General features: G+C 55.4%; 5 protein-coding genes and 2 non-coding genes across 15 annotated transcripts in view; 2 read left to right on the top strand and 5 right to left on the bottom strand.

The window, feature by feature from the left end:
- PLXDC1 (plexin domain containing 1) overlaps window positions 1–41,214 on the bottom strand; it is a 54,104-nt gene extending 12,890 nt beyond the window's left edge. Inside the window, exons 1-11 of the mRNA XM_005301832.5 lie at window positions 40,899–41,214; window positions 31,050–31,219; window positions 14,901–15,044; window positions 14,235–14,304; window positions 13,587–13,709; window positions 12,221–12,339; window positions 10,153–10,252; window positions 8,433–8,528; window positions 6,244–6,325; window positions 2,434–2,494; window positions 1,410–1,539 (exon numbers count right to left, since the gene is read on the bottom strand). Of these exons, the coding sequence (XP_005301889.1) occupies window positions 1,410–1,539; window positions 2,434–2,494; window positions 6,244–6,325; window positions 8,433–8,528; window positions 10,153–10,252; window positions 12,221–12,339; window positions 13,587–13,709; window positions 14,235–14,304; window positions 14,901–15,044; window positions 31,050–31,219; window positions 40,899–40,974 (1,171 nt within the window). The 5' untranslated portion in view covers window positions 40,975–41,214. The remainder of the gene's footprint in view (window positions 1–1,409; window positions 1,540–2,433; window positions 2,495–6,243; window positions 6,326–8,432; window positions 8,529–10,152; window positions 10,253–12,220; window positions 12,340–13,586; window positions 13,710–14,234; window positions 14,305–14,900; window positions 15,045–31,049; window positions 31,220–40,898) is intronic.
- A 7,828-nt stretch (window positions 41,215–49,042) lies between these two features.
- On the bottom strand, window positions 49,043–49,114 carry TRNAC-GCA (transfer RNA cysteine (anticodon GCA)). Its single transcript has one exon. It is a non-coding gene; the product is annotated as a tRNA-Cys (tRNA).
- An 8,566-nt stretch (window positions 49,115–57,680) lies between these two features.
- On the top strand, window positions 57,681–57,774 carry TRNAI-UAU (transfer RNA isoleucine (anticodon UAU)). The gene is made up of 2 exons: window positions 57,681–57,718; window positions 57,739–57,774. It is a non-coding gene; the product is annotated as a tRNA-Ile (tRNA).
- An 8,349-nt stretch (window positions 57,775–66,123) lies between these two features.
- Window positions 66,124–77,065, bottom strand: ARL5C (ADP ribosylation factor like GTPase 5C). 3 transcript variants are annotated; one of them, XR_010594727.1, is made up of 6 exons: window positions 76,922–77,065; window positions 73,955–74,015; window positions 73,164–73,311; window positions 70,941–71,024; window positions 69,995–70,257; window positions 66,124–67,863 (listed from the first exon to the last, which is right to left on the bottom strand). XR_010594727.1 is itself a non-coding variant. In XM_065577365.1 (6 exons), exons 1-6 carry the CDS (start codon window positions 76,965–76,967, stop codon window positions 67,815–67,817), a joined length of 531 nt encoding a protein of 176 aa, XP_065433437.1. In that variant the 5' UTR covers window positions 76,968–77,065; the 3' UTR covers window positions 66,124–67,814. The 3 variants fall into 3 exon arrangements, 2 of the variants coding, with proteins under 2 accessions (XP_065433437.1, XP_065433436.1); XM_065577365.1 differs by having other exon boundaries at window positions 70,106–70,248; XM_065577364.1 differs by having other exon boundaries at window positions 70,106–70,257; window positions 76,922–77,064.
- A 9,113-nt stretch (window positions 77,066–86,178) lies between these two features.
- On the bottom strand, window positions 86,179–123,025 carry CACNB1 (calcium voltage-gated channel auxiliary subunit beta 1). 6 transcript variants are annotated; one of them, XM_024100696.3, is made up of 14 exons: window positions 122,759–123,020; window positions 118,194–118,280; window positions 108,889–109,008; window positions 106,773–106,895; window positions 106,414–106,550; window positions 105,547–105,623; window positions 104,518–104,675; window positions 102,331–102,411; window positions 101,756–101,814; window positions 101,119–101,228; window positions 98,828–98,979; window positions 91,646–91,741; window positions 91,052–91,237; window positions 86,179–89,238 (listed from the first exon to the last, which is right to left on the bottom strand). In XM_024100696.3, exons 1-14 carry the CDS (start codon window positions 122,843–122,845, stop codon window positions 88,768–88,770), a joined length of 1,944 nt encoding a protein of 647 aa, XP_023956464.1. In that variant the 5' UTR covers window positions 122,846–123,020; the 3' UTR covers window positions 86,179–88,767. The 6 variants fall into 6 exon arrangements, with proteins under 6 accessions (XP_023956464.1, XP_005301884.1, XP_065433550.1 ...); XM_005301827.4 differs by lacking the exon at window positions 104,518–104,675 and adding an exon at window positions 102,811–102,830 and having other exon boundaries at window positions 122,759–123,016; XM_065577478.1 differs by lacking the exons at window positions 118,194–118,280; window positions 122,759–123,020 and adding an exon at window positions 113,923–114,033.
- Window positions 123,026–130,154: 7,129 nt separating this feature from the next.
- Window positions 130,155–134,807, top strand: RPL19 (ribosomal protein L19). Its single transcript, XM_005301824.4, has 6 exons — window positions 130,155–130,357; window positions 131,259–131,365; window positions 132,251–132,373; window positions 132,608–132,728; window positions 133,283–133,393; window positions 134,611–134,807. Exons 1-6 carry the CDS (start codon window positions 130,353–130,355, stop codon window positions 134,732–134,734), a joined length of 591 nt encoding a protein of 196 aa, XP_005301881.1. The 5' UTR covers window positions 130,155–130,352; the 3' UTR covers window positions 134,735–134,807.
- Window positions 134,808–138,111: 3,304 nt separating this feature from the next.
- Window positions 138,112–139,536, bottom strand: part of LOC135977308 (uncharacterized) — an 8,477-nt gene continuing 7,052 nt past the window's right edge. For both annotated transcript variants that reach the window (XM_065577482.1, XM_065577483.1), the window contains one exon: window positions 138,112–139,302. In XM_065577482.1, coding sequence (XP_065433554.1) covers window positions 139,102–139,302 — 201 coding nt within the window. In that variant the 3' untranslated portion in view covers window positions 138,112–139,101. The remainder of the gene's footprint in view (window positions 139,303–139,536) is intronic.

Genomic DNA, 139,536 nt, shown 5'->3' with positions numbered 1-139,536 from the left:
CTGCTTAGCTTGGACTCTGTCTACCCCAGGCGCTGAAATAAATGACAGGAGGCCAGCTAGTTAGCTGCATTCACATACGTCTCCACTGAGCAAAGCCAGGCTGGGTGGGGAAGATGCAAAGGGGTGGGTCTTGTTTTGCTTTGCTTCTCCAGATAAAATTTGCTGCCTCACACAGCTGCCTGCTTGTTTCCGTCCAAGATTACAAATTAATCTCATGCTTGAATGTGTCACAAAAAGCCTCTTGTTCTTCTTCCAAGACTCAACCGTGAGTTGGAAAATCATCTCAGTGGTGCTGTTTTTTCCCCCTTTCCTTAATTGCTCTTTTCAAAGTTGATCCGTCAGCCACGCACTCTCCACACCCCCATTCTCCATTGCTCAAGGACAATTACTCATGCTCCTTTCTATTTATTCTAATTAGCGTTTTGCATGAGGGACTATTAAACAGTGAAATTGAAGTGATACCTGCCACTAGGATGGGAGGACACGGCCCATGTGTTAATAGGATTAGCAGACAATAGAACAGGGGTGTCCCAAAGGACTCTGGGTCTTTACTTGGGGCTTCTTATACCAGAGAGAATTCCATTCTTGTACCAGAAGGTAATGCACATGCCTATGGGTTTATTACCCATAATGTGATGGCACCGCCAGCCATGGGTCATCAGTGGGGATCGAACAGGGGATCTCTACTGCTTGAGCTAAAGGATAAAGTCTAACAGGGTCCTTAACCTTTTTTATGGACCAGCCATTAGAAGGAGACAAAGACCCACACTGTGGTCTCGTGGGTTCCACCAAGGGGAGGTTTTGGAGAAGAGTCTAAATCAAAGCCCCAGACCCAAACAGTCCCCAAACTAGGAGAACGCTTGGATCGAGACGGTGAGGAACTCTGTGGCTCCATGTCTAGAGAAGCTGGGCCATGTTCAGAGATGAGTCTAGCATAACTTGCACTTTTTTTCCAGCCCTATCAAATGCTGCATGTTACACCAGCTTTCTGTGCCTGGCTGCCCCTTCACACAGGGGTTATTCATGATAGGAGAGCCTTATGGCTGCTCTGTAGTCACGTTATGCCATCAGTGCAAGGCGGCTACAATGCAGCTGTGAATTCCCCTCCACGGGGAGGTCTCACCTACGCTACCTAGATCATGCTGAATTGCTCCCCTCTCTAGTCTCATCTTCCTTTTCTCTGCCCCACTCCTCCTCTCCTTGTGCCTCGAGCCATAGGATTGGGTAGCCAGGAATGTTAACTACATTCTCTTGGATATGACTTCATTTCACTAGGCCTTGGAGAGAAAGATCTCTCCGGGGCAGACATTTGGGGCAATGTGCCCGGAGAGCACTGCTACTGCTTTCCCTTTAGCCTTGGGCTAGCCTCTCCTACCCCAGTTGTTCACCCTATTCCCAGCTGCTGGTACCTTCTGTGGTGAGGCTGCCAATGAAAAGAGAGGAGGTAGTGACATCTTCATCAAATGACGTGAAGGGGCTGTTTGGGGACAGTGAGTAGTGGTCGCTCTCTGCCCAATCCTCACAGGTCCTCTCGTCTGACTGAAAAGACAAATGGAGAAAGGCTACTAGTCCCAGCAATCTTCCAGCAAGAGGACCTCTTTGTGCCTAAATCAACCCAGTCAGTAAACTCGGCACAAAGCAGTGACTTTGGGGGTGTCAGGAGGGGGGAAACCAACAAGAAGTATCACCAGAGCTGATCTTTCTGAGGCAAACAGATTCATTCACGCAGTTTAGAGATAATTATACTAGCTAGGATTAAAACTGCAAGGGCTAAACATCTTCATGCTTCAGGGTGGATAATAATCACGCTCCAGAGGATCAGGAAGAAATCTCCCCAATGGGATTGCACCTTGAGGTGCTTTATGGAGGCTTTTACACCTTTCTCTGAAGCATCCAGCATTGGCCAATGCCAGAGACAGGACACCAGATTAGAAGGACTAACTGGTGTCTTCCAGTATAGCAAGAAGGTGAGATACCAGATTACATGGGCCATTGATCATTCCTCTAAGGCAGGGAGGTGAGATACTGAACAAAATGGATCACTGTTTCTAGTGCAGCAGGGAAGGATGTTACCAGACTAGATGGACCATTGGTCTGTTCCAGAATGGCAGTCTTTATGTTCTTATGGACCATGCAGAGCTCATAATGAATCTTCATCTCTGGAGGGATGAGACATATGCCATTGTCTGAATCTCTTTTCCTTTGTTCTGTGTCATGCAACTCAACCCTTTCTCTGTCTCAGGAGCCAAATGGCTACAAACAGGTCTGAGAACCAATTGTCCTAGTGGGAATTCCAGAGGTAGCCAAATCTCTCACCATAAGAGAGAGAGGTAGAGTAACCTGTGAACCGAATCCACCTTTTCTGGGAAGCTGGGGGCCACTGACATCATACCACAGTCAGCCCAAGGGAAATAACCCTTCCCTCAATCTTACCTCTTGGCCACAGCCATGTGACAGCCACTCCTCACGGTATCGGTCAAACCCACTGGAGCATCTACGGAGAGAAGGGATGTTACTCAGTGATGGATGCATTCTCTTCTAGACACAGCTAGCAAAGGCAGCCAGGGTTCAAGCAATAATGGTCATGTGGCCACCTTATGTGGGTGGCATTGCTTATCTCACATGTATGGTGGTAATCCGTGTGAGAATCCCAGATGCTTTCACGACGGGCACCACGTATAGATAATTGGACAAATACAATCTGAAATGAGCCAACTGCAGATGACTGGAAAGATCAGATAGAAGGGGGTCCCCATGGACATTGGGATTCCAACACAGCTGTGCTGGAAGGACCCAAACTTTCCTCTTTGTGGAAGACAAAGAGAGGCAGAGAAGTAGGACTAGAGATATAGATATATACATAGTGAGTTTGAATTTCCATCCTCTGGACTCTGCCAGGGAAAGGCCATGAACTCCACAGTGTGTTTTTTCCAGCAACATCTGCACAGGAAAAGCAACATATAATAATAATAATAATAATACTATACAGCACCAAGAAAACACCAGTTTGAGAAATCTCTGCAAAACCAGAGGGAACTGAGCAGAACTCTGACCTTAGGAAGGTTTCAGGGGATCACCGAAGGGTGAATCAAGGGCTCAGCCAATACAAGGCACCCACCCAACTACAAGCAAGCTGAGCAGAAGGGGGCCTCTGGGGAATTCAGGTCCCACAGAGTTCCTAAGATCCACTGTGCTGAAATGTCGCTCCCGTGGAAATTAGGAGCTCAGCAAGAGCAAAGATTCAATCTGTCCTAGCCAAGGGACAGACGAAAAAGCAGCATGGTCTTGTGGTTAAAGCACCTAGACTAGGACTTAGGTGACACAGTTCAATTCCCGGATGTGCTACCAGCTTCCTATGTGATGGTGGGCAAGTCACAGCAGATGGGATCTTTCAAAGAGGATGAGTCCCTTTTGGAAGTCAGTGAGATAGTGGCCAACTAGCTTAGGTCCTCTCGACGATCCCACCCCTAAATCTTTCCATGCTTCAGCTTCCCCACATTTCTCCCAGCCTTTGACTGTCTTGTCTATTTAGATTGTAAGCTCTTAGCGGGCCAATATGCATGTATGGTCCTGGGGAGAAATGTGTCTCAACCAGGACTTCTAGGTGTTACTGTAATTCAAATAATAATAGCACAACCGAGCTTCAGTGAACTGGGGGTTGGAAGACCAGAGTTGCCTGCAACAATAATTAGAGATGGGCTGCAAAAGGATTGCCATGAGCATCAGTGTTTCAGACCAGCCAGGACCCCGACCTGATCTGCCTTAGTTTGGGTTTTGTTTTTACAACCAGCTTCACCCATCTCTCTCGCTGGTAATAACAGAAGATTTTCTCCTCTGAAACCACTGACTGGGTGATGGTCATTTCAGAAGAAAACCCCATGGCCATGGGTTATGCTTCAGCCTGAGCCCAGCGGGAGGCAATGAATTTAGGATTGATGCCTGCCTAGTATGCTAGCTTGAGGGAGGGGGTCAGGGCCATTCGCTGCCCCAGCTGTGTCACACAGGTTCGCTTGTGCCTGGAGATGGAGCTGTTGCACAAAAGGGAGAAAAGACAGGAGCATGAGCCCTGGAGGACTTTGATATAAAGCAGAGGCAAAAAGGAGGAACACAGCTTCCTGGGGAGTCCTATCCCAGTCAGCACCTCTCCGCCAGGGAGGCAGGACAGAGCCACCTCCTATCTAGGGCACTATTGGGAGTGGAGAAGAAGAGGGTGCCAGAGGGAATGCTGTCCCTGAGCAGCTGGGCATCTCCTTGAACATCACTACACGGAAGCAGTGGATCTGTGTTACTAGGTCCCCTCCCCTGCCAGCAGCTCAAAATACATCCTATTTCACTGAAACCTCATTAAACTGCTGTATGCTCCTTATCAGCATGCTGGCGAAAGGAGACGCCCTATTTAAATCCTGGGATGGCAGGCAGAGCCCAAAGTCACACACCCCCACCCCAGATGCTGGAGGATCCACGCTGACCACTCTGGAGACTGGAGTCCGCTATTTACCCTCAGGATGGGCACAGCGGTGACAGGCAGGTTCCCCCATCAACATGCCTCACTCCTGACCCAAGGGGACCCTTGGCCCACAACTGTAAGGACCAGAGGGGAGTTCAGCCTCCGTGACCCATTCACCCTCCACATGTCCCTCCATCTGAAACCTAAAGTTAGCCCTGGGAAGCTCCCCTCCTTCCCTCACTGCCTCTCTCTGCTGCGTGGAATCAAAGAAATGTAGGTCTGGAAGGAAATCTGAGAGGTCATCTAATCCAGCCCACTCCCCGTGCTGAGGCAGGATCAAGTATAGCCCATCCTTGGCAGGAGTTTGTCTAGCCTGTTCTTAAAAACAGGGCCAGGAAGACGGCAGCCCCTGTCCACAGAAGGCCGCCTGGGATGCAGAGCAGCAGGACCGGCAGGCAGAACTGCCTCATGCAGTAGAGCTGGGAGCTCTGCATTCACTCCTGGTCATGCCTGCTGAAGCTGCCAGCAAGGGGCCCTGTCAGTGGCAGTTACAGCGCTGGGGCGTTTTTTTGTGATGGGCAGCCCCCCCCTTTCTCCCCCAGGCTGAATTCCTTTCTCACACGTTGCTCTCAGCTAATCTATACTGGAGATGGGCTGGAGCCACAAAGTCCAGATGGAGAGCTGGGTGGGGTTGGATCCAGGGGTCCAGTTTGGCTCTGGATCCAGGTTAGGATTCCAAGCCCATCCCAGTTGCTTCGGGGTGTCAGATCCGTGGGGTTGCTTAGGCCCATGGCAGAGTTAGAGGCCAACAGTCCAGCACTGTGGAAGACGCTCTGGATTGGGACACCACTGAAAGGAGAAGGCGGACAGCAGAAAGAGACAATATTTGACTCCAGGCTGGTATCCTGCTAATGAAGAGCAAACAGGAAAAAAGTAGGGGCTGGCCTTTCAGTCAGCCCTCTCAGATTCCTCCACTGACCTCCTCCCCAGTCCGTAAATGGCATGTATTTTTTCTCAACTGAGCACTACCATGGCCAGATTTCCAGAAGTACCTAGAACCCATAAATCCAACTGAAACCAATGAGAGTTGCAGGCTCTCAGGACCTCTGTACTTTGTGCTAGATTCAGTTGCTCCTATCCACACTAGCAGGACAATTGTTTGCAATACTAGCTCATGGAAGGGGGGGAGAAAGAAGGGGGACTGCCCTAATGGACAACTCACATCAAATGGGGTAGTGTTTCCAGCATAGACACAGCCCAAGATTAATAGATATTCTGATCCGCTAGTCTGCCCTCCTGTATAAAACAGGCCAGAGAACCTCACCCAGTGAATCCTGCATTCAGCTCATAACTTCTGGTTGAGCAAGAGCAGACCTTTCAGAAAGATATCCAGTCTTGATTTAAAAACTTCAAGTGATGGGGAATCAACCAGGGTCCTAGGTAAGTCGTCTCAATGGTTAATTACAGCCACTGTCAAAAATATGCATCTTATTTCTAGTCTGAACTTGTCTAACTTCAGCTTCTGGCCATTGGCTCTCCTGCCTTTGTCTGCCAGATTAAAGAGGCCTCTACTATCAGAAATGTCAAATACTTGTAGACTGTGATTAAGTCATCTCTTACCCTTAAGATTTGGACCACATTAGCACCTTCCTAACAAGAGCCATGTACAAACTCTAAAAAGATGCTGACACTGTTACAGGTCTCAGTTTAGATTAGGCCCAAGGTTACAACTTTCTCTTCCAGCTGTGGAAGCGCGAGCACAACTAGGACCCAGAGAGGAAACCCATCTGAGCTACCTCTGCAGGACATGGCACCAGCTACAGTTGAAAGTCAGCTCCGAGGTCATGCACGCGTCACAGCTCTGATGCTGGAGACAGGCTGAAAGAAAAAGAAGAAATGCGCCAGCAACACACTATCATCAGGCGGATCGGTTACAAGGGAGGGGGTGTGGCCAAAGGAGACCGTTGACAGATGAGCCTTTGCGTTGACTTCAGGCTGCCATGAGCTTGGAAGTCAAGTCAGCATCTTCCTAGCAGGAATGGGATGATATTTCAGCAAGGGACTCCCACCCAACTTAGCCTGAGATAAAACCGATCCCAGGCCTATGCCGTTTCCTACTTAGACACAGAGCCAAGGAGGGAGGGAACACAAACCAATTAAACTTTGGTTGTTGAGAGAGTCATTCACTTGTCATCGTCTCTGGGAAGGATGGTTTAACAGCATCCATCTTCTATCAGAAGCTGGCAAAGCATCCCAGCCTTCCCTTTGGCTGCAGAGTTTTAACAAGGCCGCCCCTGGGAGGCCCATCCATCCAGCGCATCATGGCACAGTCCAGAGTTTAATCTTGGTTTAATACTTTACAGCACCAAGCACACATTTGGCTCTGCATTCATCCTATTCTGAGCCCCACATACCTCTCCCAGAGCACCTCCGTCCTAACTGCCAGCCCCACTGCTACTCCAGCCGTGGGCTCCCCAAACTCACAGCTCTGCCAAAGCCCCTCAATTCTGACCCACAGCTCCCCTGCTATCCCAGCCCTACACTCCTCTGACACCCCACAATTCTGGCCTCCAACCCCACCCCCGCACTCAGCTATTCCAGTCCTGGTCTTCTTCTTAACAGAGAACATGAACTTACACTGCAGTGGGGACAAGTGTCACAGCCCTGCCACACTCATTCCACTTGTGGCCTAAATAGGACTGAAACTCACATCTCCAGGAGGGAATCTAGTACTTTCCCATCAGCTCTCAACTCCCCCAGCTGCCAGGGGAAAACAGAGCAGCTAGTCTTAGGATTTTTTTTTTTTAAATAACAGAATCCTTATTTATGATCTGCTTTGCAGTAGCCCTGCCTGCTGTTAAGATGGTTATAAAATACCCAAGGGATGCTGTTTAAATGCATAACCTTGGCATACTCAGGACAGGTTTATTCTCTGCCTGGTATTTATGTACTGCATGACAACTCTTCCTGTGCGTGAGTGTCCTTGGTCCTTGCCTGCCAAATGAATCTATTTAACAGGATCGTTTGTGACTATCACAGGGGGAGGGCTGGTTATTTGTTTGAGGAGCGCTCTCCACCTTGCTTTGAAAGGATCTCGGGAACTAGACTGCAATGCTTAGAATCGTTATCTGCAAGGGCGGGGAAACCATATGGCATGGAAGAGGAGTTGCTTCATACACTAGCCTTTCTTTCCCTTCTCTCCAGAGCTGGCGTTCAAATACAGATTTGCATCACAGGCACACTGAATCCATGTCTACACTACAGCATAGTTGTGTCGGTCAGGGGTGTGAAGAGGTGGGATCCCTGACCAACACAGCCTTGCTTGCAAAGGCCCCTGATGTAGATGTAGTTATACTGGCAAAATTGAGCTTGTACCAGTTTAGCTTGCTAAGGAGGGAGCTGGAATAAGCTATACCAGCAAAAGCTGCATCCACACCAGGAGAGCAATAAGGGTGTATCGGCAAAACATTCCTACTGTAGACATGGCCCTAAGCTGCTGGGTCTCAGATCTTGTGGAGGTCTGTCCCAGTCATGCTACCAACACAAACTGGTGTGACTGGCCCGGTTGGAATGCGAATAGCAGGGGTGCTGCAAAATGAGATGGACTGGCATCAACAGTGCTGATGGGCTGGGGTCCCCAGCGATTGGAGTAGCAGGGGGTGTTGTGTCTGTTGTTCTCACTTCAGGACTGCAAAACTAGTCAGAGGGTGTGTTATTGGTGCCCCCAGATTTACCCCTTCACCCATTCCCACACCCCGGCAGCCTTGCTGCCATCCGCTCCCCATCTCTGCTACAAAGCAGCCCCAATGGTGCTACGCATTTGGGAATTGCTATGGGGTGGGACTGAATCCAGGCAGCAACTGCAGCTCCATAAACACAGAGGTCAGCAGGCATCAAATCCGGGATCTTCAACCCCAAAATATAGGCCTTGCCTGTAACCAAAAGAGTTGGCTAGCAGACATGCAGTAGACAGCGTATGACTCACTGGGCAGTGGGGTGAACTCCACAGCCGACACGCTAGTGACCTTGCTGGTGTCCAGCTCCACGCGGTGGTACTCATAGATCGTCCTGCGGCGAGACTCTGCAACAGCAAGGGGCCGCATCAGACGGACGCACAAGCCCCCACCTGCTCCCCGTTCCCCAACCCACATGGGCTTGGGTGCTGTGGGGTGGTGAAGGGACTCAAAGAACCTGGGCACATCCTGGGAATCGAGTCAGGGATGGGGAAGGGTCCCCGAACCCCTGGTGTGGGGAGTGGCTTTGTATGCAAATTCCTAGCTGAAATGCTAAGGTCGGCAGCTGAGCCCCAGGGCCATCACTGCAGGAGATAACAGTATGCAGATGCTGGGAGAGGAGTGGGGGAGAGAGGGATGCTGGGAGAGAGGGCAGAGGAGGAGTGCTGGTGGAGGGAGAAGGGGTGTCCTCCTCCTCCATGTTCTCTCTGCTTCACACTGGGAGGAGTTTGGAGCTGTCTGTCCTGTCTCCATCCTCCCCGACACCTACAAACTCCTGAAACCAACATGATCTGGTTCTGCATCGTTCTCAGGAAACCTGGGCACAACGACTCATGAGTCCAAGCCTCCTCCACACCCATATCTCCCCTTTGCAGGAGGCACCTGCTCCGGGCTCCCCAACCTCCTGTTTCCTATCCCAACACACTTCCAGTGCTGCTTGTCCCCTGCTCCCCTCACTCTGCCTTTTCGCCTCCCCTTGCCTCAGTCCAGCAGCCAGAGCAGGGGGATCCAGAACCCAGGACTCTTGGGTTCTCTCCCTGGCTCTGCCACTGACTGGCTGTGTGACCTCGGCCAAGTCACTTTACCTCTCTGGGCTTGTGGCTGACCCTCCCTTCAACTGTGTGCCTGGCTCAGATTCACTGTACGTACAGAGCTTGGAGACTCTTGGATGAGCAGGGCACAATGCTTCTCTTCCACCTCCTCCTTCCAGCTCCACACTGCCCCTCCCATCCCTGCTAGGTCCACACCAGCCTGGCGGCCTTGCAGGCAGGGGCATGATCCCAATGTGCAGTGTGAACCAAGCTGGGGGCAGGCAGGAGGCAGGAGAGGCATGATGCAGCCCTGTTGATGTTTTAAACGGGTAATAAATGAAGGCCAGATGGCCAGTTCCATAAATAAGCAACAGCAACCGCAGTGGGTGCAGCACAACCTTCCCAGGGACACAGGGAGAGTGTGGTCAAGTTTCTCATTACAAGAGAGAAAGATGAGAGAGAGGCTGAAACAGCCTTTTACACACACACACACACACACACACACACACACACACACACACACACAGCATTGACAGGTTCACACAACACATGACAACATGCATGCAACATGTATACTGCAACCACATGCAGCTAGCACAATAGGTACAGGCAACACACAGCACATGTGAAAACATGAATGCAACACAGACAGCACATGTGACAACATGCAGGCAACACAGACTGTGCAGTCAGCTCACATGCAATATGGCACATATAGCAGTGCAAAGCCAGTCGATTCTCTCTTGATCATATGAAGGAGGAAAGTTCTCCTCTTGCAGCAGCGAGGCCCTTGGGGTGCTAGCATCTGAGAGTCATGTGCTGTGGGCACAGGGCCAATGGGACTCCAATGGGTGAGTGATCAGCCCCACTCCACATCTTCCATCCTCCCCCATTTCTTGCCATCGAGTCAGCAAATGCAGCCCCACCAGCAGAGACTCACCGGGAACATCAGGGGAAGGGTTGAGGAGCATGAAGGCATCAGACAGGCCGGCTTTGACGGGGTGCTGCGTGTCACTGATCTCCAGGACTGACATGGGGATCTGCAACGGGGAGAGAGAAGGGACCATGAAAACTTGGGGTTCCCCCAGGCTGTGGGCTCAGGACGCGTCTCTCAAGGGGAAGCAGCAGAGTGAAGGGCAATGAAATGGCTTAGCGGATGCTCCATTGAGTCTTCTCCCCTCCTATTTCCCTTACATCCCAGAAGCAGTTTTGAGGCTGCCGTTTTAGACCAGCCTGGGCCATGCCTAGCCTGGGTTTGCCCGTGTGTGTTTGGAGGTGCCCTAGGCCCATCGGCCAGGCCTTCCAAGGCTCAGTCAACCCCCTTGGGAATAACAAGCATAGTCGGCCCAGGCACTGCATACAGGACATTAGGAGCGCATGTGACGGGCCGTCCTCTGGGTTAACAACAGCAGGGACTGAACTGGCAAACTCCTGAGCTAGGTGCATGAGTCTCTAGCGTCAGTGAAAGAGCCAGGCTCTGTGGGTGGAGATGTTCCAGACTCATAGTCAAGCCCGGGGTGGGGAGTCACATAACACACACTGACCAGTGGGTTATACGAACAGACCCCCTTTCTCACAGAGGTTTGCCCTAACCTGGCCCTGCTGTGGAGAAGGAAGACAGCCATTCTCCCTGCTATGCTTTCCCCCTCCCAGCATGTCCTTTGCTCCCTCCCGTGCCTCCCACTCCAATTCCAGCCCTCCCACTTCCCACTCTATTCCCAACCCCTCACCCCCTTAATCCTGCCCCATTCACTTCCCCAGCAGACCCCCTCATCCAGGGCCGGCTCCAGGGTTTTGGCCGCCCCAAGCAGCCAAAACAAAAACAAAAAAAAGCGCCGCGATCGCGATCTGCGGCGGCAATTCGGCGGGAGGTCCTTCGTTCCCAGGCGGAGTGAGGGACCGTCTGCCGAATTGCCGCCGAATACCTGGACGTGCCGCCCCTCTCTGGAGTGGCCGCCCCAAGCACCTGCTTGAGAAGCTGGTGCCTGGAGCCGGCCCTGCCTTCATCCTATCCCACGTGCGCCATCTCGCTTCTGCTTGGAGATGCGCCTGGGTTGGAGAGACCTTCCCTGTGCTCACTGAGCCCAGCATCACCTGAGGCAGGGCCGCCCAGAGGATTCAGGGGGCCAGAGGCAAAGCAATTTCGGGGGCCCCTTCCATAAAAAAAAGTTGCAATACTATAGTAACATGTATTTGGAAATGTAAAAAATAACCAGTGAAATACATTCAAAAATTAATTTTTAATAATTTGAAAATACACAAAATACATTATTTAAAAACATTAAATGCTTTAATGGTATGTATACATTTGCAATTACATAATGGGCTGTCGCTGGGTGATGGTTGGTGCCAATGGGCTGTCGCTGCCTGGGGGTGGCGCTACTGTTGCCCAGGGCTGGGTGGGGAGCTGTGCTCTGGGTCGGGGGTGCCCGGCTCACAGGGGCTAGGCTTGGAGCTGGGGATCAGGGCTGTGGGGGGATGGGGTCAGGGGTGCCCGTCTCAGAGGGGCTTACCGTGCTGCTTACCCCCGCCTCCCCCCTCTCCCAGAGCCTCAGCGAGCTGTGTCCAGGAGCTCCTGCTGCTCTGCCCGCCAGAGCTCGCAACCCCGCCTCCTTACCACGCAGCTCCGAGCGGGAGGACCTCAGGCCCTGCCAGGCCACACTGCTGCAGTGCTGTCCAGGGCCGCTCCTGGACGTGGTGCGCTGAGGCGCCAGGGGATGGGGGAAGGCGGAGGCGGGGGGGAGCCTCCGACATTCTCATGGGGGCCCCTGCAGGGCCTGGGGCAAATTGCCCCACTTGTCCCCCCCTCTGGGCGGCCCTGACCTGAGGATGCAGTGAGTGTTCTCAGCATGGGGGCAGCTAAGCCATTGGAATGAGAGGGCCAAGGACTCCTCCTTTGTCTTTCCTTGGTGGGGTTTAGGTTCTGTCTCCCACCCTCCCCGCCCCATCTGCCCACCGGTGTTACAGCACCTGCAATCACCATGCCCCAAGCAGCTGGTCCCACTCACCTCCTTGTACCCAAAGACGATTCTCCCTTCGCTGTGCAGAGCAGCCTGGAACGTGAAGCTGCCAATGTCCTCCTTCCCATGAAGATAGACCTTGTCCCACTGCACCACAAACACCGTCCCTGGGGGAGGGAGGAGACGACACAGTGGAGCAGAGAGCAGCAGGGGAGATTGCAGGGGTCAATTTAATTCCCTGTGCACATCTGCAACGACCATCCCATAGGCACTTGCAGAGCCGGTGTACTCGCTGTGACAACCTGGCTGCAGTCACATACATTACACCCCACACAGCGCAGCAGCTGCAACAGTCACACACACTCCCCATTTGCACACCAAAAAAACGCAGCCCACAGCCACAACCAAAGCTCACACAGCCTGAATCTGTTAACCGGCCACTTCATCTTGAATGGTCCCTTGAAATGCATGTTAACTACTTATGCTAAACAATCTGTTACACTTTGTATTTAGCAGTGACTGAGTATATTTCCCAGAGGGAAGAAGAGCTCTGCTTGGCTCAGAAGCTCTGCTCTCTCACTAACAGAAGCTAGTCCAATAAAAGATATTATCTTGTTCCACAACCACACCCACCAGCTCCAGCCACAGACCCTCACCTCTCCCCGCTGCCGGCAGTGCACCACACACATGCAAGCTCACTGTTGCACAACTGATTTGGCCACAGCCAAAAGTTCCTGGAACTCATGTGAGTCATTTGGGATGTGATGATCCAGTTTTTACTCCCTTATCTCAATGGTACGGAGGAGACGGCACTTTCTTTTGCCACATGAGACACTCCAGATCCTCCTCTCCTGAAGTCTGGAGCACGTGTTTTTCAGCAGACGCAGGATTGAGCTCCAAATAAACATCCTAAGCTGCACCCAGCGCTATCAGATATACCCGCTCTGCTGCTAATCCTCTGGGCCCGCACACAAGCAGAGACACACTCCCCCCATCACACACACAAGGATACGTGTCACACACATCGCACAGAGAGGGACACAGACAGATACATCCCATGGACAGACATGTCACTCAGAGGCACACAGGACACACAGAGACATAAATTCAGCACTTATGTGAATTCCCAAGTCAGGCCTGTTTCTGAGGTCCTCCATGCAGCACTGTTTGTGTACCCAGTTGAGATGCCAGACGCCAAAGCAGTACCAGGCCCTGAACGGTATGTTCTCAGCACCTTGCCCCCTGGACACTCCTGACTGCTGATTCAGCTGGTTCCTCTCCCCTGCCTTGCAAGGATGAGCACTGCCCAATGATCTCGGAATTCCTGGCGCAGGTGCCGAGAAGCAGCCAAGGTCCCCAGGGGGCTCTGTGCATTGTGTGTGGCAGCGGGGCTGTGCAAAGGGAAGTGGCTCACCGTTGTCGAAGTACTTGACGGTGGAGTTGCGGGAGTAGCTGGGGTTGAAGTTGGCCATCAGGGGTGCAATGTATTGGGTGGCCGTAAGCATGCGGTGAATGACATCCCCCATGAAGATGAAACCTGGAGCGACAGCAAGGGAAGGCAATTTATGTGCCCATCCCCTCACCCCCACCCCACTGCCCTAGGACACCCGCTACCAGCTTCTACCCCCATCCCCACTCTACTGCCCCAGGACACCCGTTACCAGCTTCTCCCCAACCCCTTTACCCCCGATGTCCCCCCACCACTGCCCTGGACTAGAGCTGGGCGTGAACTGAAGTACCCTGGACCTGGGCAGTTTGGATCCCAGGTTCTGGCTCATGTGTCATGATACCATTCAGCACTAATTAGAGAAGATGGACTTGACCTCAGAAGCCCCTGTGATGTGGGAGTGAGTCCATTCTACAGTGGGGTAAATTGAGGCACAGAGAGCAGAAGAGACTTGCCCAAGGCCATCCCACGCATCAGTGGCAAAGCTGGGATTAGGATGTGGGAGGGGAGGCTGGTTAGAGACACCCATGTCACCCCACTAGGCAACACTGCCTCTCCAGCTGATGCTGCCTGTCAGCACACCCAGGCAAGCCAAGTAAATGTGGCCTCACTCACCTCCTGTTGCTATGGTGATCTGCCGCAGGTGATGGCCATAGAAGGGGAAGTCGAAGGACAGGATGACTCTCTGTGGAAGACAGACAGGGACGACAGCATCAGCGTGGGAGCCACACTGGGAAGTGCCACGTCTGACCATGGGCGTCTGGGAGGGGCAGGTGGTGCTGCTCCCAGGGAGATGGGTTAAAGCGGGGGGGGGGGTGCCGGGGCAGACAGCACTGGAGGGCAGTGTACTTTCCTTCCAAGACACGCTGCACCCTGCCCGGGGTATCCATGCCCATCTGGCATAGACTCTGGGCACAGCCCTTGCTGGGAGGAGAAATGCCAGAAATGGATTCATCTGCCCATTCGGAATGGGCTCCGGGGGGGGCCCTGGGAGGTGGAGAAACACCTGAACTGGAGTCCAGTTGGAGCACAGGCTGCGCCCACCCACATCTCTCCTGATACCCCGACAGGCAAAGCTTGTCTCTAGCCTGTCTCTCCCATGCAGGCACAGGGAGCTGTGGGGCGATCACCACAGCTCCGGCCAAGGTGCTAGTGCCACAGGTCAGGAAATCCCTGAAAAGAGAGAAGCTGCTGAGGAAACATTCTTGGATCACTGGCATGGCACTGTGGCGGATGCCCGATGCAGGGATGGCAGCAGCTAAGCAGAGGGAGGGAGCTCACCGAGGCCTGCCTGTGCATGTTGGACAGGATCCCATGGACTTTCACTTGGCTCCTGTTGGCTTCTGCCACGTCGATCCAGAGCTCTTTGGTGCGTGCCTCTCCTGGCCCATAGAACCGCGACACATAGTAGCTATGGTTGTCTTCCTGCAGCCACAGAGCACGGAGAGATGGAGTTAGCGGGTGAGGATGACAAGGATTGTGTAGACAGGCCCCAAAGAACAAAATCTGCACCCAGATCTCGAACCAACAGGAGCTCTCAGTTGGATGCTGGGGCAAACCAGGCTAAGGCGATGTTTGGGTGTATAAACAGGGGAGTAGCGAGTAGTATCAAGGAGGGGATTTTACCTTTGAATACAGCACTGGTGAGACTGACCCTGGAAACCTGCATCCAGTTTTGGTGTCCACATTTTAAAAAGGATGTTACAAGACTGGAAGGGGGGTGGAAAAGAGCCATGCAAATGAGTTGAGAACCAGAGATGCCTCACGCTGAGAGACGTGAAAAGTTCAATTGGTTTAATTTAGCAGAAGGCAGATTGGGAGGTGACCTGCCTATGGCATATATGTACCTTCCTGGGGAGAAACTACCGGCTATTAAAAGGCTCTTTGATCTAGTGGAGCAAGGCTGAACAAGAACCGATGGCTGGAAGCTAAAGCCGGACAAATTCAAATTAGAAACAAGGCACAAATTTTTCACTGAGGGTGACTGACCATCGGAACAAACTCCCAAAGGAAGCAGTAGATTCTCCGTCTCTTGATGTCTTCAAATCAACACTAGATGCCTTTCTGGAAGATGCTTTAATCAAACACAAGTTATCGGGCTCAATACAGGGGGAACTGGGTGAAATTCTTCTAAGTCTGACCTGTGTTATGCAGGAGGTCAGACAAGATGATTTAATGGTTCCTTCTGACCTTAAAATCTATGAACCTCACTCTCCTCTCTCCAAAGCTCAGCTCCCCATATCTATTCCTCACCACAGTCCTGAGGTGTAGGTATTAATATCCCCTTGGTGAAGATAGGGAAACTGAGGCACACAGAAGCTGCAAGGGGGGAATTGGTGTGGGAAGTGGTATTAGGCCTTGGGCGTTTCTGGCTCCCAGTTCCCTGCACAGTGCACTCTTATTATTGATAATAGCATCAGGCAGGCAGCACTGAAGAGGATAACCAAGCATTGTTATTCATCAGACTGTAATTAGAGAGGGCCTTTTATCCAAGGTTCTCAGATAATGAACTAAACTTCATAGCACCGTTGGGAAGTAGATATTGATATAGCCATTTTACAAATGGGGAAACTGAGTCCCAACAGGTTCAGTGTAGTAGCCGTGTTAGTCTGTATCCGCAAAAAGAAGAACAGGAGTACTTGTGGCACCTTAGAGACTAACACATTTATTAGAGCATAAGCTTTCGTGGACTACAGCCCACTTCCACGAAAGCTTATGCTCTAATAAATGTGTTAGTCTCTAAGGTGCCACAAGTACTCCTGTTCTTCTTTTAACAGGTTCAGTGACATGCTCCAGGTCACACACCATCTCAGTGGCAGAACCCAGAAGTGCTGGCACCTATTCCTTCTGCTCCACACTCCATCCAAGAGCTGGGAACAGAACTCCCTGCTCTAATCACTAGTCCCTCAATGGAATCTTTCATCTCTAGACAGCTGATAAACCTGAGAGGCCTGGGGCATGCTGGAGCTCTGCCTAGAAACCTGATGTGCAAGTCCGACCCGTCTAAAACTGCTGATCATGAATACATCAAACGAAGCACACCCCTGCTGGGCTCAGTGCTTGTAGTTTTGTGGCCCCTGAAGCAACATCAGTTACCCGGAAACCTGGCTGCAGCAGGACAATTGCCCACCCCTAAAAATGATGGCACCAAAAGGCAGCGTTTTCTGGAGTGGAACGCTGCAATCATTTAGCAGCCCACAGCATGTACTGGGAGTCCGGACTCCTGGCTTCTGTGGCCAGCTTGGTAAAGCTATGCAACCCTTGGGGGAGCCTTTGATGCAGAACAGCTGGAATAATCTTCCCCCACAGGTGGTGTAATTAATCAGTTGCTCGGCACATGAACCTTGCTGACCCAAGGTCCAGTTGGAAGAAGCCTCTTGTCAGGGAGGCTGCTTCACGCTCTGTGAAACCAGAGGTGTCTTAATTTCAACTGGGAAGATGCCACTCCCCCACTCTGAGGCCATGCCAAGGGCCTCACTGATACCAGGGCATGATGGCTGGCAATGAACTAACATTTCCCCTTTGCAGTTGCTCCTCCTCCCCTCCTAGATTCCTCTTTCCCCTGTCACTCCTCCCAGCTACTTCCCCTCCCTAACGGCTCAGATGTCAGCAGCCCTGTCTCTGCCACCAAGTCTGGTCTGATATTCCCCGACAGCGCTGCTCATTGGGGACCCTACTACAGTCTTGCCCCAGCAGCTGCTGATTCCGGGGCCCATGCTTTTCTCCCCACTGTGCCATCTTTTGTGCCTGGGAATAGCCGGGCTATTAGGACAGTCTCCTCTGGGGGCAACGTAGCATCCCCTAGCAGCGACTAGCACAGGAAAGAACATGCACAAAGGCCTGGGTATCTGAGTTCCCCCGCATGACCCCTCTGGCCGGGGCCAGGTGCAGCCTGGAGTCTGGATCCCTTCATCTGGTCTGGGTTGGAGCTTAGGACAAGGCGAGCTGGCTTAAGGCTGCAGCACTTTGCTATTCCCCCCGCACTGCTCTGCTATCCCACATTACTCCTGCTATCCCAGTCCTGGGCTCTCTACAGCCCCTGTGTACTGAGTCACTTTGCTACACTCACGCCTGGGGCGCTGGCGCTGTACTGAACACCTCACTCTGCAGTGCAGCCCCCCACTGCTACTCCAATCTTGTCCCCGCCACAGCTGTGCCACTGCACTCTAGTTCTGGCCTCCTGTTCTCCCTGCCCTGGGATTCCCCTGTCTCATAGGCATTTCTACGTGCCCAACGCTAAACTGTGACAGCCCCTGCTATTCTAGTCCTGTTCCCCATATAGATCTGCTAACGTCCCCTAACTCTGACCTGCAGCACCTCCAACTATCCAGGCCTGGGCCCCCCATATGCCTGTCATCCTGCTATTTCAGCTGTCTTCACCACCATCCCCTTTACCTTGTAACTGGGCACAACGGAGGGCTGTAGAATTTGCAAGCAGCAGAAAAGCGAAGGAAATAAAATCTGTAACTCAAAACAATTACCAGTGTCCCTGTAAATGGCAGGAGAAAACCACTCCTGACTTGAATGGTCTGCTATATTTCCCAGAGAGCCGTCTGTAGCTCTGCAAGACGTGGAGAGGAACACGGCAGAAACTCGATTAAAATCAGCTAATGCAGTTTTTCGTGCTTCAGCAAAACTCCAGCGAAATGGTCTCACGTCCTATAAAAAAACCTCCCCCAAAACCGAACAAAACCACCCTCATCATTATGTGACACCCTCCCATAGCCCTTTCCTTGTGAACGAGATTAGCCCTTCATTCCTCGCCAGTGCCTGCCACCCAGCAGCTCAAAGTGATTTGTGAGCGTGATCAAAGGCTCGCAGCATCCTCCTCTTCATCTTACAGGTGCGGAAACTGAGGAACAGAGCAGGCAAATGACTTGCCCACAGTAGGTCAGTGACACAGCCCAGGTTTGAGTTCTAACCATCCTAAAGCATAGTCTCTCTCTGTTCCGGTAACCCACTCACCTCTGCTCTTGATCCTGTTGAAGTTAATGGAAAGACACGGGGTAGTTGGAAACATGGTGATCTTACTGGTTTTATTACAGTAGCCCCAGTGGCTTCTACCAAGATCAGGGCTCCACATACTGGAAGGCAGCCCCTGCCCTGAAGAGCTTACAAATAGACAAGACAGACAAAGGGTGGTAGGGGAAACTGAGGCATGGAGCAGTGGCATGACCTGCCCAAGATCACACAGGAGAGGCATTGGCAGAATTGGGACTAGAATCCAGGTGTCCTGCCTCTAAGCCACTGGAGCACACTGCTGATCTTGCCCTGCTTTTGCTAGCAACCAGGTTGTCTCACAGCCTAGCACAGAGCAAGAGAAATGTACAGCTGCTTCTATCTAACCCCAGCACCATCACACAATAGCAAATGAAAAGCAACGTAATTAAAATATCCTAATGCAACATGTGGGTAACCTGTGGAACTCCCTGCTGCAGGATATTGGTGAGGTAAACAGTTGAGCAGGAGGAGTGGACGTTAATGTGAATGAGAATCACATCGGAGCAACACTAGCAAGGAGTACAGCAACAAGGGATATAAGCTCTTGGTGGATGAGATGGCTATCAGGTTGGGGAGGGAAGAATTCTCCTAGTGTGGGAGATGCTGAGGAGTTCTGAATATGACCATCACCGGAGTAATCTTAGCACAATGGGGAACACTGTACAATTGTGGGACAAAAAATATGGCTTCCTCTGGAGCATCTGGTTGCCTTTGTCAGAGACCAGACTAGATGGACTATTAGTCTGCCAGGTAATGCTTGGGATCCTAAGCCTTAAAATAACCTCCACACAGGGAGCCTGTTTTAGGGGCAAGCGAGCAGGACGGTTAGCTTGGGTGCCAACTTCCAGGGAGGTGGCACACCGCTGTGCCTTTTGTAGGGGGCGTTTTTTTGCTCTTCTGATTGGCTGCCCGTTGTGGGGGGGTTGTTTTTGGCTCAGCCACTCCAGGCATAGGGGTGTGCGCCAAAAACATTTTCCACCCTGGCAAGCAAAATGCCTAGGGCTGGCCCTACTGCATATGCGCACACACACACACACACACACACACACACGGCTAGGTCATCAGTGAGTGTCTATCCGCGTAGGCCACCCCATTTGCTCTGAGGGTCAGATCTCCAGCTGGCATGAATCAAGGTAGCCCCAGTGCACTCATCACCAACTTACGTCAGCTCAGTATCTGGCCCTCAACACGCACCAGCAGATCACCCCAGCGTTCTGCAGCAGAGAGACGGGGAAAGCCGCTGCCTCAAAGGTGCCAACATTTGCTCAGTAACTGCACAAAGAAGCTTGCCGGGTGGATTTACCCAGAGTAACTGGAAGCAGAATCCTCCTCCCACTCACCCTCTCAGTTGGGAGACACCCTGGATTCCCCAGGCTGGATTCAGCCATTGATCCAGGACTCCATGATCTGGTGGATGGTTTTCATCTTGACAGTGAGCCAAGAGCTAATCTGCTTGTACCAGCATAAATCCAGAGTAACCCCCGCTAGCCTTAAATGCAGATTTATGCCAATGTAAACTGGGATCCCAGCCAGCCTGACCATTCCTTTAAGAGGCAGCATTGTCAACAAGGTAGGGGGTAGAAATGGCTTCCCTCTCTCTTTGGGTGGGGGTGGGGCAAGCTTCATGCATCTCCATCGCCAAAATCACTGGGCTTTGGTCTTTCACACACCACAGCACCCAGGGGACACTGTGTTCCGAGCAAGGCCGTGGAGGCGGGCGGAAGAATCCAGAGGTGACCCTGCTCCAAAGAGCTCATTTTACCCCCCGGGATGTTCGACTGCGTAAGCAGGAGGAGGGAGAAGGGACCAAATGAGTCCTTATCGCCCCCGCTCTGCTGCCCTCATCCTTTCCAATGTGTTCCCAATAAAACTGGGAAAAAATATAAACAGCCAACATGGGGATGGGAGCTGGCAGCGGCTACGCTGAGTTCTCAGCCATCCTCATGACCTCATCTCTGAATCATTATTATGTCCCAATCCGTCACCTTGCTTTGGTTACAGCAGGAATTAAAGAGGAGAACTTTTGGATGCACAAATAAGCAGGGGGTGAAAAAAAGGATGCGGGGGGCAGGGATGTTAAACGAGATCATAAAGCGAGGTCCTTTAAGGAGACAAGCTGCAGCTAGTAAATTTCTGCCTTATTTTGCACTGGGCTCACTGCTTTGGAAGGGGGATTATCAAGATCAGAGGCATTTTCCCCCCTGTTGCTTCTCTCTGTCTGATCAAAGAGAAGAAAGGATTGTTCTTATGCTTAAAGCTCAGGATGGGGGAAGAAGGGTTTGGTCAGGACTTGTGGGTTCTATTCCCAGCTCTGCCACTAACTCACTAGGTGGCCTTGGGCAAGTCACTTCCACTTTGTGCCTCAGTTTCTCCCCTGTTTACAATGGGAGATAACTCAGCCCCAGACTATGCTGCAAAGCTAATTAACATTTGTCATTTAAGGGGCTTGGATGGAAGATGCTAATTTGAAAAGAAGGGAAAAACTACAATTTTTCCATGGCTTCCCAGGAGTTTTTGTTGCCACTACATGGACCAGAGCCACCTGGAACTTTGCAGAGCTAGAACTCAGATCCTTCTGCTCCAAAAGCCCAAGCCTGAGCTAAAGGAGAATCTCTGCTAGCAGTACAGGGCATATGACACACAGCTGGACAGTTTCTACTCTGTCCAACAGAGGGAAGTAGGGACATACACTGAGCTGGTACTGTGGGCAGAACTTCATTTTGCGGGTGGAGTTTGGAAGAGTGCCTCTACATTTTCACTTCTAATTTGAACCTTTGGCACAGCTGGAGCCAAAACACCATGAGACTGTGCCCCCTGTCCCGAACTCCCTCCCTGGGGCAGCTTTCTGCAGGCCAACCAGGCCCTCTCTGCTGGGGACAATGCCAAGCCTGGCATGTTTGTCCCTTCTGCCAGCTCTGTCTGTGAGAAGGCAGCTTGCAGACCCCTCTCCCATGGACTCAGGGCCTTGTCACTTCAGCTGGTTGGCCAAGATTGAAGTGAAAAACAACCCCGCAGATGGGAGTTCTTAACTCCTAGGCTGCTGGCATTTTATCAGCTGCTTAGTGAATGCTGGGCTGGGACGAGCTTTAGAATGGAGTGGGGAAAGCGGGAGGGACCTGACAGAGAGCGAGAGAGATCATTCACACACAGAGGCAGAAAATTACAAACACACGAGATTTTCAGTGCAGTTGTGTGTGCAAAAAAAGCACATTAAGGCAGCTGCATGTTCAAATAATCAATTTGCATTCTCGATTGTGATAATTGCAATTGAGATTATTGCAGATGCTTTTTGTATTATTATTATTATTATTTTGCATATGCAATTCTGCACTTAGCCCTTGAAAGAGCAGACCCCTGGTGTGTGAGAGTAGACAGGGAGAGTGTGTGCACGCGCTCTCGCCTCTTTCTCCTGCAAGTAGAAAGCCACCCCCCTGGCCATTTAGTTCTGAGCATTGCTGAAGTGTTCAGCTGCAACCAGGAACCTTGGGTTCTTTCCAGAAAGACAGAAACAGGATGGACGGGAGTGGGAGAGACACAGTACGGGCACGGGGGAAGACAGACACACCAAAGCAATAGACATACAGCAGGAGAGATGGAGAGAGGAAAAAAAACAAAAACAAACCCAGAAGGTGGGAGAGTTCAGAGGAGGAGGAAAAAAATACTTAGGAAGAGACACAGAATAAGGGTGGAAAGGGGGCCTCAGTTTCCCTGAAGGGAGCTGTAATTAGTGATCTGAGCCATGCCAAGGAGACATCCACCAGCCTGCCTGCACCCCATCTTGCAGCTGGGCACTGCATGCACCCCCACACCCTGGCAAACACCAGCCCTCCTTCAAGCCCAGCCACTACCGAGTTTGGAAGGCTGCGTATTCCAGCTGGCAGTGTCCATGCGAGGTGCTGAAAGGCTGCCAGGCCCAACCCACACTACTCTGCTCAGCTCCTGACCAGGGGCCGTGGGCAAGACTGCATGCCACAAAGAGACGCTGATGAGCTCCCCAGCCCTTGCTAATTTGTCTATGCACTCCCCAGCCCCAATTGCCTACAGACACTACGCCGCAGCCCCAACCCCCCCACGCTGAAATTCTCACCTGGGCCTTTATCTCCTCTGTTATTATGGGCATTACAGATGTGCCTATGGGCCCCAGCTGAAATTGGGTCCCTGTTGTACTGCACGTACACAGTGAGACTGTTCTGGCTTCAAAGAGCTTATGGCCTGAATAGACAAAAGGTGGAACAAAGGAAGCATGATTATCCTCATTCTACAGGTGGGGAAACTGAGACCCAGAGCAATTAAGTGACTCTCAGTGGGAGCTTGCAGCAGAGACGGGAACAGACCCCAGGAGTCCTGGGTCTCAGTCTAGAACTGGGAACTGAACCTAGATCTACTATGTCTAGGCCAGTGCTTTAACCACAAGACTCTCCACCCTCTGAAAGCCTCCCAGGAAACTGCTGCCATGTTACCCAGGAGGTACCAACAACTGCAATCACATCTCCCTCCATATTCAGGCACACCCACCCCGCCCCCCCCATGGTTCCCTGTTCATTTTCAAATGCAGCTCAAAAGTTACCCTCTCCTTTTTAAACCCTTCCATGCTGACCCTAACGATCATGCCACAAACCTTTCTACTTCCTTCCCTACTCAAGTCCTGCCCCTCCACACCGTCCATCACCCTCTTCCGATGCAAGAGCCTTCTCCCCCGCAGCTCTTGCCTATCACAATATGTTTGCTTGCAGTACTTTATCCAGCCACTAGGCGTCTGTGTGTTGTATAGAGATTCTAACAGTGTGTGGTCCCTGGTAAACCAGAGACAAGGTTGGAACTCAAGCTGTGTATGTTTCAGTCAGTAGCTGCTTTCTTTAGTAATTGTCTCCTGTTCGGGAATATTTGTCATTCAATATATTAAGACCCTACTGACTGGAACAGCTCGTCTGCCCCCTCTCTTATCAATTCTCCCTGTCATTTCAAATGTTATCTCAAATATTGCTCCTCCTCCAGCTACCCCTTCCTCTTTATCGGTTGCTGTCTCCCTCTCTCTCTGCTGGAATTTAATTCAGTAATTGCATTACAGAATCAAATCCCATTTGTAAGTTTATTTCCTTTTATTGCTTTCTGTTCCTCCAGAGTGCCTACTCCTCGCTCCGGGCGCTTTGACAATCACCCTAACACGCAGAACCAGGGGGGGAAATAATTCCAACAAATACATAATCAGCTGCCTGTAAAGTGTCACAATAACATCCACCCATAATGACAGCAGCAATAATGAGAGTCCATCTGATTGCCTAGGAGCTCCCCTGGGGGAACTATGCACCCAGCCTGAAGAGCAATGTCGCAGGGTCCTGGCAGACTAAGGTCAGGAGCAGAGAGTTCTGAAGCTGCTCTTCGCCCCCACCCTCCAACACTTCCATCAGCTCCCGAAGGAACATCACCTCCAACTACGGACATAGCCTATTGCACTGATTGCAACCCACTCCTTGCCCCGTGTTCCCTCTGTCCCTTGCAGGGAGAAGCCCATCTCCACATGACCTCCAAGAGGAACAGAGGCTCCATGATGTAAGGTTCATATCCATCTCTGCTGCCCAAATGTCTGATCTCTTGTCAGCTCCCACCCCGAGGAGCCAGCTATAGATGGACGTCCGAGTCCTGAGATTCTGCCCCTGGTCCTCCCAGTGGAGACGGGGAGTCATAGCAACCAAGGCACTGGGGGCTGGGGATGGAGAAAAGTCCTGCCACGGACGCATCCCAAAGCCAGGGATGAGCCCAAGTGGCAGAAGGCGCATCCAGATTCCAAACCACCTGGATATTTATTCAGTCTGGGGTCAAAAGCCAGGGGGTGATTTGCAAAATCTGGATCTGGATTTTGAAGGCTGGGGTTGTTCAGCCCCCAGGTTTAGATTCAGGGCCCAAGGCTGGTCTGAGTCCCAGCTCTGTCACAGACTCCTGGCATGACCCTGGGCAGATCACTTAGCCTCTCTGTGCCTCAGCTCCCCATCTATCCAATGAGGCGGATAGGGCAAATGCACTAGAGATCGGCAGGCTCAGCACTACAGCGATGGGGGGCTGATAAGTAGGTAAGGCCCCTCTGGAACTGCTCTGCCAGGCTCTTCCTCTCCAGCTGGTTATCTCAGCGCTAGAGAACAGCCCACACCTGAACCCCAGATTCAGATTGCCCAGCCTTTAAGGGGGTCAAAACCTGAGCCCGGATTTTCCAATCCAGCCCCCTCTCGGCTCAGCGGGTGCAGCTGTTTGGATAGTCCCCCTCTGACCTTTTGGGTTTTTTTGCCTTCAGAAGCCAGTTATGGGGCACAGCTGCACCCCATGTGTCCCTCCCCCCTTGCTGGCCCCATCAGCCACGAGGAACCCAGCCCCCTGGCAGCACTTGCCTTGTAAAGCCCCCCTGGGCTGTTGAAAAAAACAAACAAACAAGCCAGTGGAAAATGTGAAGACAAATAAAAGCCTAATGCAAACTCCCTGCGCCCCATTAACCAGGCTTGTGAGAGCTCATATATATGGGCCTCCGCCTGGCACGTGCCAGCTCTGCCTTAGGGCAGAGTGTGATGCCTGGGCATGCTTGGCAGACCCCCCCCCCCCCCGCCATGGGGGAGGCTGCAGGATGCCAGGGAGCGGGGGTGGAGCATGTGGGGGAGGTGAGAAGCACATTCTGATGGGGCTAGAGAGGAAAGTCAAGGTTCAGTGTTTGCATGTTAGTGCAAATGCAAGCCCATGGCATGTGTGTCTCATGTCACCTGCATCACACGTGTAGCGCGTGTCTTCCATGGAGTATGGTACACAGCACCTGCATGGGTCTCTCAAAGAGCCAAGGTCCTACAGGGCCTCTATAGGGCAGCCCCATTGAGCCTGACCCCCTATGAGCACCCAGCGCTCCCACTGATTTTACATCTCAGGATCAGGCCCCTAGAGAGGGACAGATAAGAGCTCCCAGGGGCTGAGCACAGAAGGCAGAAGAGAGCCTTTCCACACCAGGATGGGGATCGGGGCCTTTAATGCACAGACCCAGTACTGCTGGGGAGAGGGACGTTCCACGACAGGGATCAGGCCCTTGAAACACACAGGAGCTTGTGGATTTTTGTTGCTCTTTAAACACAAAGCAAAACACCCCCACACCCCCCACATTATCCTGGCCTGAAAAGGCTGCGTCAGCGCGGACTCCACCAGCAGGGAAGGAGGCTGCTGCTGCTAGCCGTGGTGTTGGCTGGCAAAACAAAATAGCCACCAACGGCTATTTGCTGAGATAATCATCTTCAGAGATGCTGATTACTCGACGGGGGAGGGGGCCAAGATGGAGGCTGATAGGGGATGGATGTGAGGAAAAGGGGGAGAGAGACAAGGATGGAGGTGGATGCATCACAGAGAAGATTCTGATCACAACCTCCCAGCTGCTCCCGGTCTGGAAAGTTTGACAGCAGCCATTCCTCCCTCCATGACTGGGGTCAGACCTGAGAGGGGGCTCAGCGGTCAAATGCAGGTCTCCTTATTTCCCCAGCTCCTGCTCCATCTCCCCATCCCCTTCACAGAGATCCCTTAACCCATTGGGAAGTAGAAGGGCTATGTGTCCATCCCACATCGGCATCAGGCAACAAGCCATCCTCTGCGACAGAGAGGGCACTGCTGGAAGGAAGTTCACCACACTGGAGTCCAACCTCAATGGAGGCAACATAGTCCAGTGCGGACAGGGTGCTGGGCTAGGAGTGAGGAGCCCTCTGTGCTAATCCCAGCCGTGCCACTGATCTAGGGGAAATCTCTGTACCTCGCTTTCCCCTCTCGTCCATTACACTGTACACTCTCTGGGGCAGAAGCAATATATATGCAGCATCTAGCACAACGATGCTCTGATCTGTGTCAGGGCCTCAGATGCAATACGGTCGGGTATTACATAGGTGCTGTTAAAATAAGGTTGTTTCCCCCCCTCTTTAGAAGAGGGTTTTGGGGATCCCCCAGAATGGGACCCACAAAAGACAAGGCACTGTCATGAGACAGCTCAGGCTGCTGCAGTCCCTGCTAGTGCAGCACCAGGAGGGAGCCGAGCCCGGAGCTGCAGCTCTATTTTTCACTGCTTTACATATTACATGCCGTGGCAGCTGAAATCTTCCAGCATGTCAGTTAAAGCCTTAAAATGAAGTGACCCGAGAGCAGAGCCCCGGCTGAAGTGTAAACATCATGACGCCATTAACATGTGCAACACATTTTCCCTATTGATTTGAATGAATTTAAATTCTGTCTCATTTCTTGGGATGCAGCGTCCACTCTAGTTCCAGCTCCACCAATACCGTGCCATCGATCCGGGCACTGTGCCGGGCTCAGAAACCTCACACACAATGAAGCCACAGAGCCCCTCCCTTCGGCGATACCCCCCATCTCCCTAACGCCACCCCCACCTGGAGCTGAGCCACCCCAGGCTTTGATCAGGGCCTCTCTCCCCAGCCCAACAGCGTCAGCCATCGGCAGGGAGACCTCGGGGGTCTTGCAGCAGTGCTGCAACTGCTGGGGGTTCAGGGGTGGATGCTCCTCCCTCTGAGCCCATATCAAACTGATGCCCGTCACTGTTTCCTGCAGGGCAGTTAGCGATTCAGTAGGGGGCGCTCTTCCCTTGGAGACAGTGGTGCTAACAGGTGCTGTGACTAGAGCAGGGGTAGGCAACATATGGCACGCGTGCCAAAGGTGGCACGCAAGCTGATTTTCAGTGGCACTCACCCTGCCTGGGTCCTGGCCACCGGTCCAGGGGGCTCTGCATTTTAATTTAATTTGAAATGAAGCTTCTTAAACATTTTAAAAACCTTATTTACTTTACATACAACAATAGTTTAGTTATATATTACAGACTTATAGAAAGAGACCTTCTAAAAACGTTAAAACATATTCCTGGCACGCGAAACCTTAAATTAGAGTGAATAAACGAAGACTCGGCACACCACTTCTGAAAGGATGCTGACCCCTGGGCTAGAGAGAACCCAACCATCTGTGGTCATTAACGAGCCCACAACTCTTTTTGCAAGGGCAGGGATATTATCCCAGGAATCCTGCTGGCCTAAATTGGCCTGAAGGGATGCTTCTTTGTCTCCTGCTCTAAATTGTACTGCAGTGCTGCTGCATGGCTGGTAAGCAGCTGCCATGTCCCACCACTGAGGTGGCTGCATTTCAGTGCTGGGTGGGTGATCCCTGTATAAAAGTAGCTGCCATGCCACTCCCCTCCACCCCAGAGGCAGTTGCTTCTCAGGGATCTCTGTATAACCAGCTGCCACGTCTCACTCCAGAGGTGGCTGCACCTCAGCACTGAGTAAGCGATCCTTGCATGAACAGCTGCCCCATCGCACCCCAGAGACGGTTGCATCTCTTGAAACGAATGAGCAATCCCTCTTTAAACAGCTGCCTCGTCTCACTCCTCAGGCGGCTGCATCTTGGCGCCGGATGAAGTGACTCAAGCATATCTAACCTCAAATATTCAAACGTCCTGACTTAATATTTGGACCCGGGGGTCTTGGGTAACTGGGGGAATTTTCCTCATTGCTGAGGGACCTGTGACCCCGTCTCAGATAACAGGGAGCTGTGGATAATTGAAGGTCAGATAATTAAGCTCACCCTAGATGCGAGAACCTTGCATTAATTTTTTATTATTTTTTGTATTAAATTAGGGATCCCTGAGGATGCAAACCTGTTGTAGCTACACCCTTCATTATCAGCAGTGCTCCCTGCTCCAGAATACTGGGGGGGGGAGGGGGGAATGCTGTATCCAGCTGTGAGCTCAGCCTGTGCCACCCTCCCCTTCTCTCTACTCCAGCTGTGCTCCTTCCTCTCTCCCCCGCTTGCTCCGAGACCATCGCTCCCGGATCCAGCCTGCCTGCAAGCTCCCCAGCTGTCCCCCTCCTCCTGCCAGGGCCTTTTCCAATTTGGCTGCCGCCCGCAGCACTTGTCCAGATTAAGAAAACGCTGCCAGCCAGCCGTTAATTTGTTAAATAAAACTGTCAATCAAGGGGCTGCAGCTGCATCGGGGCAGAACCATTCCCACAAATGCGGACGCAGGAGCAATTCCTTCTCCATCTCCCCTGGGGCCTCTCCTAAGGGGCAGCACACCAGCCAGCCCACCCCGCACCATCCGTCACTGCCCACCCCAGCCACACATGGGGCAAGTGCTTCAGACCCCAGCTGGGTCTAGGTGCATGGGGAGACCTTGTGTAGTCACCTCTCCCAACACCCCACTTTTTTCTCCATTTTCCAATGAGATTGCAAGCTCTTTGGGGCGGGGACCTGTTCTCCGCCGGGGACCTGCCGCCCCCGGCCCTCCAGCCATGAAAATGTTCCTGCATGGGGGAGCAGGCTTAGAGGGGGAAATCAGGGGTACAGCTACCCTGAGCCTTCCTCACAAATGCCAGGCCTGGGACAACCCTTGGTGCATGCCCACCTGCAGCACTCACAAAAACAGGGCACAAGCGCCCGTGTGCTCAGCACTGCCCCCTGCTGGCAATGGTGGCTGGCAGGGAGATTCCATTAGCACTGCAGCATCCGTCCTACCCCCAAGCCATGCAGGGGAGGTTGATGCTATCTGGGGGGGCAGGGCAGGGGTGAGAGGTGCTGAGGTTGCAGTGGAGGGAGGGAGGGAGAAGAATGAGACCCCGATCCCCCCCCACACACTACCCCTCCTCCGGCTGTGATCGAAAACGGGCTGGAGGGAGAGGAGTGGATCATTCCGAGTGGCCGGGCAGATTGAGAATGAAATGCTGACTCCCTAATTCCCCTCCACCCCTAGCAGCTGCAGAGCTGCATTGTAACCTAATCCGTTTCTTTCTATTAAAGCCGAAACCTCCATGGAAAGGGAGAGGGGGGACGGTCAGAGCAATGAGATGCCCCCTCCCCACACTGTGCCCACAGGGGAAAGAGAGTTAACCCTTTCTAGACAGGGCTGCTCTGAGCTGGGGGGTGAGGGCTGGACTGGAAAGCAGGGGGGCTACAGCAGTTCGGGGTGCAGGGCATCGGCAGAGCTGTGTGCGGGGAGCCCGGGGCAGAGCTAGCAAAAGCCTCCCACGTCTTTCAGCCGAACCCCAGGAGGGCCGCTGCGGAGGAGACCCTGATGCCCTGGGTAAATCCGGAGGGGCCCCTCTGGGGAGCCCAGCCTCTCCGATGATGCCCATTAAAGCTCAACGGAATGAACTGTTCAGACTAAACCAGTGCCCAACCTGCAGCAAGCACAGCTGCTGCCCCCCTGCTACCTTTACCTCGGGGCGTAGCTACCCACCCGCCTACCCGCTTCCTTCCCAGGACCGAAATAACCCACTGAGGCCAAACCGCAAGGGGAAACCACGGAGCCTTGGCCAGGCTGACGCAGCCAGTCGGGAAAGAGAACGGGACGGTCACAGAACACGTGTGTACCACGGACGTGCCCATCAGCTCAGTGCACACGCCTGTCTGGGTGTCCCCTGTGACATTTATGTGGTTCCTGTCACAGCAGGAACACGGCTGGCTCATGGCAGGTACGCCTCTTTCACCCAAACCTTTGTAGCAGGGCAGCCATTCTCTGAGCACCCCCCCTGCCCTGTCCACACACACCCCCGGCAGGCCTGTTAAGAACTGCACACATGGTTGGGCTGGTTGAGTCACTAAAACGGTTTTGAACAAGCCCCAGGGTCCCAAAATAAAGTCCATCACCACACAGCAGTCCATATTTAGCTCTGGGGTCTCCTCTCACAGCCAGAGCTCTTCTGTGCCAGTCTGTTCTCACAGCCCCTCAGCCCCGCTCTTCCTACCTGGAGCTTAGCCCTCTGGCACCGGCCTCTAGGTTCCCAAATTTCTAGGCCCCAACTCCATCTGGGTTTCCAAAGAGGAGCCCCCAGGTTCTTTGGGCTCAGGGTCTTCCCTGCAGGAGCCCTTCGTACATCCCACAGGCTCTCTTCACTTTCCGGCATGCACTCTTCCCCCACATTGCAGGCTCCTGCTGCTTGTTATAGGGCAATCTCCCCGCTCTCCCCCACGTGTGGCTCATTCTGCACTCGGCCCTGGCCCTTAAGGGACAAACAGCCCTGTTACAATCTTCACGGGGCTGGATCACACGTGTGGGTGTCGCCTGGCTCTGGTAACCTTTGCAGAGTCCCGTGGCTCTCACGGCAGCCTTGAGCGACTGGATCACACGCGTGACCTTCGGACGGAGCCACACGTGTTACCTTCGGACGGAGCCACACGTGTTGCGTGCAGCATTTACGCGGCTCTCGGCATGACCTGCAAACCAACAAGTCGCGTGCAGCTCTCACAGAGATCCCACAGTCCGACTCCTCACTGCCCTCTTCAAACCGATGGCTCACTTCTGCTTCACCTGCCGCTTATGTGGCATTTCAGAACACACATGAGCTGTGCTAAGGTCACACAAACCCACAACCACCCTCCTGCCCCCACGACACCGGGCAGCAACACCCCACGCCGACTCACCACAATCTGCGTCTCGTTGTCCGGCAGGGTGTCAATGGCCAAGCTGCCTCCTACCAAGTCCTGGCTGATGCGGGTCCCGTCGGTCTCCAGCAAACTCTCCTGAGTCTTCCGCCTCCAGCCCAGCAGCTTTGTCCCCGCTCCCCGCTTCAAAAAGCGGCCGTGGAGGCGTCCTGTGGAGCACACATGGGAAGGGGAATCAGCAGGTCGGAGGCGGAAGGAGCCAGCGAGGTAGAGAGGCTAGGTCCGGGATCAAATGCCACCTTTTACTCCAGGGCTGTAGATTCGGATCCACCCTGGTGGCCCAAAGGGACTGTCTTGTGACCAGGAGAGATGAGTTTGGTGTCTCAGGCCAGATCTTAGGGGACATCACCAAAGAACACCTGGGCCTGAGCTAACCCCCAGCATGGGGGCCAGGGACTGAATGGACTGTGGGAGATAAATGGAAGGGCTTGGACGCCGGTGATGAGACCAGTAGAGATGGGGCCCATTGGCAGGGCTTTGGGGAAAGGGGGTGGCGAACAGGGAGGCTTGCTCTGCCCTGTGAAGAAAGCAGTTTCAGCCTCCGAGGTTCTCACACCAGCCCTTTTCACCAGCTCCCCCGACTACCCTCCCAATCACCTCCCCAGGACACAGAGTGTAGGAGAACCTCTGGGAATGCTCCAGCCCCTAAGGGGAAGGCACTGGCTATTCACAGCAGCATTATACTACAGCCTACAAGCCACAGCCGAGATCAGGAGCCCGTTGCGCCAGGCGCTGCCCAGACACAGAATGAGAGACAGTCCCTGCCCCAAAGAGCTCGCAGTCTAAACAGACTACGGGTGGGGAAGGGAAACTGAGGCAAAAAGCAGGGAAAGGACATGGCCCAGGTCACCGGCAGAGCTGGGAGGAGAACCCAGGAGTCCTGACTCCAACTTCCATGCCCTAGTCACTGGGCTACAGTGATGTAACCCACAATGGACTAAGAGCCACTTGAAACTGCCAGGCACCTGACCTCACCCCAGGGACCTCCCTTCAGCCGGCCCTGCCCTCAAAAGTTTCTGTGCTACCCACTGCAGCCTGGACACCCAGCCTGGGCACTTCCTGGCATGCCAGCGCTCCGCTGCCAGCTGGCGTTCAGTCACGTGGTGAAGGAGAAGGAGACATAATGGGGTTGTCTGGGGAAGACCCACCCCTTTGAAACCATGACAAGGCCTGTGAGATCACAGAGGGAACAGGGGAGGTGAGTGGGGGAAAGGGGCCCCTAAAGGATTAGTAAACCTGCCGGAGAGCGATAGACTCCGGGAGCTCAATCTATTCAGTTTAACAAAGAGGTTACGTAGTGAGATCACAGCCTACAAGTACCTCAGGGGTGCAATGGGGGGAGACACAAATATTTGACAGGGGGCTCTTCAGTCTAGCAGAGGAAGGTCTAACCCGAGAGGATGGCTGGCAGTTGAAGCTGGAAAGAAGGGGTAGCATTTTAACCATGAGAGTAATTAACCACTGGAACAACTTGCCAAGGTTTCTCCATCATGGGGAATTTTTAAATCAAGGCAGGATGTTTTTCTAACCGGTCTGCTCTGGGAATTATCGGGGGACGTTCTAGGGCCTGTGCTATACAGAAGGTCAGAGGAGATGATTATAAATGTTCCTTTCCAGCCTTGGAATGGCTCTTTATGGACGGGCGGAGAGCAGCGAGAAGCCAAGCCCTGGGTCAGCACCGACAGGGAGCCCTGGGGGCAGCTGCGGTCAGAGGGGTTATGGAGGAGCAGTCTTAATGGCATAGTCCTCTGGTTACCTCTGGCTCCCACAAGCCTCCTCTGCCATTATGGAGGCAGGTCAGGGATAGGGACCTGCCGGTCCAGCCCCACTCCCAGAGCAAGCAAACCCGGGGTCAGTGCCAATACCAGCGCCAGCTCCACGCGGCCTTTCCAGGGAGCTGCCAATATGCAAATGAGCCAAGCATGTTGTTTGCATAAAACGTCCCACGTGGAGCGAAACAAAAAGTGGCTCCATTGGGGGGGGGGGGCAGCTCTGCCCTGGGAGGGGCTTCCCACCTGTAGCTGCTGATCCAACTACAACTGAAACCAGCTGCACAGGGGATGTGATGGGGGTGGCAGCAGAGCCCCCGGCTGGGCCTGGAAAGATCCCAGCTTGGCCACCTCTGCACGGGTGATCAGGAGGCTCCCGTGCCCACGGGCCACGCCCTAGGTCGGCTTGCTGAGCACAGGTGCCCAGGGTTGCCATATATACGGCACAGGGGAGATTCTGCCCGGGGGTCCCCTGGAAAGGTGCAGTGAGGAGGGAGCCTCCCCGGCGGTGCATGGTTCCCTGCACTGCCCCTCCCCACACTGTGCAGTTGTTTATGCTGGAAAGGCTGCCCGGGCCGCTGGCTGAGTAAGCCCTTCCCCTGTCAGCCAGGGCGTATGGACAGCGTGTACCGAGCCCTGGAACCACATGCCAGCTGGGCTTGGGGGTGGTGCAGGAGTGCAAAAGGCGCTTTGGGACACTGAGTCTCTGCAAAGGGCCCCAGGGGGTAGCGCTCAGAGCCAGGGCATGCCGCAGCCAGACCCCCAATCCCTGCACGCTCACACCCGACGTGTGCCACAATCAGACCCACAACAGCCCCCTGCACGCTCACATCCGTTTGCCACAACCAGACCCACAACAGCCACCTGCACGCGCATGCACTTCTACACCCAGTGCAGAAACTCACAATCACGTTAATGATACAGCCAACCCAGCCTTTCGGCAAGTCCACTGCCAAAAGCAATGCAAAGACAGCTGATGAGCGTGCAAACTTAAACGGGACTCTGGTGCACAGGCACACAAAGCACACACAAACATTGACGCAAGCAAAACAACCCGACACATGTATATCTTGAACTCTGTTTAAAAAAAAAACTGACATGCAAAATACATACACCCAACTGCAACACACAAGACAAGACATACACACGCACACACTCCCTACCAAAAGCCCACAAAACCCACCTCCTCAAAACACTGAATTCCACACAAACCCACAGACATTCACACTTACTCCTGCCCACTCAGACTTTACAGCACAGTGTATGTTGGTGTGACGTGTCTTGCACAAAAGCACCCTGGGGCAGGCTGCGCGAGCAGGGTGTGTTGGCAGTTTCCCACTGGTTTCACTGGGCGCAGGGTCCTTCCCGAGTGACACCCCTCTGGACAGTCCATGCCAACCAGCCATGGCCTCTCTCGGAGCCTCCGGGCCTGGGAAGGCGTTCCAGGCCTAGCTGCCCTGCTCCTGTCCCCCTGCCTCCATGGGGCAGGGATGCTGTAGGGCAGTGAGAGAGTGAGGTCAGCCAGCTAACGGACTTGCTAACGAGCTCCCTGACTCCAGGCCCTGTGGCCGGGCTGGGACACTGCCCTGGCCACTTGGACGATGGCCCAAGCCGCAGCCTGTTATTCCGGGACGTGCCCCACCCAGGGACTGGCGCAGCCTGGCTTCACCGCAAAGCCTGCACTTAGCCGGCCACGCAGGCTCTGGGGAGAGACGGATTGAGGGCCTGGGAGCCCAGAGCTGGGTCCCATGTGCCAGGGGCCCCAAGAGGTTAATAAGGCCTCAAGGGGGGCTGTCCCAGTGGTGCACAACACCCCATTCAGTCTAAGCCATGGTGGGCTGGATCTGCCCTGCCCCACTGCTGAAAGGGGACCCCCCCCCCAAACTGGTTGGGAGGGCTCACAGCGTGATCCCAACTCCTCCCGTCCCTCTCCAATGCGGGGAGTTCTTACAGCCACCAGGAGGTGCTCCATCCACAGCCCTAGCCGACACGAGCCTCCCCCCACCTGCCTGGGCTGCCAGTTCTCCTCTTCCTGCTACATGTCCCCGCACCCTCTGCTTCTCCAATTCCAGGCCTGTCCTGATGGCACTGGCTGGATTTAGGATTCACTCAGGCAGGCTCCGTCAGCGCAGACGGCAGCAACTGCTGGACCCCCAAGTCCCTCTTCCCATGCCCCAAGATGGGCTCCCCACACAACCAGCTCCGTCAGTGCCCTTCACTCCTGACCCGCAGCCCCTCCTTCACTATCCCAGCCTGGACTCTCCCCCCACACACTGCTCTGCTGATGCCCCTCAGCGTAATTTGCTGCGTGGTACCGAAAAGCGGCAGGCGCTGAGGGTTGTGATCAGACACCGCGGGATTAGGGCCCGGCTGTGGAAGTGTCTTGCACGAGGGCTTCTGCCCCAGCTCTCGCACCCTGGAAGCCTTGAGCCCAGACAGCGGCCTCGAGCTCTGGAGAGGGTGTCGCTCCAACTCGCAAACAGCTGCAGGCATTTTGTAGCTCCCAGCTGCTCAAACCCCCCTGCCCAGGGCTGCTCGCAAAAAGCAGCTACCTCCTCGCACGGGAGCCTTGGCTCCTTGGGTAGCTGGGGGCAGCTCCACCCAGCTGACTTGTGTGTGTGTGGAGGGGACCTCAGCAGCGGCCCCAGAGCCTGAGCAGTGAAATTCAGATCCAGTTGCTGAAGTTCTGATCCAGATCCTAACTTCACCCAGATACCGACAGAGATTGGGTCAAGGGGTTTTAGCTCAGATGTGTTGCCCAGAGGTCACACAAAGAGATCGGGCCAGAGGCTTCTGATCAGCTAGTCTGACCTCTGACGTGACAAAGGCCAGACAGCCTCTCCCTCCTGCACTGAGATTTAACCACAAGCTCATCCTGCTAACAGCTCCAGCCACGGATTCTGACTCTGTCACCAAGCCCCCTATGAGACAGCTGACTAGCAGAACCCCTCAAGCCCCCCTTGTCCCTGACCTGTCTTGTCTCCAAACATATAATAATACGTAGCTCTTGTGTAGTGCTTTTCAACCACAGAGCTCAACGCACTGCACATATTACAGATGGGGAAACTGAGGCACAGAGCAGGGACGTGACTGACCTGAGGCCACACTGCTGGTGTTATGCTAGAAGCAGCTGTGCTCTCAAATGGCATGTGGAGGGCAGGGCTCGAATCCCACCCCTGAAGTCGAGGTGGCCTCTATGGAGACCCGGCTTTGAATCCTGCTTCCCCTCTTTGGGCTGCCCACCCGGGCCCAAGGTTCAAATCCCCAACTCCCTTCCCACAGACGGAGGCCCGACATGTTTGCATAAAGCAGAGCCTTCCCCGTGCTTTGGTTTCAATTAGGACCAGCTCTAACAAGCCTTGATTAACCATCACATATGAGCAAGCAGCCCACGGAGGCTCCAATTTCCTCCACAAACCCCTTCCGACTGCGGCACATTCTGCTCCTTCCGCGCCTAGATCTGTAAATGTCAGCAGCAGCCTGAGATGCAGCTAGTACAACATGACTCCATATTGAGAGAGACACTCAGTCTCCTCCCAGCTCTAGGATGGGCCCTAGAGACAGGAGCCAAGAGTAGCCTGAAAATACCCCAGCATCTTAAGCAACAGGCCCCAGGTAGCCACCAGAACCCACTGCTCCCAGCTCAGCCAGGGATCTCCCATCCCACGCCCCTTTTTGCAGACAGGCTACGTGCTGGGAAGAAATTTGCCTCCACGCGGCACCTCTTATCCCAAGCCTCAGGAGGGGATCGCTTCACTCGCCGCTGAAATGCGGCCAGCTCTTGGGTGGGACGCGCTAGCTGCTAAACAGGGCATGGTGGGAAGCGAAGGAAGGACCCCGCCATAGAGGGATGGGAATGTCTAGGCTCACACATTGGGAATCTGGCCAGGATACCAGGCTCTCACTGCTCCCGGGAAATGCCTCTGGGCATTGAGCTTGGGCCCCCGATCCCTTAACCCAGATGCTGCACACAATCCCATGCCACGTAGCAGCGGGCATCCCCTGCCTCCATCAGGGCCCCTCTGGGACCTGGCTGCGATGCACAGTCTGACCTGCGTGGCGAAGGGAGGTACCCGACTCCCGCACCAAACCTCCTCCTCTTCACTCGCCCCGGATCATGCTCCCCACGCTGCACCGTGTTTACTCTTCAGCGTCCAGCTCTGGATTCCTTCAAACAGCTTCCCCATCCATCAAACTGACACCTCCGCCACAGACCCGCAGGGGCTTGCCCAGATCCGCCCCCCTCACCGATGCCCCCGACGCACGGGGAAGCAGGGGGGCCTCAGGATATTTGATTGACAACTGTGTGCGCAGCCCGCCCTCTGCTATTCCAGTCTAGACACAGCCCTGCAGCTGCCCCTCAGCACTGACCTGCTGGGATGGGCGGGGGGCAGTGGTGTCCTGTGACTCTTTCAGTTAGTCAGCAGTGTGGGGGTCCGACCCAACCCCTCACCCCGTGCATGTGCAATTCACCTCTGAGCCTGCCATCTGGAGCCATGCCACCTGCCAGGCCGTCACCCCAGTGGGCCGACCCACGGCCGGATTCCCCCCAAATTTACTACTTACATCATAGCCCCGCCACCTCTGGGCTTCCTGCAATGGCTTGAGCCCTGGTACCTCTTTCATTACAAATTAGCATGGCTTACATGAGCTTCATGCCAAGATTCCCCCCGGGGGAGGAGTGGGCTCCGTCTGCTTTTTGTCTGTGCCCTGCCCCAAGGGAGGTGGTGGGACGCAACAGCCCTTGGGAACACAGAACTGTTTATGGAGGGTCCCTAACTATCAGCCTGTCAGGACACGTCTTATTGACAGTCTCTAACTGGCCTGAAGGTCTGTGGGGATGAGGTAGGTCTATCCACCGCGACGCTGCCTGAGAGCTGGGGCAGGCGTCTAAGAGTCCCAGCCTCCTGGCTGATGAGAGATGCTGGCAGTTCACCAGGTCCCCCATGCAGCAGGGCCCTGGGTCTTAGCGGCTACCAGTGCGGGAGGAGGAGATGCTCCGGGTTGGATCCCAAGCTTCACTCACACACAGCTGGCTCCCCCATCCCTACGAGCTGGTGAGCGACCCCACGTCTCCCACGTTCACTGGGCCGGCCACCCCCACAGAGATAAGGCCAGCCCCTGAGCTGCTGTAAATGGATACAACCCTGGCAACTTACATGAGTGAGGACCTGGCCCCTAGATTCAGTCCCATAGCCGAGTTACACTGAATAGATCCAGTGTCTCTGCCCATCACCGTGGTATTCAGCCACTTTTTTGGTCATGGGTGGGATCTTGCCTGTCTATTCACCCCGCTTCTCCTCTCCGTGTTCCCCCACTTTGACCCACAATTTTGCCCTCTCTGAGTGCAGAGGGCCCTTCCTGCTGCGATCAGCCATGATCTCCCTGCTGCCCTCCTTCCAGCACGTTACTCCTTACCTTGCGCTCTGGAACCCGTGCTCTAGAACCTGCACTATGTTTCACAGGATCCACGCTACATCGTCTGATACCCCACTCCCATTCCCACAATTCCTGTCAGCCCTTGGAGCCTATGCGCCGTTCTCCAGCATGGAACATGATCTAGAACCCAACAGATCACAGTGTCTGCGCTAGAACCCACTGCCACCTGTTTCCTATGCTTGGACTCTAGCCAAGATCATCTGCCAAGCCCTTTGGCTCTCTCTCACTGTGGAAACACCATGCAAAACCAGGGCTCTACTGTCCAAGTTGCTGGTCACGCCATCCCCCCCTGCATCCCTCCCCAATTCCAGTTCTCTCCCAGCCTGAGAATGGAGCCCTCTGTATAAACAGGAAAAGCCGGCACTCGAGACCACAGCACAGATTCGGTCAGTGCTGCCTCTTTCATAACCAGCCTCTGCTAACAACTTCACGCCAGGAAGTGGTGGGAGGCTGGGCCAAGCCACAGAGCTGTCTGAGCCAAACATCCAAGGCTGGCTTGATGCAGTGTATTCCTCCATGCTGCCCGGCACTCCGAGACCTCGCTTAAAGGGCCAGACAGACAAGAATCAGGGCTGTCTCCCTTTGAGAGGAGACAGATGAGAGGGGACAGGCTGAAAACCTACAACCTTGTGCCAGGCAGAGAGGGGAATAGATCATAGCAATGTAGGGCTGGAAGGGACCTCAAGAAGTCACCTGGTCCATCCCCTACTTGAGTGTATCCACCCCAACATGTGTTTGTCAAACGTGTCCTTAAAAACCTCCCATGACGGAGATTCTCCAACTTCCCTAGGTCACCCGTTCCCGTGCTTCACTATCGAGTTAGAAAGTTGTCCTGATATCTAACCTGAATCTCCCTGGTTGCAAACGAAGCAGATTCCTTTCTGTCCTGCCCTCCGTGGCCATGGAGAAGAAATGATCACCGTCTTCTTTGCAACAATATTTTACTTACTAGAAAACTTATCAGCAGGGCTTTGGAGCGGAGCCTGGAGCTGGAGCCCGGAGCAGCTCTGGACCAGTGGAGCTGCAGGTTTTTGCCTGGAGCTGGAGCAGAGCCGGAGCACAGCTCCAAAGCCCTGCTTATCAGGTCGCCACTCAGCCTTCTCTCCCAGACTAAATAATCCTATTCCAGATAACAGCAGGGCAAGTTTCCCCCATCAACCCAGCCCTGGAGGAAACGCCCGCCTTGATCCCTCCCCAATCCCTCCAGGTCCCTTCAGTGAGGGAGCCGACTGTTCTATGGGGACTTGCCTGCTAAGAACTGGCCTGAGACCTGCCAAACTCATCTCCTGCCACTGCCAGCAAGTGCAATTCTTTTAGCTTGTTGGTCTGGCTTCAAACCTGCAGCCTAGAGGGGAAATCTTCTCCCTCTCCATTTGCAACTTCCCACCCCCCAGCCGTCCATCCAGCATCCCCCAAAATCCCCCCAGTCCCTCTAGGGGCAGCCCAAGGCAATCCAAGGCCCAGCCAACAGAGTACCCCTTCCTCCCACCAGGCTTTCTGAGACCTCCTCACTCCACAGCTGGAGGAATGAAAGGAACGGGGAAGAGTCTGGTGTTCGAAACATGGAAATGCAGCCATCTCTGGGGTGGAATCCAAGCAGTGCACAGCAGAACAGCAGACAAACGCTGAGCGAAGCTTGTGGCAGCAGGCAGCCTGGTCGTTTCACACCTCAGACCGTGCCCACTCAGCCATCCCCTTCAGCCCTAGTACAGCTCAGTGGGGTGTGTGGGGGAGTGTGTCCTGCAGCTGCTTTCCAGGTCAAGAGGTGGGAGTGGGATCTGCTTAAGGGGAGACGCCAGCCCCCTAGACTTACACATCACATGGGGTTCCCCAAGGCAAACTGCAATCACTCCTGGGTCCCTCTCTCCAACCTCCCATGCACCCTACATCAGACAGCCGGCAGGAGCCCTGCAGTAGGAGCTATAGGGTAGCAGGGAAAGGTCCATCCACTCCAGAGCACACACTGGGGTGGCTGGAGAGCTAGTGGGTGACCAGGTGGCCTGACCACATCCAAAGAGGCTGAGGCAGGTTGGGGGCACTGGCTGCAGCCATCGGATCCACGTGGCTTTGGCTTCGCTCTAGTTTCCAGCAGCCTCCTCTCCCGCCCTGAGCTGGGGGCCTCTGCGGACACCCAACCCCCGGAGCTGCAACTGGCCCACCTCCACAGCGGCCAATGCACCCTGCAGACCCCCGGCTGGCTCGGGGGAGCGCTGCTTCTGCTGGGAAGCTTGTCCAAAGGGAGCCGTGCAGATGCCAAATGGGAAAATGCACCAACGTGCCCACGACTGTCCATGCACCCTCCCTGCCACGCGCGGGGCACCTGTACCCCGCCGTCCCGCCACGCGCGCCGGGACGCTGGTGCACACTCCCATTTGCACACAGTGACCCTTGTGTGCACACCCGACCTGCCAAGTCCCACTCGGGAACATTCGCCTCCACCCACGCTCAGGGGCACCCGTGGCGGCGCTCTCCCTTCCCTGCACCCCTCGTCGCTCGCGCTCAGCCACACACACCTCCCCTCGTGCGCCCGCTCACGCGCATTTGCACCAGCACTCGTGCCCCCCCCGCCGCCCGTCCACTTCCACGCACGCCGGTGCACTCTGCCCCTTCCACGCCGTACCTGCCTCCAGCCTACCGCGAGCCTCCCCCGCGGCCTCGCGCAGCAGGGCGAGCAGCAGGAGGACCCCCCATCGCATCTTGGGGGGCGGGCGCGGGCTCCGGGGCGCCTCTTCCCCCCCAGCCCTGGCTCCTCTCCGGGCACCGGCCGCCCAGGCTCGGCAGCGCTGGGATCGGGCGAGCAGCGCCCTGTCCTGCGGCTCAGCAGCGCAGCGCAGCGCCCCCGCGGACCAAACCAGGGCGGTGAGGGGGGACGGGACGTAGGCTGGGCTCGCCCGGCGGGGGGACACGAGCCACCCGGCGCTGCTGCCCGTGCGGGAGAGACTGAGCCAGGGAGAGCGAGCGCTCGTGCCCCCTGCTGGCGTGTGGGTGCCATGGCTGGGGGGGGGCGAGAGCCAGAGATGGGGTGAGACCCCCTCCTGCCCCAGCTCCCCCTCCCTCCCCGCTGCTCAGCCCGACTCTGCCACCCAGCCTCTGGCACCTCCCTGCCCCTCCCTTTCCTCAGCAGGACGCCTGGGTTCTGTTCCCTACTCTGGACAGGGCAGGGGCGCTAGTGGATGGGGGACACGCTGGGAGCCAGGACAGCTGGCTTCTATCCCTGACTCACGGAGGAGCGTGGGGTCTCTAATGGGTGGGGGATACTGGGAGTCAGGACTCCTGAGATTTGTCCCCAGCTCTGGTCAGGGCATGGGGTCTAGTGGATTAGAGCAAGAGGGGGAGCTAGGAGCCAGGACACCTGGGTTCTCTGCCGGCTCTGGCAGGGGAGTAGGGTCTAGAGAGTTAGAGCAAGGGGAGGCCTGTGAGTCAGGACTATTGGGGTCTAGTCCCTATCTGATGACAGACACATCCCTTCTCCTCTCCCTGCCTCAGCTTCCCCAGTTGTATAACAAGGGATAGCTAATAAGCCAACTTCCCACGGGGGGGTGGGGGGGTTGTCATTGGAAGCAATGGTGCGTGATATTTCCCCCAGCTGGAGAACAAACCAGACACCAGGGTCCTTTTACACTGGCAGGGATGGTGAAAATAAATCAGTTGCCTGCTCCTTCCCCCCAGCAGATTTGCAGGGAGGAGGGAGCGCTCTGGGCAGACAGACAGCCCCTTGGTGGGCGAGTTGGATGCTTCTGATCCAGGCAGAGGGTGTCAGAGCCACACAATGCGACAGACTGTAGTGCTGCCCCTTGGGAGCTGGGCAGTGGAACCCCCCCACCCCAGCAAACATCTATGATCTTGTTCCATCAGCTGGAAGCTCCTGCACAGAACATGGGGAGAACCAGGTTCAGCTACAAATGCTACCTGGCTCCAAAGGGAAAGGAAAGGTTGTAGGGACACTATTTTCCCCCTGCCCACCCCACCCTTGTTCAAGCTGGGCAGGGTCAGAAGGCCTCTGTAAGCCTGAATTGAGGCAGAGGTGGGGCCTGGGGGTCAGCAGTGTCAGACAGACACCCCTTCATTGCGCTAGATGAATCCTCCCCCGACTCTGCCAAGAGGAATGGCTGATCCCCACTGCCCCCAACCCTGCAGCCCCCTCCCTGAGACCATCCTGGAAAAATCATGGAGCAGGTCCTCCAGGAATCCATTTTGAAGCACTTGGAGGAGAGGAAGGTGATCAGGAACAGTCAACATGGATTCACCAAGGGCAAATCATGCCTGATCAGCCTGATTGCCTTCTATGATGAGATAACTGGCTCTGTGGATATGGGGAAAGCAGTGGACATGATATATCTTGACTTTAGCAAAGCTTTTGATACCGTCTCTCACAGTATTCTTGCCAGCAAGTTAAAAAAGTATGGATTGGATGAATGGACTACAAGGTGGATAGAAACCTGGCTAGATCGTCAGGCTCAACGGGTAGTGATCAACAGCTCGATGTCTAGTTGGCAGCCGGTATCAAGCAGAGTGCCCCAGGGGTCAGTCCTGGGGCCGGTTATGTTCAATATCTTCATTAATGATCTGGAGGATGGCGTGGACTGCACCATCAGCAAGTTCGCGGATGACACTAAGCTGGGGGGAGAGGTAGATATGCTGGAGGGTTGGGATAGGGTCCAGAGTGACCTAGACAAATTAGAGGATTGGGCCAAAAGAAATCTGATGAGGTTCAACAAGGACAAATGCAGAGTCCTGCACTTAGGACGGAAGAATCCCATACACTGCTACAGGCTGGGGACCGACTGGCTAAGCGTCAGTTCTGCAGAAAAGGACCTGGGGATTACAGTGGATGAGAAGCTGGATATGAGTCAACAGTGTGCCCTTGTTGCCAAGAAGGCTAATGGCATATTGGGCGGCATTAGTAGGAGCATTGCCTCAGATCGAAGAAAGTGATTATTCCCCTCTATTCGGCACTGGTGAGGACACATCTGGAGTATTGTGTCCAGTTTTGGGCCCCACTACAGAAAGGATGTGGACAAACTGGAGAGAGTCCAATGGAGGGCAACGAAAACGGTTAGGGGGCTGGGGCACATGACTTACGAGGAGAAGCTGAGGGAACTGGGCTTGTTTAATCTGAAGAGGAGAAGATTTGATAGCAGCCTTCAACTACCTGAAGGGGGGTTCCAAAGCGGATGGAGCTCGGCTGTTCTCAGTGGTGGTAGATGACAGAACAAGGAGTAATGGTCTCAAGTTGCAGTGGGGGAGGTCTAGGTTGGATATTAGGAAAAACTATTTCACTAGGAGGGTGGTGAAGCACTGGAATGGGTTCCCTAGGGAGGTGGTGGAATCTCCATCCTTAGAGGTTTATAAGGCCCAGCTTGACAAAAACCTGGCTGGGATGATTTAGTTGGGGTTGGTCCTGCTTTGAGTAGGGGTTGGACTAGATACCTCCTGAGGTCTCTTCCAACCCTAATCTTCTATGCTTCTATGATCATTTTCAGATCAGGTTCCCCCGGGAGCATATTCTGCCTGCCACTCATGGGGTCACGCCACTTGTAAATTCCATTCCAGGCTCTGGAGGAAATTCCCAGGAGCTTTCCTGAGCGAGACCTCTGTGCAGGGGGAGACGGCTGGAGTATAGGAGCTGGATAGCAGGTAGTGCCAGCCCTTGGAAAGGAAAAGCCCCTGCGCTGAATGGAACTGACCTCCCCATTTCAAACTGGGGCTTGTCCTCAGAGCTCTGGGGATCTCAGCCGGGACTCTGCTCCAAGCTGTGGTGGGGGGTTGCTGGCCCTGGGGAGCAGGAAAGAGATCCCATCCTAACCTACCCAGGGAGGCCCCCCCACAGTGAGCAATTTGCACATGCCTGTCAACGGTGCCAAGCCCTGAATGGAGAGGTGGTCTCAGGGAGGGGGCTGCAGGGTTGGGGGGCAGTGGGGATCAGCCATTCCTCTTGGCAGAGTCGGGGGAGGATTCATCTAGCGCAATGAAGGGGTGTCTGTCTGACACTGCTGACCCCCAGGCCCCACCTCTGCCTCAATTCAGGCTTTCAGAGGCCTTCTGACCCTGCCCAGCTTGAACAAGGGTGGGGTGGGCGGGGGGGAAATAGTGTCCCTACAACCTTTCCTTTCCCTTTGGAGCCAGGCAGCATTTGTAGCTGAACCTGGTTCTCCCCATGTTCTGTGCAGGAACTTCCAGCTGAGAGTTCAGCTGATGGAACAAGATCATAGATGTTTGCTTGGGGGGCGGGGGTCCACTGCCCGGCTCCCAAGGGGCAGCACTACAGTCTGTCGCATTGTGCTGCTCTGACACCCTCTGCCTGGATCAGAAGCATCCAACTCGCCCACCAAGGGGCTGGCTGTCTCCCCAGGTGAGGCTGACCGCTCAGCACCCCTCGGGGCACCCGAGCAGAGCCCAGCCATCCAGATTCCCCAGAGCCCAGCACACCCTGAAGATTGAGGCCCGGACTGTGGAGCTGAGACAAGCCTGACACCCAAATCCATCGTGCCAGGCGGCTCTGTGGGACAGGAGGCAAACCCAGCAGCGCGAGAGCTTGGGGAGAGAGACGATCTGACAGGCTAAAGAAAGAAGATGAATGAGTAGAGCCACATGGCAGATGAGCAGCAACCAGAACCAGTGCAGCAATTGATGAGGATGATTAATAACCCGGCCCTGTCTCAGCTGGGTTGGGCCAAGCCCGGCGTCCCAGTGCCTTGATGAAACGAAATAATGATCCAGTCCGGCGGACACCTCCCACCCCCTCCAGCGCCTGCCCCCTTCCCCCATGAGAGGATTCAAGCTCTGGAGGGAATTAACCGTCTTTCAGCCAAGCCAGCAGCAGGGTCGAAGCCCCTGGTTCAGCGGTGAGGTGCATTTATCCTTGCTTGTGGCGCACCAAAGGCTCAGGGGGCTGGGTGGAGTTGGGCAAAGCGTGGCCAGAGGCCGGGCAAACTGCCCCCCCTTCCCCCAGACAAACCTACTGCTTCAGCAGCACCACCTGCAGCTCCTCCCTATTCCAGCCCTGGGCTCCCCGGCCCTCCACCCGTCTCCTGATGTTCCTCAATCCCAACCCACCGCCTCTTCTGCTTTGGGCCCTGACTGGGGAAACTGAGGCACCAAGGCACAGTGACTTGCTCCGGATCTGGCTGTTTACGGAGTGACCTCAGGCGTTCGCTACTCCTGGTTCAGACAACCCCCCCTGAAAGTGGAATTGGAGCTCCCCGGATCTGGGACATACTGACAGGAAGCAAAACAATTCTAATGCTCCCATCAGCCCATCCTCCTCCTCCCAGATGACTCCCTAGAGGGTCTGAGAGGCTCCCTACCCATCCCTGGCTGCTCATCCATGCATGGGGCTCTGATGACACAACTGGATTACCGGGCACTTGCTCTGACCCAGGCAGGGATTCCCCCAGGAATTGAAATTAGAGGCAGTTAGAATTTACAGAGGGGTTGGAAAATGACTAAGGAAGCAACACTGCATAACTTATTGACCACTGGGGGGAGGGGGGTTAGACGGGAATCAGGAGGGGTGCAGGGAAATCCCTGGCTCAGCCAGCACATGCCTGCCATTAGCTTCCCCCGAACCCAGACACTTGTCTGGTCTGCAGACAGCAAGAGGGCACATGCAAGCCAATTGCACCATCAGACGCTCCCTTTTCATTAGCTTTGGCCATAAATCAATTCCTTTTTTTAAAAGGCAGATGAAGAATACCTTCAATCCGGCAAGGGGGCTGAGAGGGAGGGCAGGCGGGGCTGGGCCTGGGCTCAGTTCAGGAGGTTGAGATCCAGATCCGACCCCTCTCTCCCTAGGCTTCAGGAGCGTTTGGAGCTGGAGTTCTGGTTCTTCTTGTTAGTTTTGGGGCCACAGCAGGGCCGGTCCACCCACCCAATGCTCCTAGAGGCTCTGGGGAAAACTTTTACCCCCTTGTTTCCCTCTCCCCATCCCCGCCATTATTTAATGTAGTTCTTAAGCAATTAAACTTGGGAGCCCAGGATTTAGCTCCCACCGCAATTGCGTGGTAGCACAGCATCCTCTCCCCCTCCTGCCCGGATCCTGCTTATGGACACAGGCAACCATTGCGCGCACACACACACACACACACACACCCTGCTGCCTGCCTCACTGATTCTCCGAGCAGCGCTCTGGCACAGACAGGGAGATGCTCAGAGTCCACCAGCCCAGGACCACAGGCTGGGCTGCCCCAGGGCCTGAGCCAGCCCCGCTGCCCTGCTTGGTAATGTGAGGCCAAAGAGGCCATCGTCGCTGGGATATGTCCCACCCCCCAAGCCTGCCCACAGAGGTGGGGGTGCCAGTGCACCAGGGAAGGAAGAGGAAAGCCCTGCCCAGTCCCAGCCCCACATGAGGGACTGGAGGGACCCAGAGCTTGAAGGGTCACTGACTGTGACACCACCCCCAGGTCGTCAGCGACAGAGGGGGGAGAGAATCTGCCCAGAATGACACCTGGCTCAGCCTGGTGGGGCAGGTTGGGCCAAGCTGCAGCCTCCAGTCAGTCATCCACCCTGCACAGGCCTGGGGCGGAGGGAGCAGCAGCCAGGGCTCAGGGAAGAACTGAAGGAAGCGTTTGCTTTGCTCAGCCTGATCCCATTTCTCGCAATCTCCCTTCTGCTCTTGGAAGCAGCGTGTCCTGGCCTCCTGCTTTACAATTCCCTTACACCCCTGGCAAGGCAGTCAGTGCTCTGCAACCCAGCCTACATTGCTACTGGCCTCCCAGCATTCACATTGTCCTGCTGCCCCCTACTGGCATAAAGGGAAATAAAGCATCATTCTTCATTTATTTTGTTTCATGCAGTATATTCCACACCCCACTTCCCTATTCCCCCCTTCCCCTCTCCCAGTCCCATTCCCAGGAAATTGAAACCAGAACCTCCTGCCTTAGCACAGCCTTTTACTGTGAGCTCTTCAGGGCTGTCTCTTACTCTGGGAGCCCTGATTTCAGTTGGCCTCTAGGCGCTACTGTATATTAAACATGAGCAGCAATAATGCTGCTGTTCCCTTTTCCCAGCAAAAAGGTTACCCTGGGGCTGGAAAAGGAGATGGCAGAAGACAGCAAGAGAACTAAGACCCAGATGCTCGTTTGAAAGCGAAGCACCTGAATCCAGATCGACCCGCCTGGCCCGCTTCTCAGAGAATGCTGCTGTCAGGCGTTGTGGCTTGGCAGCATGGCTGAGAATCAGCCTGCTTGGCAAAGCCCCATAAGCCCTACCGAGGCACCCAGCAAATAAACAATCAGAGGAAGGGCAGGACTAGGAATAAGAGGGTGGCATTTAGAAAGGGGGACAATTGAGAGTGAATATAAGGGAAAGCTTCTTGGCAGAGATGAATGGAGCTGGGGTCTTTGCTCTAAGGAAGGGTGGGAGCCCCATCCCATAGGGCACTTACGATCAGACTAAGCAAAATGCATCTCCTGTCTAGGGGTCTCTCCGGGTCTGACTTCGCTGCTCTGGAAGTCAGCGGCAAGACTCCCCTTGACTCCAATGGAGCAGGCCGAGGCCTGTAGACAGTAATGCTTCTTTGGGGGCACCATTCCTGGCACAGCATGGCTCTGCAGGAATCCCGCCTAGCGCTCTCAATAACAGCCCAGAGTCCTTAGACTAAAGTCCCCCTTCCTGAGGCTCAATATACTAGTAACAGGCTTAATCTGCAGCAAGGGAGATTTAGGTGAGATATTAGGAAAAACTCCCTCACGCTAAGGTAGTTAAGCTCTGGAACAGGCTTCCCAGGGAGGCTCTGGAAGAACAGGTTGGACAAACGCCTGCCAGGGATGGTCTCTCGGTATATGTGGTCCTGCCTGAGCACAGGGGGCTGGGTTTGATGAGGTCTCAGAGACCCTTCCAGCCCTACAGTTCCATGATTAAGCCTTTGGGAATTAGTGTACACCGGCACTGTGAAGGCTAAGCCCTTTCCTTTTGGGGTTTCCAATTTCACACCCCATCCAGAAGTCCAGGCTCCCAGGTCTCCTTCCATTCACCTCCGAGCCAGGAAGCTGTCGGTCCCACTGCAGCCCCTGGTGCCCCCGGAAAGTCTTTTCTTCCCAAGTCTCATCCTGCCTAGTCTCTGGACTCAACTCCAGCTTCCCTCCAGTTCAGGCATTTCCTTGCCCACCAGTCATTCTCCCTTCAAACTACCTACCCTGCCCTCCTCAGAGTCACCAGACACCTGGGTTTTTATCCTGCTCAGGAGGTAGCCCCCTTTCCCCATCTTGTCTGCAGCGCCCCTAAACACCTGCTCCATATAGGGGCCATGACATGGAACAGGCTGGGCTGGCTCCGAGTCCCCTTCCTCCCTGTTCCAGGCTGTCTTTCTCTCCCATGCCGGATACAGCGCCCAGTGCATTGGGGGCACTAAACAAAGAAGAAAAACTGAACTAATTCCTGAGAATCCATGTGGATCCCAGTGCTGGCAGCTGGCCCTGGCTCTGCTTACAGCGAGAACTGCAGGTTCACATGAATCTAACTGAGACATATTCTCTGTAGCAACCCCTGCCTTTCTTGCCATTGGACTGGAACTGGAGAAAGACAGAAAATGAAACCGATTAAACATTTCCACAGATTCTCTTCCCCGACGCCCTCCTTTGGTTTTACAAAAATCTTTAGATGGGGTGGAAAGACTCCCTTAAATAAAACTGTTAAATGGAGATCGGATGGGTAATTTTAAGCCCAGCACTGATGCTGCAGGAGTTACAAAAATAATTGCCCATTAGAACATTTGCCCTGCCAAGTAGGGAATCCTGTGTGAAAAAATGTAAAGTTTTTAAAATGAGGGGGCACCCGGATTTGAACCGGGGACCTCTTGATCTGCAGTCAAATGCTCTACCACTGAGCTATACCCCCTCTGCTGGAGGAAATAAGAGGAAAGCATTCTCTTATAGAGTGGATTGCACAAGCACAGCTGTTATTTAACTGGGCATTGGCAATATGTTACAGCCAGCGCCTAAAACAACCACCCACACAATGGGTGGAAGCTGAGCTATGGGGAGTGTTTGCACAGGGAGTGACTCAGACCGCACAGCAAAGCTTGCAACAGCCTGGGGGGAGACTTAAACCTTTTCATGAATGCTGGGTTGTTGGATGTTAAACATCACAAAGATTCTTGATGTGCAGCAAATTTATCCATTTTTGAAGGCCAGTTGGGGCTCATCTGATTTTAGTCTGACCTTCTGCATAGCACAGGCTGGAGGATTCCCCCCCCCGAGATTCCTGCATTAAACCTAATCACCTCTGGGTGAAGTAGAGCGAATCCATCTATCTGTAGACAGCCGTCTACACTGCTCCACATCTGGGGTGCAGCTCCTGCAGGCCGTGAAACCTGTAGGGCCCGATAGACGTCAGTTAAATGGCAGTCACCAAAACATCTTGCAGAAATAATCCCGGCCCAGACAACTGGGCCTGTCTGGTGGCGTTCTGAAAGGGGCGGGCAGTACCTGGTGGTATGTGGTGTGCCCCCCTATAAGAGAGGCGTTGCAAGACCCTAGCCAGAGGCTGGACTCAGGGGTGTAATAACCATTCTGTCATAAGCCAAAGGGAAGCAGGTCCTCTATTCAGAGAGGGAACAAAGTATTAATCAGATTCTTAGAGGCAGCGTGTCCTTGTGGACAGAGCACTGGGCTCCGGAGAAATGGGTTTTGGCCCCAGACAAGTCACTTTCCCTCTCTGTGCCTCAGTTTCTCCATCTGTAAAATGGGGATAATGCCACTGACCTACTTTGTACAGCGCTTGGAGCTCTAGAGAGGCAAAGCACTAGAAGACATGGCATTTACAAAGGGAGGAAAATAACCCAAGACCTTTAACGCTTTCCACCCCGGTATTTTCCTCACTGGCAGGTAAACGAACGTGTCAGAGAAATTATATAGACCGTAGAAGCTGCACTAGTTGCATTTTGAATAGGTATCGCTCTGGCTTAAGCAACCTCTGAACTCTCCCCCCATTCTTCTAGTACCAGATTGGTTGATTTTGAATCTAGTTGTCCCAAGCAAGGCGGTTCTAATCCCCCCCCTTTCCTAGGGAGACAATTCCACTGACTGATTCATCTGACTAAGGAAGTTTCCCTGAGGACTTCATTTTGTCCCTAGTTATTTGCAGCCAAAAAATTTCATTAGCTTGGAGGTAAGGGTCCCCAGGGCTGCCTCATTCCCCGAAGGTGGCCACAGGTAAACCTCGGAAAGCCAGGAAATAAAGACTTACAGCGGGACTCACAACCACACTGGAAAGCCAGGCCATGAAGAGTGGTGGCTTCTTGCCCCCACTCACTGCTTACATCCTTTAAATATATGTCATCACTCGCCCCACCTGTCCCCTTAGTGATTGCTTGGAAAAATCCAGATAATCACATTTTATAAAGACCTCACGCATGTAGAATGGTAGACAGGGCTGGCCCTAGACCAAATGACGCCCCAGGCGAGGAGTGTCTTCGGTGGCCCCCCATTTTATATTGTTGCATAGATAGAGGTTCGATAAATATCTCTGGCGACCCATTAAATATATCCTTTATTAGGCGCTACTTACACGCTTCTTCAAGTCTTAAAAACACAAGTACACTTTCACATTTACACATTAAAACAAGGTTCACAGTTTCGCAGCTGGGCACTCACTTCACTTCACTTCTCTTTGTTCTTATACCTCACTGACTGAGTGGCAACGCCCTGCCCCTTATATACGCAAGGGCGTGGCTGACAACATTCTAGGACAGTGTTTCTCAAACTGGGGTCCACGGACCTGTACTCCAGGGGGGTCTGCGGGCCTTGCAGCTCAACTCCTCCCTCTCCCTCCCAGCGCCTCCTGCACACCGGGGAACAGCTGTTCCGCGGCGTGCAGGAGGCACTGGGAGGGAGGGGGAGGAGCGGGGACGGGGCGCTTGGGGGACGGGGTGGAAAGAGGAGGGGCACAGGTGGAGCAGGGGTGGGGCAGGGGTGGGACCTTGGGGGAAGGGGCGGAGTGGGAGTGGGGGTGGGGTCTGGGGCTGAGCGGGAGGGGTTGGGAATCCACAAAAATGTTTAAATCAAAATAGGGGTCCTCGGGTTGCTAAAGTTTGAGAACAGCTGTTCTAGAAGGTTCGAGGAAAATGTCGTTCTCAGAGAGTCTGGAAGGTTCCACAAGGTTCTACAAAGGTCCAGAACATTCTAGGAGGTTAGTGACAAATGAATCCACCTGAAACATGTGACTTCAAACATTCTATTTTCCCTTTTGTCGCTAACCACAAACATAGAACCCCAAGCCTGGCTCCCTCCCCCCCCAAGCGCTCATCTGGGTGGCCTGCCTCTAAATCCGACCCTGATGGTAGACGTCGGGGACGGAGGAAAACCGGCCTCGAGCAGTCATAATGATAAAAGAACCCACAAGGGTTAGATTCAAATGTGCTCTCTGGAGTGGAGATTATTAACCCGTCTGGAGAGTGTATTGGCCCAGCCCAGTACCTTCCTGGCTGTGCTAGTTCCATTGGGTGCCCTGGGAGCTAACAAAGAAATGGCTGGTTGTAGCTGATATGCGCAGGGACCAGGATTTCACAGAGACCTTGACCAAATGTGACAGGGACAAATGCCCAGCTGGAGACTGATAAAGGGAAACTGCCCTGATCAGTGATAATGCCCTAGGAAGCTAAATAAACATTTACTATTTAAGACTCTCTATAAACACACAGTAAATCAAGGGTAGAGCTGAGAGAACCCAGGAGTCCTGACTCCCAGCCCCTGCCTTAAGCACTAGCTACTCCTGGAGCCTAGAAAAGAACCCAGGTGTCCCGTTACCCGTGCCAGGAATCTGCTGCCAGAACCTGTTTTCAAAAGACTTCTTAAAATAACCCGTCGGTAGCAAGCAGTCCCCTTAGTGGAAATTGCTCCAGCAACAGCTCCAGTGCCGCTGGGGGGAGCCTGCAGGGGCCAGGGGAAGGGGGATATTTGCCAGCTCAAATCTAAAACTAGATCGGGATCCCATTTTATTTTCACCCACAAAATTGGGGAGGACCACTGACTCCAATAGAAGGAGGATTTGGTCCTCTGGAAAGTACATGTGGCCAGCTTGAATTGCATTTTGACAAACACAAAGCAGGAGGGGGATTCAAACCATCCATTACTTGATACCAAGTCAAACACACTAACTAGCCCCTCAGCTGCAGGGCTCTCTAGTAGCTGCTAGTGATGATTATAACATGGCTAGCTAGCAATTGATTTCATGCTCAGCCTCCACTGTCCCAAACATGTGCAAGCGATAGTCCCTCAATCTATCGAGGACATCACATCGGAAAGCAAGGAAACAAAACACCTCTGTGCCTAGGAGAGTTGTCAGTTTTGGTTGGACGTATCCTGGGACTAGGTTTCGTCACATGACATAACCTTTAATTCAAGATTAACCTGTAATTCCTGGAGACTCCCGGACAATCCTGGATGACTGGCACCCCTAGTGCCTAGGAGAAAGGAGAGGGCTGGCAGAGCTGGCATCAAGCTCCAGAATCAGCCAATGACTAATGGACGGGGGAATCAGACCCCAAACAACGTGAAGCCCTCCCACGGGCAGATCTTACTAACTTCTGACAACATCTTTTTATACTTTGGAGACCCTGCTATTTGTGATCCCTGTAAGAGATCTATGTAAGAGCTGCTCATCAGCAGATCTCAAAACACTTTAAAGAGGAGGGCAGGAGCATCACCCGGTTTTACAAATGAGGAAACTGAGGCCAACCAGCTGGCCTGTGATAGAGCAAGGAATACAGGGCAGCTTGCCTGACATCCTAGTACTACCCTGTTTCCCCGAAAATAAGACAGTGTCTTATATTAATTTTTGCTCCCAAAGATGCGCTAGGTCTTATTTTCAGGGGATGTCTTATTTTTCAGAAATGAAAAATGCCTTATTATCGGTGGATGCCTTATTATCGGGGAGGTCTTATTATCGGGGGGATGCCTTATATTACAACGAGAGGCAAAACTGTAAGTAGGCCTTATTTTCGGAGGATGTCTTATTTTCGGGGAAACAGGGTATGCCACACCAGTAGCAGAGCATCTTGTTAAACTGGGTAACACGGGACTGAGCACAGACTTCTCTGGCCTCCTTTCTAGAGGAAAGGAGACGATCACACAAAGAATCTGATTCTGTCTCCTTTCCTTCTGTGCTTTTGTCTCCTGGTGCTCACCCTTGGCCTACCGCCCACCCCACCCGCACAGCTCCCCTCACAAAGCTCTGGGACAAAAGAGGCCCCAGTGATGTTACCCTCCCCCCGGCAGCTAGTTAATATGTACATATTGTTTTCCTTAAGGGCCGAGCGCTAAGGGTTTTTTGGCTGTGGCCCTTTGGATCCAGCAGGCCCCAGAGCAGGAAGTCCCTCTGGCGAGCCACTAATTTCGCTTCTCACAAGTGCAGGATCCAGCGATACTCCAGGAGAGGCTCTGTGACAGGCTCCCATTAAAATCGGGACAAGTCCCAGCTTTTCGCGACCAAGTGACAGTAAGCATAACAGCAGCATTGTCCATTCCGAGCCCCTCAAAAATCACAAGTCAGCTGCTAAAATCACGAGATGAATTTACCAATTGCGAGATTTCAAACAGTAACATAGCTGGGGTTCTGTTTAGTGGACTGATGGTTTCTGAGCTGGCAGCGTGATGTTTCCCTCTTTCCTCCACCACCGTGAAGGCCAGAAACTTACTTTGAAAGCCATGCTACCGTGGTCAACTTAACTATGTCGTACAGGGTGTGAAATTTTTCACAGCCCTGAGCAAGGTAGCTAGGTTGATCTAAGTTTTAGGTATAGACCAGGCCTGAGAGTTTCACTTAATCACATGACTCCAGGAGCTGGGATTTTAAAACCAAACCTAATTAGCTGGCAACTCATAACAGAGTCCAAATCACCAAAGGGTGTAACTATTCTAGAGGATGGGGAATTGCCAAGTGGGAGAAAATATAAGCAGGAAGAAGGAGAGGAAATGAAGAAAGTCTGGACAGCATAATTTGAGTGAGGTCTATGCAGGGAAGCGACAGAAGCTTCAGCATTGCGGATATTAAACCTAGAGGGTAAGGAGACGACCCACCATAACCATGATCTTCCTGGTTAGCTAGCTGCTGTGGGTGAAATTCACCCCCTGTGCAGAGAGCTGGTACAAGGCCTAGCCATCCCTCATGTCCCCTAAGCAGGACATCAGTGGAGCTTAGGGGTGTATTTTTACTTACTGTAAAATATATATTAAAGAGTCAGAAAGGAAGGGGTGTGGGGTGGGAAAATCAGCCACTGCTAAACCTTCTTGATTGAGGGAGGCAGAGGCAGCATTGTCTCCTGAGGAATCCTCTCAGAGGAGAGCATTTCCTTGTTTGCCCACAGCTGGTCATTCCACTCAGCCCCCCGGCTGGGCCAATTTGTCCAGAGGAGCAGAAGATAAGGCCCCCAGCGCCAGGCAAACACGGTCATTTGCAAACCCATTAGGGGAGGCGCTAAGCATGTCCCCCTGAGGGTTTCTCAGGAGGATGAGGTGACAGGTCGGGAGCACTTAGATAAACTATCCCAAGGGACAGTCTAGGGAGCTGGGGCTAATAACATGCTGCATGGTCCAAGAGGATCGCCCCGTTACATCAGGATGGGGAAACTGAGGCATGAGGAGAGGGAGTGACTCCTCCAAGGTCACACAGTGAATCAATGTAAATGGAACCCAGGAGTCCTAGCCCCCAAGTACCCTGGGCTGGAAAGCTGATAGAAACAGTTTCTGACTGGAAATGAGCAGAAAACCAGGCCCAGCATCCAAGCATCCCCAAAGCCTAGATCCAGACTCTATGGCTACTCCCTGCTTGCTAGACCTCAAAAGATCTGCGTTCAATCCCTCTGTCTGCAACAGGCTGCCCTGTGTGACCTCAGGCAAGGCACTTGGGTGCCTTGCTCCCACTGAAGTCATTCGGAGTTAGGCACCTAAATAGCTTTGAGGATCTGTGCCTCAGTTCTTCTATCTGTGAAATGGGGGCAGTCTGTCTTGTCTATTTAGCCTGTAAGGTCTTTAGGGATGGAGCTGTCTTTACAAGGCCAGGATATACTCAGGCCTGGCAGAATTCCTTTTTTACTTTTTTATCATTTTGACAGATCATATCGCTGTTTAGTTTTAAACATCGTTTTAAGCATTGTTGTTATTCTTTTCTCCTGCTGATAATAGCTCATCTTAATTAATTAGCCTCTTAGAGTTGGTATGGCAACTTCCACCTTTTCATGTTCTCTGTATGTGTATACATATTTTCTTACTATATGTTCCATTTTATGCATCTGATGAAGTGGGCTGTAGCCTACGAAAGCTTATGCTCAAATAAATTTGTTAGTCTATAAGGTGCCACAAGTTCTCCTGTTCTTTTTTCTATTTCAGTTTTCAGAGTTGCGGGAAATTTGGGGGGGTGGAGGGAGAGACAAAAATTATTTAATGACAATAGACATTGAGATTCAAAAGCTTTCTAACCATTAAAGCACAAATTGTCAATATCACATGTCCAAATATACAGAGCAACTGTCCATAAGTTAACCTCTCCAGCAGCACTTTTCTTACTTGGCTTATCTGTCAATTATCACCAGTGGAAAGATTTTCTTCCTTGGTTCGTGTGTGTTCCGTAAAATTGACATTTCCCAGTAAAAATCGAATCCTTCCAAGCCTAGAGATAAGGCAGCTAATAATAACAATGCTGTTGCTAGCATATTTCAGTTGTAGTGCAGACGGGGACTTTCCTGGAATGGCCGCATCCAAATATATTTCTGGTCAGAGAAGTGAAACTGACTCTCTTGTTTTCTGTTTCACTTACTGACCCAAATTTACGTGGTTTTTTTGTGGCAGTGTCTGTGCCCCTTGTATGAGCTCATGTGATGGAATTCGGCCAGGAAACCAGGGTTCAACGCCCTGACTCTTATGCAAAGCACCATGGGATCGTTAATGACCATTATTACTTACTAGCTATATTAGGATAGCATCTAGCAGCCCCAACTGAGATCAGGGCCCCAAGGTGCTGGGTGCAGCACAGACACAGCGGGAGAGAATTCGATCAGAATACACCTGCCTGGCCCTACATTCTATGAGCCAATGTGTGTTAGGGCCTCAGACGCGTCCCCAGCATGGCCCCCATGAGCCATTAGCTCTGTGCAGTCCCAGCCCTTGTACACGGCACGCTGGATCTGCATTGAGACCTGCAACTCGCATCCCCCTCAGAAGGCATTAAGCGGCTGGACTCTGGCTAATTGGCGCAGTGCTGGAGCTGGCCAGATCCCGGGGCTGCCCCTCGTGTGCTCAGTGAGCCCAGAGCCAGACTGCCGGGGGCTCGTTTATTTTGGGGGCTGTTTTGGGAAGGCCGGTGATTATGCTAATCCTTTAACCCCTGATTGCCTCCTCCTTCCCATTAGATGGTCAAACAGTTTTAGCAGCAGGGGCTGAGATAGGCCCTGGACTATATAAACCCCGGGGGCTGGCGCTGGGTTTCCTATCACTCCAAAGGGAAGATCCTCCCCCTACCATTTGCCAGATCTGCATCATGTGGGCATCTCCTGCCAGGCTCTGGCTTCTCTCCTTGCTCCTGTGGCCCCTGCCTGCTGCGTATGGCTACATCTGGGCGTGGTTGTATTCTATGCCCTACCACGCCCCAGATGAGGCCGCCCTCTCCCAAAGCTCCAGCCCCATGGCCGACAGCAAGGAGATTGCGGTAAGCGAGGGATGGGTGGGCACTTGCCCCGCAGCCTTCAGCCTGCCTGGCTTGACGGTAGGGGACCAAGCATCAGAGTCGGGGAGGGGGTCTCTATTTCTCCTTGTGAATCCTGCATCTAGCAGGCCAGCCTTTGTGGTGTAATATGGGGTGCATACGGCCAGTGGTTTGAGCCGGGGATTTTTTTGGGGTGGAGGAAAGAGTCAGAACTCCTGGGTTCTGTTCTCTGCTCATGGGAAGGTGTGCGCTCTATTAACTAGAACGAGGCACCAGGACTCTTGGGTTCTATCCCTCACTGTTACGGCATGTCCTATGGCAAATCAGGGCCTCGTGAAATTAACAGGCATCTTTTCATTGACTGCACAGGCTCTGAATCTGAGATTGTAATCTCGCTCTACTTCATTTTCCCCTACTATAAAACAGATGCCTTTATGGTATAGAGGTTAGCGTTGCTGGCATCCAGGCAGCTGGTCCTAGGGCAATTCCTAGCCAATGTAGCAGTACATTTGGTGCCTTTTGATAGCCTACTGCAGTGGTTTTCAACCTGTCGTCCGTGGACGCCTGGGGGTCTGCAGACTATGTCTAAGATTTCCAAAGGGGTTCACACCCCCAATATAAATTTTTTTAGGGATCCGCAAATGAAAAAAAAACTTGAAAACCCCTGGCCTAGTGGGTAGAGGAAAGGACTGTTGCATGCTTTGGAAGAGCACCACCAGTCCTTGCACCAATCCTGATTCAGAGGCAGATAAAGCACTTTTCAGGTGCTCCAGTGGCGCAATTGGTTAGCGCACAGTACTTATAAGACAGTACTTGACTGAGCAATGCTGAGGTTGTGAGTTCGAGCCTCACCTGGAGCAGGTGTTTTATGGGTATGGAATTCTCTGGCCCATTTTTAGGAGGTCCAATGAATCCAAACAGGCAACAGAGCAGGGGATCTCAAACTGGTGCTGGGGACACCTCAGGGGGTAGAGAGGTTATTATATGGGGGCTTGCGAGCTGTCAGCCTCCACCCCAAACCCCGCTTTGCATCCAGCATTTATAAGGGTATTAAATATAAAAAAAAGTGGTTTTAATTTATAAGAGGGGTCACACTCAGAGGCTTGTCATGTGAAAGGAGTCACCAGTGCAAAAGTTTGAGAGCTACTGCAATAGAGGGTTCCTCTGGCCTCAAAAATCGATGGACACTCACAAGAGGTGTGTGAGGCTTAAGCAATTAATGACTGTAAAACGCTTCCCTACCTGGGTGTTTTAATCCTTAAGGGGAAACAGCCACGTATATCTTAGATATCGCATAATCAGTTCTTGAGCGGTGTTATTAGAAGCCCCTCAGGTTACTAATCCAGGAGGAATGTTAAAAATAGAACTAAATTGGGAGATGCTTCCCTCCCGCCCCTTGTAAAAATTCTTGCAAACTAATTTTTTGTCCATGCTCATTGAAATGTTTCTTCAAAAATGTTCAGGGTTTAATTGAAAAAACAAAAATATTAGTGGTGGGGAGGGGGGGGGATTATTTTTTTGGTTTTTTTTTTCCCCAAAGAAACCCTCCCATGCCAAATTTCATTGAAAACTTATTTTCTGTGGAAATTTTCATTTCATCAACAAAAACCTAAAACCCCAAACCCCCAAAACCCCATTTTTTGTTTGAAAAATGTAGACGGAACATTTTCAGCCGATTACAGCTCAGATGTGGCTGGTCTGTTTCACTTTGTTTTCTGTTTAAGTTTCACTTCCTAGTTCTCATGCACTAGCTCAGCATCTCAACGTTTAAATCCAAACTGTACAAAACCTCACCCTGTTTTTACAGATTCTTTAGAAAAGAAAACCAAGAAAACATTGCTATTCATGTCAAACTATTTTTTTTCTACTAAACCTACATCACCGTCTATAACTTCCTAACAGCTCCTTGGTTAGAAAGAGCCTCATACACAAAAGTGCTTAAAACAAACCATAAATTCTGGAGTGATTTATACAACGTCTCTGTCAGGAGTGCCCTGCTGGCTTTGAGCAGCTCTAACCATATGCTTAGTACAGAGGTTCTCAAGGACTTAATCATTATTTTGACTATGTAGTATTCTGATTGTGCTAAGAGCGCCAGTAACGGACCAGGTCCGTATGAGGTGAAGTGTTTGGCAAACACAACAAAACATAGTCCCTCTCGCAAAGAACTCATGTGCTCAAGAAATTAATTAACCCTCACAAGCCCCTGGGAGGGAAGAATTATTAACCCCAATTTCGAGTTAGGGAAACTAAGGCCAAGTTCATGCAGCTAGTCTGGGAAGACACCCCAGGAGTCCCATCCCAACCTCTCCTCTGCTGCTTTCCAGAGATGGGCCAAGGAGTGTGGCACCTGGATCTAGAAAATCCTTGTCAGCCAGACATCTCCGGCCAAGATTTCCAAAAGTGACTCAAGATTTTAGGTGCCCAGCGTCAAGGGACCCGGCCTGATTTGCAGGGGCTGAGCACTTACTGAATGAGACCCCTTTAAGGCATCTCCAGTGGGGAGAGAAACTGAATCCCCCTGCCCTCCACTCCCCTCCGACTCCTTCCCCGAAAACCATTGGTGGCTTTGGAAAATTGTGAGCTCTCCAGGCCTTTTCTCTTCCCTTGACAAAGCCCTGGCTGGGATGATTTAGTTGGGAATTGGTCCTGCTTTGAGCAGCAGGTTGGACTAGATGACCTCTTGAGGTCCCTTCCAACCCTGATATTCTATGATTCTATGAGAAGGGATTGTAATTAGGATGTCCCAAAAGGTCAAAAATTGATCTGATGCTGGGTTGAAAGGTTGGGTGGGAACTCAGGGGCCTCGCCCCTGTTGCTATCACACCCTCCCCCCAGGTCTCAGCACCCCCCAGTGTTGGGACATTTGGAATCCAGGTTGGCTTTTCGATTGCTATGGAAAACGTGGGGATAGGAACTCAGCTGTGAGGGCTGCTTCCCCAGTCCAACCTCCCGCCCGCCAGGGACGTGCCTTTCCCATCTGACCTTGCATCATCTCTCCCCCAGGCGGCCACAACGTGTAGCCAGGACCGGCACTGCGCCCACGGGCTCTTCTGTGATAAGCACTTCCGGCTGTGCCTTCCCCTGCGCCAGGAGGGGCAGTACTGCCGCCGCGACACCCATTGCGCCAGGGGCCTGACCTGTATGTTTGGCAAGTGCCACAGGACCGTGCCGGACGGGCAGGAGGGTAAGGCATGGAGAGGAGCCGCTTTCCAGGCCTGAGTCGCCCTTCTCCCATCCCTGGGCTTCAGGCGTGGCCGGGGTGGAGGAGCTCCTACTGTTCTGAAGCTGAGCACCGGGGCTGCGTGGGCCCCTGGTATAAGGCGGAGCAGCCTCCCAGCTGCTGTAATTTATACCTGGCCACTGGGAGATAGAGACTAGCCATAGGGCAGGGTGCTCCAGCCACGCCCCCCCAGCCCCGTGCCTCCCCTAGGAGGTGGGGCAAGGCACAGCCGTGGGGGGTCCGGCTCCTGCACCCAGAGGAGTGGGGTTTCTCTGGGCGGCTGGTCCAGGCCACACAGACTGCAGAGGAGGAGGCCCTTGCACCATCAAGACGGGAGGGACTGGGTGCTATGCTGGGTGGGTTGGAAAGCAGCAAGAGAGGCAGGCTGTGGGGTCCCGGGCAGTGCGGGGAGGGAATGGATGAAGCCCCTCCCTGTCTGCCTATCCCTCACTCCTCCCCCCCACTCTGTCTGCCCCCAGGTGCTCGCTGCTGGCAGGACAAGGACTGCAGCGTGGCCGCCTGTTGCGCCCGCCACCATGGCGAACTGCTCTGCAAGAAGAGGCTGGCCTTGGATGAGAGCTGCTTTGTGCCCCAGGGAGGCCTGGCCTTCAGCATCAACCAGGTCTGCCCCTGCCAGGAGGGGCTGGTGTGCAGGACCGGGACTGCTGGCCGAGAGTGAGTGTGGGGCACGCTCAGGGCCTGGAGGTACTGTGGAGACCCCCCCTGAAAGGGGCTTTCATGCCATCAGACCTGCCGGGACAGAATACAGCAGGAGGTGCAGGGGCATTAGTGAATGCCTGACAATTCTGGATGCATTGCCCCTGCTCTTTACTTGAAGGGGATAGTGGGTTATACTGATCAGAGCAGGGGCATGGGACCCAGGACTCCTAGGTCCAAACCCAGGCTCTGGGAGGAGAGTGTGGTCTAGTGGTTAGAGAAGGGGCTGAGCCAGGACTCCATCCTGCTCGCTCTGAGGGTGTGAGGTCTGGTGGTTAGAGTAGGGGAATTTTGCAGGTATTCTGGGTGCTATTCCACTGACTTCTTGGGCAAGTCCCTTCCCTACTTTGTACCTCAGTTTCTGCATCTTTAAAATGGGGATAATACTCATCCACCCCCAATGCATGCTGTGCAATTCCAGGGTGGGGAGGAGAAGGGCAGAACAGAAATTCCTGTTCTGAGCCTATTCACCCTCTGACCCCTGGATCGCTCCCTTCTTGTCCCCTCCAGGAAAGCGTTCGAGTATTGGCAGGATAAAAGTGACTGGAGATGCATGAAGCCCTTGCTGTAGAGAGGAGGTGACTGTGCATCCTTCCCTGAGGACAAGAGCTCTGTATTTATTCCCTGTAAATAGCATGTACATAGACCTGCTCTCAAATAAACATGTGTGATCCTTCAGCACTCAGGGGCCTGGCTTTTAATCAGTGGCAGCTCTGAGTCACCAGGTTAAACCACTGAGTTATAACATGACCTGATGTTTGAAAGCACTGGCCGTTCCCTGCAATAATGCCCTGGATTTCTGCACATCGCTGTGTGTGTGAGAGTGCTGTATTCTCCCATAGCGTGTGTGCGCACGGGTATAGCTTTGCTGTACTGGGTGTGTATTATATATGGGGAGACCTCACACTGCTTCCTATATCGCCCATGGCAATCAGTGTAGTATTGGAAGCCTGATATTTGATTACCGTTATCGGAACCTGCAGAATTCAATTTCTCTTTGTGTGGAGAGCAACACAAAGGTACATTAGCTGCTCCCAGGAAAAGAGAGAAGGTAGCACCTGCAAGCGAACCAGAGATTTCTTGATCTGCAGTCAAATGCTCTACCACTGAGTTCCACATCTCCCCTGCTGCCATACCGCTTACATTACCTGTTCATAAGGCCAGCTGGCAATAAGTCCTATCTCCTTGTTGCCTAGTGACTGTCTGGCGCAGTGTGAGCAGAGGAGATGCAGCGTGTTACAGGGCTGCGAACAAATAAGTTAGGCCTAGTAGTTCTGTTAATCAGGGAAGGCGTAGCCGAAAAGCGGCTCAATGTTACAAAGATCCAGTAGCCCCATGGCTAACACAGCTGTCCCCCTCGGCACGTGCAGGTAAATGCAGATCAGAGCAATCCGCAGGCAGAGTTTGATTCCTAGAGAGCCTGCATTGAGAGGGGGCGCGGTTTGGAGCACGCCACCGCGTGGGTTTCGATCCCCTAGAGTGAAACCAGGGAATTTTGGTCTTTAGCACTTTGTCACAGTTCAACTGGATACGCAATTCTGTAATTAAAACACAAGGGCCCAGAACGTCAAAGGTATTTTGGTGAGGTAGATGCCGAAATACCTTTGAGGATCTGAGCCACGGTGCCTCTTTCATATCCCAGACTCCTAGAGCTGCAGTGCAAAGGAAGCATGCAGGTTTAGCTGTCTTTGGCAGGACACCGCAGCAGCACCTGCGTACAAAGTGGGGCTAGCTCAGTAGTAGAACAGTTGACTACAGCTCAAGAGGTCCTGGGGTCAAATCCAAGTGCTCCTTGGATAGGACTTTTTTTTTTTTAACCTCTGGAAATCATGACATTAGTCTAGTGCAGTGGGGTGCGAGGCCCAGCACCCATGATGCTACCAAAATACAAGCAATAAGAAGCCATAGCACATCCCTTGAGGAGCTATTTCAGCAGTTCATCACCTATTGCCTTCACGGGGAGAGATGTGGCCTTCGGTCCCCTTTCAGTCTGATTTTTTCCCCCTAACTTCAGCTCCCAACCCTCGGCTCTTTCTCTCCGCTAGATTAATAACGTTACCAGCCCCAGTGCTCACAATTCTGCAAAAATCAAGAGATTGTAGTTAAAAAAGAAAAACCACTCGTGATGGTTAAGTCATTGTGGGTTCTTTGGACTTGCCTTCTGGATTTGCTGCATCATATGTTCAAGCTTCTCTGAGAAGGTGGGTCAGCAGCAGCAGCAGCACGGGGCTCATGTGTTGTATCTGAAGCTTATTGACTAGAGCAGGTGGGAGCAAACACAGTACACCCATGAGAACACTAGAAGGCGCTGAGGCAGAGGAAGGTTCAGTACAGCGATGAAGTTAAAATGGGAACTGTTGCATTTTTGAGAGTTCACATAAAGAAAGAATCTAATACAGCCCTTCTGCCCACTTGCTTATTGCAGGCACAAGAGAACATCTTAACTTCCTGCTCTGTGCTGCTGGATGTTTCTGCTAAAACGATGAGCAGTGAAACAGTTAATAGTGTTGAGATTTAAATGAATATCAGTAGGTTCCAGAGTTAACACACCATTGATATTAATGTGAGAGTTCACACCTCTCTAAGCTATTCTCGCAGGCCACGTGCAGACTCAGGAAGAAAATGCCCCAGCAATTAAAATCAGGAAGCTTCTCTTCACAGTCAGGAACATGCTTTTCAAAAAATATTAAAGTTGGGATTCTAGACCACAGATCTGTGGCAAGAGGCAGAGCCCAGGACAAGTTCAGTGGATCTAGCTATACAGAGCCCTGTGTATATGAGACAGCTGCTACCAGCCTCAGACACTGGGCTCTCTACCTCTCCCATGGCACCAGTGCTTGTTTACCTGTCCTCCCCTTATTAGTGGCTGAGTTGTGTTAATTAACTAATTGCTCATGTCAGAGTCATTTCCCCAGCATGTGGAGCACGACATATTCCATGCCTGGGTGCACGAGTCCAGGTCACATAACATCCAGTACTTAAGTGTAGGGTGACTAGGAGTCAGGACGCCTGGGTTCCATTCCCAGGTCTCCCGGTGACTCTGTGCGACCTTGGTAAAGTCACTTAGCCCGGGCCCTACTCTGAGTCCAGCGCTCAGCCCACTAGACAGCAATGCCGACGTTCCCCCCAAAGACAAGAATCCAACAGGGGTGGGGGAAGAGCCAGGCAATATTTTTTTTAAAGGAAGACCTGAAACTGTGTTGGCTCCTTTAGTCCACTCACCTCTGTGCGAGGTGGGAACAATCACCCCTCTCTAGTCCCCCGTGGGAGGCTTGGCCAGTCAATGTGCAAGTGCTTTGAGATCCACCAGAGGGAGAGGCAGTGGGTTGCCCGGCTGGAGGCGCTGCATCTGGTGCGGTGCCGGATCAACACCTGATTATGATCAGCTGCCGCTGCACAGAGCCCTGCCCTACAAAGCACCTCCCTGCGCTTCCTGTTTATGTCTCTCTCTGTAATGTCGTTAGGCCCAGCTGCCTCCCTGAGGTTTAGGTACAGCTGTGAGCTCATGGGGTTTCCATGCGGTCAGAGACAGCGACACACACGCACAGCTCCTCTCTCACATGGGAGGTAAAATTACCCCACAAGCAGGCTCCGCCCAAAGCCCTGCTGACTCAGCTCAGTTCCTAGGCCAGCAAGGATCAGCTCCGTGTCGCCTGCAGCCTTTAACACGGAGCCTGTGAGCCCAGCCCCCGGGAGAACACCCCCAGGAGCCCGGCTAGAGACCGGTCCTGCTGGCCACCTGACCGGCAATAGTGCAAAGTGCGCAAGAAGCACTCACCCACTCCTGTCACGCAAGGGGCTCTGCGTGCCCTGTCCCCCATATCTCCTGGCTCCTGTACAGAGGGACTGCCCTATGCACCACTCAACTGGCCACAACCAGTATGGGGCAGGCTACCATCCCACCGCAAGATACAAATCAAGTGACTGACCCGCGGAATCGCCCGACAGGAAGGGCCACAGGGCGAGTGACGACAAGTTATCCAGCATCCTCGACTTGATCTTCCGATCTAAATAAAACTTTTTAAGGCATCAGATTCTGCCCCTCCTGCTCGTTAACCCTTTCTGAGCTGGACAGTGGAAGACGATGGGACTGCAAGGAAGGGCGGGCTAGAAATGGCCGACAGAGGCCTGGAAGCTTGTCATTGAACTTTGCTGCTGCAACCAGGGTCCCAAAAGGGGCAACGCCCAGCAGGCCACATGTGCAATGGGATGGGTTTCTGTGGTGCTGATTGAAGGCAATGGCATGGGGGGGGGCTGTATCTCAGGAACCCCTTGTTCCACTGACCCCAAATTTGGATCACTAATCCTCTCCTGCACCCCCATGAGGCATACCACATTTTACGGCAATCCAAGCCAGCCTGTGGATTTTGGTGCCTTTCAAAGAAGAGTCCTTTAAACACGGCCTTCGCTACCTTAACTACATCAGAGCTGGCGCTCTGCTAGAATGCAGAATTTGGCATGCAAACGTCAGGGGTTTCCTGCCTTACCAATGAACGCTAGAACTAAACAGGAATATAATCCTCTTGGGCTCATGCTCTGTGCTGGAACCAGGAACAGTGATGTGTGTGTTTCAATGGTGCTTACAGACCCCGCTTGAGATCGGAATGCCCCTGTGCTGAGCGCGGCCCGTAAGTATAGTAAGACAGGCTCCCACCCTAGAGAGCTAAATGTCAATAAGGCAGGGGCCAGCTTCCCTAGACTGAAATGAGCTCCCCCGTCAGGAAATTAACTCCCTCACCTTCCACTCGAAGTGCCAGGTGCATTTCTTTGACCTGCCCGTCTGCAACATAAAAACAGAGCAACAGGCACAGATCTATTAATAAAAATTTTCCAAAATAAAACACTCCCATGCACACACACACTTCTCCCCCCATGGGGAGCGGATGAAAGAACAAAACCCGTGACAGACGTTAGTCATGTTGCTTAATGCACTACTGGAAAGTGCTCCGATGTCATTGTGATGAGCACAATATATAAAGAAAACAAATAGACACACAGGGATCAAGTTGGAGGAAGGTTTTTTTATACCCATTTCACAGATGGAGGAACTGAGGTCCAGATCTTCAAAGATATTTAGGCACCTAACTCCAATTGAATCCAAGGAAGTTAGGGGCCTAAACTCCTTTTAGGATCTGGGCCTAATTGACTTGCCCAAGATCTCTCAGGCAGTCTGCGGCAGAGCTAGGAATTAAACCCAAATCTCCTGGATCGCAGCCCAGTGCCTTATCCACAAGGATGGAAAAGCTAATAAAAGACAAGACCCCGATCGTGCAAAAAATTAAATAGCGGAGCCTTTAATCAGGTATAAAATACAAGACACGAGTTTTATAAAAAATACAGAACTGGAGAGTCAAATGGATCATCCCAAAAATGGTAAAAACCCCATCGGAGCCCAAGGCAGGAAGCTGTGACGCGCTGTCCCGCTCCTCTGAGCCTGGCAGGGGGCCTGTGCAAATGCAAATTCATGGGACAAGTTTAATTCGTTAAAAGCACTTAACTGAAGAAGATTCGTTAAGGGGCTGATCCAGAGCCCAATGGATTCAACGGGCACCTTTCCAGTGGGTTTTGGGGTCACACCAGTTTAGAGCATTGCACCGGTGAACAGTGGAACCCCTGATAGTGACCCCGCCCCCAAGTCCTTTGTGCTTATCCAGCATCCTTCACATCCAGGGATTCCAGGTCACTCTACAAAGGCAGGCACTTGCCAACAGGGTAAACTGAGGTACAGAAGAGCTAAGTCTTTCCCCGCAAGTCTGCAAGAGCAGAACCCAGGCGGGTCTCCCTGACCGTCAGCTCCTGCTGCCTCCAGAGTGAGACTCGATCTTCAGTAGAAATGGGACACGGGCTGGATAGGTCAGACCCAAACATCCCTGAGTCCGGATCCAGGGTTTGGATTTGGTCCTGATGCCAGGTCCCACACAGATCGAGCAGCATTGGATCTGGCCCTGCTGGGCCTGACCCGTTAGCGCCTCCTGGTGGAAGAGGTGGGAATGAACCGTCGTGAAGGGGGAAATTTGCTCCCCGGGGCAGCTCTTCCCACCCATGCGTATTTCCCCACCCTCACTGAATCCCTGCCCTCCAACGGTGCTGGAGGAGGGGTCTGAATCCAGATCTGTGTCCTTGCTCCGGGGCCGTGGCAGAAGAGAGAAATACTCAGGAATAGAGCCATGGAGCCGGCCCTTTCCTGCTTGCGTTAAAACATATAAAATACAAGATGGTCAAGGCCTCGATCAGACGGGCCAAGGGAAAGCACCAATGGTAGGAAACATCCAGTGCGCGCTGGTCGATGCGTCGCTGAGCGACCCAGGGATGATCGCAGAGCAAATCCTGGGAAACGTCAGTGTCCCGAAGGTTTCAGATCCTCACGCCGAACACCACCCGAGTTTGGAGAAGAGCATGGGCAGCGCAGAGGGGCACCGGGGTTTAAAGGTTATTACCCCCCTCCCCAGCCCTCTAGCAAAGTTTATCCCCAATCCCCATCTGAAGACCTAAGGCATTTCCTGTTAACCGGACTCCGGAGGGTGAGGTTCTTCTTTCATAGCTTATTGGTAAATCTGCTGGAAGTTGCACTGGGCCTGCGTGTGCGTAAAATTTCCATGCTCCAGGCTTCTTTGTTCCAGCTTTTACTTAAGTGCAGGCCTGGAGCAGAGATTTCTTCCTATTGGTTTCCCTCTCTGCAGATGTGATCCAGAAGAGAGATGACCCAGAACCGATTCCCCTCAGAGACACGATCCAGAACGGACCCACCACCCAGCAGATATGATCCAGATTCCTTCCGGACATGCAATCCAGGAGGGACCAGCTCCCACGCTGACCCAGGCTCGGAAATACACTGTCCGTACAAAATCCCAGCTTCAGCTGCTTTAGAAGGAAAGTCCAGGCTGAAACTCACATGTATAAAAAAATAAATAAGATGCTTGAGAGCTTTGCACTGTTCCGTCATATGTCTGGCCAGATGTGTCAGTTGGCTGCTACTCGAGACTTCATCCACTCCAAGCCAGCTGGCAGGCTGTACGAATGGGGAGAGAACGCGCATTAATAACCACGCTCTGCACTGATACCACCTGCCAGAGCGTTACACAATGGGGAAACTGAGGCAAGGATGTGATTGGCCTGCGTTGCTCAGCAAGTCGGGGCAGAGCTGGGAAGAGAACCCAGGAAACCTGGCTGCCAGCCCCCCTGCTCTAACCACTGGATCCCACTCCCCTCGCAAAGGCAGATGCAGAACCCCACTCCCAGCTCTAACTGTTACATTGCACTGCCTCCCCCAAAGCTGAAAGCAGAACCCATAGATCCTAACTCAGCCCCCTCTTGCTCTAACCACTAGATTGCGCTGCCTCTTTCAATACAATGCAAGTAGCAGGGTGTCCTTATCATTGGCAAAGCTCTCGTCAAACTGAACAGCAGCAGACTGTGCTTACGAGCAGGCTCCTCTTTGGGGGAGACACCGATTCCCAGAGGCTGAGAAGTCCCTGATTATCCCACAATCACAGCTGAGTCAGCCTCCCGCTATCGAAAGGCCTTGAGGAGAACAGAGAAAGGCAGGGCCCCTTTACAGGCTGGGAGGTGAGACAAGGGGCTAGAGACAAGGTGGATTAAGTTTCATCTGGGCAGTGAGTCACTGGTTAACCCAGCCCCAGCTACTCAGCCTGACGCGACCCAGACAGGCGCACCTGCCCCCAGAGCGTGCGTCCGCAAACTGAGCAAACACCCGTCATGCCTCCTGGCATCTATTCCCAGGCTGCTCACATGAAGCCAGCGCAGCTGGTGCTGGAAGGATTCTGGCTGCGTGAGTCACGGCACTACCTGAGCGCCCTGGGGCAGAGACGAGGCTTTTGCCTTTTGTTTGAGGTGTTCAGAGAGTTTGGAAAAAATGAAGTGATGAACTCCTAGGAGCGGCTCCCACTTTACTGATGGAGAAACTGAGTCAGAGGTAAAGTGCCTTGCACACAGTCACACTAACTCAGGGACAGAGCTGAGGGAGCACCCAGTATGGAAATGGAACCCAGGAGTCCTGACTCCCAGTCCTCTACATTAACCACCAGACCCCACTCCCCTCACAACAGATGATCGCTGGAATCCCAGTTCAGTCCCCTGCTCTAACCACTACACCCAGCGCCTCACAGGTAAAGGGTGCCAGTTGCACACAACAGACACTTAGAGGTGGCTGGAACATTTAAACGTCAGTCAGGGCTGGGATGTGCATCTGCCCGGGCTGTATGTGTGGGAACCCTGCCTACCTCTGTGCTGCCAGAACCTCCCCTCCAACACCAGCTGTGCCGGGCCCTGGCAGTTCGTCAGTTACAGGAATCACCTGACCTTCTATTGGATTCTTTCCCAGACTCAGTGCTACTGATCTGCGGAGAGGACAGCGCGACCCCCAATAGAGCCAGCGTAGATCATTGCATGAGTATACACAAGCCAAGCACTTCCCCAGTTAAGGTGCCCCCAAACGCCCATGCCAAGCAAGGGAAGAAGAGAGCCCACAGGAACTGCCATGCTGTCCGCCTAGCTCAGTCTCCCGTCTCGTAACAGTGGTCAGAACTGGAAGCTACCAGGAACCCCACAGCAAACAATTATGGAAGAAAGTGGCTCATGGCTTGGCACAGGAGGGTTCTAGCCCTTAGATAGTCCTACCCAGCCTAACAAGACAGCAGATGTGCTGATTATCTGTATGTCTCCACCTAGAGCTGGTTCCGGGGTTTCTCCCCACGGAAAGTACATTTTCAGCAGCAATTGAAATAGCAAAATACTTCAATTTGGAAACGCCGCCCAGGTGCCTCATGGGAGTTGTAGTTCAGAAGCCTCATGCTCTCATTCACTTCTATCGACAAGGTTCCAGCTCAGACGACATTTCCCATGATGCACCACAGGCTCCCCTCTTGCATCATAAGATTCCGTGGCCATGGTGCATCATGGAAGATGTAGTCCACCTGGGAACCTGACCCATAGAGGAGACTGGGGACAGGAAGCAACTGAATGACAGCATTTCCAACCGGGACAGCATTTCCAAGTTCAAGTATTTTGGCTTTCAGGCAGAAAGCAAACACTTTTCACAACAAGTATCCTTTAAGCAAAAATCCAGTTCTCCACCAAAAAACAGTTTAGACAGAAAATTTTCAGCCAGCCATACCCCTAACCTTTTGCTGAATGCCATTAAGCTCTGCCTCACTTCTGTCTTGTGGGAGAGAGTTCCACAGGACACTTAGGCACCAAAAGGGACCGCTTCGTTTACTCTGTGGTGCACTCACCCCTCTCCCGTGAGGGCACAGCAGCCCTGGATGTGCCATGGGTGGTCCTTGATGGAGCTGAGGGTTAGGAACTTGGAGATCTCAGAGGTAGTCATGGAGTTCTTTACATCCTGCTTGTTGGCAAATATCAAGACCGCCGCGTTCTGCAGGTCCTGGGGAGAGAGATCCCACCATTAACCTTCTCCCCTCTCCATTCAGCTCCCCCCCATGCGAACATCCCCCAGCCTGATGGTGCTGTTCCCGCCTCTGCCACTGAGCTGCTACGTGACACTGTGCAAGTCACTTCCTCGGTTTCCCCTTCCACCCTGTGGCTATTTAGATTGTGACCTCGTCAGCACAGGGGCCCTGATCTCAGCTGGGGCCTCTCGGTGCTACTGTAATAAGCCAGAACACTCCTTAAACCCCATTCTGAATGGGACGCCAGTCAGAACTGGACTGAGACTCGATAAACTTGTTTCGCGTGACGCTCAGCAGCTGAAGGAAGGCGAGGAGCTGCTTTATGATCCATCAGCTGTTCCGTGGCGGCAAGCGCTGGGAGCCAGGGGGAAAAAGTGGGCACACGGCGTGCTTGGGGAGGAGGCGGAGCGCTGCTGGGGGGTGTTCCAGCCCCGGAGTACCCACGGAGTCGGCGCCTACGCTACAGATGGCTGGGGCCTTGTGCCTGAAACAGCTGGGTACCTTGCCGCTAATGCATCAGGCCCTCTTCAAGGGGATGGAGCGTCGCAAAGTTCCCAGCAACATCGCTCAGGGATCTGCCTCCAACTCACTAGACTAAAGCGGCTTTACTCTGGACATGAGGCCGTGGCCACGAAGGGCGACCCTGGTGCTAACATACCTCGTGGGCCAGCATCTTGTACAGCTCCTCTTTCGTCACCGTCAGCCGCTCGCGGTCGGTGCTGTCGATCACCAGGATGACAAACTGCGGGGGGATGGAAAGAGCAGATGTCGATCAAACACCCCGGTCCTGGGCTAACATCTGAGGCCTGGCTCAAGAGCTGCAGGTGGAGCAGGAGCCAGCTCGGGTGGATCCAGACCCTGCTGCGCTAGGTGCTGCACAAACACAGTCTCCTGCTGCTATTTGACATCTGAAATTCAGCTTGCGTCTAGCCTGGGAAGCTCTGCGGAGGACTGGAGAACTGGCACAGCACCAGCGACCCCAAGGAAGGGAAACAACCATTTGACAGGAAGGGTGGCCTTGGGCTGGGACTTGGGAAACCTGGGGTCAATTCCTGCCTCTGCCGCAGATGCCCTGGGTGACCCTGGCCAAGTCGCAGCCATTCTGTGCCTCAGTTTCCCCATCTGTGGAGAATAATTCTTTCTCCCAAGATTGGCCTGTCTGTACATTACAGCTCATCAGGGCAAGGACTGTCCCATTATGTACATGTACAGCACCTAGCACAATGATGCCCCAATCTTAATTGGCCCCTCTAGCCCCTACTGGAATACAAATAATTAAGAGCTCCCCTCGGACTAACTTTCCATGGTAACCAGGAGAGACACTGACTCCCCCCTGGAGCTATTCATTAATGGCCAAGCCAACGTTTGTTCTGTGGCTGTACAGCGCCTAGCGCATAGGGTCCTAGGTGCTACCCCAGTACAAATAATTCACTGTAATGTCACAGCCAAACTCGACTGGCTCGGGGCTTTGGAGCGGGTGGAAAGTTAACAGGAATCTTGCGCTCTTGCTGCTCGGGCAAGACCTGTTCTGAATCGCGAAACAAAATACGGACGGCAGCGGGAGAGAAATTCCAGCTCGAGTTATGTCAGGAATGCTGGCCAGGCAGGAAGGACAAAGGACGTGTTTGAACTCGGATCCCTGCCCCTCTCTGCGCTGCCAAAACAGCTGGGGATCTTTGCCAGGGCGCTCTTCCCTCCGGGACAGTATTTTAATCCCATTCCAAACAAGCTGGGACAAAAGGGGAAAACCCCCACCCTGTTTAGAGAAGCGGCACCTCCTCTGGATCCTTCCCCCCAAATTCCCACCTGCTTCCTGCCCTGCCCTAGTAAAAATCTGTTCACTCTCCGAAGCCACCCGCTCCATTCTCCTTAAAGGAGCGGCGCGATATTCAACGTCAAGTTACAAAGGAAGGGTCCGACCCTGCCACCTTTACTCCCAAGGAGCCCCATTAACGTCAATGGAAGTGATCGCTCGAGTAAGCATTGCTATGCAGGATCAAGCGCTAAACTGGGGTTGCCAGAGGAGCCGTGGGGAATTAGGAACTCAAACCCAAGGGGATTCGGGCGCCTATGAAAATCCCATCTGACGCTGCAATACAAGTGTAAGAGTCTGAAATAGCAACAGAACCTGATCACATCAGCTTTCCCAGTGGGAATCTAACAGCGCCGGTCTGCGTGAGGCCACTCATCCCTGCTCCAGCAGCTAGCTCCGGGGCACCTCTTGGAGCAGACACAGCTGCTGCCGGGTGCTCACACCCCAAAGCAGGGGAATCCCGGACACTGGGCTGTGACATGGCAGAGAAAGCGAGGGAGGCTGCCAGCTAGCCCCTTGCTCCGAGGGTAGCACGTGGAACCGCTTGGTTATGGCAGAGCGACACGGAGCCCAAGGGTTGGAATAACAGGAGAGGGGGCACTAGTACGCAGGTGCATCAGCAGAATCGTGTTTGGATCAAGGACTAGAGTCGCCGGGGGGCTGCCTGTCAGGACCGAGGCGCACTGGCAGGGCTGGGGGGTCCCCAAGAATACAACGGAAAGGGGTGGGTCGGGATTGCTCTGCATCGGTTGAGGTGCGGGAGGCTATCCTAACACTGACATAGCAGGGAGCTGCGGGTCAGGATGAAGGGGCATCGGCAGAGCTGCATGCCGGGGTCCCAGCGCTGGAGTAGCAGGGCGGGCTGTGGGTCGGGGCTGAGGAGCATCTGCGCACACAACTGGCAGCCATCATGGCCAATCAGCTTCTCCCTTCCACTGTAACTACAAGAAAATCCACCAGCTTCTCCAATCTGCCAAGCAAATCAAGCCCAGGCGAGCATCACAGGGCGAGCGCAGCTAGCCCGGGAGGGGAGCGAGATGGTGCTGCTCCTCCCACCCGGCCCCTTACCTCCGTGTTGGAGTAGTACGTGTTCCACGTGGACCGCAGCGTCTCCTGCCCCCCGATGTCCCACATCAGGAAGTGGGTCTTCCTCAAGATGATCTCCTCCACGTTGCTGCCGATGGTGGGTGAGGTGTGCACCACCTCGTTCATGAGGCTGTGGGAGGCACAGGCCAGGCATCAGAGCCATCCCGGCATAACCCAGCACCAGACCCTCCCTTGCCCCCTAGAATGGGGCACGCCAGGTGCTTACCAAGAAGCAAATGAGCATGGAGCCAGGATGGCCTTGTGGTTAAGGCGCTGGATGGGGATCCTAGAGACCTGGGTTTAATTCCTTGCTCTGACACAGACTCTTGGGCAACTGACTCAGTATCTCTCTGACTCAGTTTCCCACCTGTAATATTCCCCCTCCTCCCACCCTTTGTCTTGTCTACAGTAGAACCTCCGAGGATGTTTGGAACGCTGAACAAAACGTTCGGTTCTTTCAAAAGTTTACAACTGAACATTGACTGAATACAGCTTTGAAACTTTGCAATGCAGAAGAACAATGCTGCTTTTAGCCACCTTCGTTTAAATGAAACAGTGGAACCCTGCCCCCCCTTGCTGATTTCAGTCTAACCCCCGTTGCCTTCTGGAATGTGAAGATAGGATGCAGGCATCTTTGTTTGCTAGGACCATTTGCTGCCTGCTGGGGGAGGCTCTGCAGCAGGGGGGTTGGGCAGGGATACATCATCTCCCCCCTCAACCATCTGGCTGGCAGTTTGACTCTGAATGGGAGATGAAGGGATGGGAATACTCACAACTGGTAGAGGATGGTGGTCTTCCCTGCATTGTCCAGGCCAACAATGATCACCTTGTGTTCTGCAGAACCAAAGAGGCAGGGTCAGGAGGAAGCTAGCAGAGTCAGGCAGAGGCACCCAGCAAATCCAGTCAACCCGGGGTGTAACCCAGCTTCCTGGCCCCCCCGTCCAACACTTGGAAAATCAGAGGGCTTTCAATGAGCAGGCTGGTTCTGATCGGGGACAAGCGGAGAGGGGGAGCTAAGCAGCATTTTAAACACGAGGGGCATAAAAATCCATGAGCCGAGTGATGCAAGATTCCAAGGCCCCCCGTCTACGCTGGACTGGGATCACCCCAGGGAGCAGACCTGTGGCTAGAGAGAGATTGACAGTTTCCAAGGATCTAGTAGATAGCGGCAGTGCTGGTTCCCAGTCCAGTGCTCTGATCTGCTGCATAGCCTTGGGCCAGTCATGTCTCAGCTCCGTGCCTCAGTTTCCCTCCCCTGTTGTCTTGTCTATTTATACCGTAAGCTCTTTGGTGCAAGGACTCTCCCTTATGCTGTGTCTGTGCAGCACCTAGGACAGTGGGGCTTCTAGATGCTATTGCAAGATAAATGTTAACTAGTAATTAGTTTAACGGGGCAGGATGGTGCGTCCCATGGTTAGAGGCTAGCCTAGGACTTGGAGACCTGGATTCAATTCCCTGCTCTGCCAACACACCCCTCCCCCCTGCAAAAAGCCATTTAGCTTCTATGCCCCAGTTCCCTGTTGAATGGGGACCACAGCGCTGCCTTCCCTCCAGGGGAGTTGGGGGATGAAGACATTAATGATTGCTACTGTGGTGATGGGGGCCGGAGAAGGATCATAGACTGCCACATCTGAGACAGACGGACATTTACAAATACACTAGGAATTTTGATCTGAAAAGTAGGCAGAAGGGAAACCCAACCAAGAGGCCCATAAGCCCGGCTCGATGGAAACAGAGGGGACCGTTTGCAACTCAGCGAAGGGAATTCTGCGTTTTGGTGCAAATGGAACATCTCCTCCAAACTCCCTCCATTCCAGAGTTCACTTTACCCACGGACCTTGGTGCTCTCAAGAGTCCGCCCCCAGGCAACGCAAACCCCCTTTGAAGCGGAGTTCCCCAATAAACTCCAGCGGAGGACCCGGCGAGTGTGTCACCAAGCCTGTGAATTGAGAGTGGCCGTTGTGGAGCTGGCGGTGGAGAGGGAGGGAGAGAGAAAGGCAGGACGCCTCTCCTTGGACCCGAATTGCTCAGTGTGTGACATGTGAGGGTCACCGTGCAAAGTCTGGGAACAGCTGTGATTTAAGGGGCACCCATCCCCTGCATGCAAGAGAGGGGAAGGATTTAGAGCAGGGGTTCTCAGCCTTTTTCTTTCCAAGACCCCCGTCAAATCATGCTAGAAAAACTCCATGGCCCACCCGTGCCACAACTGTTTTTCTGCATAGAAAAGTCATAGGTGGTGGGGCTTTGGTTTTCTGCCCTGGGCAGCCCCCCGAAACCTGCTCACGGCCCCTCCCAGGGGGGCCCAGGTTGAGAACCACTGATCTAGAGGAGCCCCCGCTTCTGCAAAGATCAGTGGCTCTGAACTGAAACTGCTTCAGTCAGGAAAAATCCTGGCAAGCACATCAATGCCAGAGTAAAAATATTTCTGTGGGGGGAGGGCGTGCATGCAGTGCAGGACTCCAGGGGAAGGGAAGGAAACTGACGGAGCAGCCGTCTCCCCCTCTGGGCTCCGCTCACAATCAAAAGAAGCTGTTTTCTCTGCAGACCAGACGCCCACACAATGGGCTGCACGGCGGCATTGTCTGGGAGCCCAGGCCAGAAGTATGGCTGGCCAGAGTTTGGAGCGCTCGGGGAAGGGAGGCTGTTCTCAGTCCCACCCTGGCTGCTGGACGGGGCAGCCCGAAGGACAAGAAAGTGAGAGCAGCCGGAGCAACATAAAGCCAGGGTGGGGAAAGAGGGTCAAATGCCAGCTCCTCCAGCAGGGAGGGCAGTGGGGGGAGAGACCTTCACAGGTACTGTTCTGTTCCTGGCAAAGCCCCAAATCCACGGCCTGGGGCCCAGGCCCAGCCCTGCCCCCCAGAAAAGTGTTCTCCCCTGCAGATTTCAGGGGCTGGGGAGTGATTTCAGATACAACCCGCAGGGTGAAGGGACCCATGGTCTAAAACCCCCTCAGGAGGCAGCTTTGGGCCCCAGCTCCTCCTTTCTGCCCCAGTGTCCAAATCAGGCCCCAGAGGGCCAGGGGACACCCAGAGGGAGGGGAGCCTTTCCCATGAAGACCAACTGCTGAGCCCCCCTCCCGTAGACTGGCTTCCCCCTCCCCCCCAGCTCCTTTGTTTTCCCTGGTCTCCTTATTGCAAGAAACTTTCTTCTTCCATCTGTTGTTCAGCTCAGCCCCCTGCCTCACCCACAACCCCCCCTCCCAACCCTCTGCCCACCCCCTGCAGCTTCCTACCCCCCCCCGGCCCCTTCTCCCAGCAGCCCCCCAATCTACACCCCCCCAACCACTCCAGCAGCCCCCCCCCACCTTCCCCAGGCCATTTTCACGAGCAGCCCCCCACTATTCCCCCCAACCCCCTTCCTCCCCACCTATGCCCCCTCCACAGCCCTCTGCCCTCCCCCAGCAATACCCATCTACACCCCCCAGCCACCCCAACCTCGGTCCCCCAACAGCCCCCCACCTAAACCCCCCCGCCTCCGTCCCCCGGCAGCCCCCCACCTAAACCCCCCCAACCTCCGTCCTCTGGCAGCCCCCCACCTACCCCCCCAGCCTCCGTCCCCCAGCAGCCCCCCACCTACCCCCCCAGCCTCCGTCCCCCAGCAGCCCCCCCGCCTGCCCAGCCCCCCAGGTGCCCAGGGGGTGGAGGGTCCCAGGCAGGCTGCCTGCGCTCCCCGCTTTGCCGCGCGAGTCGGGACCGGGGGGGAAGAGGAGCGGGGGGTCCCCCCGGGAGGCCCCCCCTTACCTTGGCTGCCAAAGATGCTCATCAGCTTAGCGAACAGCTGCCCCATGGCGGCGCCGCGCCGCGAACCCGCCGCCTGCAGCTACTGGCCGGGCCGCGCGCCCGCCCCGCTTTATAGCCTCCGCCCGTGACGTCAGCGAGCGGGCCTGGCCCCGCCCCCTGGAGGGGTTTCCCACCGGGCCGCTGCGCACCGATTCCCCGGGTGGGGGGCTGATTGATGTCGGTGGCAAAGAGGAAATTCCAGCTAGTCCCATTCCCCCCCAGCCGGGGGGTCCAGGCCCATGCCAGCCCCACACCCTCCCTTCCCACCCCCAGCCGGGGGGTCCCAGGCCCATGTCAGCCCCACACCCTCCCTTCCCACCCCCAGCCCGGGGGTCCCAGGCGCACGCCAGCCCCACACCCTCCCTTTCCACCCCCAGCCCGGGGGGTCCCTTCCCGCCCCCAGCCGGGGGGTCCCAGGCGCACGCCAGCCCCAAACCCTCCCTTACCACCCCCAGCCGGGGGGTCCCAGGCCCATGTCAGCCCCACACCCTCCCCTTACCACCCCCAGCCGGGGGGGTCCCAGGCCCACGCCAGCCCCACTCTGTCCCTTCTCACCCCCAGCCCGGGGGTCCCAGGCCCACGCCAGACCCACACCCTCCCTTACCACCCCCAGCCCCGGGGGTCCCAGGCCCACGCCAAGCCCCACACCCTCCTTACCACCCCCAGGCCCGGGGGTCCCAGGCCCACGCCAGCCCCACACCCTCCCTTACCACCCCAGCCCGGGGGTCCCAGGCCCACGCCAGCCCCACACCCTCCCTTCCCACCCCCAGCCCGGGGGTCCCAGGCCCACGCCAGCCCCACACCCTCCCTTACCACCCCCAGCCCGGGGGTCCCAGGCCCCACGCCAGCACCACCCTCCCTTCCCACCCCCCAGCCCGGGGGTCCCAGGCCCACGCCAGCCCCCACCACCCTCCCTTACCACCCCCAGCCCGGGGGTCCCAGTCCCACGCCAGCCCCACTCTGTCCCTTCTCACCCCCAGCCCGGGGGTCCCAGGCCCACGCCAGCCCCACACACCCTCCCTTACCACCACCCAGCCGGGGGGTCCCAGGGCCCACGCCAGCCCCACACCCTCCCTTACCACCCCCAGCCCGGGGGTCCCAGGCCCACGCCAGCCCCACACCCCCCTTACCACCCCCAGCCCGGGGGTCCCAGGCCCACGCCAGCCCCACACCCTCCCTTCCCACCCCCAGCCCGGGGTCCCAGGCGCACGCCAGCCCCACACCCTCCCTTACCACCCCCAGCCGGGGGGTCCCAGGCGCACGCCAGCCCCACACCCTCCCTTACCACCCCCCAGCCGGGGGGTCCCAGGCCCACGCCAGCCCCACTCTGTCCCTTCTCACCCCCAGCCCGGGGGTCCCAGGCCCACGCCAGCCCCACACCCTCCCTTACCACCCCCAGCCCGGGGGTCCCAGGCCCACGCCAGCCCCACACCCTCCCTTACCACCCCCAGCCCGGGGGTCCCAGTCCCACGCCAGCCCCACTCTGTCCCTTCTCACCCCCAGCCCGGGGGTCCCAGGCGCACGCCAGCCCCACACCCTCCCTTACCACCCCCAGCCGGGGGGTCCCAGGCCCACGCCAGCCCCACTCTGTCCCTTCTCACCCCCAGCCCGGGGGTCCCAGGTGCACACCCTCCCTTACCACCCCCAGCCCGGGGGTCCCAGGCCCACGCCAGCCCCACACCCTCCTTACCACCCCCAGCCGGGGGGTCCCAGGCCCACGCCAGCCCCACACCCTCCCTTACCACCCCAGCCCGGGGGTCCCAGGCCCACGCCAGTGCGCAGGGGGCCCCCACATACCCTCCCTTACCACCCCCAGCCCGGGGGTCCCAGGCCCACGCCAGCCCCACACCCTCCCTTCCCACCCCCAGCCCGGGGGTCCCAGGCGCACGCCAGCCCCACACCCTCCCTTACCACCCCCAGCCGGGGGTCCCAGGCGCACGCCAGCCCCACACCCTCCCTTACCACCCCCAGCCGGGGGGTCCCAGGCCCACGCCAGCCCCACTCTGTCCCTTCTCACCCCCAGCCCGGGGGTCCCAGGCCCACGCCAGCCCCACACCCTCCCTCCTTACCACCCCCAGCCCCGGGGGTCCCAGGCCCACGCCAGCCCCACACCCTCCCTTACCACCCCCAGCCCGGGGGTCCCAGTCCCACGCCAGCCCCACTCTGTCCCTTCTCACCCCCAGCCCGGGGGTCCCAGGCGCACGCCAGCCCCACACCCTCCCTTACCACCCCCAGCCGGGGGGGTCCCAGGCCCACGCCAGCCCCACTCTGTCCCTTCTCACCCCCAGCCCAAGGGGTCCCAGGCGCACACCCTCCCTTACCACCCCCAGCCCGGGGTCCCAGGCCCATGCCAGCCCCACACCCTCCCTTCCCACCCCCAGCCCGGGGCTCCCAGGCCCACGCCAGCCCCACTCTGTCCCCTGGGGTCCCAGGCCCCATGCTCGACCAGCCCCTGTGGCAAAGGGGAGACCTTTTGATTGGACCCAGCCCCAAAATTCAAGATCCCACCCACGGATTTTGACTACCCCTGAGCCAGGAGGGGCGTCTTGCTCCAGTTGGAGTTTGCGGCCAATCTCTGGTTACACTGGAAAAGAGAGACTCCCAACTGACTCGCATTGTCCTCCTGTATTCCCCCTGTTGGTATCTGCCTCTTGTCGCTTGTCATACCTCGATCTTTGGAGTAGGGACGGGCTTTCTTTTGGGTCTGTGATTGATTGTACAGCGCCTAGCGCTGTGGGGCCCGGGTCGATGATGGGGGCTCATGGGCGCTGCCACAAAACAAGTAATACTGCAAAAAACTACACCCAAACACAGCAGCCTAGTTCAAACCACAATGGGGGGGGTCAAAGGTTCTGCCCCAAGAAAGACCCCCTCCCCCTCCCCCTCCCATTTCTGATGCTCAGCCACATCCGATCCAGACTATCCAAACTTCTGATGTCCAGAGATCTGGGCTGCAGATCTCTCCGGATTAGCCTCTCCCTGGTCGATGCTGCTTCTGGGTGGGTTGGCAAAGTTTTGCTCACAGTGTTTCAGGATTTTCTCCCCTCAAACCTCAGCAGCAGCATGGAAATAGAATGAAATCCCGTTTGGTGCCTGTCGGGAAGGAGGGATGTTTGATTTGGGGGTGAAGGTCCAGGCTGGTTCTTACTTTACTGCAACAGATACACTCAAACCAAGCTCCTGAAACAGAAACCTTGGCGGCAAACAAAGCTCGGAGGGGATTTACCCAGAGCTGCTCCCTCTTGGCAAATATTTAACAGCAGTGAAAAGATCTGATAGCTGAGCCAAGCTTCCCTTAAATGCTCTTTCTCAGACTCCACCCAGTGTGCTGACAGACAGCTGTAAAACATCCATCCCCTTTTCACACTGGCAGAGCAGTAGGCCTAGGTGAGAGGACTTTAAATGTACAGCACCTGGGCTAGCAGGGAACGATGTCCTCCTTCTGAATGGGGAGAACCAACACCAGACAACCTTAGAATCATAGAATATCAGGATTGGAAGGGACCTCAGGAGGTCATCTAGTTCAACCCCCTGCTCAAAGCAGGACCAATCCCCAGACAGATTTTTGCCCCAGATCCCTAAGTGGCCCCCTCAAGGATTGAACTCATAACCCTGGGTTTAGCAGGCCAATGCTCAAACCACTGAGCTATCGCTCCCCCCTTGCAAGAGGAGAACCTTGCATAGAGCCGGCACTTCGTCCATAGCCTTTTTCTTCTTCACCGCTCGTGGGCATAGGCCATGTGGTGATTAGACAAAGATGGGCTGTTTGTCACCTGTCCGAACTGAGATCAACACCCCATTGCGCAGGGCGCTGCACAGACAGAAGAGAGACAGTCCCTGCCCCAAACTGCTTCCAGACTAAGGAGGCAGAAACAAAGAATGATCATCAGCCCCATTTTACAAACCGGGATCTGAACCACAGAGAGATTAAGCATCTGGTGCAAGGTAGAGTGTTTCCTACTTATCTATGGATGGTGTTTTACCATCACCATCCTAAACGTAGGTTTAGGAAGAACAAGGTTTTAAAAAATCATTTCTTTGCTGAACAGAAATATTTCTATTATTGTTGTTAAACTCCAATGCAAACAGCTTTTGGTTTGGATTTAAATATTCCCCAGATGTTTTTATAACCCAAAGGCTACTGCAAAAGAATAGCCAAGCTGAAAATGAATCTCACTACAACCGGAAGTAAAACTTACCATGAGTTAAGTACCATCAGCTTACGCACAACAAGCGGAAGAAGCAGTTTTAGGTATGGAAAGTAAATTAGATTTTAACCAGCTTTGTTTTTTAAGACCCCAGAGTGTTCATAATTACGCAGATAAGAATTTGTTTTACTAATATAATTAAATAGTACCCAGGACTCTATAATGCTTTTAATCTGTAGTGCTCAAAGCATTGTAAAATAGGTTTATAAATGGCATTATCTCCATTGTATGGATGGGGAAACGGAGACACGGAGCGGGGAGGTGACTTGTTTAAGGTCACACAGTGAGTCAGAAAAAGAGGGATAGCATTTAAATCTCCGAAATCATAATCTGGGCTCTTCTTCTCCAGACCACATTACCGCTCTCCCATTATTACTGTCTGTGTCCCTTTAACCAAATGTATTTATTACTCAGAAAGAGATTTGCTTCAGTTTGGGGAGAGAAGTTTAGCTGAAGAGCTGGGCGGAAATGTTTTCCCACAAAAAGTTCTTAATTGAAATAGGGCATTTAAAAAAGAAAAAAAGAAACCTTTTGCAAACAAAAAATTGGCCTTTATCCAAAGTTTCCATTTATCGTGGTATTTGAATTGACAGTTCTAGCAACACTATTGTCACAACAACTTTTGTGATCATTACTGACATTTCCTTGTTTAGCAAAAACAGTCTGTGGCAAACAAACAAACAAAAAGTCAATATTGATTAAAATATTGCAACATAAATAACTTTGGCACTTTTTGTTATCCGTTTTCTGACCGGCCTTGTACAACAGAGGGAGGTGGAGATCAGGACTGTGATGCTAGTGGAACCAGGTCTCTCACTCCTAATGAAGAACTTCCTAAAGCTTCTTTAAAAAATTACTTTGAGGGCTGGGTTCCCATTGTCTCCCCCCTTTCCCTCCCCCATTTCAGAAATCCCGCCAAAGACCCTTCATATCCCACAAAGAACATGCTGAATCAAAGCGTTGTGTGCTGTGAAAAATTAACACACCATCAAACTGCTCGTAGTCTGCTTGTATAAGGGTTTTGTATTTGCGTCCATTACTGCAGCATCAGGGTGCCTGATGGGATTGGCAACTCCAGTGACACAGTCCTGGGGTAGAGAGAAACAACTGACTAAAGATTAGTCAGTTTCCAATCGTCATCTTGTTCCCTACACACACACTCAGTTGCTTGAGAAAAATAAAGTGATGCAACATTTCTAATCAGTTTGTAAAAGGAAAATGATCAGTTTCTACTTAGGTGTGGGAGACAGAGAGAGAGAGAGAGGGAGAAGCTGCCAATCCACTGTGGTTTTGGAATTGCAGGGAACTAATTACATTCTCCTCCCTGAAAATCCCTGTTTCACTTTATTTAAAACGTCACGAAAACACCTGTCTTTGTATTAAAAAAGAAAAAGTGAACACAGCAATGTAGCCCAGTCAACAGTGCCCTTGAAACCAGCCTTTCTTTTCTGTATTTCACTTTAACCTGACTGGGTGATGTCCTACCCACATGGAAGTCACTGGGAGTTTTGCCATTTACTATCATATAAACAGGGCCAGAATTTCACCCTCCATCTCTTTCCCTGCTGTGAAGGATAAACAATGAGGACCAAATTCTCCCAATCACTTTTTCTATGTCTGTTAGGCTGCTAGTGCGAATTCAGAACCTTTCTAGATTTTTGTCAATGAAATATGTTAAAAGTTCCTTATGGAAAAGTTCTGTCAAATGTACCAGTGAGGAACCCCTTAGGCTGCTACAGAAATGTAGTTAGGTTCTCAAGAAACTGCTCCCCAGACTTACAGAATTTAATAGAGAATGGTCTTTGGAACCATCTGATTGCATTTCACAGCAGGGAGAGAGTTATTCAATTCTCTAGGACAGTTTAAAAAAGATCTCTAGACAGGCCTTAGTATTCTATGACATTCTCTAGGCTTTTCCCTATCAGGATTCAAGCAGGGCACCTTAACTTGTAATCTAGGTATTTGTAACATTACAATCAGTGTATTTTATACGGGCCTGATCCACAAAGGTATTTAGGATCCTAACGTCCATTGAGTTGGACCTGGGTTATTAAATATCTCTAATGTGCCATGCCCAGCTATGGTACTATATAACAAGCAAAGGACCCCAATAAAACTACAGCTCCCATGATTCCCCTCACCTGTCCATCTTGTACTGAGAAAAATCCCTCCATGTGACAACTGAGAACAGGCTGATGACAGCGTAGAAAACGCTGGCTAGGCAGAAACATGATTTGCTCCACTCCCCGGGGAGGAAGGGGGTTGCGCGGTCGGAGCGGTGTTGCAATACAGGAACCTGGTGAATTGTTCATCTACTTGGTGTTGTAATGGCTGCGGATTTCCTCTGCGCTATTGCGGGCAGTGCCGTAATGGTCCGGAAACACCCCTTTGTGCACCAAGGCTAAAGGGACGAGATCCTCAAACCTATTTAGGTGCCTTGTTCCCAATGATTCCCAGGGGAGTTAGGTGCCTAAACACCTCTGAGGAGCTAGGGCAGGGTCCCTTCTTAGCAAGATGAGGCTTTTGACACAAGTGGCTGCATTGGGGCCTGCTCTGTAATCGCTGCCTAATCATCTAACGGAGATTACTTGGTCATGATCCGGAAGCACCTCCACAGGGAGAAGATTTCTTATGCTAGAGGCCCTTTAATCTAGCAGGCGAAGGTGTAAAATCCATTGGCTGGCTGCTGAAGGAAGGGACAATCATAAGACAAATTCAAGCTGGAAACGAGGTGGAAATGTTTAGCATTGAGGAGAACCGGCCATGGGGTCATGGTAGATGGTCCATAACACGGAATCTTTAAATCAAGAGTGGATGGCTCGCTCCAGCGGTACCATAAACTATTGGGCCGGATGTAGGAATCACAGGGTGAAATGCTCCGGCCTCTCATGCAGGAAGTCAGATTAGATTATTTTTTACGTCTCTTAATCTAATCTGTCTAAAGTACTTCCTCAACAGCCAGTATTGTGATATCCAGGAACTATCATACTGGAAAACTGGGCCTCTCCCATCTAGGAGACACTGTGGGTCGCCCCTCCCTCCCCCCCCCCAATAAGGACCCAGAACTTTGGCTCCTCCTCCAACCCCTCTTGGCTCTTGCAAAAGTAACTTGGATGTCTTGAGAGAAAAATCTCTCGCTCGAGATTTCTGTGGAGGAATTACTAATCCACACGGGCTAGTTTAAAGGTGCCGTGCTGTCAGGGGTCCTCAGTAGCCAATCGGGGCTGGAGAGGGAGATGGTATTTAGTCAGTAAGCTCTTTGGAGGCAGGACTCTTCTAATAGTAAATCTGGGGCACAGGCAGTGGTGGTGAAATGAGGCTCCCTATCAATCGTTGCAGGACAACATGGCAATAGCACTTTTAACTGCTTTCCAACACTGGTCAGGATCATTAGGCCCACTTTACAGATGGGGAAACTGAGGCATGGAGCTGTGAAGTGACTTGCCCAAGGTCACTCAGCAGGCCAATGGCAGAGCTGAGGCTAGAACCCGGGTCTTCTGAGTCCAGTCCAGCGCGCTGTCCAATGTTCAAAGTGCAGCGAAGTTTAACGAATGCCTCAGGAGCCCAAGTAGGCTGAAAAACAGCCCCGACCATCTCTCTGAAGCACCGCGCCGCCTTTCAGATGAGACGTGTACCTGAGATTGTGGTCGCGTGCAATGATTTAAAGATCCCCTGGCGTTCTTTCCAACGTCCTTGAGCACAGACAGCACAGCACGCCCCAGAGGCAGCTGCATTTCAGCAGCGAAGGACGTAGACACCATTTGCAACCAGAAGTGCCCAGGACCGCATAATCAGCAGGTAGCCTGGTTTGAAGTGTTGTGGCCCATGACAGCCGGCAGGTGGCAGTGACACACCACTAACCTAAAAAAAGAAGAACAGGAGGACTTGTGGCACCTTAGAGACTAACAAATTTATTAGAGTTAGTCTCTAAGGTGCCACAAGTCCTCCTGTTCTTCTTTTTGCGGATACAGACTAACACGGCTGCTACTCTGAAACCACTAACCTAAGTTAATCCTCACCTCCCCAGAGAGAATTCACATTGGCCAATGCTCCCAGGGTCTCAAACACGAACTTAACCATGCGCCCACACACACACTGTAGTGCTCTGGCTGGGCAATACCATTTCCTTAACAAAGGGGTGACAGGGAAGGATGGTGTTTGCCATTAAATAGAGGAACAAAAAAGGGAAGGTCAAATTTTTCACCCACTCTGTCATGGTCCCTTAAGTTTCTCAACCTCGGGGCAATAGGTAGGCCAGAGCAGGTGCAGTATTGTTTCCATTTGCTGATTGGATAGAGGAAAGGGGCAAACGGATGTTTGAAAATTCACTGCCACTGCAGACAAGCGGCAGTGAAACACACCCACACACGGGCACCGGAAGTATCATCTCGTGCTTCCTGACATCGGTCGCAAAGGCCCAGCGCCTCAAAACCTTCACTTCATGGCTGTTTGAGAACCTTTGAGGCTCTGGTCCAAAGTCAAACGCAGAAGGGTTGGGTATAGAACCCAGGAGTCCTGAGTCCCACTCCCCTTTGCGCATCATTAGCTCATAGGGCCCTCCCAGTGGGAGAAGTACAACCCAGGAGTCCTGATTCCCTATGCCTGAACAATGATGCCAGTGGGGCTGAAGAAAAGCTATTAAAACATTTGATCACTTATCCCCAAAAGCTCAGGACTGGCCAGATTTGCAGATTCCCAGTCACTTACCTGCAGAACCACCAAGGGCCAGTGTGAGCTCACGTAACAAGATTGCAAGCTGATTTTACAAACTCTGTAATGGGGCTGGGGTCTTTGGCGCTTTCACAGCAGCAGTATCAAATTATACGACAGGGGATGGAGGAGACAATCGGTGCGGGTCTGATCTGTCACTTTAAAAGAAAAAAACAATCTAAAATGGACTAAACTGCAGAGATAGCCAACTGATAAGGGCGGAAGGGGAATCATCTGGCATTAAACTCATAAACACATGGCTCTAATGTTCTTCCCACACACCCCATCACAGCAGAGTCATTCGAGGTCTCAATTAAATATTTATTACAAAGAATCAAGCAAATGGGATAATGTTACCCCCTCCCCGAATGAACAATAATAAATAAATAAAATACGCTTTTAAAATAGTTTGTTAAATGACATAAATACAGGATGGTTCATTGCTTTCAGGTGGCTTTGCTCACATTCGGGCTGTGTGCATTTCATAGACACCTTCTCCCCGCCACCCTCTACTGGGTTCAATAGTGTATCATAGGCCCCATACTGCCAAAGGAGATTCTCCTGTAGTTCAAATGGTAGAGGCCTGTGTGCTGAGTCCTAGGCCTGCTACCACCAGGAAGCTATGAGCAGTAGCACAGAGAGCCATGAAGTGCAGTATCTACAATACATTGATGTGGCTAGAGCTTGCGGATTTCATAGCGCTTAGTGGAGGTTCATTTGTTATCCCCCCATTTACAGAAAGGGGAAACTGAGGCACAGAAAAGGAGCGTGGCCTGACAAAATGGCAGAGCTAGGTGTGGACCTGAGGCACCCCAGGTCCCTGTTCTAACCACTAGGCGGCACCGCGGGAATCACAGACAGCTGCCAATCAACCTCAAGAGGCCACCGAAACCCAGACAGTGCAGCACAATCAGGGTTTATAGTGAATGCCAGATGTGGGACTCGTCAGCCCATGGGTCTGGTCTAAGGCAGGGCTCCCCTGGTGACGCTTCCAGTGATACCCTAATTGGGGGGGGGTTGCCCCCACCCCCTACGGACTCTAAGAGCAAAGCTTAACATTCCCTTCAGGCGGAGCAGGGGTGGGCTGGATCCATAGCCGCCGGGCCGGGCAGGGAGGCTGGCACAGGCCCCTCCAGGCGCACACGTGATGTGGGGGGGTGTCCGATGGGCAGAGCGCCAGGGAACTCACATCCAAGAGGCGCTATGCAGAGCCAGGTCCTGCCCCTGTCCCAGCTGGTGCGTAGCAGTGGCGGGGGACAGACACGTACTTAGATACACACACACAGACGCACCATGGCCGGACAAGACAGGACTGGACACACATCAGACAGCCACAGGGACGCAAGACACGGCACGGGACAGGGGAGGGGCGCTGGGCAGCCGTGCCATTTCAGGTCAGCCCAGGTTTTGGCACCAGGTGGGGAGGGGGCGGGGAAAGCAGCGCTGCCCAGAAAGTCAGAGATCTGGGCTGGATCCATCCAGATCCCTTTCACCCCACCCTCCTCCCAGCTTCCACCATCCCAGGCAGCGTGTGGGGAACAGAGCCCCAGTGGGGAGGGCAGGGAAGGGCCTGGGCCTTTGGGGAGGAGCCTGCTGGGGAGCTGCAGGCTCCATCCAGGATAAAAATACCCCAGAAGTGAAGGGTCCCAACAAGCAGGACCATGAGCCCTGGTTCCCACCCCAGAAGTGGGCGCAAGAGAACAGGGCAGGCCAGAGCGGAGCCTCAAGAAGCTGTTAACACCTCCCCTCTCAAGCTAGCTGGGAGATACAGCCCCCGTCAGCCCTTCCCCGCCTTGGGGAGTGGGGGGCATTACAGCCCAGGGGCGCTTTGCCCTCAGAAATCAGGGTGTCAACCCGCCCCTCCTGGCCGACTTCAGGCTTAGGGCGCCCCGCCCAGGATACCACACAGCACTCACATGCGGGGAAGGCCGCACGGCTCAGCAGGCAGGGTGGACGCGTTCAGCACAGCCACCCCGCGTCGGGTCCCTTACGGGGCACACTCATGGCAGCCCCCAGTGCACACCCCACACGCATGCATCGCCCCCTCCGCTCTGTCTTGGCAGGCGAAATCGAGCTGGGGGAGCTGCCGGCTGGGCCTGGATGGGGCCGTGTGGTCAAGGGGCTGGGTTGTTGTAGGCACTGGACCGCAGAGGAGATTCCTTGGCGCTGGGCGGGGACCCCGGGAGCTGGGTTCTCTCCACCGATCGGAGGCGCCGGCCGTCCCACTCCCCTGGCGGCTGGGTCATTGAGAGCACCATGGAAATACAACGGGACGGGGGGCAGGGTGAGCGGGGATCAGAACAGGGCCGGGAGCGAGGAGGAGGTGGCTGCTTCGAGGCAGGCCCGGGACTGATCGGTTACATACCAGGGTTGAGCATGCTTTCCTCCCTGAGGGGGGAGGGGGGGAGGTGCCCTGCCTCAGGGCATGGTGCCCCATGCCACACATCTGCATGTGAGGGGGGCAGGCAGGGGGGAGCAAGCTGGGTCCCAGTTTGGTCAGCTTTGGGGGCGGGGAAAGCCCAAGAAACACTGGGCTGCCCCTCCCCCCGGTCCCCTGAGGGGTTTAAGGTGGGAGTGAATCTTCACTATCTTATGGGAGATGAGAAGGGCCCCTCTGGGGGCTGAGTGGGGAGCACCACTGGCAGAGGGGCCCCCCGGCACTGCTGGCAAGGGATCCCCATGGAGGGGGGAGCATCATACAATCTCAGGCCAACCCTGCTAGGGGGCATGAAACAAACCAGCCTCACAGGGGGGTGCTATGCTCAGAGGAGAGCGATCCCCTATCGGATACACTGAACCCCCCCCAAGCAGATAACGCCCCATCCCAGGGGCCCCTAGCTGACCGAAGCCCCACCCCCTGGGGCCCCTAGCAGCCAGGTGCCCCATCCCTTAGCGGATGTAAACGTCCCGCCCCCAGCCCTCCAGGTCATTCTTGTTCCGGCTCATGGCCTCCTCCTCATTGGGGCAGTAGCGGTCGCGCCCTTTGCTCCGGCCCCGCAGCTGCCGGTTGTGGTTCTGGTGGTCGGGCTCGGCCTCGTCCCAGGAGCCCTGGTGCTGGTGGAGGTGGTGGCGGCCCAGGCCCCGGGGGTAGGCGCCGGGGGTGCCGCCGCGGGGCTCGGGCTCCTCGTAGGGGTCCGTCTCCATGTCCATGCAGGAATCGCCCGGCTCGGTGTAGGCAGAGTCACGGCTGCCCTGGGTCTCCGAGTCGAAGGTGTCCTGGCGGGACAGGCCGCGGTTGGCCAGGCGAGCGTGCTGCTGGCCTGGCCGCCCCTGGCCGCGGTTGACCAGCTCCCCCGGGTAGTCGTGCAGGCTGGCGCGCTCCCCCTCACGCGTCTGCTCCCCATGCACTAGGTAGGGTCCCTGGTTAGGAGAAGCAGCGACAAACCATGCGAACGGGAGAAGACAAGGCAGAGTTAGTCTGGCCGTCAGGGGGCGACAATGGCAGATCAGTACCGGTTAATACACACGTCTATCCTCAAGACAGCGAGAGCAGCCTCTGGCCTGCTGAGCCCAGGTCCCCAATCCCAGTCTGGGCCACAAGGGAGATGAAACTATGGGTCTCAGCCCAGCCCCTGGGGAGGTTATACCTGTAATGCTGAGTGTGTGGGATGGTTTGCAAAGGTGGGGTTCAGGGCTGGGATGCAAGGGCTGAGGGTCAGGACTGCGAGGCAACTGCAGAGCTGTGGGTGAGGGAGGCCCTGGACTGGAATAGTGGGGGTGGGGGGTTGTGGGCGGGATTGAGGGGTGCTGGTGGGGCAGGAATATGGGGCACTGGCAGGGTGGAGTGTGGGGAGCCCTGGACTGGCGTAGCGGGGGGCTGTGGGATTGAGGGGCGCTGGTGGAGTGTGAATGAAAGAAGCACGCCCGGCTCCCGCCTGCCCGAATGAGGAGGAGGCCAGGAGCCGCAGCTCTTCAGCTTTCCAACGAGCATTACAAACGACAGACACCACGACACAACCATGCCCTGACCTCCCCCACCCTGACCAGGGCGGGGCACGACTGGGGGCAGTTCCCAGGCAGCTGGAGAATCTCCACTTGCACTTATGGGGTGGTGCCCACGGGGAACCAGCCACTCCCTAAGGCAGCAGGCGGGAGCAAACAGAGGAGCCAGACAGGCCGGATCCCGAGGGGCGGGCACAGACATGGTGTGTCGGGGTGCCATTAGCAGAGGCCTGTGAGCTCAGTGCTCTCGGAGACCAGGGGCAGCAGCCTGCAGGCAGGAGTTGGGATGCCTTGGGGGTGGGGGACTTCAGGGGACAGCACGAGGGGAGGAGATGGGAGAAGGAGCCCAGCTTCCTAGCCAGGGTGAGGAAATTGTCAGACGCTTCCTCGCTAACGGCTCCCATCTACACTAGCGGGGAGGGCGTTGCAACAAGCCGTTGGCCGAGGGGACGCCTGGCACCGCACGACAGCCGTGCCGGGGTTTCTGGCTCAGCTCCGGCTGCGCTGGTGCTGCCCTCTGATGTGGACAGGGAGTCACCCCCCTACCCCAGCACTCCCCCATCCTGCACTGCAGAGCCTCGTGTTCGGAAATCACCCAGCAGCCTTTGCTCCCACTCCGGGAACGGTGCTTTGGGAATCCTAGAACGCACTGCGCCGAGGGCAGAGCCCAGCAGGGCCACGGGCCCCACGTTAGAGGGGTGACTGGAAGGAGCCCCACGCAAGCAGGATTCTGCGCTAGAGCCGGCAGACAGGGTCGATCTAGCTCTCCAGAGCAGGCAGCTTTTATGCAGAAGCCTGGGGGGCAGACGGGGTGGGGGAGGCCGATGGCAGCATGGCACTTCCTGGGCAAAGCCCGGCTCCCCGTGATGCAGCTACAGTGCTAGGGCACTGCAGGGGGTGCAGATCCCTCCACGTTCCCCCCAGGGACGTGATGCTCCCAGTTCCTGAGCCTTAGAACGACGCTGGGCAGGCAGAGGGAACCCCTCCACGTGCAGGGCACACGGGGCAGCGGGACGGGGGGGCAGCAGCAGAGGCGGGAGTCGGGGGGGGATCAGCCGGGGTTTCCCATGAAGATTTCTTCCTCCACGTTCATTGAAGGCGCCACCTCCTCCTCCTCTTAAAGCTACAGCGCGTGCTCCTCCACCCTGGGCTGGGCGCTCAGCCCCTGCTCCAGGCTGCCCTTCCCGCCCCAGAAGCCCAGGTTGCGCTTGAGGGAGGTGAGCACCTGTACCTGGAGGTTGGAGACGGGGGCGGGGCTGGCGGCCAGGGCGGCGGTCGCCATGGTGCGGTTCAGGAGGGGATTGGGCGGGTTGCTGCTGGGCGGGTGCGTGGCCTTCCAATAGGCTTCCAGGTACTCAGCCAGGTGCTCGCAGGCGTCTTCCAGTTGGTTCTCGTCCAGGATGATGTCAAACATTTCCTGCAATGAGAGAGGGGCGTGAGGTGGCCCAGCTGGGGGTGTGGGGAGGGGCAGAGGGCGGGGCCTTGGCCAAGCTGGGAGAGTGGGGAGGGGCAGGGCAAAGAAGGGTACTTGGTCAAGCTAGCAGTGAGAGGCAGAGGGGGCAGGTAGTTGGGGTTTAAGCTGATCAGGGCAGGTGTGGGACAGATATTCATTGGCGGGGGGGGGGCAGGGACTTGGCCCAGGCTGCAAGTATGGGGCAAGTGGGGCGTGGCAGGTATTCTGCCGAGTTAGAGGTGTGGGGCAGCGGTGTGGCAAGCAGTGGATGTGGGGTGGATACTCCCTGGCTGAGCTGGGGGCGTGGGGCAGTTGTGTGGCAGGGAGAACGGAGGGGTAGGGGGTGGGACAGGCTGTGGGGCAGGTACTCACCGGAGGGCACTGTGCCAGCTTATCCGACGCCACCATCTGCACGTTCAGGTGCTTGGCCTGGGACTTCCCCCGGGACTTGACCAGCCTCTGGAGCACCTGCAGGGGGAAGAGGCAGGAGATGAGCGCAGATGAAGGGATCAGGAGTTCCTGGGGCATCCCCCGCTCTCTGTTCCTCTCCAGTCCCAAAGGGAGGGGCTGGGCATGGGGGGGCTGACTCAGGGCGAATGAGGTATCATTGCTGCTCGGGCCAGGGTCTGAGCCCAGAGCTCAGACAGGAAAGCAACTCTGTCCCTTTAAGATGCTGGGTTTCCCAACCCCCAGCTCTGCTGATGCCCCTCAATCCCGACCCGCAGCCCGCTGCCAGCCCAGCCTTGGGCCTCTCTTAAGCAAACACTACTGTATTGAACATGGAGAAATGTCCCTTAGAGGACAAGGCTGAGACCCTACAACTCATTGCACTTGTGATCTAACCCTCCCCCCGCCTTGCTCTCACCAGGGGACAAACCAAAACCCAGATCCACGTTGTTGCGGATTGTGGGGGAGTTAGGGCCCTGCACCCCTCTTCCCGAGATTCACTGTGACTCTCAACCAGCCAGTAAAGCAGAAGGTTTATTTAAGGACAGGAACACAGTCTCAAGCAGAGCGTGTAGGTACGACCAGACCCCCTCGATTAGGTCCCTCTGGGAGGTTCAGGGAGCTTAGACCCCAGCTTGGGGTTCCCTGCGTTGCACCACCCAGCCCCAACCGAAACTAAACTCCAAACTCCTCCCGCTGCTCCTCTCCTTTGTTCAGTCTCCCGGGCAGAAGGTGTTAATTCTCCCCACCCCCGTTCCTGGCTCAGGTTACAGCTCAGGTAGCTTCCTTCAAGGGAAGTCCCACATCCCCACTGCAACCCCCCTGCAACATTCCCAGGTCAAATCTGCCCTGCTCCCTGCTCCGTCACATCTCTCCCCCCTTCGAGACTGAACTGAGCGGGGTCACTCTGACCAGTGACCTGGGGAAGTTCAGGGCTCCCTCTCCGGGACAACGCGTCCGCTATCAGGTTGTCACGTCCCTTCACATGGACCACGTCCATGTCATAATCCTGCAGGAGCAGGCTCCATCTCAGGAGCTTGGCGTTGGCTCCTTTCATCTGGTGCAGCCAGGTCAGGGGAGAGTGGTCGGTGTGCACGGTGAAGTGACGCCCAAAGAGATATGGCTCTAGTTTCTTGAGGGCCCACACCATGGCCAGGCATTCCTTCTCGATGGCCGCGTAGTTCTGCTCCCGGGGTAGTAACTTCTTGCTCAGGTACACGATGGGGTGTCTCTCCCCCTTTTCATCCTCCTGCATTAACACCGCCCCCAGTCCTGTGTCTGAGGCGTCGGTGAACACCATAAAGGGCTTGTCAAAGTCTGGGTTTGCCAGAACTGGGCCACTGACCAGAGCCTCCTTCAGCGCCCGGAGAGCCTCCTGGCACTCCTCGGTCCAGACCACTTTGTCTGGCTTCCCCTTCTTGCACAGCTCAGTGATGGGGGCGGCTATGGCGCTAAAGTGGGGCACGAACCTCCGATAGTATCCTGCCATCCCAATAAAGGCTTGGACCTGCTTTTTGGTTTGAGGAGCGGGCCAGTCTCTGATCACCTCCACTTTGGCTGGTTCCGGCTTTAGGCAGCCGCTTCCCACCCGGTGGCCTAGGTAGGATACCTCAGCCATCCCCACCTTGCACTTCTCCGGTTTTACGGTCAGCCCAGCCTTCTGGAGTCGGTCCAGCACTTGTCTAACCTGGGATATGTGGTCCTCCCAGGTCTGGCTAAAGACACAGATGTCATCGATATACGCCACGGCAAAACTCTCCATCCCCCTCAGTAGCTGATCCACCAGGCGCTGGAAGGTGGCCGGCGCTCCCTTGAGGCCGAAGGGCAGGGTCAGGAACTCATAGAGCCCCAGAGGGGTGACAAAGGCCGATTTCAGCCTGGCATCTGCATCCAGTGGCACTTGCCAATAGCCCTTTGTAAGATCCATGGTGGTAAGGTACCGAGCACCTCCCAGCTTGTCTAGGAGCTCGTCCGGCCTGGGCATGGGGTAGGCATCGGCTACAGTGATGGCATTGAGCTTCCGATAGTCCACACAGAACCGGATCGACCCGTCCTTTTTGGGGACCAGCACCACCGGCGAGGCCCAAGGGCTGGAAGACGGCTGGATCACCCCCAAAACCAGCATGTCATTGACCTCTCTTTCCAGGTCCTGAGCAGTTTTCCCTGTGGCTCGGAAGGGGGAGCATTTTATAGGCGGGTGCGATCCTGTCTGCACCCGGTGGACAGTCAGATTAGTGCGTCCAGGCTGGTTGGAAAACAGCTGCTGGTACAGATGCAGCACCCCTCCGATCTCAGCTCGCTGGGCAGGGGTTAGCCGATCAGAGAGGGGAATTGCTTCCAGGGGGAAGCCAACTCTTGTCCCAGGGAATAGATCTACTAAAGGGTCATCTCCCTGCCCCTCCCACTGTCCACACACGGCCAATACCATATTCCCCCTGTCATAATATGGCTTCATCATATTCACATGGTACACCCGGTGGTGGTGTGCCCGGTTCGACAGCTCCACCACATAGTTTACCTCGTTTAGTTGCTTGACAACCTTGAAGGGCCCTTCCCAGGCGGCCTGGAGTTTGTTTTTCCTCACGGGGATGAGGACCATCACCTGATCCCCAGTGGCGAAGGCGCGGGCCCGTGCTGTGCGGTCATACCAGACCTTCTGCTTCCTCTGGGCTCTGGCCAGATTCTCCCTGGCCAGGCCCATGAGCTCGGCAAGTCGTTCCCGGAAGGTCAGGACATACTCCACCACCGACTCTCCGTCAGGAGTGGCCTTCCCCTCCCATTCGTCTCTCATCAGGTCCAGGGGCCCCCTTACCCGCCTTCCATATAGCAGTTCGAAAGGCGAAAACCCGGTAGACTCCTGGGGTACCTCCCTGTACGCAAACAGCAGGTGAGGTAAGTACTTGTCCCAGTCCTGCGGGTGCTGATTCATAAATGTTTTCAGCATCATTTTTAGCGTCCCATTGAACCTCTCCACCAGCCCGTTGGATTGGGGGTGATATGCTGAGGCCCAGTTGTGCCGGACCCCACATCTCTCCCACAAGCACCGGAGTAGGGCCGACATGAAGTTGGACCCTTGGTCCGTCAAGACTTCCTTGGGGAACCCCACTCGGCTGAAAATGGTCAGCAGCGCATCCGCCACAGTGTCTGCTTCAATGGACGATAAGGGCACTGCCTCGGGGTAGCGGGTGGCGAAATCTACCACCACCAGGATGTATTTCTTCCCAGACCGGGTCGTCTTGCTGAGAGGCCCCACTATGTCCATGGCCACCTTCTGGAAAGGCTCCTCTATGATGGGCAAAGGTCTCAATGCTGCCTTCCCCTTGTCCCGGGCCTTCCCCACCCTCTGGCAGGGGTCACAGGATCGGCAGTACTGCCGGACGTTGGTGAAGACCCCGGGCCAGTAAAAGTTCTGTAGCAGCCTCTGCCTGGTGCGCCGGATCCCCTGGTGCCCTGCGAGAGGGATGTCATGGGCCAGGTACAGTAGCTTGTGGCGAAACTTCTGGGGAACCACCAGCTGCCTCCTGATCCCCCACGACTCCACTTCCCCCGGGGGAGCCCACTCTCGGTACAGGAACCCCTTCTCCCACAGGAACCTCTCCTTGCATCCTCTCCTCATGGTCTGTCCCACACTGAGGTCAGCCAGGCCCCTTAGCTTCCGCAGGGAGGGGTCCTTCTGCAACTCGGCCTGGAACTCGGCGGCTGAGGAAGGGATGGGGACCTGCTCCCTCTCGTCGGCTGGGTCGGAAGCCCCAGCCACCCCGCGGCCTGTCCTTGGGTGTTCCCTCCCCACCCGGGAAGGGTTCAGTGCCTCCGGCGGGACATCCTTCCCAAGGTCAGGGCGTAGTGCCCCTCGCCGGCTCTGGCTACGGGTCACGACTAAGGCGGTCTGGGGGCTGCTTGGCCAGTCCTCTAGGTCCCCCCCCATCAACACCTCAGTGGGCAAATGGTGGTGCACTCCCACGTCCTTGGGGCCCTCCTTGGCCCCCCATTTCAGGTGTACCCTCGCTACGGGAACCTTAAATGGGGTCCCGCCCACCCCGGTCAGGGTCAGGAAGGTGTTGGGCACCACCCGATCTGGGGCCACCACCTCGGGCCGGGCCAGTGTCACCTCTGCGCCCGTGTCCCAGTATCCATAAACTTTCTTCCCATCCACCTCCAGGGGAACAAGGCACTTGCTCCGCAGGGACAGCCCCGCGCCAACCCTGTAAACGGAGAACTTTGAATCCGGAGCATCTGGCCCTCCAGAGAAGCTGGCCGGGGGCCCTTCTCTCTCTTGAGCAGTTGATAAGCTGCCAGCCCCTCTTGCATGGGAAGCCTGCCCCTCGTCCGTCTGGGCCTCTACCAAGTTAACCCGGTGCGGGTTCGGTCTGCTCAGTCTGTCCTTGAGCTTGGGGCACTGGGCCCGAACGTGGCCTCTTCGGCCGCAGTAATAGCAGCTCAGGTCCCGTGGGTCCCCTCGAGCCGGTCGGTTGTCCCTGATGCTGGGCCTTCCCCGTGGGAGGGGATTCCCCATATTCCCCCTTTGGGAGGTCCCAGGGTGACTCTCTCTCTGCATCGCGGCGGGCCTGTTCCTTTGGGGCTCCTCCCTGCCACCCCCTGACCGGCTCTTTACAAACTCATCAGCCAGCTGCCCGGCGTGTCGCGGGTTCTCTGGCTTTCTGTCCACCAACCACAGCCTCAGGTCGGATGGGCACCGCCCATACAGTTGCTCCAGTACCAGCAGTTTAATCAGGTCCTCCTTCGTCTGGGCCCCACCAGCCCACTTGCTGGCGTATCTTTCCATGCGGACGGCTAGTTGCAAATAGGAGATCTCAGGGGTTTTATCTTGACTCCGGAACCTTTCCCGGTACATCTCAGGAGTCAGCCCAAACTCTCGTAGCAGGGCCTTTTTGAATAGTTCGTAGTCCCCTTTCTCTGCCTCTCCCAGTTGGCGGTACAATGCCACGGATTTGGGGTCCAGTAAGGGGGTAAGGACCCGGAGTCTGTCCGCGGGATCCACCCGGTGCAGCTCGCAGGCCGTCTCAAAGGCCTCCAGGAAGTCATCCATGTCCTCCCCCTCTTTGTATGGGGCCATGATGCACTTATCAAAGCTCCGTGCAGTCCTGGGTCCCCCCTCACTCACCGCAGCCGGGGGTTCGCTGCCCTTCAATCTCGCCAGTTCCAGGTCATGCTGACGCTGTCTCTCTTTCTCCTCCCGTTCACGCTGATGCTGTCTCTCATTCTCCTCCCGTTCATGCTGTCTCTGTCTCTCTTCACGCTGATGCTGTCTCTCTTTCTCCTCCCGTTCATGCTGTCTCTGTCTCTCTTCACGCTGATGCTGTCTCTCTTTCTCCTCCCGTTCATGCTGTCTCTGTCGTTCACGATCCTCCAGCTCTCTCAGTTTTAGCTCTTTCTCCCATTCCAGCCAATTCCGCTCCCCGGATGCCGAACGTCGCCGGGAGGATCCTCTGCTGGCCGGCGGGCTTCGCCGGGGGGACCCCCTGCTGGCCGGGGGGGTCACGGCGCCTTCGGTATTTGCTGGGCTCCTCCCCACCCTTCCCCTAGGCATAGGAAGGAGGGGTCTCGGGAAGCCCTCAGCAGCCGGCTGACCACTCCCAGCTGGGACAGACACTGGTGCCTGCGCTGCATTTGCCAGGCTGCTTCCCTGAGACACAGGGATCAGTTCATTCGCGCGATCTTCCGCCTCCAGCTGGGCAATGAGCTGTTCTTTGGTGAGCCTCCCAATGCGCAGCCGCCTCTGCTTGCACAGCTCCACCAGGTCGCTCTTAAGCCGCTTGGCGTACATCTTCCTGCTGGCCACTCACCGGCCTGTGTGCTCACAGCTCCCCACAGTTCCCAGGGGGCCCCCTAGTGTGCCAGCCCTTCTCGAGGTCACCACCTCTCTGCCAGGGTCGAGCTGCAGACTCCTCCGCCCCTGGGACCACTCGCTGCGATCCCCCCGGGGGACCCTGTTACTGCAAAAGTCCTTCTCGCTGGTCACACACTCCCAGGGGTAATAACCGTCTCTCTCTCACTCTTCAGCACGCCTGGTCCCCGTCAATCCCCCTTCGTTTTACTGCTCCCCAGTCACTTACTGCAGGAAGCGCCGTCCACGGGGTGCAGTAGATCCCGCCGCTGCCACCAGTTGTTGCGGATTGTGGGGGAGTTAGGGCCCTGCACCCCTCTTCCCGAGATTCACTGTGACTCTCAACCAGCCAGTAAAGCAGAAGGTTTATTTAAGGACAGGAACACAGTCTCAAGCAGAGCGTGTAGGTACGACCAGACCCCCTCGATTAGGTCCCTCTGGGAGGTTCAGGGAGCTTAGACCCCAGCTTGGGGTTCCCTGCGTTGCACCACCCAGCCCCAACCGAAACTAAACTCCAAACTCCTCCCGCTGCTCCTCTCCTTTGTTCAGTCTCCCGGGCAGAAGGTGTTAATTCTCCCCACCCCCGTTCCTGGCTCAGGTTACAGCTCAGGTAGCTTCCTTCAAGGGAAGTCCCACATCCCCACTGCAACCCCCCTGCAACATTCCCAGGTCAAATCTGCCCTGCTCCCTGCTCCGTCACACACGTGCTCGGACCCTGGGGATGTTTGAATCCGGGATGAGCGGCTTGAGCTTGTCTTCAATCCTGAGGTCTCGTATCAGGCCGGGTGTGGGATACCCCCGGGCGGCGGGAAAGCTCCCCACACATGGAGCAGGGTCCCCACACACATCGGCCCCACACATGGAGCAGCTGATTGTAGCACCAGCCGCTCTGAGCACGGGGGCATCGGTGGGGCAGCGATCTTGTTCTGCTCCCCCCAACCTGTGGCACCTGCTGGCATGACCCCGCGGCCATGGGGCGGTAGAAAGGGATTACACGTCGGCCCCTGCCATGCCGCGGGGTCAGGCAGCGTGGCAGGGAGCTGTCTGGACTGGTCCCCAAGAGGTTTACGGTTACATACCCAGCCCACACCCCTAGCCCCTGCAGAGCGCATACCCCAACCCTGCGCTCCGGGGAAAGGTCTGTGGGGCATCCCCTCTCTCTGGTACCCACTGGGTTCCCGGCATGGGAGGATCTGGGCAGCGAGTCCCCAGGCTGCAACACAAGAGCTGGCCCACCCCCCTGCAGGGTCCAACGCACCCACCTTGGGGGAGGTGATCTTGATGTAGACGATGATGGGGGCCAGCGAAGTCTTGGCCAGCTGGGCCGGGTGGTTGATGGTGTCGGCGTCCAGGGCCACAAGCTGAAGTGTCCGGGCCAGCTCGAAAATCCGCTCGATCTCGCTCTGCACCTCAGCTGTCGGAGCAGAGAGACAGTGAGAGACTGTGAGGAGGGGATGGAGGGGGTGGGCAGGGGCAGAGAGACTGTGGGGAGGGGATGGAGGGGGTGGGCAGGGGCAGAGAGACCATGAGAGACTGTGGGGAGGGGATTGGGGAGGGGCAGAGACCATGAGAGACTGTGGGGAGGGGATGGAGGGGGGGCAGAGAGACCGTGAGAGACTGTGGGGAAGGGGTGGACGGGGGGGGCAGAGAGACTGTGAGAGACTGTGAGGAGGGGATGGAGGGGGGGGCAGGGGCAGAGAGACTGTGAAAGACTGTGGGGAGGGGATGGAGGGGGTGGGCAGGGGCAGAGAGACTGTGAGGAGGGGATGGGGGGGGGGCAGGGGCAGAGAGACCGTGAGAGACTGTGGGGAGGGGATGGAGGGGGGGCAGAGAGACCGTGAGAGACTGTGGGGAGGGGATGGAGGGGGGGGGCAGAGAGACCGTGAGAGATGTGGGACAAGGATCAGGTGGGGGGCCAGGAGTAGAGAGAATGGGGGGGGGCAGAGCCTGGGTAGGGGTTGGGGGGAAGGGGCCAGGTGGGGAGGATCCTGGCACAGAATGTTGTAGGGGGTGGGAGCTGTCAGAGGGGATAGCAACAGGGGAAGCGAGGTGAGAAAGGGGGAGATACGGAGGGTCTATGTGGGGGAACAGCATTGCGGAAAGCCACAGGGAGGGGCCATACACTGGGGTCTCTGCATCCCAAAGGCAGTGCCCCCCCAGCCCCCAGACACACACGAGACACATGAGCGGGAGGGATGTGTCTCCTGGGTTCCCAACGCCGGGTACCTGCATGCCGTGCTGCACGCTGGGCAGTGGGATCGCTCCACAGAGCTCATGCCTGGCACGTGCCCAACGTGTAACGCTGCCCGAGCTGGGTGCACAGCCAGTATGGACTAGAGATCATCAAGCCACGAGGCGGGGCAGGGTCTGGAGCTGGGGGCACGGTAGGGTGGGGGAAGGGGGACACACACACCCCTTTACGCCAAGCAGGGGACAAAGCAAAACCTAGATCCCCACGTGCCTGGACTCGGGAGACTCTGGGATCTGGGATGAGCATCCTGAGCTCGTCTTCAATCCCGAGGCCTCATTTCAGGCCGGGTGTAGGACAGACCCCTGAGGAGGGGACTCCTGCCCTGGCTGACTCCGGCACCACACACGGACCAACCCATTGTAGCTCCGAGCCAGGGGGCATCGGCGGGGCAGCGATCTTGCTCTGCCACCCCCCTCGTGGCCCCTGCTGGAGTGACCCTGCGTCCACATGGCGGTAGGAGCAGGGGGTTACACGTCGGCCCCCGGCACACCGAGGCCGGCAGTGGATCCCACAGGGTTAGGCAGCACGGTAGGGAGCGGTCTGGACAGGTCTCCGAGAGGTTAAAGGTTACATACCCAGGACATCTGTACCAGGAGCAGGGGAGGAAGGAAGCAGCGCGGAGGGAAGGGGTGGGGGGGGGGAGAAAAAAGGGGAGGGGAAAAAAGGAGTGAATTGAACTGATCATCCCAGGAGTCAATGCGTCAGGCCCCGCCCCAGCCCAGCCCAGCGGGGTCAGCAGCCGCAGCTCACGCAAGCCCTGTTAGTCACCCCGCTGCGCGACAGTGCCCAGGAGACCTGAAACACACCCCGGCCCTGCTGAATGGGAGTCATCGAGGCACGTCACAACCCAGCATGCCCTGGGGGGGCCCTGCTTGGTGTGGCCAAGCATCCCAGCATGCCTCAGGGCATGAGCGGCACCACCGGGCCTCTCTTTCCATCTAGCACAAGCAGGCGAGAGCAAAGCCAATTGGCCTTGCCCAGGAGCAGGCGAGGCAGGGAGCATGGGCCAGGAGAGCCCTTCCGGACAGGGCGAGGGGAAGAGATGCCCTGGGGCACGGTGGGCATTCCAGGGGCACCCGGGGATGAGGGAGGGGAGGACGCAGGAAGCCGGGGCAGCTCCCAGTGGATACAGATCCAAGCCAGGCAGGCTTGAAAGGGTTCAACCTCCAAACCAGGCAGTCAGTCTAAGTGAGAGTCAGCCAAAAAACAAAACAGGCCCGGGGTAACCAAGCGGGGCTGGGGTGTAGGAAAGGGTTAAATCCACAGCTCCCCCCCCCCCCTTTGCCCCCACCATGGCCTCACCCAGGCTGGAGCGGGTGCTGGAGCGCTCGATGATGGTGTGCTTGCTGGGGTTGTTCAGCACGGAGCGCTTGGCCAGGGAGATATCGGCCGTCACCCGCGTGATGGAGATTCTGAGAGGGACAGAGCGAGGAAGAGAGCGTGAAGGGGGCCCTCTGGCATTCGCCGTGCCCCCCAGCAGGGTGCCCGCCCCACCAGGGCCAGACAACAGGACCACAAAGGAGCCCTGGGGGCAGAAGTCAGTCTGTGAACCCCGGCATCTTGGGGGCAGAATCCCCACAGGGGGAACAACGCCATCTGGGCTGCTCACTGCTGCCTGCCCGGCAAGGGGGTACAAGGCGAGAGGGCCGGACGCCTGGGTTCTCGTGCAGACAGAGTGCTTGGAGAGCCTCCGATGAAGAGGGCTGGGGATGGGACGGGGGATAGTCTAGCTCAGACAGAGTGTCCTGCGTGCGGCCGACACGCTGGGATCTCTCTCTGTCAGACCCTACGGAGCCTGTTGCCGTGGTGACCAGGCGCCTTGCATGGGGCGACGCCCAGAAACTGGGATTTTGAGTAAAACGCCATTTCCCTAGTGCCCAAAAAGGGCCGTGGCGGGGTGGGGGGGAGTTGGCAGCATCTGTCCAAGAAGCCCCCGCACCTGCCGTCGAAACGATGCTTCAGGAAATCGAAGAGGGCTTTCTGCATCATGTCCGTCACCTGGGGAGAGAGGGGGACGATGGAGTCAGGCACCTGGGGGGCAGGAGGAAGGGGGAGTCGGGATTCACCGCATCGAGGTGTGTGTGCATGGGAGTGGAGGGGGGTTAGAAAAAGAGAGAGCAATGGACATTGGAGGGGTGGGCAGTGATTTCAGAGGTCAGATGCCACTGGCTCCCCCTGGCACAGACCCTCAAGCTTGGTCACTGTCACTGGAGAAAGCCCTCTCTGATACGATCAGTGTGGAGAGGAAGACAGAGCAGATGGGTCCCGGAGATGGAGAGAGGAGGACGTGGGCAGATGCAGAGGTGGAGTGGGGCAAGACAGGGGGGCTGGGGGGAATCGGTGAGACGGGAGGGGAGGGGGAAGAGGGAATGGCCGAGTGGATGGATGGACAGACAGATGGGGATGGGTGAAACAGGGTGAATGAGATCAAGGGTCACCTGCTCTCCAAGAAGCTGCTGAACATTCCACCTTCCCAGCCTGCCCCCCCCCCCCATGCACCCACCCCAGGCTCACCTCGTACCCCTTCAAGGACGGCCCCACAAGAATGATCGGCCGCATGGAGGGCACCACGTCGTACGGCGGCACATGCTCCGCCTGCCGGAAAGGGCAAAAGACAAGGTGTGACGTGTGCCCGGGGGGAGTCATCGGACCAGGGGACCCAACCCCCATGGGGGCACTACAAAACCCAAGTGCCCTACAGGGTAGGGGGAAAGCTGGCATCTTCTTGTGCTCAGGCTACCCAGCTCATGCTGATGCCCCCTTGGCTTGGGGCCGGGTGGCCATGCTGGGAGGTTCTGCCTTTGTGCCATCATGGCCCAGCGCAGGTGGTGGCATTGGGTGCCGGGAGAAGGGAGCTGGTGGCATGGGAACACCCATGCTGTTGGCTCTGGTACACCGCTGGTGGAGGAGAAGCCAGGTGGGGAAGGATCATTATGGGGTCCCGGGCCCGCCCTCACCCTTTACAGGCAGGTCAAGTAAAGCCCTTTTACTCACCGATTTCTGCTTCTGCTTGGCTATGTCCAGTGATCACCATTAATGGGGCGGGGAGGGGGCAGGCAAGAGAAGATAAACAAGGCATGCGTGTTATTGACAGGTCACGCCAGCAGACACGCAGCGGCAGCGGGAAGGTTTCTGTAGCCGGCGGTGTGGGAAATGGGGACAGGCAGGGGAGGGGGCTCTGGAACCTGGCTCAGACTGCAAGAAGGAATGGGGAGGGGGGGAGGATCTAAGGGAGGGAGTGTGACCACATGGGTGGGGAGGGTGGCTTGGCTCCCACAGGTGTCCCCCCAGGTGCTACGCAGCTCCCCCCTGCGCTGGCCCTGCTCTCCACTTCACACCCGCCCTCTTCAATCCACACACCCTGGCACTGCGAACACCCTCCCCCCTTGGCAGCAGCAATGCCCTCCTCCCCTGCCCCCTTGGCTCACAGGCCCTTGCCCCCAGGCTGCCCCCCTGGCCCTGAACTGAATCCCCCCCCCAAACTGCTCCCCAGCTCTGTGGATCACTGGGGACCCCCTGGGTAAGGAATGTCCGGGAACACCCTGCTGCAGGCCCTGCCCGTGTACTCTAGTGCGCCCCCCGGGCTGCTCAACAAGCAGCATCCCAGCAACCTCCAGGCCACAGGGGCCCAATGGGAGCCCCCCACCACCATCTAATGGGGGCAGGATTGGATGGGACAGTCCATGCCACTCCCATGTTTCCTGGGGGGGGGGGCAGGGAGGGGGAATGTGCACTGGAACGTACCACTCCCATGCTTTACATGGGGGCGCAGCATTGGCACATTCCATTCCCGTGCTTGGAGAACCGCTAGAACATTCCACTCCCAACTTTTTGGGGGGGGGGGCAGCAGTGGCACTGGAATATTCCATTCCCATGCTTGGAGAACCACTAGAACGTTCCACTCCAGAGTTTCATGGGAGGAGGGAGGGAAACACTGGAACATTCCATTCCCATGCTTGGAGAACCGCTAGAACATTCCACTCCCAAATTTCATGGGGGAGGCCACCACTGGAACATTCCATTCCATGCTTTACATGGAGGGGTTGGGGGGCAGTGCTTCAGACTTCACATGGTGTGAGGAGCTGCCAGAATGTTCCACTCCATGTTTCATGGGGGAGGAGCAGTGCTGGAACATTCCACTCTCATGCTTTATGCTGGTGGCATCGGAACCACTGGAATGTTCCATTCCCGTGTTTCACAGGGGCAAGGCAGCGCTGGACTGCTCCGTTCCCATGCTTCATGTGGGGAGGGTGTCAACAGAATTGCTCTTAACTCATAGGCCATATGTGTGATCACTGGAACATACCATTCCCATGCCTCATGTGCACACGTGTATGGGGGGGCCAGATGGGGGACACCCCCGATGGCTGCCTCCTTCCAGGCCATGCTGGAGACGGGGTTTCCTGGTCTGATGGGGAACACACCCAAAATAGCCTGCAAAGGGGACATCCAGCTCCAGCTATAGGTCCCCTGGTGCCTGTGAGATGCTGCTCTTACCCCATAGTGTGCCCCACAGTAGCTGAACGACAATGGGACCACGTCCAAACCATGGCCCTTTCTGCCCCCCTCCCCTCCCCCGAAATCCAAAGTTCCCCAACCAGGTCAGCGAGCCCCACACACAGGGTGAATCACGGGTATTAGCAGCAGGCGTGAGCAAGGGTGCGGCAAGCGGGTGCAGAGCCCCGCTCTGGGCTCCTTTACCTTCTTAAAGAAGGGGATGCGCTTGACGTTGGAGGGGGACGTGGTGACACTGCTGACGCTAGCCTTAGGGGATCGGGGGTTCTCCAGGCCCTCGGCCTCCTCCAGCTCTAAGTCAAGGGCGTCTAGGTCATAAGCTAAATTAGTCATGTCCAGAATACCTGGGGGGCAGAATGGGGGGAGGGAGAAAACAAAAAGAAAGAAAGAAAGAAAGAAGGGAGGGAGGGAGGGAAGAAAAAGTAAAACAGGAAAAAAAAAAGAAACAGCTGAAAAGAACAAAAGAATGAAAAAATGTACTAAAGGAAGGAGGAAAAAATGATTCAGTGAACGAAAGAGAAAAATGAAAGGGGGGGGGAAACCTGATGCTTCCCTGCAGACAACAGAGAGAGGGGGTCAGAGTGGGGGCAGAACCATCAGATACCCCACCTGCGAGGGCGACAGGGCGGCTGGTAGCAGGTTTCCTCTGCATGCCATGGAGGTGGGCATAAGTGGGCATGTCCAGGGGATGTCTGTGCCCTGGTGGGCAGACCTGGAGCCTTCCTGTGTATACGTCCTTCTGCCTGTGCCCAGTTGTTCATCCACACATGTGCATGACTCTCCATGTGCGTGCCAGCATGTATGGCGGGCCCCACACGCTCAGCCCAGTGCGAGAGCTCATCAACCCGGCTGCCCATGTGTGGGACCCCCTGGGCACAGCCAGGTGCTCCCCGCCAGTCCTTGGGTGCTGTGTATGTGCCTGTGTCTCAGCCCTGGCCTGCGTTTGTAGGGGGCATGGAGATTCCAGGAGCTGCAGTAGGATTGCTGAGAAGAAAGCTTGGCACGTCCAGGCCGGCATCCTTGTCTCTCTGCCACTGGGGCACTAGCTGGTCTCAGGGGCTAAAGGGGGAAGAGACCTGGCATTTCAGCCCTTTGTTATCGCCAAGGCCACAGCCAGAATCAGCCCCTCTCCATCAGTCTCTCTTAGCGGTGCAGTGAACTTTGCCAGCTGGGGGCTGTCCGCTGTCAAACAGCAAAGGGAGGGGGTGGTCTTACCACTGGCAGGCGGGGTGGGTCTGCGGGTCCCCGTCACCACATCTCCCAGGCTGGAGCTGGAGTTGTCCCCCGATTTGCTGCGTGGGGCAGAAAGGCAAGGAGCAGTAAGTGCCTGGAGACAGGGAATTTCCTGCGGGGGGAGAAGCTGTGTGTGTGTGTGGGGGGGCAGTCTGGGAAGCAACAGAGGGCCCTACCACGGCAAATTCCATGCAAGGGGGAATTGCCCTCCATGCCCAGATTCTAAGAGAGACTTACATCTGGAACCGCAGCACCAGGACAATGCCATGTGCCCATCTAGCCTGATATCTCCTATTCCCCTCCCCCAGCTGGGATCAGACCACTGGGGCCAGAGTCCAGCACTCTCCCACTCACCCAGTGATGTACTAGATCAGATCAAGGGCCCCTCTAGACAGCTATTCTCCCTACTGTGCCAGTTCAGACCAATGAGTCCACCTATTCCTGCACGTTCCTCCTGACCCCTTCCCAGCCAGCACTCAGGTTCTGCCCTGAAGCATGGGGATGGAAGGCCCTTTGTATCCTCAGCTGGTGTCACTGCTGATCCTAGAGCTGGTTCTCCCCTGCCTGGCTCCTTGTGCAGGAATTTACCACTGAGCAAAGGGAATGATGACTCAAGGTGCCCCGTAATGAGTCCACTGGAAGGGCATATTGATCCTCCTCCCACTCCCTGTCTCTCACTGGAGTGGATTTGCTCAGATGGCTACAGCTGGGTCTGCCTCAGTTACCCATAACCCACTGCTCTCAATCCCCAGGGGGGCCTTCCCCTCTGGTGCCCAGGGCTCCAGGCTGCATGTGGATGCGGCCAACAGCCGCAATTCCCCCTCTCTCCACTCCGCCCCGCTGCTCCACCTTGAGCTCAGGCGGTTTTGCCTCATCTTCTGCTCCTGCAGCATCCTCATGTTCTCCAGCTTGACGGGGCTGGGGATGAACCCCACCTCGCAGCCCTCCTTCACCAGGCGCCCGATCCACCAGTCGTTGTTGTATTTCTGCAGCACGAAGAGAAGAGGGGCCTGAGACACAGTGCCGAGCCCCCTTCCCCCTCCCCGCGCCGAGCCCAGCCCCCTCTGCGCCGAGCCTGTCCCATCAATGCCATGCTGGGCCCGTGTCCTCTCCATGCCAAACCCACACCCGACACAGTGCCGAGCCCGTTCCCCTGCCGCTGCGGTCCCCAGAGCCCCAGCCTGGCCTGGGCCCGCACCAACCCCTACCTCTTTGATATGCAGGAAGTCCTTGGGTTCGAAGGAGATGGCCATGCCCTGGACCGGCACGTCATCATTGGGGGAAGGGTTGTAGCCCACGTTTGTCCTCACGGCAAATGCCACCAGCTTGGTCTGTTCAGCAGACAGGTTAGCGGGGGGAGAGGGAAGGAGGAGAGAGACGCTGGAAGAGCCCGGATCCCCCAGACAGAAGGTTGCGTTACTCTGGCATTTCAGAGAACACCGTTACCTAGCAGCTGCAGAGACCAGCCAGGAAGGGAGTTAGCAATCCGGGGCCAAATTCTCACCCCTGATCCAGGAACAACTCTCTCTCCTCCCCTCTCCACCATAGGAACCAAGGAGAACAGGTCCCTCCCCAAAGGAATGGAGTGGACCCCCACCCCAAGAGCTGGGTGGTTCTTGGTCACAACGGCTGACCCAAAAGAGGACCTGGGCGACCGAGCTGACCCACCTATAGAGGGGCCTGCCAGCGCCAGGGGAGATGGGGAAACCCTGCCTGGCTGGGCGATAAACAGAGGCCTTTGCTCTGCAGGCGATGCCGATCTGGTACCTAGAGCCCTTACAGGTCCCATGGTGCCTTGTCCCTGGTCCCATGGTGCCCTGGTTCTGCTCCCGCACAGAGCTGCGCTAATGGACTGGCCCTGCCTGGGAGAGGGGCTGGCACGTCTCCTAATGGACATTACACCTCAGCTGCCAGCAGCAGAGTGAGGGGGTGCTGCGGCTGCATGGCGTGCAAACCCACTGCATCGGGGGGGCGGGAAGAGACGGGGCCTAATTAGCTAATGGCAGCAGGACTGTGCAGCCAGCGAGCGCTGCTTGGAGAGCAGGGGCTGGGGCACGGCCGACAGCTCCCCTCTTCCCAGGGAGCCTGGCTGGGGGCAGGGGAGAGGTGAGCACTCAGGCCGGGGAAGAGCATGGGGGCAGAGGTGAGCACCAAGGGGCCACCCAGGCTCAGCCTGGGATGGAGGGTCCCAGCAGGCCCCTGGGAAGCCTGATGTTCATTGTACAAAGGGGAAACTGAGGCACGGGGAGGTGAGACGTGCCCAAGGTCAGGCAGGGAACAGAACCCTGGAGTCCTGATGCCCAAACACCAGTTGCTGTAACCACTAATCCACACTCCCCTCCCAGAGCGGTCAACTTCACACCCTGATTGTGCCCAGCCCTGGGAAGGCCTCAGGAAGCGATTTTGATGCCTGGTGTCTTCCTGCTAGCTCAGACAGTGGGGTGACCCACGGGACAGCGGGGACAGGTTGGGAAAGGGTCTGCCTCCCCCAGGGCCTCTGGCCAGAAGAAGAGCGTGTACCCCGCCCCCCCCGTGTGGATATGGCTACAGGGTGCGTCCCCCTGTCCCCAACCTGTAGCAGGACGGCAGCAGCCCCTGGATGAGGCGGGGGGCCCCTTCCCCCACTTGGCAGTCAGTGCTAGCTGGCAGGCAGCCCCGGGAGGAGGGGGGGTAATGGAAGGGCTGGGATACCGCCAGGAGGGGCAGCGCCAGCCCGCAGTCTCCTGGCACCAGCACTCTCCGAGCCCAGCCCGGGTCAATGAGACGTTTCATCAAGATTAGCCAAATGAATTAGCCGATGGTGGTCCCTGGACGGCGGGATTTATGGCCCGCTGCGGCAAGAACAGCTAGTACACTGGGTGAGAGGAGGGAGGGAACAGCCAGGGATCCCTGGCACTCGGCTCCCCCTGCAGAGCGGGGCTTTCTGGAACTGGGTTGCGAGTCAGGGCGTCGGCACAGCAATGCAACCTGTTCCGTCGCAGACGGGAAAGGGGCCTGGCCAGAAAGCTGGGGGCTCATCCCCTAGCACCGGGCAGCTTGGCGATGGGGGCGGGGATGAGGCGCAGCTGGGGAAGGAGGAGTTGAACCAACACCCCCCCTGCCCCATGCTGGCTCAGCAGGTAGGAAGGCAAAGTGCCAGCCATAAGCTCCCGGACAGCCCGTGTTTCCCTGCGTGGGCCACCAGCCCGATCAGCTTCCACCCCGTGGGCTGGATACCGAAAGGGACCCCTGGTCCCCGCAGCCTGCACAAGGGGATTCAGAGACAGAACTGGAGTGAAGGAACCTCCCCTCTCCCCGCCTCTGAGCACACGCCCCGGCACCTACTTTGGCCTTCTCCAGCTGCGCCAGGGCCTGGCGCTCGGCCTCCTTGCGCAGTGCCTCGCGATCCTCCTCCAGAGACACATCTGAGTCCGAGGGGCGGCTGGTGTAGGAATCCGCGGAGCCCTGGGGGAGCAAGAACCCGCATCAGAAGGGGGGGGGGGAGCGCCATGGCCACAGAGCCGAGTGAACCCAGGGGGATGCACTGATCACCCTGTGAAACTGCGGGGACGGGGCCCCGCTGCCTGCCGCACTAGAGGTGGTTGGATTTCATTCATTATGCACCCATCACCGTGGCCTCTGGGCACTTTAGAAACAAACCATTGACCAGCACAGCCCATTCCGGGCTGTAGCAACCCCCACCGCTGGCACACGGGGTAAAACCTCCATGGTGTGAGTTGGACACAAGCCCCTAAGGGACCGTACGCCCCTGCGGGGCAGGAGGGTTTGTAGGACTCTGGGGCTCTGCCAGCTCTGGAAGGGGAGTGGGGTCCAACGTAGTGACTATAGTGCAGGAGTCAGGACTCCTGGGTTCCATTCCCGGTCCTGCTGCTGACTCTCTGTGCCTCAGTTGCCCCTAGCATGGCGAGGGTTAAGCGGAGTGGCAGGGAACAAGGTGCAGCTGTTCTCACCGCTCTGGGATGGAACGTGATAGCGGGGATGGGACAGGGCAGCGCCAGGCTGGGGGGTGGCATCAGACCCCATGAAAGCACCAGCACTGGCAAGAGAAACAGGGCCACAGGCTGGGAGTCGGAGGGAGGGGCGCCTAGAAACAGACAGTCTCCCTGGGGTAAGGGGCCTGGAAACCCACAAGGGGTAGGAGAACCAACAAGGAGTGGGGTGGTGAGTGAGACCCAGGGGCCACCTCTGGGACCGTTCTCTTGTTCCTAGATCTAAAGGGCTGAGTACTGCTGAGCTGGGCCCTTCACATGGGGCATGAGGGGAGGGGGCAAGGAATGAGGAGGGAGTTGGGCTGGGGCAAGGGATCCTAGCAAATCCCCTGCCACGTCCATGCTATTTCTGAGGCTCCCAGGAAGCCCTGTTTGCAGCTTCCAAAGGGTTCATGCCCTGTGCTGGCCAGTGGGTGTCTGATCCAGTGGGGATAGGGTCCCTGGCCTGTCCCACATCCCCAGCATGAGCCGCCTACCCACAGGCTGAGGCCTGCTAACGATGCTGTCAAAGTGCTCTGCTCCCACCCGGCGCCTCAGCTTCGGGGGTCCCGATGCTGGTGGGGAAACTGAGGCCCCGAGCTTGGCAGTGAACTCAGGGGAGGGAGGAGGCGAAGAGTCCACACGGGGATGGGAGGCGTCTGTCCTTTGTGGGGGCAGGCCCCTGCGTTCTGGTGGACCCTGACACACGTCCCCCTGGGGATCAGTGCAGGGGAAACAGGACTGTGCAAGCTCTCGGCCCTGACTGTGATGAATGGCGCTTCCTAGTTCCCGGAGAGCCCTGGCAGGGCCGTGAACGCGGGAGCAGGCGCCCAAAGAGAAGGTATCCCAGCTGCTGCCATGGGGCACTGGGTCTGGCACTGCTCCCAGCCTTGCCCAGTCATACCAATACAGTGTGGGCACTGAGCTCAGGGGCCGGGTTTGTTCAGGAAATCGGGGCATCCAAGGAAGGGGGGTTAACCGTGAAGGGCAGTTTAGAGAGGCCCCTCCGCACTGTTCTCCTAACACTCCTCAATCCCGACCCTCAGCCGCCCCACTATGCCAATTCCTGCCCCCCCAGCTCTGCCAAGGCCCTGAATCCCGACCCAGTGTCCTGCGGAGCAGAGGCTGCTAATGACCCTGCGTCACCAAACGGGTGACCCTCGGGAAAGGGGAGGACTAGCAAACTCATTTCCCTGACTGGCCTGGGGACTCTTGTGTTCTCTTGGGGCACCTCCCGTTTCAGTCCTGCTGCGGGGTTCCCAGACAGCTTCCAAGTCTCCGGGCCCCGGGGGCAGAGATGGCAGCCCTCAGCCACGCAGCTGCCTCCGCCGGAGCCCCCGAAACATCCGCGCTAATTAGTCAGCTCTCAACCCACCCAGCGAGGTCATCTACCTCCCCGGCTGTGTCAGGAATGGGGGGAGCAGCACCCCCGGCTGGCAGCTCAGTGGGGATCGAGGAACCGACGGGGCTCCCCTTTAATCACAGGCACTCAGTGCTCGGGATCTAAATTAAACTTGCTGCTTTCTCCGGAACCCCAATAACTGAACGACCCCAAGGGGCCAGGAGCTGAGGGCAGGGGGCTATTCTCAGGCCAACCAGAGGGGGCGCTGCAGAGCCCTACAGAGCATTCCCCCCCCCAGCCCCCCAAACCGTGCCAGCCTCCTCTCAGGGCAGTTCCAGGTGCCCTTCGCTCTCAGCTGGGTTTAAACACACCAGCAGGTTTCACTCAATCAAACATAGATGCATCCTCTAAGGAGCCCCCCCAGAGAGAGTCAATGGGGGTGGGGGGACCTGCTGAGGGGGCCAGCCTGTGCTGCGCCAGGATGGATGGATCTTTGCAAGCCTGGGCTAACATCAGTCAGGAGTGGAGATGATTTACCTGGATCCGGCTGGAGGGGGACCACGTCCCCGCAGCGACATGCAAACCCTCCCCCCTCCGATTTCCCCTTTTTGGCCCCCCAACTCTGGCCAGGCAGCCCTGGAGCGGGGCTAACCCAGACAGACGGGGTTCGAAGCCAAGGTAGCAGTGTACTCACCTCCTCTGAGTCGTCCAGCCAATACAGATACATCCTGGCCGTGAGCGGGGGCACACAGAAGGGGGGGCAGCCCAGCTGGGAGGGGGGGCCCCAGTCAGAGGTGCGGAGGGTTTGGGGAGACACAGCTAGCAGACAAGGAGGGGAAGCCACGACCCAGTTTTGCTGAGTATCAAGGGCTTCGGGAGTGGGAATCGGCGCCCCGGGGTGGGGTGGGTGGGTGGCCCTGGGGCTTCTCTCTCAGAGGTACCATTTGCCCTGCCCCAGGGCTGGGGGAGGCGAGCTCATGAGGAAGTGCTGCCCGGCTTCCCTGCCTCCGACCGGACCGGAGACACAGGCAGGCAGGAGTTGGAAGGAGCCAGGAGCTGATGACGTGGGGCCGGGACGCGATCGGCTCAGTGACCGAGCGAGTGTCATAGATGAGTGGAGCCGGCATGTGGCCCAGCTGGGGACGTGTGCGGGGGATCGCGGGCCCTTTAAGAACGAGCACGCTGTTCTGAAGCCCTGCAAAGTGAAACGGGGGGTGCTGGGGGGGCTGGGAGGGAGCCCTGCCGTGGGGGGAGGGGAACAACCCGCCCAGCTGAGAGGGATTTCTGGGCACACGGGGGTTTAGCGAGCAGCTACCATGCTGGGATGTGCCACGGAGCAAAGGCACTGGATCGGGGGCCAGGGATGGCACCTAGCCCTGGCCGTGCCAACGGGAGCTGTGCTTGGGGTTGTGCAGTCGTGGAGCACACGGAGCCAAGACGAATGGGAATAGGGGATGGGGGGCGAGAGGGAACTGTCTGGATCCAGACTTCCCCAGCAGCCCTTATTTGCTTCTCCAGCGCCTCAACCCAGAGTATTCGAGCCCCTGCCGCATGATAATGAACTCCAAGAGGTGGGTCAGGATCCAGTGGGGGAAACTGAGGCACAGAGCGGCACCACAGGGCCAGATTTCCAAGTGCATAGCCCTATGGAAAATCCCACCCCACCGTGGGGGCTGCGCCCTGAAAATTCAGGCCCAAGGTCCCACAGAGATTTAGCCGCGGAGCCGGAATTCGAATGCAGATCTCCTGAGGCCTAGACCACAACCCCGACCCATACCCTTCCTTTCCCGGCTCTCAGCCCTCCAAGAATTTTCCCCTCTCCCCACTAATTCCTTTGTAAATGTGTAGCCGGCAAACAGTCTGTTGCTGGTCTGTGACCAGAGGAACCTGCCCCCCCATGGCTGGGTACCTCAGAGATCACCAGAATTTCATGGGGGCCAGGAAGGGTCACTGATACATTGACACAGCACAAGATTCCCAATGTGCTTCCCAAGCTCTCTGTAAGCCGTGCCATCCCCTGCCATGCAGCCACCTCGGAGTGGAACACTCAGCAACAAACAGGCAACGGGGGAGTCTGAACCCCAGGGCATGGTCAGGACCTAGGTTTTACATCTCCAGACACAGTCCCTAGAACAGCAGAGCGCCTCCTAGTGCCGAGCTGGAATACTGGGGTCAGCACTGATTCCAAGGGCAGGATGGCCCGTACTGAGCACCCTCTCCCGGAGCATGGCGCCCCCCCAGTGCCACCCTGGAGCATTGGGGTCAGCACTGACCCAGAAGGGAGAGCGCCACCTCACCTCTCACACCCTGATGCCCAAGTTAACTATTGCGCAACCCATTGGGAGGAGGGACAATTCCAGCCTGCTCCCTACAACAGGAATCCCCGCCAGCGCCTCCCCATGCCATGGCGCGTCCTGCTCCTCCCCCACCCGGAGCCTCAGCCCCCAACCTCCCAGAAGTATTGGGGGGGGAGGCGAAAAAACACACCCACCAGATCCTTGGCTCCCTGTGCGGGGGGCAGGGGGGGAGGAGAGGTTCTCTGTACTGAGATCATGGATGGACAGGAATGTGGAAGGGAGGGCAAAGGGGCATCTGGGGGGAGAGTGGGGCAGAGGGGTTATGGGGAATTCTGGCTGGGAAAGAAGCAGGGGCTCGGGGGGGCATGGGCTGCAGTAGAAGCGAGGTTCTTGGGGGGGCTGGGAATGGAGCGAGGAGGAAGCAGGAGGTGGAAGAAGGCTGGGGGGATGGCAGAAGCAGGAGGGTGTAGGGGGTGCAGGGGGGGAGTGGTTGTGGGGGGTGCAGGGTCTGGCACAACGTTCCACCAGCTGGGGGAACCCCTGCCAGCCCGGCTGGTCTTGGAACCACTGTGGTTGGGGCTAGCTGGGTGTCCCCATACCCAGGGGATCCCAAGTATTTGTGGGGGGGCACAAGGGAAGGGATGAAGGGCAGCGAGCCTGCCAGAGAGTGTCAGGGTGGGGGAGCAGCCAGGGGGACCCCAGCCCCCCGGAGAGAGAGAGCTGCCAAGGGGTGGGGGGTGGGGACACTCACCAAGACGGGCCGGTGCTCTTTGCTGGGCGTCTCCATGCTGACTGGGCCTGGGCGCGAGTGGGCAGCGGGGGTGGCTCCGCTGGGCTGCCGGGGCTCAGGTTTCACCAACAGTGCAACATTCGCAACCTGCCAGGGTATATTTAGCCCAGTGCAAGGGGCGGGCGAGCGAGGGGGGCTGGCCTGAGCCAAGGGTCAGCCTCGGGGGTGGGCTTGGCGTGGGGTTTAGTCACCCTGAGCACACATTCTCTGCTCACGGGAGATCTCAGGGGATCAGGAGGGGACTGAAAACAGCCAGGCACCCCCACCTGTCTGCTGGTGCCCCTCAGCCCCCAGCTATTCCAGGCCCTCGCAGTTTTGCCAATGCCCCTCAATCCTGACCCACAGCCCTCCCCCTGCTACCCCAAAGCTAGCCTGCTGGAGGGTCGGGGCCCGCTGCATAGTCCCGCGGGCGCAGACGCTCACCGCAGGAGGGGCGGGAGTACACGCAGGGCACGTCTCTCGTGGGGGGAAGAGGAGGGCTGCCAAAGGGCCAAGGCCCCTCCCGATCCCTGCAGATCCCCATCTGAGGCCGAAGCACTGAGCAGGGCTCTGGGGTTGCTTTCTGACCCGGGCCAAATTCTGGGATGGGTTAAGGCTAAATGGGATCTGTAGCCCCCATATTTTGGGCCACCCTCCCCACCCCCAAAAAATTCAGCAGCCCCTTCCTCCCAGCTCAGCCCTTACCCCATCTCCCGCTCCCGGATCCTTGATCCCCTCAGCTGCGGGACCTGGGTGTCCTGGCTCCCCGACAATGGCCTGAACAGACCTCAGCCCCGAGGAAAAGCCGGGAGAGGGGAGAAGGTGGGTTTGCAGAGCACAGCTCTGTAACCCCTATTCACAGCCCATGCCAGCAGAGGGCAGCACAGCTCCAGGTGCGACTGCCCGGCAGACACACACACACACACACACACTTTGGGGGGAGAGGGGCTGGGAACCCCCTGATTAACACTCCTGTGGGGAGATCAGATACAAATGTCCCAGCCACTAACACCCACATACCGCTAGACCCCGCAGTCCCTGCACCCAATTCCCAGCCTCCCCACGAAGTGCGAGCTTGCGGGGGACCCTGGTTCCACATTCTTTGGCGGCCCCATAAGGTACCATCCTCTCCTGCCCCCATCCAAACCTCAGCTGAGCCTTCCGCCCCCTTGGAGCAAGGTGCTGACCCCATTCCAGCCTCCGTCCCATCACCCCCCATGCTTACTAGCCTCCAGAAGCTACCCTTTTCCTCCCTGCCAGGTCCAAGTCCCACCCCACGACCCCGCAGCCAGCAGGGGATTCTCCCTCCTCATTGGGTTGGGCTCCTTCCTAGATGCACATAAGGGTGCAGTGCTCCGTGGGGCAGGCAGCTGAGAGCCCGCCCTACTACCATGAATGAGCCCACACTGCCCTCTGCTGGGAAAGGCTAGGAAGGCCTCTCCCAAGGGACCTGCACCCCCAGGACCCCGAGATGCAGGAATCAGGCTGAGATTCATCCAGTCAGATATCCCTTAGGCATGCAGCCCCTGGATTCGCCCTCATGGCCTCGCTGGCTGGGGCTATAACGTACCACCGGAGGCTGTTTCTCTGAGCTGGAGATCCTCCCGCCCCTTCCCACCTCTCTTCTAGATCTGAGCCGCCCCATGCAACCACTCACCCCACCCTCCACTAGCCTGGGGTGAAGCCCTCCCAGCCTCACTGCGTGGGCTCATGAGTGGTAGCACCACAGAGAACGGGCCCTCTCAGTCCTGGGGCCTTTGAGAAGCGCCTCCACTGGGTTTCGGCTGGTTCTGACCCGGGATCCATTTCAGCCCCTGAATTCAGGGGCGATGGGTACTGGGTCAGTGTCTTTGGGTGGAAGGTTCCACTTTCGGCCCATCTCCAGGCGGAGAGCCCTCCCTCGGGCGGATGGAGGGTTGAGGGCCTTTCGGAAGCCTGTGAATGAGCCCAGGGCAAGGGGAAAATCCTGCTAGCCCAGGTGCGTGTCCCACAGGCCTGTGACCCCAGCAGCCTCATCATCGCCCCAGGGGTCAACAGGGAAAATGGCCAGGCCCGGAGCTTTCCCTAGGGCACCTCTCCAGCCTTCTCCCACTCGCTCTGGAGGGTGGCAATACAAGGCAAGCTGGCCCTTTAAATCCTCTCTCTACATGGGGACCCCGCTCCAGGAACCTTCTCCACGGTAACTGCCACCTCCAGCATCTTCCCATGTCATCGCCATGGGAACCATTCACTCACCCTCCCCTCTACTGGGGGGGCAGGTCATAGGACCCCTCTCTCCAGCTGTTTATCCCCTTCACACGGGGGGGGCCGCTGGAGGGGATTAAGCCATACCCACCCCAGCTCAGACTTCTAGGCTCCCCACCTCCAGCGTAGGGCTCAGTCCAGGGCCAGATCTAACATCCCCAAGCACTGGGGCCTTGTCCCGTCCCCTGGGGGTAATGACCTCGCCCCCACCTGAGAGCGAGCCACATCCCAGCCCAGCTAATGTCTTATCTCAGAGTCTCCCCCACTGGCTGGCTCCCTACAGGGCAGAACCGGGGAAGGGGGGCTTCCCAGGCGATCACCCCGTTAGCTCCAGAGACTGGAGCTTTGGATGCTGGGTCCTTGGGGACCTGCCCAGACGCAGCCGTTGGGTTCTAGACAGACAGGCGCCGGCTGGGCCAACCCACTCCACATGCCCCCCAGCGGCCTGGCCCCGGGATGCTGCCCCCCAAACCATCCATCTCGCAGGGACTCAGCTGTTTTATTATTTAATGTCTATTCCAGCCCCCACGGGGGGTTGCTATGGAGACCACATTGCTTCCAGCTCCAAGGAGATGTTTCTGGGCAGTTTGATGTGGGGGGAAGAAGGAACACAGAGCGATGGTGGCTGGAATGAAGGGGGGGTGACAGGAAAGGGAGTGGGGGAGCCAACGCTGCAGGATCTACCCAGCCCCACCCATGTTGCTGGATCAATAGCCAGCTCCCCTCCCTGCCCTGAAGGGGGAGAAGTGCTGGCTTTGTGCCTCTTGGGGATGGGGAGAAAACCAGAGCTGGTCCGGTCCCGGCCTCTGCCTGCGGGGGGCGCTGTGGGGAGCAGGGCCGGAGTGCTGGCTGTTGGGGGGAGCACCCGGCAACTCCAGCCCTGGTCTTCCCAACAGGGGGCACTGCAGGGATCAGGGCAGGAGCAGAAAGAACGGGATGAGAGACGCATCAGAGGAACCATAGCACAGCTGTGCTGTATAGGAGAAAGGGGGCGCATTAACCCCTTCCCCTCCCCTAGCCAAGCACGCCCTGCCACGCTGCTTTGAAGGAGCACCCGATGTGTGCGGGCAGCACCCCTGGAAGGGAAGGGGTTACGGCCATGCTGTGTTGCCATGGGCACAGATACAGTTCACATCAGCCCCAGGATGAAAAGAGACCCCAGGGCTCTGATCCGTGACCTTTCCCCTACTCCCGGGGGGGGGGAGCTTTGACCTGGGGCTCCCCCCAGATGCCCAGGCTCCTCTCTCCTACAGGCCTAGAGTCAGAGTACCAAAGGGGAAGGGAACTGTGCAATTCTTGTGTCCCCAGTGGCATCACCCTCCAACGCTCACCCCTACCACTAATCAGCCACTGATTTCCCGCAGGCAGTCACCTCCCCCTGCCATGGCCCAATCACAATGCAAGTGGGAGCTCGCCCGACACTGGGCCCCAATCCTGAGCTCACCCCACCCCCTCTAGGGAGACTCAGTGCAAACCGGTCTTACCAAGATGCCATTGCTGCCCTTAAAGAGACGCAGCAGATTGAACCGAACTGTAGATTCGGGGGGAGGGTGGATTCTCTGCCGGCCTGCAGAGATAAGGGTGGCGCATACACCTTGTTCTCGCCCATGAGCACTTGACGTTAGTTCTTTCTTGTTCCTTTCCTCTCTCCGCAGCTGCTTTAGACTGAAAGGGGCCGGCCATGGCACTTGGCAGATGGAAACAGAACAGCACGAGAGCTGGGAACACGGTGCTGTGGCTCTGGGCAGGGATCGAACCCAGAACCCTCAAGAGCCTGCTGCTTAAGCTAAAGGAGTAACTGAGAGCAAGGAGGAGACTGTTACAGCAACTGGGGCTAGCCACTAGGGGGCGACGGGACCACCTGCCCTACGCTGCTGTATTACATCTAGTTCCAACACTCCCAGCTGCCGAATCAACGGTGCAAAGCAAGTTAAATCCCACAACTCACGGTGAGGGAACCTTGGGGCTCCGCCCTCCCTCCTGAACATGGGATGCCGAGGCATCCTTACCTGTCTGACGAAGCTGTTGGAAGTCGTGTCCGAGGAGGTGCTGCCATCAGAGCGTTTAAACCTGCTCTTCCGCTTGCTGTATTTCCCCTGGGGGAGGGAGGGAGGGAGGGACAGCCTGGTTAATGAGCATGCAGGAGCTTACAGAGGGGCGGGAGCAGACAACTGCAGGGCGTCCCAGAAACCCGTGGAACTCCCTGCTGCAGGACGCTGCGAAAGCTAATGGAGGAGTTACCCTGACATTTGCTTTGCCACGCCTTCAATCGGAGGATCTCAAAGTACTTTACAAGCACAAATGAATTAAACTTCATTCCTCACCTACCCCGGAGAAGCGAGCGAGTATCATTGCCCCATTGTACCGCTGGGGGGAAACCGAGGCACGAAAAGGGAAAATGCTTTACTCATGGCCATGCAGCAAGTCAATGGGAAAGCAGAGAGCAGAACCCAGGAGCCCCAGTCTTATTGAGCCTATAAATGGTTCTATGACCACACTAGACATCCGTATGGCTGAGAATAGCACGAGCCGCGAGAATACAGATGACAAGCCTAATGCTTCAGGGCGTTGGATCATCAGCTCCTGAGGCCAGGAAGGAACCTCTCCCCTCACGGCAGCATATCACACCATAAGGAGGCTGCCTTCCCCTGTGGCCGACGGCTGGGGACAGTGGGAACAGATGGATCCCAGGCTAAACATCCCGCTGGTCTGAGATGGTCTATTCCACTGTGAAAATCCCCTGGATCGCAGACGCTTAGGACATGTCCCCCTCTACACACCCACCTGGGCCTGGCTTGGCTGTGGGATCCCCTTCCCTATGGGGCTGCTGAGGCCCCCCCAACAGAGCCAGGGACACCCACAGGTGTCCCTGGCACTCACACGGAGCACTGGGAGTGCAGGAGGCAGGGCCGGAGGGAGGGAGAAGCAGCACGGTCATCTGATGCGGGTGCCAATCAATAGACAGCGCCGGGGCTTTAATAGCCTCGCTGAGTTCCCAACCAATCTGGCTCCGCACAGCGTCACAGCCAGGCTCTAATCACCGGGGGGGAGCTAATTGCAACGCCGGCCACGTCAGCTCACCCCGATGGAAACAGGGAGGCGCGTGCCAGTCGAGGGCAAACGGCACTGGATCGGGGTGGGCCTTTATTCCAGCCGCTGCCAGGGCCACCCATATTGCTCTGGGGAGGAATCAAGAGTTGCGAGGGGACCCCAGCCCCCCTGCCCCACAGACAGCAGCATGTTTATAGGGTAACCATAGATCACATGGCATATTCTAGGGGAGGAGTCGACAGCTAAATCCTCAGCCAGCAGAAGGGGAAATCAAGGTACAGAAGAGGGAAGTGGCTTGTCCGTCAGAGGCCCCTGTGGGGAGGACACCCTGGGAGCAGTTTACTGACCCCGTGAGGCATCTGCCCACCTGTCCCCATGAGCGCTGTAGGGCTGGGGCCGAGCTCCGGACAGATGAACAGGGGGTAGGGGGCTGAGTTGTGTTCTTCAGTGAGATCCAGAGAGCTGCCCCCCGTCCCAATCTACCCCTCCTGTGCCCAGGTAATGGCGGGGCTCAGTCTGTGTGCTGAAGCGGGGTGTTTCACCCATCGCCCCCACTGGGCCTAGCAAAGGTGACGGATTCAGCGTGGAGCAGCTCTTGGGCCATCCTCAGGGGCCTGGGATTGAATTAGCCCGGTTGGTCGTCATGGAGAGGGAGAGAGAGGATGTGGGGCTGATTGGATTTGCAGCCAGTCTGTGCCCCCTCAACTCCCTCCCGGCCCCACAACCAGGGAGGGGGCAGTGTGGGCTCCAGAGATCACCCTGCTGCTCCCCAGAGCCGGCCCATCTGTGCCGGGACGGGGTGGGATCCACGGGGCAGAGGCTGAGCCCAGGGAAGGGGTTCCAGTCCCAGGCTCATAGACCCTCCAGGGGAGGCCCCCAGCTGCCAAAGAGATGAAGGGGGTGGGGCTGCGATCCACACACACACCCCTACCCCGTTCAATGAGCTGTATACACCCACCCTCCACACACACACCCCTACCTCCATGCAACAAGCTGTACACACACACACACACCACCTCTGTGCAATGAGCTCGGAGTATACCCCCCCACACACACACACACACACACACACACACCCCTACCTCCATGCAACAAGAGCTGTGTACATATACACCCCTACCTCCATATGAGAGCTGTGTATATACACACCCCTACCTCTGTGCAACAGCTGTGTATATACACACATACACCCCTACCTCTGTGCAATGAGCGCTGTGTACACCCCCCACACACATACACCCCTACTTCCGTGCAACGAGCTGTGTACACACACACACACAGATGTACACACACAACCTACTATACACACGCCCAGCCCCACCAATTGGAGCTTACTCCAGACCCGATTTACTACACACACTCTAAACACCTCCCTAGTGGCACATGCACTCACCTCCACTCCTCCCCCTAGTGCGCAGGCTCTGCTGCTCTCCTTCTTCACGCCCACGCAGGCCCCAGCAGCCATGCAAACGCACACGCGCACGGAGCAAGCGAACACACCTGCTGCTACTGAGTCATCCCATGACCTAGCGGCTCCTCTTCCAACAGAGCCTGGCAAATGCTCCAAATACCCGGCTGGTGGCAAAGACTTAGACAGAAGGTGCTAGCAGCTGGGAGCTCCCCCACAGCCAGCACTCCTGCACCATCCTCTACAGCACCTCCTGCTGGCAGAGGCTGGGATTGGAGTAGCTAAGATCTCCACTCCACCCGCAGCCAGCGCTCCCTACAGAAGGTCAATTGCTGCTGGACCCCTCTGCTGCTGTCCTTGAGGGCCCAGGCCTGCTCCCCTCCACCCCGATGGAGGCAGGGTCATCACAGCCCTGGGGCGTCAGTCCTTTTCCAGCTGGTTCCTCCCGAAGCTCCCAGGGAGCGCAAGGCCTTTCTGCCCAGGGCGAGCGATCGGGACATGTTGGGGCAGGTCTCGGAATGAGCCAGGCGCATCTCAGAGGGACAGCTGGGCCCAGTTGCTGCCCAGCCCACAGACACGTGGTCTCTGAGCAGGGCAGGAGTTGGTATTTTTAGGATTCTTCCCCACCCCCATCTTTCCAATCAGGGCCCATCCCTCCGTCACATTCACTGCACCCTCCGTGGGTGGCTGGGATCCCCCATCCAGGGGGCTGGTGCAGGGCTTCACTTATAATGAAAGTGGTGCCGGGGCGCAAGCAATGTTGTTACATTCATTTACTGGCGCTGCAAGCCCAGAGGGGCCGGGGCTACAAACTGCCAAGCACTGGGTTGGTGGCTCTCCAGGTGGGGAAGGGTTAATCATGGCCATTTACAGAGCCAGATCCTAAGCTGGTGGAGGCTGGTTCGGTGTTTCCCAGCCCTGTGTTGAGGGCCTGGCACTGCCAGGGTGTCTGGGTACAACCAGGCGCCCCTCCCCACTTGCCACTCCAAATCGCCTGGTGCCGGGGGGACAGGCTGCAACCGCCAAGGGGCTGTGTGTGGATGACACCCAGCAAAGCGAATGGGAGGATGCGCTGAGCTGGGTCAGACCCGTGGGTCCATCCTGCCACTGCTATCCTTCCCTCCTCCCCGCCCCGCCCTGCTCACTAGCCCTGGCCAACAGGTCCAACCTGCCACTGGGATCCCCACCTGAGTACATCAGAGCAATGGCCCATCTGTGCTGGCATCCCTGCCTCCTCCTGGCTCACGGCCTGTTTCCTGCAGAGGCAAAGTCCCCTGGTACCAACTGGCAAGAGGATGGGGAGGTAAAGGGGTGTGGTGACTCCCGAGAGGGTTTCCCAAATTATCCCGTATGTTCCAAAGTTTCCCGGAGTGACACCTGCCCCTCGCTAGCTACCGTTCATGGTGGCAGCCCTCGGCACCCTACGCAGCGGGACCAACCCAGCCCCACAAACCCCTCAGGATGACTCCCCACATTTTCCAGATGGGGAGACTAAGGTGACACAGCAAGCGAGCGGCAGAGCGGGGACTAGAACCCAGGTGCTTTATGCCCCGTCCCCTGCCTGCGCTAACTAGGAGACCGCACTCTGCCAGCTCCGGGGGAGGCACCCCTAGACCCCCCCACCCCGCTCTCCTCTCGGCTGGCTTCGGCACCCGTTACAAAGTTTGGGGTTCGCCTCCCTTGTGACCTCTGGGCACCCATCCCCAGTCCTGCAGGATGTAGGGGGGACCCCGCTTTGCCGGGCTGGGGGAGGACCAGCCCGGTGGGTGCCAATAGGGCTTTTGTGCGAAGGCTGAAACCCGAGGGCAGCCGGGAAGGGCTGATCCCAAGGGAGGGCAGGGCTGGGCAGAAAGCAGCAACCAGGCTGAGATTCCTCCCCCCGGGGGCGAACCTTCCTCCAATCCCACCCCCCCAGCAACACTCAACCCGGGGGGGCGGGGGGGGCTGGGAAAAACAGAGGCCAGTGAGTCATTAGCCGGCTCCACCCGTGCGCCGGTTCCGATCGGATCCATTCCCACCCACCCCCGCTATTGCTGGCTACAAAGCCCCCCCCCGCTGCGGGAGACGCCCCCCCGGCGGCGGGGAGCAGATCCCCGGGGGGGGGTGTTATCTCACCTGGAGGCCGGGGTTGTCGAACACGTCCATCTGGATCTCCTGGGTCGAGCTGCGGGGTGTCCGGGCCATGCCGCCCTCCCGAACCATCGAGCTCCCGGCGTCTCGGCCTGGCTCGCACCGGACTCGTGTCCCAAGCCAGCCCCGGCGGAGGAGGAGCCCGGGGCGGGGGCGCGTGTGGGGGCGGCAGCCGGCCGGCCCCTCCCGGCGGCCACACAATGCGCAGGCGGGGCGGGCGGAGAAGCGGGGGGGCGGCGAGGTGCGGGGGCTCGCCCCGGGGGGGGGGGGGGGTCCGAGCGCCCCCACCCCCCACAGAGGAGCTGAGCGATGGCGGGGGGGTGGGCTGGAGAAAGGAGGCGGCGGCGCCCTCAGCGGGTGTCCAGGCGTCTGGAAGGAGAGACACCCCCCTCCCCATCCAACCAGTCCCTATACAGCCAGAAGTCCCCCCCCTTCCCATCTGCCCCCCCCATCTGAGGGGCCTGTCTGCCCAGCAGCACCTGGGAGAGGGGCAGATGCCAGGGGAGGTTGCCCCTGGAGTGGGGTCTGCCAGGGGGTGAAGCACTGGATGGGGGTGGCCTCATGCCTCCCTGCCCCACACAGAGCCCCCCGAGTCCACGGCGATGACTGGGCGGGGGGCTCCAGCGATCAGTCCCCTCCCCACCGCGCAGGGGGCTCTAGCGTGCTCAGGGGGGGGAGGCCACCGCTGCCCTGCGCTCCCCCAGGCCCTGCACAGAGATGGCCATGGGTGTTTCACTGCCGCTGGGCGGCTGTTCCAGACCTACGAAGGGCTGGGATTCCTCGTCCCTGGCAGGCCGTGTGCCTGGGGGGGGGCTCTCGGATACTCAGCCCCCAGACCTGTTTTATTTGTGGCGTTCCCGATTTGGGAGGAATGGCTCTGGGTTGGCTCCACTACCATGGGCTGGGCCCTCCAAGGGCTAGGGCCACTACCTCGCAGCCCTAAGGCTAATGTGAGCATCACACACAGCTCCACCCTCACACACACCCCGCAGCACACCTCCTGTCCCAGCCTGGGTCTCCAGTGCTCTTCTCCTGGCCTGTTCCTCAGTACAAGATTCCCAATGGCTCTTAACCCTCTCACCTCGCTCCCTCTTCGCTCTGCAGCCTCCTTTCACCCCATCCCCTCTCCCCCACCAGATCCTTCCTGAGAACCCACCTGCCCCAGGGCTCATTGGGGGCTCCCAACAGGCCCTGATGATCCTCAGAGCCCCCCACATGCAGTACGCTCTCTACGTCCCAGCACAGAGGCACTATGGCAGGTGCAAAGCAGCAAATGGGGCTGCATCCATGTCCCTGTGACGACAGGGGAGAAAATCCACACGGCTGGTGGGAATGAAGCATGGGGACCTGGGTCTGTGCTTCCCCACCTCCTCCCTTGTCTCACCCCTAATTGGGCAGCTGCTTGGCTTTGGCAGGGGTCCTGGGCATTGGCATGCGCCAGCACCAGATTGGAGAGCGACAGCAGCCTCAGGACCCCCAAGGGACGTAGGTCTGGGGTGGGCTGGCTGCCCAGATAACACGCACAGCCATGCGCTCTGGAAACCAAAGTGCAGCAAATAAACCCTTGTGTCCAGCTCAACGAAAGGTGCCCACTGGGCAGCCCCAGAGCCCGAATTTTCCCCTTGGCCACATGGTCCGTCTGTGGCTTAGTCACATCAGCTCAGTGAACCACTCGCTCCGGGGAACTTTAACTTGACTCCGTATGAAGGACCTACTCAGAGCCTGTCTTCTCTGCTGAGCTCGCCAGCGCCGAGACTGACCGGTGCCCGTGTGTCCAATGAGAATTGAGCTGAGACCCATGGCCCTCATCTCACCTCAGCAATTAGACAGTAATCGGCTTCAACCACAACTGCCCCAGACTGGATTTGAGCAGACTGCTGAGGGTCCCTGCGTCCCGTCTCATTCAGCTTCCTTTTGACTGGAGGCGGCTATGGATTGGGTTAGCTTCTGGTCTCCTTGGTTTTGGAGAGTGAGGGGGTGGCTCTGAAGGGCCAGCTCACCTCACATCCCCTCTGCCAGGGCGGAGGTTGGGGTCCAGTCCCAAGCCGTGGGGAGGTCCTAGAAGGTTACAAATTAACCTCTCTAGTGCTGCAGGGAGCTGTGGATTCACTCCAGGGAGCTGGCGCCTTCTGGCCTCCAGACCCAGGCTGCGCAGCTGGGAGACCACGGGACATCCGTTGCAAGAGAGATTTTCCATGATTAGAACCTATCTGTCACTGACGGGCTGAGGTATGACTGCGGTGCCCAAGCACCGAATCATATTTAATTTCCACTTTGCAGGCTGGAGAAATGAGGCAGCGAGAGAAATGACTTGCCCAAGGTCACACAGCTAATGGGTGGCAGAACCAGGAATAGAACCCTCTAGCTGCAGTAGACCACGCTGCTTTCCCCCAGTTTTGGAGGGTGGGGATCCAGCTCGGATGACTGTGACAATCTGGGTCCAGACACCCCAAGGGGCGAAAAGGGGGGGTCTGAACCCCAAAGAATGCGCAATTGAATCAGCTGGTTATATACAATGTGATTGTGGATGAATACGTCAAGGAAGGTCTTTCATGAAAGCTTGTGATGTTCTGAACTTGCTGGGCATTAGGAGAGCTGCATGCTGGGTAGGTACGCATCAGCGCATGTGAATATGGGTAGAACGTTGTAACCATGGTGCAACTACAGCATCACCTTGCAACAGGTGGTGAAGGGATCAGGCAGAGAGGGGCACCAAGCCAGTTGTTTACAGGAAACCAACTTCAAGTACCCATCCATTGTCCAACCAGGAAAAGACAATGGTGGACCATTAGAGTTAATGGAAAGACATGGAGACCACTGGGAATTCCCCCCACTCTCAATACCCATGAGTCACCATGCCAGGAAAGAAAAGAAAAAAAAAGCCTTTTAAAACCAAGCTAGTGTCTGAGTTTTTTTTCCAGAAATTGAGGGGAAGCCTTTAAGTGCAAAGCTGTCCCTGAACCGCCGGGTCCTTCTATGAGGGCCAGGGTATGCTAGGAAACCATTCTGAGGCAACAGGTACCTTATATTAGAAAAGGGGATTTGTCTAATCTAGGCGTGTAAAGCCTGAGGTTGTTCTTTTTGTTCATTTCTGTCTGACTAGTCTGCGTTTGCTTTTCCTTCCTGTTTCACCTTTGAAGCTGTGATTTTTTCTCTTCTATTAAATACCCTTTTTGGTTATTTTTGCCCCCAGCAGGTCTCTGCTGCACGAACTGCGTGGAGTGTGTCCACCAAAGTGAACTGATACCTGGGGGCTCTTTGCACACCTTCGGGGGTGACAAACTAGAGGGGAAAAGTCCGAGTGCCTGGTAGATAGGAACTCGGGTAGATGGAATGGGGAAGACTTGGGACTGGAAGTTGGGACAAGGAGTTGCTGGAAGCCAGGGTGACACCTTTTGCCTGTGGTCTGGCTAATGGTGTCAGGGCTCTGAGACACAGCAGTATAGCATTAAGGCAGGCAGTGACAGAACCCCTCACTGGGCCCAGAACGTCCCAGGGACATCAGAACTGCCCCTGCCTCTTCGTCCCAAACTCAAACCAAGCCCTGAATCGATACAAGGTTGGTTGGTTGGTTTTCTCCCCACCCATCACACCGCACGTCCCGTTCCTGCTTCCAGGTGGCAGCGAAGCATCCAGGCCACGAGGTGGGAGGCTGCTCTCCTGAGATTTTTGTCCCAGCTGGAAGCAGAAAATCCTAGAGTCCCCAGAGGGTGTTACTTCTCCCAAGGTTTCCCATCTGCAGAAGGATCCCAATGTTCCAGCATTTCCCTGACGTTCATGATGTCCTGAGACACCAATGGGTGGATCCCGAGTTAGGGACAGATGGGAGGCTGGAGATCATGGGCATTCATAGTCCCACCACCATTCAGCATCTCCCACTGGACATGACCCTCCCAGTGCATGGAGCAGGCTGTGTTCTCATCTCTCCCCTCTCTGCCAGACTAGACCCCAGAGATGGGCTTGGCCCTAAACCCCATATCTAAGCAGTCCCACACTGGGACAGCAGAGTCCCTCATCCACATGTGACTCCCACCCATCCCCCTCTCCTGACATGGGGATGCCAGGCCAGATTTGAAATGACCAGAAACTTCTCGTACATCCTGCTTCCAGCTAGGACAAGGGAGATGGTCTTATCTGAGGCTTCAGGGCTGCAGCCTCTCCAGGAGGGTTAGCCTGGAGGCTCCCCTCTCCCATGTCGGCCTATTTGTGCAGCGACCATCCAGCTAACCGTCCTGAGAGGAGCAATTCACTGAGCATCTTGGACAGCTGCAGCTGTTTCCTGGATATTGTTTTTCCAGCTCGTCTCCCTTTCCCTCCCCCCACAACCCACCAGCAACCGTAATCCCCCTCAGGGACCCTGGCAGTAAACAGAAGCTGGGCAGGAAGAGTGGGAGGGAGAGGAGAGCGAAGGGGTGGGGGTGGGAGAAAGATGATGGGTGAGCAGAGGGAGACGGGGCGGGGGCAGAAGGGAGAGAGCTGGGGGAGGGAAGGTGAACACACAGACAGCGGGCAGCTGCATGGGAGTATAATGCAATTACAGATCTCCCTTTACACGGCCAGAGCCTCTCCACCCACCAGGCACGCTCAATCACCACCTCCACATTTTCTGTGAGCAGACTGTGGAATGCCAGTGGTGCCCCTCTGTCGATTGCTGATGTGGGGCAGCAGGGGATGGCCTCAGGCCCATCCTAAACGCCAGCAATATAAAGTGTTATCTCAACACGATGTCCTCCCCACCATAGTGCTCTTTACAAATAGATGCAGTCACCTCTGGGGCAGAGCAGAGTCCCTTTTGTGAGCAATGATCCACTGGAAAACAAAACCCAGTGCAAGATGCTAAGGAAGACATTTGAAAACACATAGACAGGACCCTCTGGCAGATTTCATTGTTTCCTAGGAGAGATAAGGGCATAAACCATATCACACCACCCCCGCAGCATTCTGTAAATGCTGCAACCCCATTTCTAGGCTTCATTCTGGTGCTTTTGCACCATGGGAGAAAACAGCCAGATTTCCCCACCTGGGAATTCCTCCAGTTTAGGGGAATTCCCCTGGAGAGAATAGGGCATAACATGATTCTTCCACAGCTGGGAAGCAACTATCTCCCCTCCCCTGTACAGACCCAGGGGTCTGACCAAATGGGTTATGGGGATGTATTTTTATTTGCCTTTCTCTTTGACATCAGGCTGTGTGGCAAATGCTAGAGGCAGGATCCTGGAACTGGTGAGCCAGTGGGTCTGAGCCAAGTTTCCAACACACGTTCCTGTAGCAGGTATTTCCAGGTTTGGAGTTTGTTTTATGAAAACAACAACTCGGTTTTTAAACAGCCTAAATCTGTGTTTATCTGTGTTTTTCTCGCTTAATGAACCAAGAATCTGTTCCTGTCAGGTCTCCTTCTCCTACCATATGTTGATCATTTTACACCAGCCAGATTCCAAATGAACCATGAGATGGAATCTAGTCTGAGTATTTAACAAGCAGCCTTGGTTTTTGGTCTGATTTTCTAGCCAATTGCCATTTTCAGACATGACTTTCAAAGGAGGAAATATGACTTAACGCTGCAAAAAGTGTGGATTTGGGTGCTTTTTAACATCTTTTTTTTTTTTTTAAGTGTCATTTTTGCTTGAGTGGAGTTTGTATCACTTTCAAAGTGGAGCGTCAGTTATATTTTAAAGAAACAGGACCATTTATACATTTATATTTTTGCTAGTCTCTCCTTTTGTTCCAAGATCCTGGAGTTCTGAACAGCCCAAATTCACACAGATTTCAGCCCCTTTCTGGATCAGACTTTCTTGGACATGGGGTAAATCAGTGACGCTCTCTGGGCCTGAATCTGACCTCACCGACTCTGGTTTTACATTACCCCTTTTTTTCATGGAGATGCTCCTGACTGACATGGCATGAAAGGGGAGTTAGGCCCCTTTGTGCCTCAGTTTCCCTAGCTGATCAAAGGTGACACTGATACTTACCAGCCTCACATTGGGCCTGTGAGGATTAATTCATGTTTGCAAAGTGCCAGGAGGCAGGGATAAGAGGCGATTGGGAGTCAGGACTCCTGGGGGCCATTCCTAGGTCTAACATTGATTCACTGTATGAGTTTGGGTTAGTGGTGACCATCTACAGTTCAAGGACAAGCACGTAGAGGCCCCATGGCTACCTGCAAAACTGTGATCATGGCCTGCCTCATAGCTTTGGTTCCTGTTTCATGGCTGGCCTTTAACCTGGCATAGCCTATCCCATAGCTACCCCCACACCTGACCTGGCCCAGGCCCCCAGCATAATACACCTTATCCCATAACTTCTCTACTGTCCCCCATTAACCTACCTCCTACCCCATGGCTAACTTCCAGTCTGACACAGCTAGCCTCCAGCCTCGCATAGAATCAGAAATGTAGGGCTGGAAGGGACCACACGAGGTGATCAAATCCAACCCCCTGCACTAAGGCAGGACAAAGTGAACCTACAGTATCCTTTACACTTATAGGTGTTTGTCCAACCTGTTCTTAAAAACCTCCAACGATGGGGATTTCACAAGGTCCCTTAGAAGCTATTCCAGAGCTTAAGCACCCTTACGGTTAGAAAGTTTTTCCCTAACGTCTAACCTAAATCTCCCTTGCTGCAGCTTAACCCCCTTACTTATTGTCCTACCTTCAGTGGCATAGCCAATTGATCAGCAGCCTCATTGGCCTATCTGCAGACCCGTATCAGTCTTCTTTTCCCAAGACTAATAGACCCCATTTTTTTAACCTTCCTCCGTAGGTCAGTGTTTCTAAACCTTTTAACATTTTTGTTGCTCTTCTTGGGACTCGGTCCAATTTGTCCTCATCTCTCCTAAAGCGTGGTGCCCAGAATGGGACACAGTACTGTACTCCAGCTGAGGCCTCCCCAGTGCCCAGCAGAGTGGGACAATGACCGCCCAGGACTTACACAGGACATTCGTGTTAATACACCCCAGAAGGATACTGGCCTTTTCCCCAGCGCGGCAGGTTGTTGACTCATATTCAATTTGTGATCCACTGTAACCCCCAAGCCTGCCCCAGGACTCCCACACGGACCCCATGAACTCAGCTCTTACCTCATGACTGCCCCCCAGCCCTGATCTGCCCCAAGGCCCCTAGCTTACTTACCCCCTACAGTCCCCATTAAGCCAGCACCTACTACCCCACGCCTGCCCTTACTCTCCTCCATGCGTTCAGCCCTCCCCTTTCCACGTGGTACACTGAACAGCTCCCCTCCATTGCGCAGGCGCAGCCTCTGCCGGGCTAGTCCGGGCAACGCTCCCACGTGATCATTGCGCAGGCGCCGCTGCACCCCGGACCATACCATTCCCAGACGCGGGGGGTGGAGAGATATGTTTCAGACTCCCGGTTCCGTCCGCACTTTCTCCCTCGGAACCGGGTTCTGTCCCCTTCTTCCGCGCTTCCCCGCTCCGGAGTGGAGCGAGCCGGGATCGGAGGGGAGGGGAGGCGCCGTGAGCGGAGGGGGTGGAATGGTACGTCCCACCCACCCCCCGCGCCGATAGTGGGAGCGGCCGGCACTGCTGGCCTCCTTTCCTTTCAGCGCTGGGGCCGCCGCCGCCATGAGGTGAGCGGGGCGCAGGCCCGGCGCGGGCCCAGCCAGGGGCCGGGTTCTGCCCGGAGGGGCCGCCCGGGCTCCTGAAGGGACACGGGAGCGGAGGGGGGTGGGCGCTGGGGACGTTGGGCCTCCCCCCGGGAGAGCGGCCGGCGCCGGGCCTGCGGGTGGGCCTCGGCCTGGGGCCGGGCCTGGCGGAGAGGAGCCGCTGCCCCCATCCGGGAGCGTCTCTTGCCCCCTCAGCCCGGACCCGGCCTATGGCAGCGGGGCGATTAGGGGCGGGGGGGGGGGGGGGCTCGGAATGGAGCGGGGGGGCGCGCGCGCGCTGGGGGCGGGGGGCTTGGAATGGAGCGGGGGGGCGCGCGCGCGCTGGGGGCGGGGGGCTTGGAATGGAGCGGGGGGGCGCGCGCGCGCTGGGGGCGGGGGGCTTGGAATGGAGCGGGGGGCGCCCGCGCGCTGGGGTCAGGGGGGGCTGGAATTGGGGAGGCGCGCGCTGGGCACGGGGGGGGGGGCGAGGCACCCAGAATCACTGAAACTTCATCCCATCTTCTGTTTAATGCGTCACCTGCCACCTTCGGCGCTGAGCTTTTTTGCCCCAAATGAAAACCTCCTTAATAAGAGTTTAATCTGGTCAACGTCACAGGCCACAATTTCTCCACTCACACTGTTTTGCCACATGCCAGATTTCCATGTGATTGCTGCCTTTCACTCCAGAGGTGAAGATATTTCGGCAGTGCCATATGTGCCTAACTTGCATTAGGCTTTGTAATCTCTGCGATGAAAGGCCCTGTATACATTTAAATAAAGCTAGATTGCATTTTGAGCCTTCCAGGAGCAGTGAAAAATGTTGTGATTTGCCATTGCGCTAAACGGGGGGCTGCCTGTTCTAAGCCGTGTGTGTTGGTTTGTTCAGTATGCTCAGGCTCCAGAAGAGGCTGGCCTCCAGCGTCTTGCGCTGTGGCAAGAAGAAAGTTTGGTTGGATCCTAACGAGACCAATGAGATTGCCAATGCTAATTCTCGTAAGTAACCATTTCTCTGCCACAGGGGCACTGGGCAATTCAGTGCTAGTGCTATCTTCTGGTATGATTTGTGGGCCTAGCTAATTATTGACTATTGCAGAAGATGCAGTGATCTCCATTTGTCTTTGTTACAGGCTTGGTAGTAGAAAGGTTAATTTAATAGTAGCTAAACTGAATTGCCTTCTCCACAGGCTTTTTTATATTCAAGTTTATTTAAAGGTTTGGCTGATTTACAAGCATATAGCAATTGCCTTCCCTTGATAACTGGAAGCAGTAAATGACCAAATTCTAGAATTCTGCTAAATCCACACTGAAAGAATTCACACAAGAATGTGATGACTAGTGTGGATGTTCTTTGGGGGGACAGGAGTTGCAACTTTCTAGTCAAACACCAACCACAGGGATATCTAAGGGTGGACAGATGAGATGCATGATTGAAAAATGAGAAGAGCAGAAAAACATGAGTTCATTACAAGTACTGAAAAATAGACAGTTTGTCCCTTCTCATGGACTAGGCTTCCTTTTGTGTTAACTGAGCTAGCAGATCCAGCAGGTAGAATGGAGACAGAAGCCGGACCCAAAGGACATCTTTATAAAGTTTGTAGTGTGGATCTGAATGGAATAAACTGATTGGGAGAATGTTTCCCATGTAGGCCTGTGGTGGACTGCAACAGGACTGCTTGAGGAAAACCAACTTAATTAAGGGGCTTCTGTAAAGAAGGTCAAAATCTTCTTAAATTCCTTTAGGCTTAGACTTTGTAATCCATCCTGAAAACTCCTTTTGAAAAGGAAAATTTATTGGTGTTGGACTCTCGCCTTGCTCATACTGTCCATTTTCTGTTCCATTTGATGTCTTCAACATGGAACATCTCTTCTGATTTCCAGGTCAGCAGATCAGGAAACTGATCAAAGATGGTTTGATAATCCGCAAGCCTGTGACTGTTCACTCCCGTGCCCGATGCAGGAAAAACACCTTGGCCCGCCGAAAGGGCAGGCATATGGGCATCGGTAAGTGATGGCTGGCTTCACTCTAGATAACTGGGGTTAAACATCTGTCAACTTCTAGAGACCTTTGCTGAGGGTGGATTTATAGACAGTCCTATGTACCAAAGAGCGGCCTTGTAATGCAGCTGGGTTGTTAATCACACTCCTTGGATTCTGAGGTGTTAAGCACAGTGGCAAGGATGCTTACTGGTAACTAGCTGTGTCCTAGCTCTGTAACACCTTTCTCTTTGCCTGCAGGTAAGAGGAAGGGTACAGCCAATGCTCGTATGCCCGAGAAAGTGACCTGGATGAGGAGAATGAGAATTCTGAGACGTCTGCTTCGCAGATACAGGGAGTCCAAGAAGATCGACCGCCATATGTAAGTCTGAGAGCCAAATGAATCCTGCCCTGCTTCTCCTTTGGTGGGTGTCTGGGTGGGGAACAGGGTCCCCATCTGCCTGGATAAACCAGCCTCTGCTGTGCAAGGCTGTTGCAGCCGGCTCTATAAACTTGCCCCTGAACCCACAGATGCCAAAGTGGAAAGCCAAGAGAGATTAAACACATCTTTTATGGAAATGATAAATCCCTTGCAGTGGATAAGGGCACGGGAAAGCTGCTACAAAATGATCTTGGTGTTGGTTAGTGCTTCTCAGCACTAGCTCCTCTGCTGACATTGGAGGGCAGGACAAGGGAGTCGTGTGTGGTGGTAGATTAAGCTGCTGCACGATGGTTAAATTCATTTTAAAACTCTGGGACACAGGTCACTATGTGGTCCACTGCAGAGAAGGCATAACTGCTGTTTATCTAGAGTCACTCAAGGTGTCTTGGAAGCCGCACAGTTCGTATTTCCTCTTTTGTGCCATCAAACAAATGAGCTTTGCGTCCTGCACCACAGGGAGCTCTCACCTCACCCTGTCCCTTTCCTTTCGTTAGGTATCACAGTCTGTATCTGAAGGTCAAGGGTAACGTGTTCAAGAACAAGCGGATTCTGATGGAGCACATTCACAAACTCAAGGCAGACAAGGCTCGCAAGAAGCTCCTGGCGTAAGTGTTTGATTATTAAAGCGATTCTGAGAGCTTAGTAAAGGCCCAAGGCTTAAGTTCTGCACACATGAGCTTCTGATAATGCTCAGTATCCGTTCAAGTGACTCCATGAGCTCTCAGCACTCGGGTTACAAAGACAATGGTTCTCTTATTGTGGCAGCCTGTCAAGTGAAACTGACTAGACACAAATGAAGTTTGCTAGCATCTCTTCACTATCCAAGCCTGGTCATAGTTACGCTGCTATAGCGCGGTCAATTAGGGCTGTGATTATTTACGGATATACTGGTTTAAGGTTTGGTATGGGTGCAGACTGTCAAACTAGAACAGTATAAGCTCTCGTAGATCGGTATACGTGCATTCACATTACTGGTATAGTAGAACCCACCTATAGTTAGAGCAGCAAAACTTTCTAGTGTAGACGAGGCCTAAGGCTGAGTGGAGTACAAGATAATACGTCATAAATGTTGACAAGTGATCTGGATATTAATGGCTTGGTTTTAATGGTGTAAATAAATCCAAGTATGACTTGAATGCCCCCTTTAAACAAGCTTTGCCCTTCTGCGTGACGTAAACACCCAGGAAATAACACCCATCTTCAGGGGATGGGCAAGTTCCCCTGCTGAATGTTGTCCAAAGACCTTGCCATTGAAGGATCCGTTCTCAAGAAGGGGCAAAGTTAAGACAATTGAAGGACAAATGGGTTCTGGCAGATCATGCATTATTTTCCCTTTCTAACTTCAGCCACTGGACTGATCAGTTTTGTCAAGATCTCAAGGGCACTCTCTAACAAACAAGTTTGCTGTGTGGTGTCCTTGGAGATGGAGTAAAGACAGCAGCATGCTCTTGTTCTCTCGTTTGGGCCAAGGACCTGTTTAGTCCCAATCCTGGCCAAGGGTAGATCCCATTGATGCCTGCCTATATTACTCAGTAGGTCAGTGGGGTGTCACTGAACAAGATATTGAATTGCACTTAAGACTGTTGCATTGAGGAGATGTGCGGGCGTCGTAACCTGGTAAACAGCAGCTATAAAGCAGTAGATGGCGCATGAGGCATTTGTGAAATGCGTGTTCACACCTCATCTCTCTACAATGGCTTCCTAAGGCTGGAGAAAAATAGTCAGAGGTGGGGGATGATGTCCAGGTAAAAGCTGTGTGAGTTTATCTGGGCTGCTGGAGGCTGACTCCCTGTGTGTTCATGAAACCTATTTTCATCTTCAGCGACCAGGCCGAAGCTCGCAGGTCCAAGACCAAGGAAGCCCGCAAGCGCCGTGAAGAACGTCTGCAAGCCAAGAAGGAAGAGATCATCAAGACTCTCTCCAAGGAGGAGGAAACCAAGAAGTAAACTTCTGTGGCTGGTCTGTGTACATAGTGCTCTCCATCAAAGGGTATTAATAAATGCTCCACATCCAAACCTAGTCTTTAGCCTATGTCTAACTTCCTTTCCTAGTTGAGGGTTCCTGGGTGCTGAGTTGCTTTTGCCATCTGGGTATAAGTGCCTCTTGCAATACAGTAAAACTTCTAATGCAAACTTTCTATCATACAGGTCTAGAGACGGGTTGCTCAGAACTTGCACTGAAAGTGTTGGGAGGCAGCATGCTTAACTTTTCAAGGCTATGCAGTGCATCTAGTCAGTACAGCGACTCCTTCCTGGGTTAGGAACAGGGCAAAGGGACTCTCAGCCAGAGGAAGATCATTGAGCTGGGGGTGAATGGGCTTACAAGGAGATGACCCTGGGGGCAAGATGCAGTAGAAACAACCAGTGTGAGCAGTCCCTCCATGGACCTGTTGCATCCCTGCAGTGCAGTTAGTATCTCAGACCAGGTAGAAAAGTTAGAGCCAAGTGGCACCTTCATAAGCAAAGGTCAGTCTGGGATTTTGTGTGTGGAAATCCTGCTGGGGGGGAGAGGAGGAGAGCAGTTATTCATTACCCATGGCATGATCCAAGGGAGGAAACATTTCATTGAACATCTGCAGCTTGCCCAAAGCCTGGGAATGGGTACCTGTAACAGCCCCAAACTTTGGTAAAGGACACACAGAAAAGGAGAGTGTTAAGAATCTGTACTCAGTGTTACAGACCTGATTGTCGAACAGGGGGAAATGGGCTTGCTTCAGACGTGCGCTTGGCCTGTGAACATTTGGTGTTCAGTAAGCAGCAGGACACATCTAGGTAAAACCACCCCGCTCAGTCTTGACCACACATGCGGAGATGCCTTCCCTACATTTTCAGTAATCCTCCTGCTTGTTTACATGTCATTCCAAAATTACTAATTCAGGCTTAAAGCAAAGCTAATTTTGCGTGTGTGTGTATATGTATACCCACAAAATAAGTGTCACGACGGCTTGGATCTGATGAACACCCTGTATAGCGCTGTGGCCATGGGGGGGGCCTGTTCTTTTCCACCACCCCCATGGCCTGCTCAGACTGCGTAGTGAGGGTCTGATAGGAGGCAAGCTGCAGCAATCGCCTGTAGGGGTTGGGGTGCTGCGGAATTCCCTGCCCAAGTTTCAGTTCCGTGTAGACCCTGCTGGGCCATGTTAACATGCTCTGGGTACCTAGAGTGCACCAGCATGGTCCGCACAGGGCAGCTAGTGCACAACATGCAGCCTGAGGCTTGGGCAGGGAATCCAGTGCCCCACTAACTTGCTGCAGTTTGCCTTCTGTCGGACCCTCGTGCTGCAGGGGAGGAGGAAAGACCTCATCCTGGGAAGGAGGTCCAGGCCCACAACAAACCATGGTAATTAAGGGCCCTATGTGGCGTAGGAGAGCAGCTCTCCTAGGTTGAGCCTTCCCTTCTCCCTGTTTGGGGATGGGTGTTATAGGTGCAAGGGGGGGCAGTTGCCCCCTTGGCCATCTATAGGGAGGAAATGGGGGAGAGCAGGTTTTGGGGGGCAGGGGGGAAGAGAAAGGTCCAAGCAACTACCCTAATGTTTTTCGTAAACCTTCCTAAAAGTTTGAGCAAGATCAGCATGTACCTCCCCATCTCCTGGGTGAGGGATCCGTCTGAAATCAGGTCTTGATCTATGGAGAAGTGTCCGTGTCATAAATTGCCCCAATTGACAATCTCATTAGAGGCCAAAGACAATCTCCTCTCCTGTTTTCTAGGTCCTCGCTAGCAGGGCAGCACGGGGAAGCTTGTTCTATGCCTAAATGGAGCATGTCAGTTGGCAGGGCTGTCTGGGCAGCCCATCTAGTGAGCACTAGAGTAATACAGCTTTAGAAATCCCAGCCTGCTGTGGTGAGAACTTTAGGATCAAAGCGCGATGCAAAGGATGTAACATCTTGCTCTCTGGACCCTAACCTGACCATGGCAGCATGGCAGTGTGTGGGAGACAGCAATCCGAGGTATAGTTTGAGTAAGGGGCATTCTTGGCACATTTAAAGCTCATTCTAGCAGGGTGTGAGCTCAGCCCAGCTCTCTAGGCAGATGACACTGTCATCAGATGCTACCGATGTGGTGCTCTGCTTTCTCCTATGTTGATATCACTCGGCTGCGTGCGTGTGTTCCCTCTGTGTGCTGTCCCAGCTCCGCAGATAGCTGACACAGCAAACCCGACGAGAACCCCCAATAACCACAGACTCTAGTAAGGTACGAAGGCACCTCGGCCAGGTTTATTGCGACCCTGACACAATTGCAGTTCCCCGTAGATTACTTAGTCTACGGGGCATACTACGAGAAAGTGCCGCTTGGCAATGGACCCGGCTCAGTCAGTGGCGGGACTTTCCACTGCCCCCTCGGCCGGACAAAGACACCACCCCAGGGATACATTCTTATACACAGGTACAAACAAGTTACACATCACTCCTGACGTATTGAGGTGCAACCCCTCTACGCAGCAAGGTACAACCCCTCTACGTACGCAGTAAGGTGCCGCCTCTCACCTTGTACATGTTGGTTCGATCAAAACAACTCTATCCATCATTTTACCCTTTTGCCCCTGTCATTGGGATGGGTCGGCCTGTTCCATGTTATCTGTGGAATGTTCCCGTAGGGTATGTCTTGGTACCATGTTTATACTTTAACTTTGCTAGGTGAATATATATTTATGCAGTATCGGCCCTTTCCTTGCCAGCTTCTGTGAGCAGGGCCTGTCTCTGGCTCACAGCTTAGCTTTGCTTTATGTTAGCTAAGTCTTGACCATTACTCTAGTTTGGTTCAGGCCTCATACTGGGCCTTTATCAGGGTCTTCACTTACCACAGACACCACTTCTGCAGCCTATTCATGGCTTTTTTTTTTAGCTCTGCATATTTCTGACCCATGCAGTTTGTGATGCTCTTTCACAGGCATCTGGAAAGTCTCATGTTCCACCCTGTAGAATCCCAAGCGTCTCAGAAAAGGGAGCAGTGGCTAACTGGCACAGAGTGGTGTTTCCCGTGTCTCGCTGTGGGGGAGGGAATGCTGGGAAAAGGTACTAGGGCCAAGTCCCAAGTAACACATCATGAGATCACTGCTATCCATGCAGAGCAGATGGGACATGCCAGCCAAGCTCCTCCTTGCAATGACTGCACGGTTGGTTCGCCTCGACCCTGTGAAGGAAGTGAGGGTGTAGGAATTTCGTGGGGAAGGCAGTGGAAGCACTTCCCAGTGCACTGGCCTTGATTTCCATATTATGCATCCCAAATACTAGCCTTCAAAACCACAACGGTTCAGCTTCAACTTCAGCTCCTCTGCAGCCGGCCAGAGATTTCCCTGAGGCTCCAAAGGAGCAAGACTGAGCGGGCGCGTGGTGAGATCAAATATAATTAACCATCTTTGCCCCTTTCTGCAATGCCGTCCAGCAAGACAACATGCATCAGGGTTTCTTTAAATAAAGTAGCTGTAGTTTTGGAGCAATAGCACTTCCTAGGGGCAGCCGTGCGCTGAGGCTGGATCCATTTTGTAAGTGCTTGATGGCCTAGATTTAATGGTAACTAGAACTGCCATAATTGTGTGAACAGTAGAAACATAGGCCCTGATCCTGCAAACTCATGGGAGTTTCAGGGTCGGAGACCTTTGTTATAGAGAGCAAGCCGCTGTGGCAAAGATCAGGGTGTTGCTCTGGACTTGCTAGAGATGGCCCCTGGGGGTGACCAGCTAAGGGAAAGAAAGGTGTTTAAAATCTGCCTGTTTTCCTGCCACTAAATATTCAGGTCACATGTCTGCTGTTCTTTTTGGAAGACTATGGAGGATTATTGCATTAGTGAAACATGACTGGGGGAGGAAGTGATGCTTTTTTCCAGAGGAGGTTCAGTTCCTATAGCACCTACAACTCCTAAGCTGTGGGAATTCGGCACCCCTGCATTAGGTTTTTAAACATTCAACTCTAAACACACAAAACTTTCTTCCCGTGCTTCGAAGATTTTTCCCCTTGCTGAATGCTTATGGGAGCTCCTCCTCCACCCCTCTGCATCCTGCACAGGAGATTCCCACTGACCAGGACAGGTTAATTTCTAAAAAATAACATTTCAGGTTGCCTACATCGAAGCAGCAAAGCCACTTCTCTTCAGCTCCTTTAGGTGCTCTGTGCACCCTGAAGCACCACGCGTAGGGTGGGTCATACTGATTTCCCCACACACACCCCTGTGGCCCAGAGGCAAAAAGCCAATGAGAACATTTCATCTGGTGTCGCAGCTGCTGTGATCAGTGCAGCTAAGACTTCAAAGCCCGGTGCTACAGGAGATCATTCACTTTAATAGAGGTGACAGCCATCTGTTGGGAGGAGAGTCTCAGCTAGGAGTGGGGGGCTGTCTTTTTAACCAACATCTTCAGCTTCCGGAGAGCCCGTTGGAGGAACAATGGAGAGAAATCCCCATGCTTGAGCTGAGAGGTCATAGCCCGGAGGGTGGGTGCGCATCTCCGGTGGGCTGAGGGCATAGTGCCGACCAGCGACTTCTTTTGAAGGGCAGCCACTGCGATCTCCTGGAGAACAGCCTAGAAGTCCCAGAGGAAAGACAGTTACAGCTCGGAAGTCCGAAGGAGATCAGACTTTAGTTTGTCCCAGAGAAGGCTCAAGCACCTACATGGGGAGAAGATGTCAAATAGGCTCTTTAGCCGAAGAGGCATAACCGGTTCTGGGAGCTGATACATTTGGGCTAAAAATAAGACATTTTTCACAATGAGGGGGATTAACCATTGGACCAATTTACCTAGAGAGTTGGTGGATTC

Source organism: Chrysemys picta, chromosome 24, assembly GCF_011386835.1.
Source record: "Chrysemys picta bellii isolate R12L10 chromosome 24, ASM1138683v2, whole genome shotgun sequence".
Taxonomy (NCBI): domain Eukaryota; kingdom Metazoa; phylum Chordata; order Testudines; family Emydidae; genus Chrysemys; species Chrysemys picta.
Note: the sequence above shows the minus strand (reverse complement) of the source record. Positions and strands in the feature narration are given on the sequence as shown.

Bases quoted from the DNA above. Each gene is read 5' to 3' on its own strand.
- ARL5C (XM_065577364.1), bottom strand. From the start codon at position 76,967: ATGGGGCAGCTGTTCGCTAAGCTGATGAGCATCTTTGGCAGCCAAG. The intron at 74,016-76,921 runs GTAAGGGGGGGC...TTGGTTCTGCAG, and splicing joins GAGCATCTTTGGCAGCCAAG to AACACAAGGTGATCATTGTT. The intron at 70,258-70,940 runs GTATGTTAGCAC...CTCTCTCCCCAG, and splicing joins ACAAGATGCTGGCCCACGAG to GACCTGCAGAACGCGGCGGT.
- RPL19 (XM_005301824.4), top strand. The intron at 132,729-133,282 runs GTAAGTCTGAGA...TCCTTTCGTTAG, and splicing joins AAGAAGATCGACCGCCATAT to GTATCACAGTCTGTATCTGA. The intron at 133,394-134,610 runs GTAAGTGTTTGA...TTTCATCTTCAG, and splicing joins GCTCGCAAGAAGCTCCTGGC to CGACCAGGCCGAAGCTCGCA.
- CACNB1 (XM_024100696.3), bottom strand. From the start codon at position 122,845: ATGGTTCGGGAGGGCGGCATGGCCCGGACACCCCGCAGCTCGACCCAG. The intron at 118,281-122,758 runs GTGAGATAACAC...TCCCTCCCCCAG, and splicing joins TCGACAACCCCGGCCTCCAG to GGGAAATACAGCAAGCGGAA. The intron at 91,238-91,645 runs GTGAGTACCTGC...CTCTCATTGCAG, and splicing joins AGCTGGCACAGTGCCCTCCG to GAAATGTTTGACATCATCCT.